A 135,463-nucleotide genomic window follows, 5' to 3' on the forward strand; every position below is an offset into this window, starting at 1 on the left:
AAATATCATTCATAGCTCATAAATTCCAATATAAAGAGCAGCATAAGACAAATTTATCCACTTGATTAATTATTAGCATGCATAGTCAAAAATTAATTTTATATCAAGATTCATGCTCATGCTCAATAATCTTATGCTCAAACTCTATTCTTCTTATATCAAGATTTAGCTTCATAATCATGCTCAAGTTTGCAATATAATAAGCCATAAATTATCAATATAAATCAAGTCAAGTCAAGTCATACTCATGTAGCATATAGCATATCAGCTCATCACATAAGCAGGGAGCTTATCATATAGGCATGTAGGCTTTCATTCTCAAATATCTTCTTCTTAATCAAGGTACTTAAGTAATAAGCTCAATTTGATATTTCTTAATATTTTCTTAATTTAAGCCTTGAAAAGAATCATCCTATGATTTTGAACCAACAATGTTATTTTCTTTATGTTTGAATAAAGTTATTATTTCACTTTTGGTACCCATACCTTCTTAAGTCTAGTTGATTTGTCAAGAGATGTTTCTTTTATCTTCCATACTTGTTTTGTTTTAACACTTTTCCTCTTAAATGGACATTCAAATTTTATATGCCCCTTTTCCCTACATTGATAGCATATGGTGTTAGTGTAGGCATTAGAAGACGTGTTCGCATAGTCTTTGGATCCTTTTAAGAAATATCCCATGTACAGACTCTTTTTCTTTTTATTTTCAACTCCATTGAAACCAATGCCTTCTTTGTTTAATGACTTTCTTTGTGAGTCAATCATCTTATCAAGGTTTTCCTTTCCTTTTGAAAAGTTGTAAATAATTTTATCCTTATCTTTGATTTGATTCTTGAGATCATTTAACTCTATGTCTTTCTTGTTATCAACTTTCTTTAATGATTTCTCTAGCTCTAGAGAAAATTTTCTTATTCTATCCTCTAATCCATAAATATACATATCTTTCTCATATACCGTAAAGGATAGGGATCGAAGGTCTTCTATCATTTGTTCATTCTTGCTTTCTAGTTTCTTGATTTTCAAGTTGTTTTCTTTTTCAGGAAGATTTTTGGATTCCATTTCTTTCATTACTGATTCATACTTATGTTCTATTTTCTTGATCCTTGAATCCTTTTCTCTTTTATTTTCTCTTTCAGCATTTCTAAGGGATTCTAATTCTTTCATTATACTTTCATTTTTATTCTTCAAGGAAGTATTTTATTTATTTGCTTTGATCAGCATCTTATGTACTTTGAATAAATCATTTTAAAGTTCATCATAAGATAGCATACCTTCATCACTTGATTTATCACTACAAGAATTATTTGAAGATTTAGTTGATGAGCTTTCTTTGTTATCCCATGCCATAAAGCACGTGTAGGCAACCTCTTGGTTACTTATTTCATTCTCCGAACTACTTGTACTATCCCAAGTAGTAGTTTTCATGGCCTTCTTGTTTTTCTTTTTAGACTCTTTCTTTAATAGTGAGCATTCTGGTTTTATATGTCCAATTTTATTGCAATTATAGCAAGTAGGGGTTTTATCTTTAGATTTCTTGGTACCAATATCTTTTTCATCTGATTTGGAGTCTTGGTTTCTTCTTTTGAATTTGTTTCTCCTTCTAAGAATTTTTGCTAGCTTTTTAGATATAAAGGATGCTTCATCTTCATCCATCTCTTTACTACTAGAGTTTTCTTTTGAGGCTTTGAAGGCTATTGTTTCTTGGGCTTTGGTTTTCCCGCTCTTTTCATTCATTGTCATTTCGTATGTGAGGAGAGAACCTATAAGTTCATCTAAAAATGTGTTTTTCAGGTTTCTACCTTCCGTGATAGTAGTAGCCTTTGGTTCCCACATGAAAGGAAGGCCTCTTAGAATTTTTCTTATCATCTCATAAGTAGTGTAAGTTTTTCTTAAGACATTTAGGGAATTTATTATATAAGTGAACCTAGTATACATACTGGATATGGATTCATTCGAGTTCATTCTAAATGCTTCATATTCACTTGCAAGCATATCAACCCTATTATCCCTAACATCTGTTGTTCCTTCATATGTTACTTCTAACTTATCCCATATCTCCTTAGCTGATTTGCAGGCCATTACTCTATTAAATTCATTAGCATCCAAGGCACAATATAAAACATTTACAACACTTGAATTTGTTTAGAGCATTTTATAATCTTGATCGGTCATATCTTTCTTCTCTTTTGGGATTTGTTTTCCATCTATTATTTTAGTGGGAATTTGATCTCCATCTATAACAACTTCCCATACTTTCCAATTCATCATTTGGAGATAGATTTGCATTCTCTTTTTCCAAAATGTGTAGTTCAAACCACAAAAGATAGGAGACCTAGTTGAAGATTGTCCCTCTCCAAAGGGAGCTACGCCTTTGTGAGCCATTAGGATCTTTCTATAGTTACTTGTTAAGATTTACTATAACCCCGCTCTAATACCAATTGAAATTAGGAATAGCTTCCCAAAAGGTGGGGGGTGAGTTGGCTTTTAAAACTTTCTTTTTAGTTTTTTTTAAAGTCCTTAACTTCTTTTAATATTTAACCAATTCTTTGACTTGTTTATCTATATTTTCAATCAAACAATAACTTGGTTACTCTTAAACAATAAACAAGACAACTAATAAAACATTCAATCTTCAACCACACAAATAATTAAACTAGCCAAGCCTATAAACCACAATGCTCAAACCAACAACCAATTTGATTGCCAAATATAAATTCATTTCAGCACTATTAGATTGATGAAATCATTCAAGATTTAGCACTTTCTGAAATATAAACACAATTCACTCAATCTCAAGCTTTATACCATCCAATCACAATCAATATAATACATGTAACTTTCAGCTTTTAATGTTTTTAGCCCTGTGATGAATGTGAGTTTTGAACAAAGCCCTGTATATATGAAATTTCTTCTTCAATATAATGTTCAATATAAAATCCAATTACTCTTTTCAAACTTCAAAATTCAAATAAACTCTTAAGTTAATTTATCTTTGGGATGTTTAGCTAAGTAACGTACTCACGTATGGTTTCCGCAAAGAATGGTTCAACCAATGTACTCCCTTTCGGTTTTCGCAACCCAAATCAAAATCAAACTTTAAGGTTTACTTGATTTCCAAATGTACGTGGTTTATATGATTTTCAAATTTAAACCATCCACGCAATTTAAATATGTACTGAAAATAAAGAATAGGGAAAAAGAGAGTGAGACGAAGATTTTTACGAGGTTCGGCTTATACCTAGCCTACGTCCTCGCCTTTGGAAAACCACCAAAGGATTCACTAAACGTGTTCTATTGACAGGTGGAACAAAACCTTTACAAGCGATACCCCACGCTCAAACACTCCTTCATTTAGGTTAGAGCCCGCCTCTCCAAACGATGTCCCCTCGTTCGGTCACTCCTTTAAGCTAGAGCCCGCCTCTCTAAGCAATATCCCCTTGCTTAGCCAACGATCCAAACAATCCTTGTAACGTCAAAGAACAACAAGAAACAAGATATAATATGCGTACAAATATACTCTCACAAAAAGCAAGTTAGTACAAGTTCAGCACTATATACTTCAATGTAACATATCAATATGAAATATAATGAAGCTTAAGTGTAGAATTCACCAATATCCTTCTTATATGAGGATTAGCAGTAGGAATTCAGAGAAGAAGGATCAGCACTTCAAAATATCTTAGCAAAAGAGATTTGCAATGAGTGAACAAAAGAGCTTTGGAATAACAAGAGTGCTTTGAGCTTCTAAAATAGATTTTTCAATTCATGGTATGTTTTGATTTGCAAAACCATATATTTATAGGCTTTCAAACTTGTTTCCTTGTTGCTAAAGTTTCCTTAGATAATTTCCCAAGTTTTTAGAAAGTTTGGAGCCCAAGCAATATAAGTTTGAATTTAAAAACTTATGAAAAATATGCCCGTTAGTAGTGTTCAGATGACCGAAGAGTCGAGTTCAGTCATCTGAAGTTCCTGAGACCCTTTAAACAATGAACTGGACACAGGGTCAGATGAAGGAAGATAGGGTTCAGACAACCGAAGAGTCAAGTTCAGATGACCGAAGTCCTGGTTCAGTCATCTAAACAGCTACTTCCTGTTTCTGTTTCTTCTTAGAAAATCTTTAGACGTTTGAGCTTATTCTTCAGACGTTTGAAGTAATTCTTCAAACATCTAAACATGAAGTTCAGTCATCTGAAGTTACAAATTCAGTCATCTGAACAGAGAGTTCAGTCATCTGAAAAGACAAAAAGCTGCTAAAAACATTTTCCAAAAAAAATGATTTGCTCTCTTAATTAAAACTTGTTTTAATAATCCTAAATAGGTTTTTAAGTCGTCATATTCTCCTGGAAAAGCTTCAAAACATATTTCAATCGATATTTAACTTTGAAATACTTACAATGGATTTCCTAAAAACTTTATATGCCATGCTTGAAATCATTCTCATTCTTTTTGCTTTTGAAGTTTGACAGCATTTGGAAATACTCTTTTTGGTGCTTTTCATTCCAGAAATGATTCTAACCTTTTTAAAATAATTTTTGACCTTATAAAAATATTTTTCAAGTATTTTAAAAGGTATTTTAAAAGCATGAAGTTAACTTAAAAGCTTCATAATATTTCAAACGATATTTAAACATTAAAGTACTTACATAAAGACTTCTAAGACTTGACATTCTAAACACTCAAGTCTTCATGCTTGCTTTGACTCTTTCTTGGTCTTCAAGCTTTAATATTCTTTGAGCTTTCTCATTTTGCTTTTCTTTGGCTCTTTTGACTTTAACATTCGTTGACTTTCAACAAATCATTCATGTCCTTATATTCTTCAAGTTTTAATATATCATCTTTAAATCCATGCTTTGACTCTTTTAAGTTTCACTTGATTCTTGTGATCACTTTGACCTTGCTTTCATCATATATGAACCTTGAAATAATATTACTCACACAAATACATTAAATTACACTTGTTTGTTAGCATCAAAATAAAATAACAAGATTTTAAGCCTTTTAAGGCCAACATTATTGTTATTATATTTTCCAGGTCTCTATAAGACAAGTTTTGAACTCTTTGCCTATGAAGTTCAGTTCTTGCCCACAGTTTCATCTCCTCTAGAAAATAGAACAACTTGTTTTTCTCCGACATATCTCGAGTATTCAACATCAAAGCAGAAAATTGTTTCACATATTCTCTAATTGACCCCGTATGCTTGAGATCTCTCAGCTTTTTTCTTGCATTATACTCAACGTTCTCAGGAAATAATTGGGCCTTGAGCTCTCTCTTCAAGTCTGCCCAACTATCGATTACACAACTTCCATTTTCAATATCTTTGTATTTGGTACGCTACCATAGTTTGGCGTCACCAACCAAGTACATGGTTGCAGTATCCACTTTTGTCTGTTCTAAGGCCATCCTCACAACGTGAAGGTACTGCTCCACATCAAACAAGAAGTTCTCTAACTCCTTGGAATCTCAGGCACCCCTATGCATCATGGATTTTGGTACCTTAGTCTTTCTAACTCCCGGAGAGTTCCCCATAGCTAGAACCATCAAATTTATCTTTGCATCCCAATCAACCATCCGCGATTGCAAAGTTTCCACTGTATGGCGAAAGTCCTTTGACATCTCACCTAGCAAACTTGCTTGATGTTTTTGTGATCCCATTACTTCATCAACAAGTTCCCTCAGTTGGGTCATCTCGTTGGCCACATTGTTGGTTGTTTCTTCAACTTGTGCTTCCAGTGTGCCGATCCTCTCAGTATTGTTTGGTGCCATGATCACTCACCAAAACTTTCCAAATCCCACAACGAAGGTAATTGAATTCTCATAGCAACTGCTCTGACACCAAGTGTCACGGCCCAACTATTTTCACACCTTTATGAAGGTTCGTGCGGCGCTAGCTAAAACACTATTGCTTAACTAGTCAGCCTATCGTTTACCAACATGTATCCATGAAACACTTATATGAACATTCATTCAAATAGCAGCGGAAACAATAATCAAATCATGAAAGCCGTGGCAAGCAAGCAGTAAACATTAAAACAAACGTAATTCATTAACAACACCTCTGTTGACATTGTGGCGAAGGAGGCAAGTAGACTAAACACATTGACAATAGATAGTGAGTTTTATAATGACTGATGAACACTCACCCTCCCCTAAAGAGGTTTTTATGTAATTATCATATTGACACTAGGAAACATCAAAGTGACCGAGGAGTCATACTGCCTTATTTGACATACAAATAAAATACTAGTAGAAAATAACCCTACACTAGTATTTACATGATGGAAACCCATCACAAGCACATGAGACAAGCGATCACAGGCAAACATAATGCCCTGAACAAGCTTTGCTCGTGACACCTAGCTATGCAATGTAGGATAGTCCATATATAATTCCATTCCCCTTCCCCACCCTCCTAAGATTTTAACTCAAGATTTGCAACATGAACAAATATATGTTTTCATAAGATGACTGTGTATGTGATGTAAAATTGGTTTATGTGTTTATTTTTCATTGTAAATTATGAATTTGAGCAAACTTAATCAAACCTACGATTTTTTTTTCATGTATCTAATTTTTTTTGACCAAAAATAAAAAATAGAAAACCAACTACGTGCTTCGATATAATATCAAATAAGGGAAAATCATAATAACCTAACCACATCCTTAAATGATTTTTTAAATGTTTTATAATGTGTTTAAATATTATTGGCCAAGAGTACGACAAATATCTATACTGGCGGTGGAGGTGTGACAGTTCATATGGTCGGGTTGACATGCATTGGACAACTCACCGTGTCGGTACTCACAATATAATAAAATGTGTCCAAAAGCGATTTGTGTTTAAAAAGGGCAGGCATTAATGAAAAGTTTAGTATCCAAGCACCCCCACAACCACAAAATAAAACGGAATAAAATTAGATAAATTTTCAACCTAAATATTTAGCCTCAAATCTCAATCATAGTTGTGCCCAAATTGAGCCTATATAAAGTTTGCAATAATATTTGTATTAACAATATATTATTGACATTTTCCCCTGCACTAAACTTCACATATCACATTTACATATGATTGTAGTTATTAACTTGAATTCAGATCTTAAATTTTGAATTCATAAAATAAAATTTAAAACTTTGTTTCATATGAAGTCACATAAATCAAAATTTAAAACCCCAACTTTCAAAAACCAAAAAACTTATTCAATGTTAATATTTACAAGATTCCAAGTTTTTTATGTTTATTTTTAAAATATTTGCCATGAGTATACGTCTTTTATAAAATATAATCGGTTTACATAAGAAATCATTCGAATGCCATGCAATTGTAAATCTTGTTTGTTTGCAATTGTAAATCTTGTTTCCCCCCAACTCAATATATATATATATATATATATATATATATATATATATATATATTTGTTCCTTTATTAAAGCACCGTCCTACTCCCCGACGTTTCGTAACAAGCCCACCCATTTCTCCATAAAATACATACAAAATACACAACTAGTAATTCTTCAGGAACCCCTTCAATCTTGGAAGCATCCGATTTCGATCTGCACCAATCTCTCCGTCGCCCTGCAGCAAAACTTGGATCAGAGACGGGAGACATGGTTGAAACCAGGCGAGGCTCGTCTTCCTCCAAGCGTCCTCTCTCTTCGCCTGGGGCCTCTCCTCTGCACAGCAGCAAGCGCTCTAAGGTGGTTTCTTCTCCTTTCTCGTTTTCTTCTTTTATTGTTTCCTAGAGCCTCTGGATTCGTGATGTTAGCGGGGGTTGGTTTGTGAATCCCGTTGTCTTTTTTTTTTTGGGTGGTGGTTTTGGTTGGAACCATAGGCGGGGGAGGCGTCGTCGTCGTCGACAAACGAGGTTTCCACGGTATTGCCGGCTGAGGCTCTAAGTCCCGCGCAGGGATTGGGTGCTGACTCTCGGGATGATTTTGCATCCCCTGATCCCATTTGGGCCAATACCCCCGAGGAATCTGATGCATGCGATGTGGCGGAGCCTGAAAGATCCCTTGAACTGGCAGTGGAAGGCGAGCTTTTGGCATCACCGGAGCCTTTAGGTACGATCTTGATCTTTTGCATGTCTTGATCTTATCGACTATGGGTCTTTAATTTCTTACATGCTTTATTTATTTACGTATTTATTTTCATTTGATGGGATTAAGGGGATTCTCCGTCGGACGTGGAGGAACCGAAGGGAGTTAGTGGGGTTTCGAACCGGCTGGGGAAACGGCTGGCGAAACCAAAGGCAAAATCGAAGGCGATGGTTGCTTGGGCTAAGCTTCTATCTCAACGTTCACAGGTGGGCCTCGATCATCTTTGTTCATGTTTTTTTTTTTTTCAAATGTATAGATGCCTGCCTTGTTCGCTTGCCATGAGAAGAGAGGAAAAGTGAGGAATTGGGGATTTGGAGTATTGGATTTTTTAGGTATTCATAATTGGGGATTTTGAAACCCATCACAACTATTTAGATGCTGGAATATCAATTTTTTGCATTCTAAAAGCTACAATAGTTCTATTTCACTTTTTCCTCAGATTTCTTGGCATCTAAATGGCGGAATAGAGTTCTTATCTCCAATGCGTTGAGTTTGGTTTAAATTGGTTAGTTTCTGTGTTGGGCCCTTCATGTATATATATTAGCTCCGGTGGCAGACCTACATTCATCACCATGGAGGCATGTTGCCCCCTCTAAAATTTAGAAAAAAAGAAGGGTATTAAGTGATTTAAGGAGTTGCTTCCACTCAAAATACTAATAGCTGATTTCTTTTCACAAGAAAAAATATATTAATAAAAACAGGACAAGATATAATTAAAGGAGGATACCAAAAAGCAACATACAATATACAAAAAATACAATTGAATTATGCAAAAGCTGCTCCCCCCCCCCCTCCCCCTACAAAAGAAAGAAAAGAAAGAAAAGAAAGTGGGCATGAAGATGTGGAAAGCACCACACTATCCATAACAGGCTAGGACATGTTGAACATCTTTGAAAGTTCTCACATTCCTCTTGAGCCAAAGGGTCCACAAGATAGGAAAGAGCTCCTCCAGTCATGCTTTTCCCAAAATCCCAAAACGTTGCTAGCATTGTGCGCCACCCAAGCTTCATCAAAGAAAAAGAAAAGATCATACCAAAGGTAGTTTGCTGGCAGTGAAGGAAAAGGTGAGGGTTGGTTTCATTGGGCTTGTGGCACATGTAGCAGGTATTTGGGCTGTTCCTGATTGGACTGGCTAGCTGTGTGTGAACCTTTTCCTTCTGAATGATGTGGCTCTAGGGAAACAGATTAGGGGAAAGTGTTAAGAGGTGAAAGAAAAAGGATTTGGAACAAAAGAGACTTGAGGAATCACCCTCCTATACCTCTTATCCGCTTGGTAGTAAGCAAATGAGGTGCGAGTATGGACCTCTATTTCATTGAGATTCCTAACAAAGTGAAATGCCAAGATAGAGAAGCCCCTCAAGAAGAAAAGAAAGCATTGATCGGTGCATTGTGAAGGGGGAAATGAGCTAGCAAAAGAGGCACCATCAATTCCAATGAGCCCTCACCCGCCCAAGCATCCCCCAAGAAAACCAAACCTTGTTTACATTTCCTAGTCTATTGGTGAAAGGAAAGAAAAGACAAACAACTTGGGAAACAAACTCCAAGGGATTTGCATGAGAAATAATGACACTTCCCCTCGTATCCTACTCATTCTAATGGAGGCCATACTTACTTCTTATCACTTCGTGCCATAGGAAGTTAACATCTAAGAGGAACCTCCACAACGTTTTACCAATTACAAGAGATGTTTTTAGAATCCACTTTATGTCTAATTGCCTTTAGATGAGGTGATCTCTCTTATTTTCTCTACATAATCTGATCAGAAGTCATGCATCAACCTCTCAAGAGTCCTAGTGACACTCGCGGGTGCTTGTAAAAGAGATAAGTAGTAAATAGGGATATTGGAGAGAAACTAATGAGTATAATACGGCCCCCAAGAGATAGATGTGCCTCGTCCACCCTTACAACCTCCAATCAACCCTCTCAATCACCTTCATTGGGTAATAGAAAAGCTACAAAATTAGGATTGCCACCCCCGGGGGGGTGGTATTGGAAATGGGTTAGTACAAGGAACACACCCCACTAAAGCCTTCAAGCCCTCTAAAACCCTGCCTTCCCAATGAATGCTTGCGACCCTACTATTGGACAAGTTGATTTTTAATCCTGAAATTTTTTGAAAATTTTCAACTGCATATTCATAAAAATGTCCTCAAGGAAACATAATGGAATATTTTGAAAATTGGAGACAATTCACCTCTACCTCCCCCCTTCATTGAAAGACCTCAAAGGTTCTAATCACCCTCAAATCATCGGCATGGAAGCGCATGCTACTTAAAACATCCACGACTAGGGTAGAAAAGGGAGACAACCGATTCTCCCCGCAGAGGCATTGAACTACTCTCTAGGCTGACCAACGATGATGACTGACAAATTGATTTAGTAGTGTTGAGTGCACTTCCTCCAAACAACCTCAAAATCTCTCCTAATCATTACTCAATCAAAAAAACTGCAATTCATAATATAATAATTACACTGGAAGAAAGTTGACGAAGACTACACAATTGCTCCACTAGTTGCTTCCTATAAGAATATTGCTTTGCTAAACTGAGAAGTTTTGATTTGGCTATGTAGATACTTAGATGGTCACCCAACTGTTAACAATTTAAAATAACTCTCCTTGTCATCAACCCATCTAGGAAAGCCTGAGGACCTGAACAACCATCAAAATCAGGAGGAACCTAGGTTTATTCAATTGCTGAGAATTGTCAACCATTTGGTCTAGATATGTCGAATTTTCTCATCATTAAAAAAAAAAAAAAAAACCGGAGAGTGAATGTGGACTGATGCAAATTCAAAGCAACATTAAAACATTTTCTGTGGATTCCAAGTGGTGTAAGTTCAAAGGTTCTTATGCAGATTTTGCAGCGTAGGAGTTTCTTCAACTATTTCTTGTCAATTCTCTCTGATGCTCGAAGAACATTCCACTAACAAAACCTGAAGTAGGATATTGGCAGTCCAAGATCACTCAAAAAATGTCAATGTTACAATGGCAGCCTAATATCTTGCAAAATATAACTCAAACTGTGAACCAAACACAATCAACTAGTTTTCTTTCAAACAACAAAATCTCCATATGAAAAAACAAAATATAGAGGCTGGAATCGAAATATCACGAGCAGATCGATATTTGAAGTTTTGGAAGTTGCAGAAGGTGCTGGCAGCTTGAATTATCCTCCAAAATATATGTCTAGCACTCAAAGTTGAATTTCTTCGGACCAACATCAAAATCTTATGAAGAAAAACTAATTTGTCGCAGTAAATCTCAAAATGCCTTCAAGCCAATGAAATTTGCATTGGCAGTCCAATATCCTATAGTATAGGTCAAAATATATCAAAGCCAAGGTAAAATCTCCCGAAAATTCCAAAATATTGTGGCTAAACTCAATTTATCATGATTTTAGGAAATTACATAAGCGTTTTGGAACTCTCGATACGTGCGTCGCCAGTGAATGGGGCATGTTTGCTACTGCCAAAGTGCCTCTAGCAATGATACTCTGGCTGGTGGCAGATTGAGGGGGTGGTGGTTTCAGTGATGGTGGTGGTGTGTCAAGAAAATTTCAGGAAGTATGAGATTTTGAAATTTGAAGGGTGGTTGGCTGGAAGATGTTTGGCTGGCGCGTGGGGCTTCTCCGGTGGTCAGACAGTGATGACACTTCAGGAGGTGGTGTTTTAGAGGGTTCTGATTCTGACGGTGATGGAGGTGTTATAAATTTTAATTGGAACGGGATTTTGAAACTTGGGGGCACGACCATAATTTTCTAGAAAATTTGCAGTTGAGCTGTACTTTGAGACAACTATGGTATGGCCTTACAGTGTACAATGGTGGCAGTTAACTGATGGAATGCAGCAACAAGGAAGCCTGGGACTATTGAATTTTGCTCCAATACCAAATTGATGTAGGACAAGAATTGATGGAGAGAAAAAGAGGGAAGGAGAGAAAAAGAAGATAGAAGAAGGGAGAAGAAGAGAAGCTGCTGTGCAGGACAAAACAGAAGAATGGAGACAGAAATTATGGACTGGGCAGAGAATTAGAAAAGAACAGAAGGAGAGAGAGAGAGAGAGAGACTGGAATAACAGAAATGGAGAGAGATTATACAGAACAGAACAGAGAAAGGAGGGGGAAGAAGAAAAAGGAAGAAGAAAGAGAGGAGAGAGAACTGTAAGAGAGAGAGAAAGCAGTCTGGGAATTCTGATAACTAACTGTCTACATAACAAAGAAAATACTTATACCGTAACATTTCATCTAAAATATATAGTTACAAAATAGCCCCAACTAAAACATATAATTGTAAAATAACTCCAAAGTGCTCAAAATAGACAAAAATAATCCTAAATTAACTAAGTTATAAAATTAATCAGAATTTCCCAAACTAAAGTAAAAATCTTGGTTACAGTATAAACAGTGAAAGTTCTCCACTGGCCGTTCTCCATCAGTAGTGGACAAAAATTGTGAATGCTTTGCTTGTTATTAAATTCTGCTATCTATGTCTGGCAACGATAGTGATATCAATCAATCGGAAAGACATGTGCGAAGCGTGTGTATATATATATTCTTTTTAGTAAAAGAAGAACATCATTAATAGATTAAGACATCTCCTTAACAAAGTCTGGAAAAATCCAGACAAAAAACAGAGGGGAAAAAACTGAAGACTAAAAAGAACAAATAAAACCATTGTAAACTAACAATCCAACAAATAACGCCAGTGGGGCTGAATATAAAAAGCTCACCCCTTGAAAATTCCCATGACCTACACACCAAAGGGAAGACAAATAATGCATCTTCTCCCAAACCAGCAAATAGGACAACTTCTTCTTTGAAAAAATGCGTGCATTATGCTCCATCCACAGCCTCCAAAATACTGCAAAGAAAGCACATTTCCAGTGTGCTGCCCTTTCCTCCATACCCTCTAAGCATAATCACAATATATAAAAAAATTGCAATGTCACATAATTAAACACCTTGCATTTTTCCAATTAAAATCATTTGAGGGTTCAATTTTCTATTTCCTTTTCATTTTGCTCTTCTATACTGTAGAGAATGAGAATGAATCAATTGTATATTCAATTGTGTATTCTTTACATGCGTGGGTCCCTATTTAATATGTACACAGAGAATAAAATATGGAAAAACAGAAGAGGACACAACTTGCAGTTGAGATGTGTAGTTTAGCTTCAGTGGGGGGTCTCAATTTATAGCCTCTGGCTTGTGGCAAGATCTCATGGTAGGTGGCTGTCATTCACCAACCTTGGCCGTCATTCACACTGCTGGCCATCATTCACCAACCGTGGCCGTCGTTCACACTGCTGGCCATCATTCCACATATACATTGTCTTCATTTTCATCCTCATGAACCTCGAAACATGAATAAAAGTTGTTGATCATCCTCCTCTAGTTGCTCAAAAGCCTTTGAAACTTTTTGGTGGCCTCCAACATCATATATGCAGAAATCCACCTTGTTTCAATATCAAGGCTTTGCAGGCTCTTATATCTTTTCCCCCTATAAACACTATTGAAAAGTTGAGTTGAGCAGGAGATGACCTCACTGACCTTATCACATCAAATCTTGATAATAGATTAATGAAGGTCATCTAATCCCCTCCTTTACGATGAGTTTTACAATGCGCTGCACCATAGCTAACATGCATAGAATGTCCTAAGATAGAACCCTTTCAATCTTTAGTTATTCTTTTCAAATAGTTAATACTTAATAGCACCATTGTCAGAACTTGCATTATATGAACAATCGGTTAATGTCCCAATCTAGAAAACATGTCTCAAGACTCTCCACATGTTTAAGAAAAATACCCTTGGATTCATTTGTTCAAAGAAAGATGCTATCCTAATGGACCTCAAACGGATTGATGACAAAGTGATAGCATAAGGCCTTTCTTTTGAAGATAAAATAAAGAGGATCCCCCTCAGGGAGAATTTGAATTGAATGATGAATTGGAATGATCAAGAGTTAAAATGAAGTTCAGGATATTAGAAGATCAAATTTGATTCAAGAATATGGTCATAAATCTGCGTCTAGTCTAGTAGAATTTTCAGAAGGAAGTGTGGAAAAGAGTGAAAAAGAAGCGGGTTTGTGGGAGAAAATGGTTGATTTTTGTATTTATACTGATAAATTTTAAGGTAATACGGTTTATGCTCGTCGAAAGGCAGTTTGGGTTCTGAAATGAAAAAGATATTCGAAGATAAGAGAGTAATTCTAGCGAGTCTATGACAGAGGTATTAAGGAGAGATTCTAAGGAAGAGTTTAGTATTGTGGAAGTTCCTCAAGTTGAGAAGAATGCCAGAGGTTCTAATGAGACTAGAAAAGGCAAGGAGGTAAAGAAATGGGGTAATTTTTTAGAAACAGTAAGTGATGATTATAGTGATTTTGATTGTGGTTGGGGATTGTTGTTGGGTCAGTTAGGAGAACAATATGGGTATGTTTCTGACTCTTGGATGAAATAGTGAATTTATCTTATGTTCATCCACCCTCATTGGAAGATTTGGAGGGAGTTTCTATTTTTGATAATGGTGGGTTGGCAAATATGGCACAACGTGGGGATGGAATTTTGCCTACTCCAATGGAGGAGATCCCGAAGGAGGAGTTATAAGCTAAAATTCTTTTGGATAAAATGGATTTAAAGCTGAGCGATATTGGAGGAAATGAAGTGCATTTGGATGATGGCATAAATCAAAAAGGTGAAGGGCTAAAAGGAATTAGCAAGTTTGAAGAGTTTGGTAAATTATGATGGAAATGGTTTAAAAAGGGGTTTTTTTTGGTTAATTTCGTTTAGTTCTATTTTGTGATCTTGTGTGTGTGTTTTTTTTTTTTTGTTTTCTTTTTTCTTCTAACTTGGTGGACTTCTTGTCCCCACACATTGTACCTTCTCTTCTTTCTATATATATAAAAAAAAGCATAGAAGAGATTGCCTGGAGGCAAAAATCTAGAGCTCTTTTGCTTAAAGAAGGAGAATGAAACACAAAGTTCTTTCGCCAAAGAGTGACCTCTCACAGAAGATTCAACTCCATAAATCAGGTGTTGATCTGCGTGGAGATCTTGGAAGAGGAAGGAACTGTTGAAGAAGGCGTTTGTACGTTTTATGACAACCTTTACACCGAAACTGCCTCATGGAGACCCAAGGCTGATGGAAGCAACTTCAGAAAAATAAGTACAGCCACTGCTTTGTAGCTGGGAACACCTTTTAATGAATAGAAAATTATTCATGTTCTAAAGGGATGCAATAGTGATAAAGCCCGGGCTATAATTTCTTTCAAGACAATTGGGATATTCTTAAAGCTGACATTATGAAAGCCTTTGATGATTTCCACTTGGGCAAATTTGTGACAGCATACTTCTCTTTGATTCTAGGGCCAGTAATATTGTGGACGTCTGATCCATAAGCTTGATGGTAAGTATTTACGGACTAATTTCCAAAGTGCTTGCCTTTAGAGTTTGGAAAGGGGTTCCAAAGTTTATCATAGTTTTGTTGAAGGGAGAAAAAGTATGAATGCAGCACTCATTTCCCTAGAAGTTGTAGATTATCACATTAAAGTTGGGAAAAGGGGAATTATCTGTTAGCTTGATATGGAGAAAGCTTTTGATCATGTGTGTGGGGAGTTCCTTCTTTTTGTCCTTAAGAAATGGGTGTTGTTGAGTTGTGGTGCAAGTGGATTGAGCAATGCATCACTAGGATGATCCTCTTTACATAATTCATCATTCTGAAGGATAGATGGCTGGCCACTTTCACTATTTTGTTTAGTTTTATATGCTAGATATCTTTACTATTTTGGACTTTTAGGACACTTTGTGCTGTTGGTGATTCCTGTTTTGTTCTTTTTGTCATAAGGCCCGTAATTGGGTGGCACCCCCTTGGTGATCTTCAATGAATTCTCCCTTGTTGCTTATAAAAAATATGTTTTATCTTTTGTGATTAGGAATGTGAAAAAAATTCAAGATTCTTCTCCGCAATTCAATCACTATCAATTCTGTATTCCATTGTAGGATGCATTCTTGGAGGATTCAACACTTTTTCAATTTCAATATTTCTTCCTAGAAAATTTGAAACACTCTCCAGAAGTTATATGAGATGGGACCTTAAATCTTGGCTGCATAACTCAAGCAAAATTCCCAAACCTTTCCTCATGGTGGGCCAATTTTGCTGCCTTTTAAACAACTTTGTAAAAGGCATAGGTTTAAGAAATTAGGGATTTGATAATAGCTTATTTCAAGGATATCTATCCTTTGGGGTTATTATGAAATTTATGGTTGTTTTTTTTTTTTTTTTGGTTGTTATTTTATGATTTGGTATTTTTATGCTTTCTTGGTTGCCTACAAAAATTGGCTTATGATGTAAGGGTAATTTATCTCTCACCACTGTTTCCCTCTCATAGCTTATTCCTTCCCTCCCTTGTTTCCTCTACTCCCTTTCTTCTCTCTGTTTTCTCCTTTTCATCCTGTCCTACATCAATTTGTGTCAGAGCAAACTGACCATCTGCCCTCTAATCCACCTCATTGTGGCTGTCTTTGTCCAGCCAAGGTCTCCATCCCAAGTCATCTTCCCCCCAAACAACCATTCTGCAGGTGTTTGAAAACATGGGCCATTTTCACTCACAGAATTTTTTAGGAAAGGTGTCCATCCCATCAACCGACATTGACTAGAGAGCCTAACACATATTGCATTTGGAATTTGCAGATGACACTATTCTCTTTCTTTTGGAGGATATGGCCATATGGCAGGTTTTCCAATCTGTTGACCGTTCTGCTGGCGTTTGCAAATGTGTCTGGTCTTTAGCATTAACTTCTCTAAGAGAAGCATAATGGATACTGGCATATCTTGAGTCCTTCTGGCTTGGCTGTTTTTGGTGTTCTGAGTTGGCCTATTACTTATTTAGGTCTCCCCTTAGGTGGAACCCTACTGCTGATTCTTATAGGGACCTGGTTTTTGAGAGAGTTTTGAGGAGGTTGGATGGGTGGAAATGAGGTCGTTTCAGTCTTGGAGGTTGCATTACTCTTATTCATGCTTGTCTGTCTTCTATCCCTCTGTATTGCCTGCCTGCCCTTTTCAAAATTCCTGTGGGGGTGGCTAGTAAATTAGAGATAAGTAATGGGGGATTTCTTGTGGTTGGGAGCAGGTGAGGGCTATAGAGATCGTTTTGTTAGTTAGGCGGCTGTGAGTAGGTTAAAAAGGGAGGGAGGTTTGGGTCTTGGGTAACTAGTAGGCCGAAAAAAAGGGAGGGAGGTTTGGGTCTTGTTAACTAGTAGGCCGAAAAAAAGGGAGGGAGGTTTGGGTCTTGGTAACTTGGTGTCCAAAAACATTTCCCTAGTGGGAAGTGGTTGTGGCCCTTCCCTTTAAAACCTAACTCTCTTGGGCACATGGTAATCGGTAGTAAATTTGGACTTCGTCTAAAGGATTGGGTGCCTTAATTGGGGCTGATATTACCTTGTCTATTCCTTGAAATTTGTGTCTCAGATTTATCATTCATTTCCTGCTCTCATGTTTGGCACAATGTTGGAAATGAGGAGAGAATCTGCTTCTTGGAGGATAATTGGATCGGGGAAGCTCCTTGCCTATAACATATCCTCAATCAGTTATCTTCTTTTAATGATTCCCCTATCTCTGCTTTCTTACCCTTGCAAGAGAGCAGGTATTCTTGAGGTTTTCATTTTGTGAGAAACTTTAATGAGAGAGAGAGACCAACGAGTTCGCCCTTTAAATTTTTTCCCAATTCCAGCTGGGAGTGACAAAAGAGTTTGGGTTTTAGATTCTTATGTGAATTTTTCTTATGGATCTTTTTTCCTCTCATTTGACTCATGTTCCTAATCCTACTCCTTTTGTCCCTTACTCCATCTGGAATGCTAAAGCCCCTTCTAAGGTTAAGACCTTTATGCGGACAGTGATCTTGGAAAAGAATTAGTACCAATTGATTGTTTCAAAACTGTAGACCTAACAAGCCCTTATCAACATATGTATGTGTCCTTTGTTTTAAGAGTGGAGAGACTTGTTCACACTTGTTCTTACATCGTCATTTTTCTTGGGTATTTTGGAATAAGTTTGGTATTTTTAAAGAGAATCGGGCGTGCCTTTCATTCTTGAGGGCGTTTTGCACTTCGTTGTTTAATAAGGGGCTTGGAAATGGAAGGAGAGAAAGGCTCTGGGCAGTGTTTGATTATGGTTATCTTCGGGTGTATTTGGTTGGAGAGAAATGCTAGAATATTTAAGAACTTGGATACTTCTTTTAACTTGTTTCCAAATAGATTTGTTTTTTTTTTTAAAGAAAAATAAATATATTAACAGCAGAAGCAGATAGTACAATGAAGGGAGAACAAATTGTCCTTCCAATAAGAGTGTGAAATACAGCTAAATTACAAAAGTAATTGCAGCATTGATGCCCACTAATCCCTAACAAGATCAAATAGTGGAAAACCCCTAAAGAATCTGAAAGAGTGGATCCAAATTGAGGCTAAAATGACTGCTGTTTCCCATACAATACTGGGAATGTCATGCAATCATTTAAGGTTCTTGCATTTCTTTCAATCCATCAAATAATGCTTCTTGTGTTGCCATAGGTTTCAGTGAATGGCTTCTTTTGGCATATACCTCTGGCAGATTTATAGTGGGACTGAGTGGCTTTGCTCGAGTAGAGCTCATTTGTAATTTTGTTTTCTGAGTTTTTCATTTTCATATTTTTCTTCCGTTTTGGGAGGATATCTTATCCTTCCTGTTTTCCTTCTTTTTTCTTTGCTGTACTCTTTCTCTCTCTCTCTCTGATAAATTTCTTTGTTTATCAAAAAAGAAAAAAAATAAAACATTGGAAAATCATTGCTCTGGCAGGAATGCTGGGTAGCAGAAGCACTGAAAAAATTGTTGCTTCTAGTCTAGAGTCCAAAGAAAGTTCCAGCAACGACTAAAAAATAAAAAGAGGAAAAAAAACTGTAACTGCTGCTGGTTTTCAAATTCTAGTAAAAAAAAAAGTCACCACTAGAAATAAGTCTTCATCACAACCTCACCAGAATTTCATCTTGTCAGAACCAAGACTTGCTGACCACCATCTCTCTCATCATCAAACCTCTTCTGCCATCGTTTCAAGCCATCTGGTTATTGCAGTTCTTTTCCCTTGTCATTGTTCTGTTACTTTAGTACCAATTCATTGCAACACCTAGTTGTGTAGCCCCACTGTCACAGCCCTAAGCCTTCAATTTGAGGTCTGTTTGTGAGAGTGGTTGACTGCATGAGGCAGATGTGATTTTCCCCCTCTCTTTAACCAACCCATTTAACTCAAGAGGAGAAATTTACTGCCACTGCACAAGAGAGATATTTTTACTGCCACTGAGGTAGCAAATGTGTTAAGGGAAATTGAATTGGTTCATGATATATTTATTTATCTGATAGGAAATGAACATTTATTGGAACATGAAGGAAAAAGTACAATGAAGAGGACAAGGAATCCTCAAACTGAAAGGGAAACAAATGCATAAAGTACAATCAGCAAATAAAGCCTTGCAATCATGCTTGACGTTCTCAAAGCAACAGCCCTTGAAACAGCCCACAGTAAAAGCTTGAAGAGATGCCAAATACCAAACCCTGTCTAAAGTAAGATAAAGATAATCGCTTGAAAGAGAAGGTACAAGTGTTCAGCTCCAACTAAATCCCCCGCAAAACTGTAAAAATAGCACCCCTTTACAACCTAACAGCATTCTTACCCTTCCCAAAACCTTAAAAAAAGATACTCAAAAGCTCTTCCACCGACTTCATACACACCTGAACATTACTGTATATTCCAAATACTCTATTCCGCTTATCCCAAGCAAATGAACAGTGCAAGAACAAGTGGGGAACATCCCCCAAACTGCTACTGCACAAAAGCACTCATCAGGAGGCAAATCCTTAGAAGATCTACTTGCAGCATTTTGTTGATGTTAACTCTATTACAGGCAACCAACCAGACAAACACCTTAATCTTAGAAGGGTCTTTACTCCAACCAGACAAACATCTTAATCTTAGAAGGGTCTTTACTCTTTAATCTCCTGATTAAGGGGGAAAGGCACATTAGACCTAATGAGGTAATGAAAAATGGTCAGACAAATTCCGCCTGAAGAATCTGACACTCACATCCTAGCAGCTCTTCTATTAGATATATGACAACTCTCCAACACAATAATCAAAGACGAAAGCTTCGCCAATTCCCCATGATTCAAATCCCAAGAAAAAGAGTGACAGTCTGTAATTAGAAAGGAAGAAAATATGTTGTTATGGAGGGAAGACGATATAGAAGAGCAAAGGTCCACAGTGAAACCCCTACCTAAACATCCTCCCAAAAGCAAATACAGTTATCTCCTCTTAGATAAACTTAGTCAAAAGAAGAAAGAAAGGGTAAAACTGCAAAATGAACGTCCAAGCTCTCTTGGAAGAACATCTATTAGCATCCTGCTGATTCTGTGCCGAATGAAGTTTCTCAAGGGAAACTGTCACAACCTTTTACCCAAGAGACCTGTGTGTTTAGACACCTAACTTCCACTTAATCCCCTCATCCTACTTAGTTATACAAACAAACTTCCACCTAACCAAATGATCCCTCCTTTTGCCTACCCCTGGTCAAAACCTCATAATCTTCTCAAGCTTTTGAACTACCCCATCAAGAATCCTAAATAAGGACAAATAATATGAAGAATGGTAGACAGACTAGTGTGATTGTGAATGATACAGCCATATAAAAAGGAACTGCATCTTCTCTATGAGATATTGACTACATACTGCAATATTTTCAGAATTCAGAAGAGAATTTGTCTCTGCTAGCATCTTTTCAGATTTATACTGTGATATTTTGGAGTATCAACAAGAATACAATTCCTCTGTGAGAAAGTTGATGGATTTCTGGAACTTGTAGAGCAGGCTGATCTAGTGTCGATAGCAAGATTATAGGCCCTTGCTATGGTGGAATATTTTGAATCTTGATTAATATTTGTTTTGATAAGATAAATCAATAGCCAAATTTTCTTGATTCCCAATTGGAAAGAAAACAGCAAACGAGGCTTCCCTTTTTATTTCTTACATTTAGTCATCTTACTTGTTTCACCAGTTATAGCTTTGACACTTTGTTTTTATTAAATTTGATATCTTTTGTGCCTGCATCTTTGTAGTATAGAATTTATAGCACTTGTTGCAAATTTAATTTTCCTTGGCATTTATTTTTTATTTTATCTTACCTGTGCACCAAAACTAGGGAAGGAGATTGTGTTGAGAATAGAAAAAAATGGTGATGAGTCGGGCAAAGAGATTTTGATAGCGCTTTTGGATTTTTGTTGGATGAGATTTGCACAATTATGGATAGAGAGTATGAATTCTTCAGTGGATAATGTTTGTCAAAACTCAAAACACCAAGAGTTGAATCGGAAGGTATTCCTTATTTTAATGATGAAGGTCTAGTTGATTGATGTCTTGCTTCATTACTTCTAATCAGGGCATATTTTTAATGATGGAGGTTTATTCTAGATACAGGCAGCAGACAGGTTATGAGAGGGCAGACATGTTTATCATAGGGGAGGGACTTTTACAACCCCCATTTCACCACAATTACGCTCTTCTTTTTCTTCTTCTTCTTCTTCTAAGAGTTAGATTGTTTAGGAGTTGAACGGTAAGAATGTCGAAGCTCAGTATTTTTTGGGTTAGATGGTCTTGAGTTTGGTTGCTCATGTAGGCTAGGAAATTAGATTTGGATTGCTGCAAGAGAGGGGGGGAAAAAAGGGAAAAGACAAAGATCATTGGATAACAGTAACAGGGGTCGTTTGGTGTCACTTTCAAAAATTAGAGAAACTAAAACCAGAAACGAAAACCAAAAACTAGAAACCAGCAACCTATTTGATTAACATTTATAAAACTAATACAAATTAAAAATTTAATTAAAAAATGATCATTTTCATCTTTAAATCAAATATGATTAAAATAATAAAATTACAAATAATACACATTAAAAAAATTACTATAATAAAAAATAAAATCATTATAATTATATAACTTAACTGTTCTACTTTCAACATTTACTTTACAATAAAAATTTTATTGGATTGAAAAATAGTAAAAGTATTTTGTAATTGGCTTTATTACTATTTTTTAAATTATATGCATATTTTTCTTTTAATTATATTTGAAAGTCTGATTTTAATTTTTTTGGCAAACAGTTGAAAATCGGACAGAAATAGAAAACTGACAATAGAAAGAAACGCATTTTTATAATTTGTATTTTTCACTGTGGAGAAACTGAAATAGAAAATAGAAAACAACAATGATATCAAACATGCCCTTAACTGCTCCAAAGATTATTATGAGAAGGGTTTAAAAATTGAATTTTTGTAAGTAGTCTTAGATATTTTATAGGGAAAAAAACATTGACCTTCCCTCAAGTTTGGGAAAAAGAAGTGGACTTTGCTTCAGGTTTCAGAAATGCCATGGACCTTTCCAAGATACTCGTATCCCCTTTGTCAATTTATCATCAACTAGCCGAGCAAAATTTCAAAATTTTGACTATTTTTCCATTTTTGCCTTGACACAATAGATGTCATTAATATTGTTAAAAAACATAAAAAAATTTTCTAGTCAACTCTTAAAAACTCAGTTAATCAGGGATGAATTTCTTTCAAATTTCCAAAAAGCTATGTAATCCCACCCAAAAGTTAAATATTGTTCTAATATCATTTCTATTTGATCCTTAGAAACTCATTAATCAGGGATGAATTTCTCTCAAACATCTGAAGAAACTGTGCAATCCCACCCAAAGATGCAAACTCCATCATTGAGGATGAACTCCTAGTTGCTATGCAACTTTATTAGTGTCAAGAGTAAAAGAGGCAAAATTATTTTTCTTTTTTTTCCCTGAAAATTTACTTGTTTACTTGATGGTAAATTGATAGAGGGGGTGTAAGTGGCCTTGAAATCAAATGTCTGTCCATGGGATTTTGAAACTCCAAGGGAGGTTTGCATCTTTTTGCTAAACCTTGGGAGAGGTTAGTTTGTATTTTGCCTTGAGGAGATTTTGTTCTTTTGCTTTGAGGAGGTCTGTGGCAAGGGTACAAAAAAGAAAGGATAAAGAGACTTGATAATCTAAATGCCATATATATTATGATGGAAATGGTTTGGTCTTGTGGCAAGGGTACGAAAAAGAAAGGATATAGAGACTTGATAATCTAAATGCTATATATCTTGCGATGGAAATGGTTTAATGAACGGCCTTTTGAATAAGCTGTATTTGATTCTTGGTTTCTCTATTTCTCTTTCTAATAATAAGATATGGTGGCATAGTATGGCAAAGAAAGGGAACATAATTTCTTGGGTTGGAGTCTTGTTATCCTGCTGCAGATATTTGCAGCTGGAGGCTGGATTAACTGGGCCAACATTCTGGGTGTGACTGAGCCATGCCGGGTCATCCCCAGCTGGCCATTTGACCCAAGTCGGCACATTTTCAGTTTTCAATGTAACCTCAACCGTCTGTTATGAGGTATTGTCCAACCTGGTTTGACTGGCTGGGCCTGTTTTAAATATAGATTTTATTGATAGTTAAGTTAATTATTTGGATTTTCTTAATTGTTGTTAGACTTAACATTTTACAAAATCTGAACTATCAAACTTATCTGTAATAATAAAAAAATGATATGTTGAAATAATCTACAAGACATCCATATGTTTGAATTTCCCGAAGCATGAACATTCACTAACTTATCTTTCTTGACTTTGACTGACATAGCTTCAACCCTGTACCCTTCTTGCTTTTGTAAGATTACCATGTCAATCATTCAAAAGTAGATGGGATGTAAAGGGGCTGGAATTGGAGAGTTCCCACTCCTGATAAGAAACCTAAGAGGGGCACTGTCGCACTGCAATCATTTCTATTGTGGTCTTTGATTATTCCTTAAATTTTTCATTGAACTCTTCAAACAAAGTGGGACCTTTTCCTCTTGATGCATGATTGATGCAGGATGGCCCTTAGTGATTAACTTTTCTTCCTTTGTCATTGGGTACCTGCACCATTGTTTTTGGTTGTTGTAGTAATATCAGATGTTCTTAACCGCTGATGATTTGTGATGCTTTTATTTTTCTAACTCCAGAACCCTCATGTGCTCGTATGTGATCCTTGTTTCACTGTTGGTCAAGGCCGTTGTTGCAACTTATGTCTGAAAGATCCATCTGTTAGTGAAGTTTTGTGTCAGCTGAAGCATGTTGAGGTATGTAGAATCTATTTCAAAAGAAATAATTGGCCTTATCAGAAAAAACATGCAGGCTAGGTTGAAAATGCTGCTATTAAATCAGTTTTAGCATGTTTTGTTGTGGTACTGACAGTTATATCTTTACTGTGTAGCAAGGAGGTTCCTCTGTTGCTGTACTAGAAATTCAAGGAAGGAAAGGTGCAGTCCATGTAAATGGAAAAATTTGCAATAGAAATTCTGAAATAATTTTGAATGGTGGCGATGAGGTGGTTTTTAGTTCTGGTAAATATGCTTATGTATCCTTTTCCAATTGCTTCGGTGCTTTTTACATGGAATGATGTAGGTTTTCTCCCCTCTTATTCTCTTGTTTCTTTCTCTAGTTTTTGGTTGATTTGGCCTGTTCATTTTATTTTGGCATGAATTCAATTCTCATGACTCTTTTTAATGTTCACCAAGTTCCTTAATGTTTTAATTAGATATTTCAGCAGTTGACGACTGACAACTTAGCCACTTCTGGAATACATTCTTCAGTAAGCATTTTAGAAGCCCGAAGTGTTCCAATTAAAGGACAAATTGAGGGAAGACCTAGAGACCCCTCAGCCATTGCAGGAGCCTCAATATTAGCATCTTTCACAGATGCCCTTCTCCCACCACCTGCTAAATGTGGTGAGGATAAGCAACAAGCTACAGAAATGTCCCCAGTGCCTTCTAGTTGTGGTGTGTCAGATAATTGTATTCCGGATGCTGACATGAAGGATCCGTCTGTTAATGACGATGGGGTTGGTGTTACTTCAAGGGATAGAACTGTTGTTCCTTCGTCTGACGCTGTCAATGGAAACTTAAATCTTGATGCGCTTGGAGTGGATGCATGTTTGGATTCAGAAATTGGAAAGGTCCATACTGCCCCTTGTGAATTAAGCCCGCTCTTGCAAATGATTGCAGGGTCATCCTCATTTGATTTGGATTTAAGCGGAAGCATTTCTAAAATACTTGAGGATCGGAGGGCAAACATTTCTAAGATTGTTGATGAACGGAGGGGAACTAAGGAACTTCTCAAGGATATTGATCCATCAACAATTTTGATATCAACGAGGCGCCAAGCATTTAAAGATAGTCTACAACAAGGAATTCTTAATTCTGACAATATTGAAGTTTCATTTGAAAGTTTCCCATATTACATAAGGTACAGAGTTATGCTTTTAATCCCTACGTGTTTTTGGAACTTTTTCAATTTTCCTCATTGGGAATGCTTCATGTTAACTTCTAACTGCGACTCTAAAATACTATAACTAATCTTAGAAGTAATCATGACTGGATATGTTTCAATCACCTGTTGCTTTCTCAATATTTATTGCTATCTTTTTAAATTGTTCTTGGAATAAATATGGTTCTTGGCTTCAAGGTTTGCATGGGCCATTGCAGGTGGACTTCTTGCACGGGTCATTCATACTTGTACCACGATAAAGGTCTTTCATGCATCTTCCTTCTGTCTGTGAGATCAAAATTTTGTTGTATTTTGGTGAGAAACTAGAGGCAGAACTTTGGGTAGAGGTTTATTAGTTGTGATTTGTTTGGTTAGTGATTATCACTCTACAATTATAAATGTTACATGGATTTTTAAAACAAATTCCTAGTAAGATACTAACAAAAGTTGTACAAGTTGGTCAGGAGAGGTGATAGGGAAGTGAAGGTGTCTCATTTGTTGTTTGTGGACAACACTATTGTTTTTCAAAGGGTGGATATGGAGCAAATCCTTAATTTGATATGTATCCTAATGTGCTTTGAATCAAGTACTGGCATCAAGGTCAACTTGAGTAGAAGTGAATTAAATCTGGTGGGAGATGGGATTGATGGAGGTTTCTTGGCAGGTTTTCTTGGATGCAGGATGTGTCTCTTCCTTTGACATATTTGGGGCTACCCCTTGGAGTTCAATTTTAGAGAAGTGTATGGAATCTTATAATTGAAAAGTTTGAGCAGAAGCAGTGGAATGTTAAGTACTTGTGAAGAAAGGAAGATTCACTCTTATGAAAAGCACTTCTCAGACCTTCCAGTTTATTTTATGTTTCTCTTCCCAATCTCTTGTGCAGTGGCCAGGAGGTTGGAGGTGTTGCATAAGGGATTCCTTTGGGGAAATGTGGAGGATAAATTCAAGTATTGTTTTGTAAAATGGGAGGTCGTTGAACTACCTATGTTTAGAGGAGGACTGGCTTAATTTATTTTTCCTTGTTCAATGGAAATGGAGGTTCATGGAGGAAAAGACCACTTGTGGAAGATAATCATTGAAGTCAAATATGGTTTATAAGAGAATGGTTGGACTACCAAAGTTAGTAGAGAGCCATATGGGGTTGGGGTTTCGAGATGGATTAAAAAAGCATGGGAGGATTTTATCGGCTTCCAATGCTGGCAATGTAGCAGAGGTTTTCTTTTTGGCATGATAGGTGTTTTGGACATCAGCCTCTTAATCTTATCTTATCTTTTTATTTATTTATTTATGGGTTAGGGACAAGGATGCTTTGATTTGCCCCTGAATTGCTAGAACTGATATGGGTTTTTGCTGGACTATTAACTTTTAGAGACATTATCGATATTAGGAATTGGAGTTCTCAAAACTTTTTTTGATTTCTTTACTAAATAAATGACCTCGAATGTATGAAGGTTTAGGGATTAAATCCTTACCTGCTTTTAATAAAGCTCTCATTGGTCAATGGCTTTGTAGATTTATGAAGGAGAAAGGTGATCTCTGGGGGAACGTAATTGCTTCAAAGTTTGTCTTTTAGCAAATGGGTGGATCATTAGAGCCAGGAGAGGCCCTTATGGTGCTGGAATTTGGAAATACATCATGAACGGTTGGGAGGATTTCTTCCCTTTTATCATTTTTTGGGTAGGGAATGGGGATAATGTTTTCCTCAGGCATGACGTTTGGCGCAGCCAATCTCCCCTTAGCACCAAATTCTCCTCCATGTGCGTGACGACTGACGAGGATGCCATCTCCAAATAAAGAGAGTTTTTGGAGCATTCCTTTGATCAGGAATGCCTTTGACTGAGAAATGGAACAACTGACAAACTTCTTTGCTTGCTTATACAAAGTACTGTGTCAACACTACAAATGATCCCAAGTGGATCCCAGATAATAAAGGCATGTTCATGTTAAGATCCTAATGTAGGAAACTCACTCCCCAAGAGAAGCTCCTGGAAACTCTCCTTGGAAGCCCGTTTGGCAAGCAGCAGCCCCCATTAAAGTTGCTTTCTTTGGTTGGAATGCAACTCTTGGGAAAATCTGTCTTTGTACACCATTTAAGAAAAGGGGGCTGACCCTTGTGAACAGGTACTTCTTGCTTTTCGAATGTGCAGAATCTATTGGTCACATTTTCTTGCACTGGTCCTGGACCAGAGCCCTTTGGGACGTGGCCATTTCCTCAGTCAGATGTCAGTGGGTTATTGCTAGAACAGTGGAAGCCAAGCAATGGGCTTGGACTGGAATCTGTGTTAGCAAGGAGATGAAGAAATTCTTGCCCCTTATTCCCCTTGCTATCTTTTGGTTGGTGTAGAGGGAAAGGAATAAGAGAGCTTTTGAAGGAATGACGACACCCTTAAATGTTTTTAAAGAACAATGGATTACTAGTGTTACTAGATGGCTAGTGGATTGTCCGTAGTTGATTCTTTTGTAAAGTAATTATTGATTTTTATGACTCCTTGTACAGCAGATAGGAGCTTGCAGTTATGTACATGGATGGCATCCCCTTGATGCCCTTTTCATTGAAGTTTCCTTTTGCTGATTAAAAAGGAAAAAAGAAAAAACGAAAGGCAACTTCAGTAAGACTTCCTACTACAAAGAGCTTGTTTGGATAGAAGAGAGATGGGAATGTAATAACTTTCCACGGAAAATTACCACCAGTCCTAGCATAGTTTAATTACTAGCCCAGGAAGTAGAATATGAAGGAATTTAACTACTGATAATCTCCAAAGATCAGGAATCAGTTTAGCCGTTTTTGCATTGTTGGCGGACTAATTTTGTGGGTTGTGGCTATGAGAGTGGTGAATCTGCATTGGGTGATCATATTTGATTTTTTAAGAGCTTTGTGGGTCTGCAAGGAAGGCTAGGAATCATAAAAAGAAAGCTCTTAGACCAATGCCTCTCACCTTTTGTTGCGTTGTGTGGAGGGAGAGAAATAGCAAGATGTTTGAAGGAACTGAATTATACATTCTTAAAATTACAAATATGTGACTTGAATACACTTTTTTGTGGTTAGCATGGACAATGTCATAGAAAAACAAATTGTACTTGATTTTATCAAAATTTTTTTTCTTGTACAAGGGCTGTTTGGCGGCCTATTGATGATGCCTTTTCGGGGGCATTTGGGTTGCAGCATAAAGAATATTCCCATGGAATGACATTCTTGGGAATCTCATTCCTGGGAATGGGATGCCTGCCTCTTATAGGAATACTTTTGTCTTGTTTGCATTCTAAAATTCCTAGGAGCTTACATAGGATTCCCTTGTTATTGTTTGGTTCAAAATGGGAACCTTGGCAAGCATTTTAAGAAGATGATTATACCCTAGCATGTGTGTTACACACAATATATGAAGAATAATTATATTTTAATACAAAAACATACTAAGGATTTGTACTTGAATTCATGTTCTAAAAATTTGAAAACAAAAAAATTTAAAAATTCAACACTTAAATAATCAACTAACTGAAATAATTGAGGGCAATATGGTGTCTAAATATTAACCATTATATTATATTATATTATTATAACACAATAGTAATATTATTTAATTTTTTTTAATAATTTACTGTTTTAAAATATAATAATAGAGTGATAATATTAGATTAAAGGGGAATTATTTTTCAAACTCACTAAAATAATGAGGGCAATTTGGTTCAATATGCAATTCAGGTTGCCGTCATATAGAGGAGGATGTGTACCGTAGTCCTCCTAGAGCTACATCAACCCTTTGGTTCATGAGTCAATTTCTAAAGTCTACCTCCCAACAATGAAATGTTTCAAGTGCGAAGAGGTCATTGGATGGATGACTTCAAACACTATGTGGAGGTCGTTTCCAAAGATTAGAATCAAAGGCCTTTTGGGTCCTAAACTCAATTGTACAACAACGACAGCAAGCTTTAGGTTCCACTAGGTTGGGTCGGCTACATGAATCCTTTTTCGGCAATTCACCCCAGTGTTTTAAAAGGCGTTCGTGAGGTGCACCTTGATGCATTTTGAGTATAAAACACCCTTAGGCGTAACTTGAAAGGTGCAATTCCTAAAATGTGTACGTCTTAAGGGAGAATGCGCACGCCTTAGGACAAAAGACACGCTTTTTACGCCTTAGATGGGAAAGCGTACGCCTTTTCCTTTTGGGAGCAGACTGATATTTAAAAAAATATTAAGAAAACCAAATATAAAGAACTCTTAGGGCTTTGACAAGCATAAAAACCCCCCTTTCTCGACGATGGTCTTCTTTCTTCCAAGCTTGCGTCTATTTCAACGAATCCTCTAGCTTCTAGTCTCTCTCCGACAAGTCGACCCCTTCCGACCCCTCATCTTCCTCTGACGACCCCTTCCGACGTTGTCTCTCTCTGACGACCCCTTCGGACCTATCGTCTCTTTCCAAGCTTGCACTTGTCTTCGAAGACTCCTCCAACTTCTTGTCTCTCTCCGATGAGTCGACGAACCCTTCCGACATCTCATCTTTCTCCGACGACCCCTTTTGATGTCTTGTCTCTCTCCGACGATCCATTTGAATCTCTCGTCTCTCTCCAGGGATCCTCTATAGCCTCTCGTCTCTCCCTGCGACCCCCTACAAACTCTTTGCTTCGAGGTCTCTTCTTAGTCTGAGGTCTCTCCTTGAACTGATTCGAGTATTCGACTCTCTTTCTTTTCCTCTCAGACTCTCAGAAGACTCTCTGCCAGTGTCTCTAGAAGTCAAGGTAAGCTGCAGCTACTTTTGATTTGTTTTCAGTTTTCAGTTTTCATTTTTCAATTTTCAGTTTTAATTTCCTGCTGCAGCTGCTGATTGTTCCTATTCAATAAACAAAAACATCTCTAAAGGTGAATTAAAGGGGCAGAAAAAAGATTTTGTTTGGAAATACATAAAAGAAGTTGATGGAGAAAAATATTTTAGATGCAAATTTTGTGATCAAACTTGCAGTGGGACTGTCACAAGATTTAAACATCATTTGGCTGGTACAAGGAAGGGAATGAAACCTTGCCCAAAAGCTCCTCAAAACATAAGAGATGAGTGCAAGATCACTTTTGAAAAATTCCAAGAAGAGAAGTGTAAAAGAAGTGATCTTCTTGAAGAGATTGGGATGGGTCCAAGAGGAGGGACTCGGAGTTCTACTTATCCATCTGTTGGAGATCTTGAGCAACAAAATATTGGGAGTGGCCTTAATCCTAGTTCTAGAGGTCCAGTGGATGAGTTCGCATCTTCATTGACCAAAAAAGCCACTCTTAACTCAAAATGGAAGAAGGAAGAGAGAAATGAAGTGTGTAAGAATGTTGGCCGTTGTGTGTTCAACAATGCTCTACCATTTAGTTTGATGGATGACGTATATTGGCGTGTTATGGTGGATGGTATTGCTAATTACAGGCCAGGTTTCAAGCCTCCATCTATGCAAGAGATGAGGACATGGATCCTTCAAGATGAAGTGAAAGACGAAGGGCACAAAAATTCTTGGAAGGAATATGGTTGTTCTATCATGGTTGATGGATGGATTGATGGGTGTTCAAGGATCTTGATTAATTTCCTCGTGAAATAGTCCTACTGGTACATGGTTTTTAAAATCCATTGATGCTTTTGATTCTATAAAAAAATGGTGATTTGATGTTTAAGTATATGGATGAGGTGGTTGAGGAAGTTGGTGAGGAGAATGTTTTGCAGGTGATGACTGATAATGAGAAGAACATGATAAATGGTGGAAAGAAGCTTATGGAAAAGAGGGAGAAGCTGTATTGGACTCCATGTGTTGCACATTGTTTGGATTTAATGTTGGAGGATATTGCAAAATTGAAGATCTATGCAACCATAATCCTAAAGGCTAAGTAAGTTGTGAAATTTATTTATAATCATTCCTATGTACTTGCAATGATGAGGAAGCATTTTGCCAGCAACAAAGAACTCATCCACCCTGCAGTGACGCGCTTTGCTACTTCATTTTTGACACTTCAAAGCATTTACAAACGAAAGCGATTCCTTCAATCTATGTTCTCTTTGGAGATGTGGCGCACTTCTACGTATGCAAAAATGTATGAAGGTATAAGGACTCGCTCAATTGTTTTATTTTACCAACAATTTTTGGCCTCATGTGGCTTATGTTATCAAGAGTGTTGTCCCTCTTGTGTGTGTTCTAAGGGAAGTTGATTATGAGGAAAGACCAGTCATGGGATTTATCTATGAGTTGATGGATTCAGCGAAGGAAAAAATTGTTGCAAATTTTTCTAGAAATGCCAAGAAGTATGAATCCATTTGGAGAAAAATAGATGGATCCATTTGGAAAAAAAATAGATGATAGATGGATTCCACAACTTCATCACCTTTTACATGCTGCTCTAAATCCCCAATTGTGTTATAAGGAGAACTTCTCTGATTGTGAAGAAGTGAAGAAAGGATTATTTGAATGCATGGATAGAATGTTGAGATATGAGGAGTGGCTAGCTGCTGACATCCAATTGGATTTGTTTGATAATGCACGAGGGGAATTTGGGACTCGAGTGGCTATTGACTCTAGAATGTTGAGAAGCACAGATAAAAATAATATTTCAATAAAATTAGTTAATTAGTAGTATTCTATCCTTGTTTCTTCTTATAACTTAGAACTTAGATATGTGTTTCTTCTTTCGTAGCTGATTGGTGGAAGTGTTTTGGGACAAGAACCCAAGAATTGATGAAGTTTGCTATTCGTGTTCTTAGCCTGACATGTAGTGCTAGTGGATGTGAGAGGAATTGGAGCACATTTGAGTAAATTCTGTTCTTACAAATGCCATGTTATTATCATTTCACACAGATATGAAAATATCTTCTAATATCTAAAAATTTAAATGGCTTAAACTCAGTTTTAGATTCATACAAAGGTATAGATTAGAGCAAAAGAGATTGAATGCTCTAGTTTATGTGAAGTACAACACCAAACTGAGGGAGAGAGCTCTAAGAAGAAGACAAAATTATGATCCAATATTGGTGAAGGAAGTAGCTTCAGATGATGAGTGGATCAACGAGAAGGAAGAACCTGTCATCCCAAAAGATACTTCTTGGTTTGATGATGAAAATCTCTTCGAAGTTGATGCTATTAGAGCTTTGCCCGTGGTGCTTTTGAAGGAGATAATGCTCAAGCAACACAAGCTTCTGATAGCTTGCATTCTATAATTCCTGGAAAAGGAAGATTAGTGATTATTGTGAGAACTTGAGTACGTACATATCGTAGTCACTTTTGAATCTACTAATTTATAATTCTCCATTTGTCCTAACTCCTAACCTATAGCTTTATTGAATATTTAGGCACTTAAGAGAAAGGAAGAGGCCAACATTGGTCACAATTTAGGAAGACGATGATGTTGAAGTCGGAGAGGGGGAATTTATAAGTGGAAGAACTCCTACTATAGAGAGTTTGATGAAGACGAGGACTTTGATGAAGACCTTGATACTTCCCTTTGAACTTTGTTGATTTAGATTCTTAGAATCTTGGATAATGAGACATTGTGATGCTTTAATTTGACTTTTTCTCTCTTTTTGTAATGTTATGGCTCATGCTTATTTTTTAACATGCATTGTTTGAGTTTGTTAGCTAAATTTGGCCTATATGATACTTAAGAATGATGTTTTTCAATTTTTTTTCTCCGTTGTTATAATTTTTTTCTCATTTTTATACTATATAAAACTTTATTTTATTTTATTAATTATTTTAAAAAATACAGTCCCACAATGCTTACGCCTCAACACCTTGAGGCTTATGTCTCACATCGCGGAGGGTAAAATGCCTCGCCTTTTAAAACATTGATTCACTCAATCGAGGGCATTTTCCTCTTCTAGCTTAAGAGCTATTAAGTCCTTCCTCCCTATCCTATTCAAAGTTATTTTGGGTCTGCCCTTACCTTTAATGCTGAATAAGAACTAACTCACTCCTTCTCATAGGTGCATTGCTTGGTCTGTGTTTCAAATACACAAACCATTTAAGCTGCCCCTCCCTTATCTTGTCATTGACCGGTATTGTGTCTGATTTATTGCAAACATGTTTGTTTCTTACTATTTCTTTTAATGTTATACCACTCATCCATCTTGCCATTCGCATTTGGTAACTTTTACTTTTTGGACATGTTATTTCTTAGTTTCCCAACATTTTGATCTATAATGCATGGGTGGCCTTATAGCTGTCTTTTAGAACTTTCCTTTTAATTTTAAGCGTATTCTTTGATCATACAACACGCCTAAAACACTTCTCCAATTTACCCAACTTGCTCTAACTCTATGTATTACATTTTCTTCAATTTCTCCTTCCGTTTGCCTACTAGATCTGAGACATCGGAACCTATTACTACTATTAATTTCTTGATTATCAAGTTGAATCTTATCTCTAATATTCCTCCTTACATTATTGAAATTACATTTCATATATTTTGTATTATTTCTACTTATCCTAAAACCTTTGGACTCTAAAATGGTTCGCCATAGTTCTAACTTAGATTCCACCCACTTCTACTTTCATCAATCAAGGCAATACATTTGCAAACAACATACACCAAAGGATCTTGTTTTTAAAAATATTCCTAGTAAGTTTATCAATCACTAAAGCAAAAAGATAAGGGCTTAAAAAGAGCATTGATGAACACCTATTGTGATTGGAAATTCTCTAGACAATCCTCCTTGTACAATCAAATGCTAGCTGTTAGTCTATCATACATATCCTTAATGACCTTAGTATGTCGATTGTATACTATTCTTTTCATAATCCACCAAAGAAATTTCCTAAGTGCTCTATCATAGGTTTTCTCTACGTCAATTAAAATTTTATGCAAGTCTCTCTTCTTTTCCCTAAACTTTTCCATTAATCTTCTTAAAAGACAAATGCTGTCGATCTCTCAGGCATAAAGCCAAATTGATTCTCTGAGACCCTAATTTCTAGTCTTATTCTTTGCTCAATTACCCTTTCCCATAGTTTAATCTTATGAATTTTAATCATAATTCCATTATACTTATTACAATTTTGAATATTGTTCTTGTTTTTGCATATAGATATTCTTTTCTTCTATTGCTTTGACATTTCTTGGTTTATATAACAATGTTGAATAAATTAGTTAACCATATACTTCCTTTATCCCCTAAACATTTACAAACTTCAATTGGGATGTTCTCTGGTCTTATAGATTTCCCACTTTTCATCTTCTTTAAAGCCACCTTAACTTCAATGACTAATTTTGTGAAGAAATCTCTTATGTTTAGTCTTTTCCTTATTTGTCACTTCTAAGTTCAAGCTTTCAATTTGGCTTTAATGAGACAACTTATTAAAGTGTCTCGCTTTCAATTTGGCTTTTATGAGACAACTTACTAAAGTGTTTCTACCACCTCTTGTATATGTCCTCTTCATTAATCAAAACATTATCATTCACTTCACACATTTTACATTATCTAAACCTTTGCACTTTCTTTCTCTTGCTCTAGGAAGTTTATATATGTCTTTTTCTCCGCCTTTTGTATCTATTCTAGCATATTAAGCATCATTAGCTCTATGTTTAGCTTCACTAATAGTCATTTTTTCATTTTTTCCCTGCCTTTTTATACTTTTCTAGGTTTTATATATTTCTACAATATTTCCATGTTTTAAACTAGTTTCCTTTTTCTTTACGGCTTTTTGGACATTTTGATCCTCGCCAACTCTCTTTATTGCCTAAGTGCCTTCCTCTTGATTCATCTCAGCTCTTTTTCTCTATCGTTTTGATAAAGTTAGCCATCCTATTCCATATTGTGTTCACATTTACCTTATCCCCTGTTGTTCAATCGCCCTCTTTGATTATTTTATATTTGAATTTTATTATACATTGTCACTTCAAGCTCCACCGCCTAATCCTCTTTTGTTGATTTTTGTTGCTCTTTCTCTTCCTTTTTTTAGTACATGTATCTAATTCTAGGACTATGTTGTGTTGTCAAACTTTCACCAAGGATAACTTTACAATCCTTACATGATAGACGATTCCCTTGTTAAGAAGAAATCTATTTGGCTTTTATTTTGCCCACACTTTAATGTTATAAAGGGCATGTTTAGCTGTGGAAAGCATTTTCTGTTTTTCGTTTTTTAGTTTTCCAAAGAATGATAAAAATTTTATCTTAATTTTTAGTTTTTCAAGATTCATATTAAAAAAAGGTGGAAAATAAAGAGTTTGTTTAAATGTACAAAAGATTTTTCCATTTTGTATTTATAGTTTTCAAAATAATTGCATAAAAAAGAATTTTTTCTCAATTTTTCAAAAATTACATAAGGTGATATTTGGAATCATGGATTTTAGGACTTGAATTTGAATTTGTGTGATTTGGAAGAAATTTTATATATAATTAATACAAATCAAAGTCGAAGATCCAAATTTCATGCTCCCATACACAAAGTAAGAGTTAGACATCTAGAAAATTAGTAAAAAGATGTTTTCAACTGTCCTATATTAATTTGGAAAATTGGACAATAAGGTGAAATTTTTGTAATTATTTGAAAAATGAGAAATAGAAAATAAAGCTATTTCCTCAAGCAAATAGTGCCCAAACTATTTTTTTTTATTCATTTAAATGTTTTAAAAATGAAAAATTAGCTAACTTTTTTGTATTGTTTTGGAAAACTAAAATGGAAAGTGAGAAGTGTTTTATACATCTAAATGGGCCCTAAGTATTCTTCTCTCTCTCTCTCCTTTTTATTTTTATTTTTATTTATTTTTTTAAGCAGGTATTCAATATAACCATTGTAAGACATGGCAAAATTTGAAATTGTATCACCGGCGTCATTTTTATCTCCATATGCTTGGTCTCCATGTATCATCTCATATCTTATATTGTCCTTTCCAATGTATCCATTCAAATTAACTCTTTTGAGTGTCTTTTTAGATCTTCATATTCCTTGTATAATACTATCCATATCTTCCCAAAATTTCCTTTTGCTATAATTTTGCGAAATCTTCTCTATTTAGGTTCCCTTGCACATCTCCATTTCAAATAAAAAGTATTTTTTTTTCTTTTTCAAGTTAAAGTTTCAACTTCTTGATATTTGCACTCCCCATAGAATCTTTGGAAAAGCTAGTATGACAAGGATTTTGAAGTGTGGAATAGCTTTAATGTATGTGAAAGTGGAATAGTGTTCGAGGAATAAGTGTAGTAGGTTTTAAGTCAGCTTAGTGCTGCTAGGAGGGATGGATACAAATGACTTGTGCAGTTGTTAATGTTGGATTATATTATAGATTTTGAGCTTCTTATTTTGACCCGCCCCCCAAAAAAAACATTCTTTTAAAAAAAAAAATATTTGTGGTGTATAATTGAAGCCCATCTCCTTTTGTTACTCTTGGGAGATCCTAGCTTCCCATCTAGACCATATTATCATGGCCAATGGGAGAGAGATATTGGTGGAGTATGTTGTGCAAAGTATCTGATGCGGGACATCATCAAGAAGAATATTAGAGGCTTTCTTATAAATAGTGAGTGAAAGCCATGTTGTAGGTCATTGTTGATGAGTATGAATTGAGAAGTTAATGTGTGATTCCCCCTTGTAATTTTTTTTTTTAAATAGCAAAAGAAGAAAATTATTCATAGATTAAAAATTTACAACCAGCGGAAATTGCTGGTACTGTATGAGGACTAAGGCTATGTCTCCCAAAGCCCATCAGGTTCTGCATTTGGAAAAATATATTTTTAATTTTTTTCATTTGATGTGTGAGATGGGATTTTTATGTTAATCTGTTTCACAATCCCTTCATAAATGTGAATAGGATCTCAGAAGCAGCATAATCTGTATTGGTTCTATTGTTGTTGGTTTATCTCTGTGGGCTTGCCTTTTTTTCTCTTTCTCTCTGCTTCTATGCGAGTGTGAAGACATATTTTATGTTACTTATGTTTTGGTTGCCATATCCAAATCTTCTGCCATAACCATGAACTCTCTCTCTCTTTCTCTCTAAAACATGCAAACAGATATGTGCTTTTGTGGATTTCTTGCATGCTTTCAGCTTTTTGTTCAGTTGCTGCATATGTATATATATTTTGGATTTGGAATTTATTTTATATCTGAATCTGTGCATCATGACAGTGATACCACAAAGAATGTTTTGATTGCCTCCACATATATACATTTGAAGTGTAGTAAGTTTGCAAAGTATGCCTCTGACCTGTCTGCTGTTTCTCCGCGGATTTTGTTATCTGGTCCTGCAGGTATTTCTTCTTTTTTTTTCTTAATTTTTTTTTCTAATTATCATCGTCATTGTAATCATCATCATCATCATTGGCAACAATCTGTTTGTGTTCCTTGCTCAAACAATATACATAATGTTTTTTTTTCCCCTTCCAGGTTCAGAAATATATCAGGAAACATTGGCAAAAGCACTTGCCAGACATTTTTGTGCTAGACTGTTGTGTGTTGATTCCCTTCTGTTGCCTGGTGTAAGCATTCTTCAAGTCTTTAGTTGAATGCCTGCTTTTGCTTATTTTTTCAGAATGTTTTGCAGTCTGAAAATTTATATTATTGTTCTTAAGACTGAAATTTTTCAAAATATTTGATATCTGAATTTGGTTCCAGTGATTCAGTATGACTTGTGTAGCCTGTCTTCCACTCTTAATGACAATTTTTTTTTGCTCTTTACAATTTAAAATGATTTCAGGGACCATTGCCAAAGGATTTTGATTCTGTAAAAGAAAGTTCAAGGCCTGAAAAAGCATCCGTGTTTGCTAAACGAGCACAGGTGTCGGCTTTGCAGCTTAAGAAACCAGCTTCTAGTGTTGAGGCTGATATTACTGGTGGATCTGCCGTAAGCTCTCAGGCTTTGCCGAAACAGGAAGCCTCAACTGCATCGTCAAAAAACTACACCTTCAAAGCAGGCATGTTATTTTGTATAGCAACTGCTGCGTCTACATTTATGATACTTGATCATTCTATGAAGTAATTTTTTCTGGTACATGTATGTGTATATGCATGTATGTATTTATTATTTATTTGTTTTTGAGTTCGGATTCACGCAGCCATCTCATTGATTTCAATGCTGACAGGTGATAGAGTAAGGTTTGTGGGTTCCTTACCTTCTGGATTTTCTCCTCTCCAGGCACCTTCAAGGTATATTTTCAATCCATTTATGCCTACTCTTGAGTCATCCATGAAGTATCTTTTGGAATGCTTTAACTGCATATATTTTAATGGTGTTATGTCAACATTTAATCCTTTTATTTTTAGAAGAGCTTTCCTCATTGCCTTCTTACACTTCTGCATGTGAAAATGTACGTCATCATAACGTAAATAACAATGCAAACATTTTATTAATCCACAACATGGAATAAACAAGAAATAACTATTTCCAGATTTCACCATTGGAATGTGGTGGGATGGGAATTGGGTATTTGGATGAATTTGGAGATCAATTCCAAAGAATGGGATCAAGGGCTTGTCTGGGTCCTAAACCCAAATGTGTTTAGTCAATTAATAGTTTAATTAGTAGTTTTTTTGTGTGTGTAGTTAAATTAGAGGTAGGCTTATGTGTGTTGCGGGGTTTGTTTTAATTTTGTAATGTATGTGTTTTGGGGGTTCATTTGCAATTTCTTGTATTTATAGGGATTTATTTTTGACTTTCTTGGATCTTCAGGCTTTCTTGTATGTCAGGTGAAAAGCCATGTGAAAGTTAGGATAGGATTTTGTGAACTTGAAAATTGAAGTTAACGCGTGTTTTCCCCCATTGTACCTCCTTCCTCCTCTTTTCTTCCTTCTTCTGTATTCTTCTTCTTCCTATTTATCTTCCAATTCCTCTCTTGGAAGCAATTTCTCATTATTGGTCTGCTTCATATCCTTCATTTTGTAGCAGAACAGTAGTGGGAAATTACTGGCAAGAGAGAATTTGGAAGTGAAATACAAGTCAAATGAGGATCTCCTAATAATTACTAACTAGACAAGTTTGGTGTGGGAAGAAGGTAAGTTTCCTGGAAGATGGTGCACTTCAGCTTGTGGTACAGGTATGGGAACAAGGTATGCTGCTGCTTAAGAGATAGGTGGTTCATGCAACCTCACCTGGGGGTGGGGGTGGGGTGGTAAGCTTAGTCTGTATGCTTTTTCAGATCATGGTATGATTCAACCACTTATTTGTTTGGATTAGTCAAAATGCTATACTGGTTCATGGTACATTCTGAATTATTTAGTATAGGGAAAAAATTGCATCATAGTTCATAGTTCATATATAAGTAAAGTTGCAAGAATAACTGTACAAGGAAGCTGCATAATTAGGGGTGAGCAAACGGTTGGTTTGGCCAAATTCGGTTAATTAACCGAAAATTTCAATTAAAGAATACTGTTAACCGAACTGACCGAACTATTGGGCCTCACCGAACCGAACCCGACCGAATTTATTTTTCGGGTAATTCGGTTAAGTGAATTTAACTGTGAAACGAGGGAATGGGGGAAGGTGTATCCAGATTGAAACGAGGGAAGGGGGGAAAGGTCGAAGCCTCGAAGTCGAAAGTACCTGAGTCACTGAGTGAAGAGCCGTCACCACGCCCACGCGAGGGAAGAGCCAATCGAAGAGGGATTCGGGATCGGGATGGGTCATGAACTGGGAAGACTGGATGAGGGGCTCAGGCGAAGCCAGGAAGAGACGATTCCCAAAGAGGTAGAACTAGAGAACTGAGAAGTGGAGAGACTGATGTGGAGGAGAGGTGGTTAGGGAGACGATTGGGCTGGGGCGAGCTTGACGCCGGTGAGGAGGAGCTGGGGGTGGTTCTCGGTGAATTGGTGTGTGCGCGAGAGAAGAAAAATGAGAACGAGAGGGAGCTTGTGTGCTGGTGACGATGGCCGGTGATGGCGATGGCTATGGCGATGGGCGCACGCAATGGCATCGCGCGAAGATGGTGGTGCGGAGGACTGAGCTCGGGTGAGCGAAAGAGAGGCAGTGAGGGCCTTCTGACTTCTGAGGGCAATGAGGCTGAGAGGGAATAACCGGATTTTCATTTACTAATTTATATTTAAAATTTAATTAATTATTAAATTGGTTAATCTGTTAACCTAATTAATATTTTCTATTCACCGAATTGAAACCCAATTCACCAAAATATTGGAAAGCATAACCGAACCGACCTAACCGGTTTTTTTAACTGAACTGAACCGACCAATTTCGGTCGGTTAATTTGGTTTTCCCCAAATTATGCTCACCCCTGTGCATAATGCTGTTTTTACAGAAGAAAATTCCAGTAATCTAGTTCAGCAACGAAAAAGTTAAAATTTATTGACTTTCAAAGTCTAAAGTCCAAACAGAATAGTAGAAGTTAGAAATTAGAACCAAAAATAGTATAATAAAATGAATGGAGATTCTCGATGCTGCTAGAAGCATTACTAAAGGAATCTATAGAATGCACATTTTAGCAATCAGTAGCTTAGGGACTGTTTGGTATCGTTTCTGATTTCTGTTTTCTGTTTCTGTTGCTGCATAAACATGTTATGAAAATGCTTTTGTTGGTGTTGCTAGTGTTTTATTTCTGTTGCCAGTTTTTAAAAAAATAAAAAATAAAAAATAGATTTTATGATTTTCAGTTGTTGCAAGTTGCTATCGTACTTTAATATCTTGAATTGACTTTGTGGGTTGAAACATTCATTCTATACAAAAATTTTAAATTAAATTAAAATAAACTGACTTTGTGAATTTAAAAAATAATTAAAATAAAAATATCAATTAATTTGACCATGCGAAGTTGAAAAAGTATTAAAATAAAAGTATCTGTAAATTTTCTAAAAATTTGAGAAATTAATAAAAGTCATTCAATTTGTTTTTACCATTATTCATTTGTCATGTCCAGTAGGATTGGTCTTGGAGTACTAAAAAGTGATTTTAAAAGGTTTTGGAAGGAGAAAGGATATGGCAGCATTATGGAAATGTGCTTTCTTTTTTGTGATATGGGGCTATCGTTGGTATGTAATGCGTGTTTCAGAGAAGTTGACTTTTTTTTAAGTGATGTGGGAGAGATTTCATTACATGGCATCACTTTTGGCATGTTGGCTATGGGAATTCTAAAAGAGTGAGTTTTGCTCATCTTTGGCGTGATTGGTGATATTTGTTGATTTGATATTGTGCCCTGGTAGCTTTTTGATTTTTTCCCTTTACTTTTTTTTGTATTTTCTATCTGGTTTGGCCAAAATTTTTTAGGGAGATGTCTTATTCTCCTTGTTGTATGTTCTTAATCTATTAATGAACTTCTTCTTTTACTATTCATAAAAATTTATTTTAAAAATAATAAAATATAATTATGAAATAAAATTAATACAATTCATTTTTATTTTTATTATAATATTTACTAATTTATGTTCTTTTTTTTATTTTTATTATTTTAATCATATTTTCTAATTGTTATTTGATTTAAGGACAAAAAATGAACATGAGTTCAATTTGGTTGCTAGTTTTAGTTTTTACTTTTTGTTTCTGGTTTTCTTTTACATAATATTTTTTGACACTGATACCAAACAGCCCTTTAATTTCTCATTTACCCTTCCCGTTGTCTCTCTTTCCAATTCTTGATTATTTTTTGTATGATTTTTTATTTGAAAATGTTAACAAGTTAGGGTTATTACTCTTGGCGATTTGAATTCCGAGCCTGATCAATCTTAGAAGCTATTGCGTATTGTCCGTTGAATTTGTACATGCAATCATATCATAGCTCCTTTTTTTTTGGGGGGGGGGGGGCAGCGGCCCTAGGTAACTACGATTCCAACCTACAGGGTGATCGATGATTTTATCCCCCTCCTTTCACCATGAAGAGCCCTTTGTTAAGCTTCAAGTCACCCTGATGTAGGACAGGTACCAATCACTGTACGGCTGTACAGAAGATCAGAAATGGAAAGAGAAAGAAGTAAAGGAGAGAAACAGAGAACAAGAGAAGAAGAAAAGAAGAACAAGGGATAATGAAAGAGAGGAGAGGAGAAGAAGAAGGAAGAAGGAGAAGGAAGAAGGAGCGGTTGCACCAAGAAGTGAGGGAAATTAAAATGATGATAATTGTCCTAATTCAATGCAACAAAATATTTATGCACTCAACAATACAGTTGAATCAAATAATTACAAAATCTCCTGAACTAAAACAAATAATTTCAAATACAAAATAAACCTGAAGTACTTGAAATAAACAAAAAATTAACTAAACTTCTAAAAAATATCTAGATTTATTTATGATAGGACCCCTAATTTCTAAATCTTCAAATCGAATATGATCACCTAGAATTATTCTCAAGCGAACATCCATCAAACTCCCTTGGAGAAAAATCGACTTCGAGTTTTACAATGGCGCAACAAGAGTGGAGAATATGTATCCATGAGCCACTCATCTTGTAATTTCACATTGTTCATTTTCAACTAAGATGCAAATATCAACAACATTTTATTTAAATTGTCCTGAGGTTCTCAATCCCAATAAAGCCATATGGAGAATTATCACACTTTGGTTGATGATTCAAGGCTCGGGGCCTAAGTCAGAGAAGCTTATTATAAGATTCAACTATTCATCCCCCCCCCCCCCCCCCCAAAAAAAAGTATTTGTGTTGATTTGATTTCCCAATTTTAACATTGAATTTTGCTGCCTGCTTTGTGGACTCTTCTACAATTTGATCATATTTTTCCATTGCATTTGCTAGCCTTCAAGGATTGCATCTGTGGTCTACCATCCACACAATCAATGGAGCTTTCATTTTTACATTGATAATCCATGACAACAATAAAGTGGGGATCACTTGCAATTTCCTCATTTTTGTAATCATAGGTGCAGCAAAGTTGTTAGAATTGGGATCCTACATAGGATCATCGGGAGGTTCCGCAAGATCGGATCGTGTATTGGATCATGAATTGTAAGATTCTATGTACACTGTAAAATAAATTAAAATTTTTTATATTTGGCATTTTATGACAATAAAATAATCGTAAAAACTTGGTAGTAAGCTTGAGAAATCTAGTAGGTTTTTATTTCAAAAATTTTGACCATTAAAAAAAAAAAATCTGAATAGCCTGAACTGCAAAGTGCTGTGTGAAGGGCGGACTGTTGCTAGCTTATTTATTAAATAATTATAATTAACAAGAAAAGCAAAAAGAATGAAAAAAAAAAGGAAGAAGAAATTGCTAATCTTAATTCAATGAATTGATGTAAATTTCTCAGCTTTTGTGGTTTTGTCATCAGACCATAAGAATAAGAAGGAAGAAAAGAATAGAAAGAAAAGCTTTTTGTTGAAGGAAGAACTTTTTGTTAATCACAAAGAAAAGAAGAGGAAAAAGAAAGCTATATGCTCTTTGCTTTGGGAAAAAAGATTGGTCTCTACTCTCTGGCTTGTCAATAATAAGAGAAAAAGAAGAGGAAGAAAGTAAAAAAGACTACAAAGTTAATGCATAATTGCTACAGGCCTGCAACTTTTAAGCTCTCAGCTAAACTCTGCAACTCCCTGTTTGTTGAAGCGCTCTGCTATTGTCTAAGTTCTCAGCTGGCCTCTACTCTTGTTGGAAGAAGGAACAGTACAAGCCTACTGGTAAACAACCTAGGATCTGCGTATCAAAATCTCTAAGCTCTCACTGAGCTTTCAATTTTGAACGAAGAGAGCTTTCAAGAGATGCTTAGATGCTCTCTGGACTTGTATCAAACAAATCCTAGAATAGGCTTGTTATTTTACCCTAATTTTGATGCTTTTGAGCCAGGTTTAAGGAGGAGGGTTGCGTTTCCCTCCTCCCAAGTCCGGGTTAAGGAGGAGGGTTGCGTTAGGTAACTGACAGCCAGCGTAAATTTGTCATATCACAATGATATGAATCCTTACCGAATATTTGCTGGGACGTCCCCTACGGGTGACGCGTTGCACTTGAACCACCCGGGTGTAGCGAAAAGTGGGCGAGGGTGGACTACGTCGTCGCCCCGAAGCGACGCGCCGTGTCGGCGCCCGGGTACGATGTCAAATATGCGAGGGTTCCTGCATCATTCTGGACGTGGGTAGGTAAAGACGTTAGTTTAGGAAACTAGGATTAGATTAGCAACTTGGAATATAGGGACACTTACGGGTGAAAGCATGGAAATTGTGGATACAATGATTAGAAGAAGAATAAATATAATTTGCCTTCAAGAAACTAAGTGGGTGGGGGAGAAAGTTAGAGAAATCGATAAATCAGGATTTAAACTTTGGTACACTAGAAAAGAAAAACATAAAAATGGAGTAGGCATTATTATAGACAAAAATTTAAAAATAGCATTGTGGATGTAACTAGAGTAAGGGATAGAATTATAAAAATCAAGATGGTATTAGGACAAGAGATAATAAATATTATTAGTGCTTATGCTCCTCAAGTTGGCTTAGCAGAAAATCTTAAAAGATAATTTTGGGAAGATGTGGATAGTATTATACAAGGCATACCAAGGACTGAGAAAATATATATAGGAGGAGATCTAAATGGACACGTTGGAAGAGATAATAAAAATTATGAGATGATACATAGAAATTATGGATATGGAGACAAAAATGAGTCTAGGGAGATGATCTTAGACTTTTCTATGTCATATGATTTTAGTATAATGAATACTTGCTTTAAGAAGAGAGAAGAACACTTAATAACCTTTAAAAGTGGACAAAATAGAAGTCAAATAGATTTTTTTTTAACTAGGAGAGTAGATCGTTTATCATGCAAGGATTGTAAAGTTATTCCAGGTGAAAGCCTAACCACACAACTTAGAGTCTTAGTGTTAGATATATGTATTAAAAAATGGAAGAAAAATAATAAAATAAACCAGTGTAGGAGAACCAGATGGTGGAACCTAAAAGGAGAAAATATAATAAAATTTAAAGATAAAATGATCAAAGAAGATTGGACCTTAGAGGATGGGATAGATACAAATACTCTTTGGAATAGATTAGCTAGCTCTATTAAAAAGATAGCAAAAGAGATTTTAGGTGAATCAAGGGGAAGATTCTCGAATAGCAAAGAAAGTTGGTGGTGGGATAAAGATGTACAAAAAATCATAAAGACAAAGAATTTATTATAAAACGTGGCAAAAATGTAGAAATAGAGATAACTTTGAAAAATATAAGGAGGCAAGAGGGGATGCAAAAAGGGCCGTTAGTGAAGCTAAATATAGATCATTTAATAGTTTGTATGATAGATTAGGTACAAAAGAAGTGGAAAGAGATATATTTAAACTTGTTAAAGCTAGAGAAAGGAAGAGCAATGACTTAGGAAATGTAAAATGCATAAAAAGTGAGGATGATATTGTCTTAGTTAAGGACGAAGATATTAAAGGAAGATGGCGAAATTACTTTAATAAGTTGTTTAATGAAAACCAAATAGAAGGCTTAAACTTATAGTTGTCAAATGAGGAAAAGACTAAAAATATAAAATTTATTCGCAAAATTAGAGTTAACAAAGTTAAGTTTGCGCTAAAAAAGATGAAAAATGGGAAAGTTATGGAACCAAATAATATCCCAATTGAAGTTTGGAAATGCTTGGGTGATAACGGAATTATATGGTTAACTAATTTATTTAATACAATTGTAAAAACTAAGAAAATGCCAGATGAATGGAGGAAAAACACTTTAATACCTATATTCAAAAATAAAGGAGATATTCAAAATTGTAATAACTATCATGGAATTAAACTTATGAGTCATACGATGAAACTATGGGAAAGAGTAGTTGAACAAAGATTAAGGTTAGAAACGAAGATCTCAGAAAATCAATTTAGTTTTATGCCTGAGAGATCTACTACAGAAGCTATTTATCTTTTAAGAAGATTAATGGAAAAGTTTAGGGAAAAGAAAAGGGACTTGCATATGATATTTATTGACCTTGAGAAAGCATATGATAGGATACCTAGGGAAGTTCTATGGTGGATTTTAGAAAAAAAAGGTATATGTTGTAGGTATACCGATGTCATTAAGGATATGTACGATGGAGTAATGACTAGTGTAAGGACTATAGATGGAGAAACTAGAGAATTTCCAATTACCATAGGTGTACATCAAGGATCTGCTTTGAGTCCTTATCTTTTTGCTTTAGTGATGGACCAATTGACTAAGAGTATTCAAAAGGAGGTTTCATGGTGTATGTTGTTTGCAGATGATATTGTATTAATTGACGAAATTAGGGATGGAGTAGAGGCTGAGTTAAAATTATGGAGAGAAGCTTTAGAATCTAGAGGCTTTAGGATAAGTAGAAATAAAACTGAATATATGAAATGTAATTTTAGTAATGATAGAAGGAATATTGGAGACAAAGTTAAACTTGATGATGAAGAAATAAATAGCACTTGTAGATTTCGATACCTTGGATCTATTATGCAAGCTGAAGGAGAAATTGAAGATGATGTAATGCATAGAGTTAAAGTAGGTTGGGTAAAATGGAGAAGTGCTTCAAGTGTGCTATGTGATTGTAGAATACCCTTAAAATTGAAAGGGAAGTTTTATAGGACAGCTATAAGACCAGCTATGTTGTATGGATCGAAATGTTGGGCGACGAAGAAACATAATATCGAAAAAGTAAAAGTTGTCGAGACGAGGATGCTTAGATGGATGAGTGGTGGTATAACATTGAAAGAAAAATTAAGGAATGAACATATTTGTGGTAAGTTAGGTGTAGCTCTTATAGAAGATAAGATAAGGGAGGGACGACTCAGATGGTATGAACACTTGTAACGTAGGCCTTATAGTGCACCTGTGAGGAAGAGTGACTTAGTTACTGTGGGGGGCAGTAGAAGGGGTAGGGGTAGACCTAAAATAACTTGGGAGGAGATAGTGAGTAAGGATTTAATATCCTTGAATCTATCAAAAGAAATGGTCCATGATCACATAAATTGGAGGAAAAGGATTCATGTAGCTGACCCCACTTAGTGGGACTAAGGCTTGGTTTTTTTGTTGTTGTTTTATATTTAAAGTCCTAAACTGGAAAAATCCATGTTCCATCACACAAGTAGGATCCGTAGGATTGCAAGTAGGATCGAGATCCTAAGATCCTAATGATCCAAATAGGATCCTCCTGGGATCCTACTTGCTTAAGATTCTGCTTAAGATCTTGATCGATTAGGCAAGTATGGATCGTAGGATCATAGGATTGCACAATCCAGATCGGGATTTTGATGACCATGGGGTGTGTCCATAACAACAATAATTCCTATCCCATCCTTGATAGGCGATTCAGATTTACTTGCAATCTCTCTATTCTGTGATCTTATGCGTAGTCCATAGAAACTTCTGATTCATACTTCATGGGCTTTTTTGAGATTGGAGTTTATGATTAAAACCTCCATCTCTTGAGATGGAAGATGATTTCACCATAACGGTCAAGGAAGAAATCTAATATTAATGAAGTTTTCATTCTAAAACGAAAAGAAGGTTTCAGTTTTAAATTTATTCAAGTTCTAATCAGTACTACTAATGCTGATTTTTCCTCCAACTGGTCCTAATTCAAATTTCTTCAAGTTCTAAGCAGTACTTCTGAATTTCTCACTGATACTCCTAGAAGACTCCATTAATAAACTTAAAAAGGGGTGCTGTCACATTGATTTTATCCTCTAAAAATGTGTGCCTAACAATCAAAGTTGGATTAGGAGCAAGAAGGAAAACTGATTCCAGTGCTGAAGGCTATGCTAATAAGCAGTATTCTAGACTTCCAGTGTTGAAGATTCCACTGATAACCAGTGGTACAGTGCTCAATTTTCCTTCCAAAAACAAATAAGCTACTATCAGTTGAATATCTTTAAACCATTTTAAAAATGTTGCGAAGGGAAAACTGGTTTGTTGCAGTAATCTCAAACTACCATAGCTGGGCCTCAATCTGAATGCTGGCAGTCCTTCAAAACACTGAAATTTGTATTGACAGTACAAGATCCAATAGTATAGATCAAAATATCTCCATTCTGAATCAAAATATCACGGAAATATAAATCCAAAATATCGTGGCTAAGCTCAATTTCTTGTGATTCTGGAAGCTGCAGGAGAATCTGACCTGTTCCCCAAGTGTGTTGCGGGCACGTGGGGCGTGTTCACTACCAGCAAGGAGCCTCCGGCCATAGTACTCTGGCTGGTGGAAAATCAGGGGGTGGTGAGTCTTTTGGTGGTGGTGCTGTGTCAACAAAACAATGGCAATTTCGGGGTTTTGAAGGGTGGTCAGCTGGGAAAATTTCAGCCGGCCTGTGGGGTTTCTCCGTTGATCAAATGGTTGGAAATTTCTGGTGATGACTTTTCTGTGGTGTCTGTCTTCAAATTGAAATCAGGGCTAGAGAAGGGACTTTGAAACTTGGGGCATAACTGTAATTTTCAGAAAAAAAGTTGTAGACTAACAATGCTTCAGTTTCTGGGGTTTTCCTTTGATTTTTGAACTTAGTTGTTGCTGCAATTGAAACTTGTAAAAATAAATTGCGGTTTGGTGGATGTAGTTTGGACTTTTTATGATCCTTCAATGGAGATTGTTGTAGGAGTTAGAAATTTGATGAATCAGTTACAGAGGAAGATTATGGATGAGTCAAAGTTTGCTCTGATATTAAATGATGCAGGACAGCATCGACGGGTTACAGCCAAGAGAGGAATTAGAACAGAAATAGAGGAGAGGAGAGGAAAGGAGGAGGAGATACAATGGGAGGAAATCACACTTCACTTTCATTCCAAATTCTTAAAAACAAACCATTAGATGGCTTTCACACCCTATTTATATGAAAATCTAAATTACAATATATTGCATATATACCTCTAAAGTACAGGAAATTATAAAAGAACCCTAAAATACACAAATCCCTAAAACAAATATGACAAACCAGCCACAAGTACACAAATTAATTGCTCCTATATCTATTGAACTGAAATCCAACAATTTCTTAATCCAGATCTCCTTAATCAGCCTCCGGTGAAGGTCCATCCATTTCCCAGCTTCATGTTCTACATCAATAAGTTTTGACAACTATGCTTGTGCATGGTGGCATTATTTGCCAATGTTTTAAAAGGCTAAATTGGGGCTCGCCAGGCATGCGTAAAACGTCTTGAGGCTCAATCTAAAATACCAAATCCCAAATGGCTTTGCATTACACGCTAAGGATTACACATTTGTACAAAAGGCACGCCTTTTCTGCATTTTTAGTCAAGGCTTATGTATTTTGGGTGTGTGATCTCAAGTTAGATTTGGTTAAAAAATTTTAACTCCATGTTTATATAAAAGGAATATCATATTTGAGTTGATTTCTAAAGCTCATGAACCCTAACCTTTCCAATTATAGATCTTGAAAATAATTTGAATTTTTCAATGTTATAGCTATATTTTGTCATGATTTATGTAATGCAGTCAAGTTAGCAATTTTTGAGTGGCCAACAAGTAGTTTTCAAATTATATTTTAAATTTTTTACATTATATTTGTGATTTTCTTAATTGTTTTTTGTTATTTTAAAAATGTGTAATTTATTTTCATATTTTTATCTAGAAAATTAATTCTCAAAAGGCTTACGCATCAATGCCTTAAGGGTTAAAACGCCCTGCCTTGCACACTTCGCATTTTAAAACATTGTTATTTGCCATCGAATCAGGATTTAGTTTGTCATAACATGTGACCTAATCAGGATCTTTCAGAGCTAGTTCTTTTGATGTCCATTTCATCTTGATTATACTGGTCATGGATTCTTGTTTAAGTTTGCACTTGACTTTGATCCACATGTTCTACACTTATACCGTTGAAGGTGAAAGTGTTAATTATTAAGCGAACAAAGTGAAGGTTTTTGTAGAAAAAGAATGTGGGCCTGAAGCTGTCCAACGAGACATGATGGCTTGTGTTTTAATAGAAGTTATGGTGCTAGATAAAACTGACAGGTTTATAAAAGGCGTGTTGTAGTATGTGATTTAATAGAATCGCGTATTGGGTGGTGATTCACCAACAGAGGTGGTGAACTCTTTGGAGCTAGGGTTGGATTGGAAATATAAGTGTTTTGGTTTTTTTTCCAGGTGGAACTAAAAGGGATGGATGGTTTGTGTTGGAGTTTTGTGGGATGACTAAGGGTTTTCATCTTGGAAATGATGTTGACAGCAAGGAGGCGTAGAAAAATGCCCAGTCATGTAGCCAGGCAGTGATGGTGGGAAGTAACAAGTTTGTGATCATGAACAGGAGGGTGGTGCAATCTTTGCATAATCAATCACCAACCATCTCCGGATGGGGAGTATGGTTGTCCAATCATATGTCACTTGGGTTTCTTTGGATGATGTTCGTGTTTGTGCAAAGAAGGTGGAGTGAAATTGGCTTGGTTGTGTAACTATTGTTTTTGACTTGGCCCAAATATTGGGTAGTAGCCTTGTAGAAGTTAATTCCAAAGTGAGCCAGGGTCTTTCAACCAGAGACTTTGCTCTGAAATGGCTTGGGGACCAAGTTATTGTTGTGATGGCTCATCCTCCTGCCCAGCATCATTTGGAGGTCCAGCATGTAAATGTGGAGGGCGTTGAGGTGGGTGTGTTTCAAGTCTAGCAACTATCACAGCTGGACAGGAGCGTAGGAGAGCCCCATGCGGCAGAGGGTTTCGTGAAGGACTAGTGCAGGTCTAAGTATTGGGTAGAGTGTGTAGGTGGAGGAGAAGAAAACTCACAACTTGTCTACTGTTTCTTGCTCAGTGAGAGATAATAGCATGCACTTTTTGGAGCTGTTGCCGAGGAGCAGACAATATTGGCTTAGAGAGAAGCATCTATGAGTGAATGCTGAGAATTTGTCTAGTGTGCTGAATGCAGGGGAAGGCATAGCTTGCATATCAATGAGATTTTCAGAGGTGTTTTAATTGGAGCATGGAGGTTGGGTGAACATGTTCCTGGGAAGCAGGGAATGACGATAGAGGTTAATTTGGTTGATGATCATGTTGGTGTTTGAGAGGGAGAGGGTTCTAATAAAGCAAAAATGTGGAGGTTGAGTGGGGTGACAAGGCCTTAATTGTGGCAAAATCTACAATATGCAAGATCTGTGCTTGCCCGGGGTAGAAGGGCATGAAAAAAAAGGAATTTCTCAGTTGAGAGGCATAACAGTGATGGTGTGCAGTATGTAAATTTGAAAATAAATTGGGATGGCTGTTTTTATATTGATGAGCTTTCAAATGCATTGAACCAAGTTATTTATTAAGAAGAAGAAATAATTGGGGTGATGTGTTGGATAGTCATTTAAAGTGTGATGGAGGGTTGCTTCTAGATGAAGTTTGTGATCTATTTGGATATGGATCAGAATCTCCTGATTTATTGGGTGATATTTCTTATGTGCCTCCATCTCCACTTGACAATTTAGAGGGTGTTTTAATTTTTGAGGATGATGGAACCTGCATGAAAGAGAGAAGATTGAGAAGAAGATTGAGGCTGGTATTTTGCCCACCTCTTTGTCTCATGTGGGTGTACATATTGAGATGGATAATAGAGGCTCAGAAATTTCTGGATAAGAAGGGTTTTAGCTATCCAACTCAGCAGGCAAAGAAGTAGGTCTTGGTCTTAACGTGAGGCTGAGAAGGGGCAATGGGAATTAATGAATTTGGAGTGCTCTATTAAGCATGATGGAAAAATATTGCAAAGGGTTTTTCTCAGCTAGCTTTTGGGGCAATGGGAATTAGCAAAAATGGAGTGCTCTATTAAATATGATGGAAAGAGATTGCAAAGGGGTTTTTCACTTAGCTTTGTTAGATTTTTCTATTTTGCTTATTTAGTTATTTATTTATTTATTTTCTTGTGTAGCTATATAATGTTTTAGTTTTCTGTTTTGAGGATTTCTTTGTGTTCTCTTGGTTCTGCTTCCTTTCTCTTAATATATCTTCTTCTTCTTCTTCTTCTTCTTCTTTTTTTAATAAATAAAAAAGACTTGTGTAGGCAGCTTGGGAGATGGGACAGAACTTTGCTGGGTTCAGTTTATCCAACATTTCCAGTGCTTAATGAAGGGTTAACTAATGGCAAAAACGTTTCTTCCATTTGTATAAAATCTGTTGTATTGTTTGCGTAATTCTTGTTTTTTTATTTATTTTTTTATATTTTATTTTATTTTTTTAGTTTTTCCCTGGGAAAAGTTTTGAAGTGCGAATTTTCATTATTTTTCTGTTTATAGGGGGCCGACTTATGGTTATCGTGGTCAAATAGTTCGTGCTTTTGAGGAAAATGGGTCCCCCAAATTTGGGGTTAGATTTGATAGATCAATCCCTGAGGGCAACAATCTTGATGGCCTTTGCGAAGATAATCATGGGTTCTATTGTGCTGGTGGTTTGCTGGCCCCCTTTTCCTGTCTATTTTTTTACTGCATTTGTTTCAATAATTTTTTTTTTTATCTAGTCATTAATTATTTCTTTGGTCTGCAGCTGATCTACTTCGATTGGAGAGCTCTGGAGCTGATGATACTGACAAGCTTGCTATTGATGAACTATTTGAGGTGAATAATGAAATGCTTGTCCATTGTTCTGTTGATTTAGAAGTTGTTTCTATTATCTCTCTCTCTCTCCCTCTCTCCCTCTCTCTCTTTTTAAAAAATTATTTTGGATTTTAAGCATTAAAATCTGAAGTGTATCTATTTTTGTAGGTTGTATCAAATGAATCTAAAAGCAGTGCCTTAATATTGTTCGTGAAAGATATAGAAAAGTCAATAGTGGGGAACCCAGGTGCATACGCAGCCTTAAAAATTAAGCTTGAGAGTCTACCAGCGAATGCTGTTGTGATTGGATCCCATACACAGGTGGACAGCCGGAAAGAGAAGGTTAGATATCTTGACGTTTATTCTCGTCCAGTTGTGGAATTGTATTTTATTCTTTTATATTTTGGATATCTGTATGGCTTGCCAAATTTCTGTTGAAATTGAAGATAACATCTGAATGAATTGTCTTTGGATTAATGGCATATATGCATTTTTGCAGTCTCATCCTGGTGGTCTTCTATTTACGAAGTTTGGTAGCAACCAAACAGCTTTACTGGACCTCGCTTTCCCGGTATGCTAGTCATTGACACTGCCTCCTTTATTTTTTCCCCTATCTTTAGTTTCTTTATTTTTTTGATGCATGGTCGCTCTCTCTCTCTCTCTCTCTCTCTCACATGTGCCTGCACACAAGCACTAACTATTTCCTTGTTTTACATGATTGCTGCTTGTTGCTTGAGTTATTATAGCAGTTTCCAATCATAATTTTTATGCATTCCTTGTTTCTCAAGTTGGAAGAGTAAGTATTCATGCTAATTGCAAAGTAGGTATATGTAGTTAATATTTTTTTGATTGGTTGGATGGTTTCATAAATGTTTCACAATTGCGTAGATATGTAGATTGTTTTAACTCAAAATATTGGAATCCGAAGCTTGACATATTTAGTGGAGAAATTAATATAATAGATAGTGAATTATGTTGGAGTGGCTGAGGCTCTTAGCAAGACTGTAAGGCTCTAGCATGTAGCTGGGAGAGCACTTTATTGTAAACCGAAGCTTGGTTTTTGAATTAGCTGATCCGTAGATGTTCCTGACTGCTTTCTACAAATAGGTGCTGGCGGAACGCAGTGAATACACAGCTGTCAGTTGTTGACATTTTAGGAATGAGGCTTGAACACACTATCACCATATAGTATGGAATATTTTGTAGGTTGATATTGTGCAATGCAGAACAGCAGATCTGTTGCATAATGTGTTCAGTCGTGCTCATGGATGTCCACTAGGTTAGGTTCACAATTTTTGCTGCTTGCTAGTTCCTTTAGAGTGAGGTTGATTTTAATGTGCTGAGGATCGCGTGGTTGGCTTTATAGCTCAGACAACTGTTCAAGAATCGTGTCATTGGTTTGCAATGATCTTCATTTTGTGGTTAAATCAAGCATTTCCCTTGTCTTTTCAGGATGTGCATAGGTAATCAAGTGGTTATGATTGGGTACATTGGGCTGATTCAGAACCACAATGGTACTAAAGCAGTAAAGAATTATGCTTATGCATTCACACTGATGCTTCTGCAATAGGAAGCCAGTTGGTTGTTGCCTTTGATTCTTGGGAGCCATTGCAGCTTAGGAATGGGGTTGAATGGAGTTCTTGTTTGTTGCTGAGGAAAAGTTCAGAGGAGTTTAAGGATGATATGTAGAATGTGGATGGATTGCTTTATGAGCAGCCTAAAATGTTGATGTTGGATGCTGGAGTCTGAAGTGCCTACTGCAGGTAAGGATGTGCCAAGGCTATTTTGGATTTTAAATCAAAATGCTGAGGGGTGGATCTGGTTCTGATTTATTAGGCGAGTATCAGACTGCTGGTGATGTAGGAAGAGTCCAAGGCTGCACTCTTTTTTTTTTTTTCTTTTTTTGAGGGCGATTAAGAGTTTGAGAAGTTGTATGAAGAAGATAATAATCTTTACTGGATTAGTTTTGGACTCATGATGATGATCGTTCTCTTCTGTTCCCATCATTATGCTTGAGTTTTCTACTTTTTCTGGTGAGGGGCGGAATGCTTGTGGAAGAGGTGTAGCGGACAAGGTTTTGAGGATATGAGAGACAGACACATGGTTAATGGTGTTCTTGATGGTTCTTTTGTTTTTTATCAACGTGATATTGATAAAATGGGGACTTCTGTAGAAGACAAATTACGAGACCTGCAGATGGGGAGGGGAATTTAGTTTTTGATGCTCCTTTGATTAATCATGATATTAATCATTGCTTCAGTTATCTATTTCTCTTATGTTTAGATCAGCTGTGAATGTATTTTGAGGTGCTCAAATGAGAGATGTAACTCTGGCAGAAGCATTTAGCCTTATGCCTGATGGGGCTGGTACTGAGTTGGTTGTCTGTCTACAGTGCCAAAGGGTTTTAGGTCCTATGCTAGGTTAGCATCAAATGCATTTTCAGGTGTTCAACTAGGGGACATAACTCTGGCAGAAGCATTTAGCCTTCTGCCTGATGGGGCTGGTACTGAGTTGGTAGTCTGTCTACAGTGCCAAAGGGTTTTAGGTCCTAGAGGAGTCATGACTATAGAACCATTGAGTGGTGGGAGTGTCAATCAGACCCAAAGAGTTGTTGGATAGGTTGAGTTTGGCCATTTGGTTGGGAGTTGAGTCCTCATGGAGAAGTGGGCTTGCCCAGAAGCCCCATGCTTCATTTAGGAAACGATTAAGACTCGAATTTTATTATTTATTTGATTTATTTTTATTTCTATTTAGTAATTTAGGTAATTGTGTTGCTTTAGAATTTAAGAAACTAGTTTATCTATTAGCATTTTAAACCTTTTAAAGAGGGGCTTTGATTTTTGAAAGAATTTTAACTGCTTGATTTAGGAATTATGGTTGTGTACTCATGAAGGGTGTGTGCCTTCCTCTTTCAATTGGTATTACAGCTCTGTTGGTGCACTGTCATTTATTCCACCAATGGCAAGCCTCCCATCATTATTTGCTACATTGCCACTGGTGTTCCTTGTCAGCTTGTTGCCAAGTCCTGTTCAAGACAGCCTCGATCTTTTGCCTTCCGTTGTTTGGCAGAGAACATCCCCATCGCTGTTTGCTACATTCCCACTTGTGCATGACCCTGTCATCTAGTTGCCAAGACCTCTTCAAGATATCCTCAATTGTTTGCCTCTGTAGGTGTGACAGTATCAAGGTTTGTCTAGCTTCTCTCAACATCCATCAATCTTCTTTAGAAGTGATATTGATTTGAAAGATCATGGAGACATGCAGCTACTCAAAGCATAAATGATATTGCTGACGTCCGTTGGGATGTTGGGGATCTAAGCAGTAAATAGTTAGTTGGGTTGGTACACTAGCAAAAGGGAAGGGACTGGTAGATGCTTGTGGTAACTTTGGCTTGACTATGGTCCACAGGTGATCCAACCTCAGAGCCACATCTGGGTAAATTCCATCATTGTCAACACCCCAACTATGCTATCAAAGTCACATTGTCTCACTTTAGTTGGAAGTAGTGGGTTGATCATGTGAAGCTAAGAGCTGAATTCACTTTTGTTTTGCCAAAATCAGGCAACGGGATAATGTCTGCTTGGTATATTATGAGAACGGTTTTAAAACCCAGACTAGACTGGATGTCTGACCCAATTGGTTAGTTGGACCAGAAATGGTCATTGTTCCACTCTGGGTGATGTCTCTGAACCGGTAATAGCTTGAACCATTGTCAACCTGATCCAGACCTGGGTGACTTGGTATAACCTGGTAGAAACTGGTTAGTCAGACATGTTGACTCAATTTCTCACTAAATGGTTAAAAATGATTTCAAATTCTAGAGGGGAGTGTTATTAAACATAGGACCTCATGGGAGGAGAAAGGTCACGTCACCATCTTGCCAAACACCATTTGATGCCTTCCTAATCAACAAATAATATATATAATAAATGTATTAGATAATATGTCCACAAGCATTAAATGAATGGGGGTATATAAATATTTTAAATCCTATCTTAACATATCATATCTTTTTATTAAATTTAAACTCATCTTAAATAAATTTTCAAAATTGGAATCAAATATCCTCTTAATCAGTATTTATGGTTAATCAAATCCTAAAAGTCTTACAACAACAACAACAACAAAACCAAGCCTTTGTTCCACTAAGTAGGGTCGCCTATATGAATCATTTTCTGCCAATTTATGCGATCATGGACCATTTCTTTTGATAGGTTCATGGATATTAAATCCCTACTCACTATCTCCTCCCAAGTTATTTTAGGTCTACTCCTACCCCTTCTATTACCCCCACAGTAACTAAGTCACTCTTCCTCACAGCTACACTATGTGGCCTACGTTGCAAGTGTCCATACCATCTGAGTCGTCCCTCCCTTGTCTTATCTTCTATAGGAGCTACACCTAACTTACCACGAATATGCTCATTCCTTAATTTATCTTTCAATGTTATACCACTCATCCATTTCAACATTCTCATCTCAACAACTTTTACTTTTTGGATATTATGTTTTTTCGTCGCCCAACATTCCGATCCATATAGCATATCTAGTCTTATAGTTGTCCTATAAAACTTCCCTTTCAATTTTAAGGGTATTCTACGATCACATAGCACACTTGAAGCACTTCTCCATTTTACCCAACCTGCTTTAACTCTATGCATTAGCAGCATTACATCATCTTCGATTTTTCCTTCAGCTTGCATAATAGACCCAAGGTATCGAAATCTACAAGGTATCTAAAAGTCTTACCATTTACAAAATTTTAGTTAAATCAGATTCCATTTCATTATTATTTAATAATGTTTGACTTCTATGTTCTAATAACCTTATATTATATATATATATATATATATATATATACACATGTATGTATATAACAACAAAACAACAAAACCAAGCCTTAGTCCCACTAAGTGGGGTCGGTTATATGAATTCTTTTCCGCCAATTTATGTGATCATGGACCATTTCTTTTGATAGATTCAAGGATATTAAATCCTTACTCATTATCTCCTCCCAAGTTATTTTAGGTCTACCCCTACTCCTACTGCCCCCGACAGTAATTAAGTCAATCTTCCTCACAAGTGCACTATGTGGCCTATGTTGCAAGTGTCCATACCATCTGAGTCGCCCCTCCTTTATCTTATCTTCTACAGGAGCTACACCTAACTTACCACGAATATATTCATTCCTTAATTTATCTTTCAATGTTATACCACTCATCCATCTAAGCATTCTCATCTCTGCAACTTTTACTTTTTGGATATTATGTTTCTTTGTCGCCCAACATTCCGATCCATATAGCATAACTGGTCTTATAGCTGTCCTATAAAACGTCCTTTTCAATTTTAAAGGTATTCTACAATCACATAGCACACTTGAAGCACTTCTCCATTTTATCCAACCCGCTTTAACTCTATGCATTACGTCATCTTCAATTTCTCCTTCAGTTTGCATAAAAGATCCAAGGTATCGAAATATGCAAGTGCTATTTATTTCTTCATCATCAAGTTTAACTTTATCTCCAATATTCCTCCTATCATTACTAAAATTACATTTCATATATTCAAAAATTACATTTCAAGCTAATTCAAAAATTACATGTATGTATATATATTACTTTAATATCTCTAATTCAATCACTAGTATGATCCACCGGTCTGACCAGTCTAACCAACCTGGTGGTTTTACTGTTGGTTACCTGTCTGGGTTTTGAAACCATTGTCAATGAGTTTAGGTAAAAAGCCTCATATCTTGTCAGTGTCTCAAAAGATGCCTTTGCATGTCATGGAAGCGATTGCAGAAGAGGAGATCAATGATGTGTATGAACTATTTGTGCCTGCTATCTGTGGAGAGGAGGTTTCAAATAGTATGTATTTTTGTGGCCAGTGCGAGTCTGCTATTCTTTGCCAAGGCATGAGGAAGCCTGACCTGGGACATCACCTAACCTAAATGACTTCTTTTGGCATGTTGATCGGTTACCATGAGGTTGTTCTGCAAGCTATGCATGCCATTATAGGCTCCAGGGCCAAAATTAATTTAATATCGGCTTGAGTAGTTTGTGGTTGGGTTTGCAAACATTCTGGACTCCTGCATTGCGGATATATCTGCATGCTTATTATATGTTGCCACAATCACTAATGTAAGTAAATTCCTTCTCTACTTCTCTCATGTAGGACATAGCCTGGTCAATGGACTAGAAACATCTACTGTTGAGCTTTATTTGAATGCATAACTCTGTCTGCTGATGTATTGTATAATTGGGTTGCTACACTCTTTTCAAATCAAACTGACAGCCTGTGATGGGTTTGAAACTCTCTGGTGTACATGTGATGCAGAATAATCAGTGAATTATGGAAAATAGAGAAATAAGGGAGATGAAGAGAAAGAAGAGATGAGTAGGGCAGAAGAATAAAAGGGAAGAAGTAGGGAGGAGAGAACTGTACGTAGAGTAATGAGGAGAACACAGTTTCTGATTTCAAATTTGATTAAAAAAAAAAATCTATCTGCAAAATACATCTACCTGGTATTTATACCCTACAACTAATTGAAACATAGTTACAAAGTAACCCCAGCATAAGATAAAACTACACAACACAAGGCCTAATTATATTGTCCTAATGCTACTCCAGAAATAAATATGTAGAATAGGCAGCCTAAATGTTAAAAACAGTCCTTGGTGATACTCCTTTGGTTGAAAGGAACCTAGAGTCCAGAATCAGTAACTGTAAACATGAATCTAAGAGCTCACCAGCACTATCATGAACACCATTCTCAGTGAGTTATGTAATATCGGAAGCTGGGCTGAGAAGCCATGAACTCGTTATTCAGAATAGCCTTGACTGTGCCCTGTGGCTGAGAAATGGGAGGAGCCTGAGAAAATTTAGAACTTGCGTGAGTTTTATATGACAAAGTAGGAGGATCCAAAGTGCTTTAGTGCAGTGTTGAATCCTCAAATTGAAAACTGAACTAATGGTATATGGTCAAGCAAATCAAGTACATACGTAGTGGGCATAAGTTTCTTAAAGATGAAGAAAGGGCCAATGGTGTGGGCATGGAGCTTTTTAAAAGAATTTCTCCACTTTGGAAGTTGGACTAATGGTTATATGTCAAGCAAATCAAGTATATGCAACAGATCTAAGTTTCGTATGGATGGAGAAAGGGTCAATTGTGTGCGCATGGAGTTTTAACTATTTGCAATGGAGAGTACAATCCTGTGTCTTGACTATGTGTTTTGGCTATATGGAAGGTTCTGCAATGTTGAACAAACTGGGTGACATTTCTCTCAATCTTCGGCCAATAGTAATTTTCTTAAAAAAGAGCAAGCATCCTATGTCTACACACGTGTCGAGCCAGACCTTAGCTATGAAATTCAAAGATAATGCTTCAATTAAAGAACTTTGTGGAATGTGCTAACTGTTTTCCTTGCAAGGAAAACCATGTGCTTAGAAGATCTGTTTGTACATTCCACCTGTATCTTGCTAAAATCACCATCTAGCTTGTATGAATTTTTTTACACTAAAAAATCCACAACTTTCACTTGTACAGTATTTAGCCAAGAATTCCTATGGCCCAAAGCATTAGCACAACATTGAAACTCAGCTTTGTGCTTAATAGGAAAGCTGAAAATTTGAAGAAATTCAACCAATGGTACATGGTGCGTGCCTACTAAGTTTTTGCTGTTATGAAGAAAATTCAATACTTCATGATCAAAAAATGAGCCAAATGGCTGAGGATGCAAATACTAACTCCAATGGTCCAAAGCACAAGCAATGGCATAATATTCTTTGTCATAAACAAAATATTTTTTTCCTTCTTTGAAACACTGAGATTTTTTCTATAAAAGCAATAGGCTCACTAAGGATTGCACCAATTCCCACATTAGGAGGAAGCTAGGAAGCATCAATATCGATACGAGACACAGATATGGCACGATATTGACACCATGATACAATAATTTTTTTAAAAAATAAGGATACGACACGGGAGGGATACGTTGATTAATATATATATATCATAAGCACCATTCATGCAAAATTATCAATTACATATTTTACAAACTTTCACATTTTACCAGTGTTTAAAAGGCGAAGGCGTAAGGCGAGGTGTTTTACCCTCCGCGAGGTGAGGTGTATGCCTCAAGGTGTTGAGGCGTAAGCATTTTGGGATTATATGTTTTTAAATATTTAATTAATAAAATCAATTTATATATAATAAAAAAAATATGAAAACTTTTAAAATAATACGAAAAAATATAAAAATATAATTTTAAAATATCATAAAGGTCAATTTTAAGTTTTAAGTAAATATATGTTAAAAAAATAAGTATGCTGAGCCAACAATGGCAGAGAGAACGGGAGGGTCGCGGAGAGAGGCGACTGGCGAGAGACTACAAGGGTCGCTGTAGAGAGACGACAACTCCGAAGGATTCGTTGAAGGGAAAAAAAAGTGTCAGAAAGAGTCGTCGGAGGCAGATCAGAGTTGGAAGGGAACGTCGACTCGTCGGAGAGAGAGCATAAGCTTCATCGAGGCTTTAAAGAGAGAGCAAAGGCTCGTTGAGGCTTCGAAGAAAGAGTGTAGGCCTCATCGAGGCTTTGAAGGGATGGCAAAGGCTTCGTCGAGGTTCGAAGAGATAGCAGAAGCTTGGTCAGGCTTCGTCGAGGGAGCAGAGGAGAAGAAGCTTCGTGGGAGAAAGAGGCGTACGCCTTGAACCTCAAACGTAAAAAAGTGAGTTTTTTTGCTTGAGGCATACGCTTTTTTGGCTGAGGCATACGCTTTTGTGGAATTACGCCTTTACATATACGCCTTGGTGCGTTTTTGCCCCAAAACACCTCAAAGAGCACCTCAAAAACGCCTTTCGAATTACTGCATTTTACAAACTACACTTATACAATCATAAACTACGTTCATGTTATAGAATATTGGTTGAACATAACTCAAGGGCATGGCTGATCATTGGCAATGGGTGTCACTTGTCAAGAATTTTTTTTTTTAAAAAATAATAACATATTAACAAAGAGTGGAAAAAAATGGCGATGACCTTATAGAGAGTGGGGAATTTTGGGGACTGGGAGGTCTAACGGTGGTGTACAAGGCTGGTATGGTGGCACTGGGCTCCAAAGTCCAACCACTTCAATGTCAGAGAACCTAACTCTCAATTTCTTCACCTACATTTATTTTCTATTTTTTGGGTTTTGTTAACAGAATTAAAAGGGCAACTTAAACGCAGCGTTCCAGTGCAAGAAGTGTCCCAGACATGTCCTTGCTGTGTGAAGAAGTGTCTCAATTGTGTCCAAAAATAAAAAAAAATAATTAATTAATTTTTTATACATATTGGGGAGTGTCAACTAGGTGTTAGTATCCAATACATGTTGGACACTGACACTTTAGCCCTTCAGATGTGTCTGTGATTCCTAGGTTAGAAGCATCACATTCAATTTCAAATCAACAATAAAAAAAAAAAAAAAAACCAAGTCTTGAGTGCACTAGGTGGGGTCAAGTGCATGAATCCTTTTTGGCCAATTCACATGATCAAGGACATGTTCCTTGGACAATTTAAGAACTTATTAAATCCTTCCTCATTATCTCATTCCATGTTATTTTAGGTTTACTCCTGATTGGTGCACTATTTGGCGTGCGTTTCAGATGCCCAAACCATCTAAGTCACCCCTCCCTTAGCTTATGCTTTACCAATGTTATTCTTAACCTATTGCAAATGTGTCCATTCCTTAATTATTCTTTATATACCATTCATCCTCCTCAGCATTCTCTTGTTGGCAACTTTTTTTTTTTTTTATAAACATAGAAATTTATTAGAACAGAGACAAATGTACATCAGAAAAAGAAAGAGGAAAACCCAAAAAAAAAAAAAAAAAGGGAGCATAAGAAATCCTCCCTTTACAACAATAACAAAAAATTACAGCAAGAAAACCATCATAAACTGAAAAAAAACTCAATATTAATGGCATTTTGGTGGGCATCCTTAATAGACTAAAACTCAACCTCCCAATTTCCTCTTATGTAAGGCCTTTAACGAACCTGCGACTTTGAAATGTATCCTCCACAATACCTCTATGAAGCATAAGCTCTGCAAGGGATCAATGTGACTAGTTATTCATGTTTCTAGTGCTATTCCTTCCCTCAAAAAAATAAAAGATTTTTTACTCGGACTGCATCCTCAAATAAAATTAAAACCAATGATTTGCTTTATAAGAGAAGGCCAAATAAGTTGATGTCATTGGATGTGCCTTCTAATGTAGAAGTGTGGAGATTTGTTCATGTTTGTTCTTATAATATCTTTTTTCATGGAGTATGTGGAATAATCTGTACAGTATTCTTGAAGAGAGTTGGGTTTGCATTAATTTTTTGGATGCCCTTTAGGGGTTCTTTGGTTTGTGGCATAAAAAAATATTCCCATTGGATGACATTCTTGGGAATCTCATTCTTGGAAATAGGATGCCTGCTTTGTGGGAATATTTTTGTTTGGTCGCATTGTAAGATTCCTAGGAATGTCCACAGGATTTCTATGTCAATGTTTGGTTCAAGATGGGAATTTTGGTAGGTATTTTAAGAAGATGACCATTATACCTGTAGCAAATATATAAAGAAAAATTATATTTTTCAACAAAAATATCCACTAAGAATGTATACTTCATTAAATCTATATTCTTAAATTTTCAATGACTATAAATCTAAAACATTTAACACTTAATAATTGATTAACCAAAATAATTGAGGCCTTGAGCGCAATATAGTGTCTAAATATTAATTACTATATTAAAATTTTATAAAACAAATATACTATCACTTTTATTTAATAAATTACAAATGTAAATTAAAATGTTAATTAACATAATTATTAACACAAACATTTTTAATATTGTCTAATTAAGAAATTAATTTAGATTTCCTTATTAATATTGTTAATTAAAATTTTAAATATTTATAATTAAAAAATTAACTGAAGTTTATGTTAATTGATATTTTTACATTGCCATTTTAATATTTATAATTAAAATATTAATTATTTCTTAATAATTAATTAATAAAATTTAAATAAAAATTTATTATTAATATTTTCATTAACATTATATATATATATATTCTAATTGAAATAATTAATATTTATGCTAATTTAAAAATTTTTCTTTTAGTTTATAAGTAATTTATCATTTTAAATCTAATGAAAGAGTGTGATTATATTATGTTATAAGGGCATTGTTGTCTAAAACCCAAAATAGTGAGGGCAATTTGGTCCAAAAAGGAGGATTCCCATGAAATTTACCGATGGGGGGAGGTGGGAATAGGATGCTCATGTTTCATGGGAATCCTTACATTCCCAAGAATGTGAATATGCCCACTACGTTAGATTCCCATGCTTGAGCAACGTGCGAATGAGATGCCATATGCATCACATTCTTGGGAATGTTGAAAGATTCCACGAATGCCCACCTATAATCTCATTAGTGGCGGATTCACGAATAATATCAATTTAGACATGGCATTAGAGCTCAAATTAAAACAAAATATTCAAATTTTCACTATGTTGGATTTCCTTCTCTCTCTTTTTTTTTTCTCTTTAATTTTGATATCTGGGGGGGGGGGGGGGGAGAAATTTATGTATTTAGACTTAGGCCTTATGCAGCAGTAAGTTGACTGGGTGCAATCCCAAAAAAACCTGTTATTTTAAGCCTCTTATATATATAATGTTGGGAGATTTTTGTCAATTGAGACAGCTATAGTCCACTCTTGGGCATATGTGGATCATCCACCCGTGTGTCTTCATGTTAGGGGTTTTGGAAAAGATGAGGATAGGAAAGCTAAATTGAGGTGTACGTTTTCGCCAATTATTTGGTATATGGTTGGATTTGGGGGAAGAATGCTGGTATCCAGTTGGGTATTGCTTATGGTGGCATAGTTTTTCTTGCAATTGGTATTTTTTTTTAAGTGAATAGATTTTTAAGAGATGTCTCTGTAATCAATATGCAGGGAGACTAGAGTGCTTTCATTTATTTTACTGGATTCTTTTTCTCTTTTTTTTTTCCATTTTTTTTGTTGCTTCCTTATTGCTGGGAGGAAGCCTACATGTTGTAAATTGTTTTTTTTTTTTGTTGGTTTTTTTAATAACATTTAAAAAAAAAAAAAACACAGGATACCCTTGGAAAACTGCATGATAGGAGCAAAGAAACTCTCAAGACAATGAAGCAACTCACTCGGCTATTCCCAAATAAAGTGACGATACAGTTGCCACAGGTATTGAGCTGGAGTCTATTTTATGCTGCAGCCACGTCCCTTTGATTTGCTGGGGGCATTTAATGTTTTTCAGAATTGTGCAGGATGAAACTTTACTTTTGCACTTGAAGCAGCAGTTGGAACGTGATACCGAAACTTTGAAAGCACAATCAAATGTTGTTAACATTCGCTCAGTGAGTAGTTACTTGAGTTGAACAATTATCCTAATATTTTTTAACTTTTGACTTCTTCTAGTTTGTTGTACTGATAATTTCACTATTTCGTTGTGTTTCATTTTTATTTTGTCTTCCTTCATGCTGGTGGCAGTGTGTGCATAAAGAATTTTAGGGTCTGTTTGGTATTGTTGCTGTTTTCCGTTTTTTGTTTCTGTTTCTCCACAGTGAAGTAACAAATTATAAAAATATGTGTTTTTATGTTGTCAGTTTTCTGTTTCTGTTGCCGGTTTTCAGCTGTTTGCCAAAAAATTGAAAACCAAATTTTATGGTTTTCAGTTGTTTTCACAACCTGTTGCCAGAAATTTTAATATCTAGAAATAGTTTTTTTGGATTAAATTATTTATTTGATACACTTTTAAATTAAAATTATAATTAAATGATCATATGAATTAAAATACAATCAAAAGGAAAATATACATAAATTTCAAAAAATAGTAATAAAGCCAATTGCAAAATATTTTTACTATTTTTCATTTGTCATGTCCAATAATTTTTTTATTGTAAAGTAAAATTTGAAAGTAGACAATTAAAGAAGAATAACTATGATAAATTTTATTTTTATTATAATAATTTTTTTAATGTTTATTATTTGTAATTTTATTATTTTTATCATATTTTTATAATATTATTTAAAGATGAAAATGAGCATTTTTATTTAATTTTTTAATTTGTATTAGTTTTATAAATATTAACCAAACAGGTTGCTGGTTTTTAGTTTTTAGTTTCTATTATGGTTTTCGTTTCTCTAATTCTTGACGGTGATACCAAACGGCCCCTTAATATGCTAGTATCATATAATCTATCTAAATTTTGCTGATTGCACAGTATGTTAGCTTGTATTCGCTCTTCCTTTTATATTTTTCCCTTTTTTGATAGGAAAATGCTGGTTTATATTCATTTACCCCATAGTTTGTGCCAAGAGAGAGGTGTGTTCCACTCATGCCCTTGTGTGTGCATGCAGTTTGTATTGGATCAATCTCTTCTCTCTTTCAAATGCACTGACAACACTTTCCTGCATTAGATTTTCTATTTGCAAGTGCTTGTGCGACACATACTTTTTCTTTACTTTATCCCATATCCTTTTCTTGAGTTTGTACCCTACGTGGGCCATATACTTCACCTTTATTTTTCTTGGGCGTTCCTAGTTGTCAAATCAAGATTTGTTTCATGAATCAGAATCCCGATTCCGGGGGTTTAAAATCGAGAATCAAATTGGCTTTTGGTACAAATTTTCAAAATCAACGCCAAACTGCATATATATATATATATATATATGTAAAACAAATAAAATATAGTGAAAAATAAGAAATAATGACTATAATATAGAGGTGTATAAATGTACAGGTATACAATGAATATTAATACAATATAATATTAAAAGTGTAAGAATTAAAAGCACAATAAAAGTTGAATAAATGATTCATGAAACCACAAAAAGGCTTAACTGTTGGTTTTTAACCAACAAAAAATATATTTTATTTGTATGCTATGCTTTCTCTAAGAACTAGCTAGCAAGGAAAAACTACTAGATGGAAAAATCTTTTAAAAATTTAAAATTATTAGTAGGATCTAATGTTTAAATCTTGAGAACTCTTCCAAAATTTAATCATTAGAATCAACCAGCTCGAAACCCAAATGAGCAGAACAGCATTATGCTTCAGAAGTCCAAAAACAGAACTCCGAAACTCCAATATCCAAGAAGGATCCGGACCTGAACTGACTGAAGAGAATCAACAAAATCTATCAATCTATATTATTTGATCTATACATATGAATTGGTTGATTAGGGGTTGATTCAGGCATATTGCCATTCGGGTATGTGCTTTGATATGAATGTATGATCTGAAATCGTGAATCATATGATTCTGACAACATTGTTGCCTTTTCTTTCTTGTTCTTTTACCTTATCCAGCTTGTTCTTTCTCTGAACCATTGTAGTTGGTCATAAGTATAGTTCTAAATTAATAAGTTTGACCACAATTTATACCAATATGTGTGGGTCATGGTTACTTTTATGGTATTCCAGTGGAAGTGGCTAAATTAGTACGGAAGATTAGTCAAAAAATAAACGAAGTTGCTTTGGTTTCTAGTTTAACATCTTTTATTACGTGGCTTCTCCTGGTGTAGAAGTTCTTTTCATGGATCTGATAGTTGAGTTGTTTGAATATCTAATCTCTAAGCGTTACATTCATGCTGCTCTAGTATTTTCGTCCCAAAAATGTTTTCTTGTAAACAAAGATAACTGGAAATTGGTACCTAATTTGCATAATGTCTCCCCTGTGTTTATTATAATTGTTGTTCTTGTTGTCATTGTTTTGTTATTATTATATCTCTTTTTGTCCTCCTTTTTGAGGTGGATTGAGGGGATGATTCAACAGTTGGATTTGGATAGATAGACTGGTTATTTAACCCCTTCATGCGTGCTTGAAATTTCATGCTTCCTGGGAAAATTCAACTTATTTTATCTTGATTTTTTCAGGTCCTGAAACGAAATAGTTTATATTGCTCAAACCTTGAAACAGTTTGCATAAAAGATCAAGCCCTTACAAGTGAAAGTACATCTTGAACTTCAGCTTGTACTACCTACTTGATGTAGTTGTTTACTGCAATATTCAATAATGCTACTTTTTTCTCATTTCTGATAGGCGTAGATAAAATAGTAGGGTGGGCTTTAAGCTACCATTTTATGAATTGTTCTGAAGCTTCAATTGAAGATGCTAAACTTGTGATTTCCAGCGAAAGGTTGTGGTGTTCTTTCTGATTTTTTTCGTAGTTAATGTTGATGAAACAACTAACTGATACATAATCTAATTTGTTCATCTCACTATACATTACTGTACATGATTTATTTACAGCATTAGACGTGGGCTCAACATTCTTCACGGCATTCAAAGTGAAAGCCAAAGCTTGAAGAAATCACTCAAGGTAAAATCTTTCCAAGCCATGAGATTTGCAGACCTTGTGTCTGAAATTGCATTATTACACGGTTGTTTTGACTATTCAGGATGTGGTTACTGATAATGATTTTGAGAGAAAACTTCTGGCGGATGTTATTCCACCCAATGATATTGGAGTTACTTTTGATGATATTGGAGCCCTAGAAAGTGTGAAGGATACCTTGAAAGAGTTAGTGATGCTTCCTCTTCAGCGACCAGAGCTGTTTTGCAAAGGACAGCTGACGAAGGTTAACCTAGTTTTTTGTAGTGTTGTTTTTGAATTATTTTTGGTTTGCCAAATGATTTTAAATTTAACATTCGAATGATCCCTTTCTCTCTCCAGCCTTGCAAGGGAATATTACTTTTTGGGCCTCCTGGTACTGGGAAAACAATGCTGGCAAAAGCTGTTGCAACCGAGGCTGGAGCAAACTTTATTAACATATCTATGTCAAGCATCACTTCAAAGGTAATTAAGCATGTACAAATGGTTACTTCATGGATTTATTGTATGCCCCTTCTTGAATTTTTAACAACATATGTTGCTTGCAGTGGTTTGGTGAGGGAGAGAAGTATGTTAAAGCAGTGTTCTCTCTGGCTAGTAAAATTGCTCCCAGTGTTGTTTTCGTTGATGAGGTTAGTTAAGTACTTCCAAAGATTGATTGGTATGGTTTTATAGATGTCACCAGTTCTCATTTCATTTCCTCCTCCGGTTATCCCCCTATGCTGTGCTGTTTTTAGTGATCTTAATCATTCAATCCTTGCAATCCTCTTGTTCCTTTTAGTTATCCTTTTCAATTGCATTTTATTTTAAGAGGGTTATAGCTGGTTGATGACAAGTGATCATCCACCATGTATGGTGGTGCGAGTTCAATTGCTGGAACCAGCCTTCCCTGAAATGGGTAAGGCTGCCTACCATCCACCTTTCGCAAGTGTACAGGCAGGGGCTGTGTGGCATGTGCACTGCACTGACCTTTTGAAGTACTTTTTATGCTTTGAAAAATTGTGATTGACAATATTGTTTTAGGTTGATAGCATGTTAGGAAGACGAGAAAATCCTGGAGAACATGAAGCTATGCGTAAAATGAAGAATGAATTTATGGTGAACTGGGATGGTCTGCGTACTAAAGACAAAGAACGGGTCCTAGTACTTGCGGCCACTAATAGGCCTTTTGACCTTGACGAGGCAGTTATTCGGAGGCTTACTCGGAGGTAACATTTTTATGTTTATCGTTATTTTGATTTGTGATTTTAAATAAAGGTGACTATCATCAGCTTCCTGTGTATGATATATCTCTGCAGATTGATGGTGAACTTGCCAGATGCCACCAACCGAGAAAAAATTCTTAGGGTTATATTGGGCAAAGAAGAATTGGCACCTGATGTTGATTTGGAAGCCATTGCGAATATGACAGACGGATATTCTGGAAGTGACTTAAAGGTTGCGCTTGCATCATATTCATATTTATTATAGGGTCATATGCCTCTTCGCATACATTGAACAGTTTAGTTTTGCCTATATTGGGATTTACTGATTGAACTTTTGGCTGCAGAATCTTTGTGTGGCTGCAGCCCACTGTCCCATAAGAGAAATTTTGGACAAGGAAAAGAAGGTCAGTCTGCTATTTTAGTTTCTTTGACATGTTTCTTGATCCTATCTAGTAATTGCCTGCCATGAGAATCAGTTAGCTGATCTTTTGTTATTCCTTTTTTCTATTTGTTTTTGTTTTCTGTTACATGGTATGTTGATATTCTCTCATATTTTTTTTGGTCCTTACAACTGTAATCTAAGTATCTAATCATAAACCCAAAGATTTTCACCTCTTCTTCTAAGCTGCTAGCTGAACTCTTGACGTTTGATTCATTCACAGCACCACCATCCCTCCTCCCCCCTAAAAAAAAAGAAAAAAAGAATTAAAAAAATAAAAAACTCACAATGGAAAGTAGTTGGCAGGGGCCAGATGTTGTGATTAGGGGGCTTGTCCAGGTTTAACTAATCTAAACCCATTTGAGGTTTCAACTGCAATGGCAGTATTTATTGGTGACAATCACTCTATAGAACTTGTTAAGATTTTGATTAACATGAATGACCTAACTTGGAGATAGTTCTCTCCCTCTATTTATAATACAAATTGAATACATTCTAATGACAACAATAACCTTACTAACTCTCACTAATTAACATACTAACGCACTTAATAATAATAAATTAATAATAATACTAAAAGACATAAATAACCTCTAACACTCCCCCTCAAGTTGGAGCGTAAATGTCATATGCCCCTAGCTTGTTACAAACAAATTTAACAAGAGCACTCCCCAATGCTTTGGTTAACAAATCAGCAAGCTGCATATCAAACTTCACATAAGTGGTAGTAATGAGCTTCTGCACAAATTTCTCCCGAACAAAGTGGCAATCAACTTCAATGTGCTTCCTCTGCTCATGAAAAACCGGGCTGGAGGCAATATGAAGAGTAGCTTTATTGTCTCACATCAATTTCATAGGCTGAGAATGAGTAATACCCAATTCTTCCAACATGTTCTTCAACCTGACAAGTTCACAAGTAGTGTGAGTCATAGCTCTATATTCTGATTCAGCACTTGACCTGGCCACCATAGTTTGTTTCTTACTCTTCCAAGAAATCAAATTACCACCAACCAAGATATAGAACTTGGTTGTGGATCTCTTGTCGGAAGGCGACCCAACTCAATTTGCATCTGTGTATCCATGGATATAAGTGTGACCCAGATCATGATATAAAAGACATCTCCTGAGTGCACCTTTGAGATATCTCAAGATCCGAATTGCTGCGTCCCAATGACTTGTCCTCAGAGAATCTAGAAATTGACTCAGAATACTTATTGCAAAAGATATATCCGGTCGAGTGACTATGAGATAATTCAAATTTCCGACAGGTCTTCAGTATTGTCTAGGATTAGGTAGCAAATCACTCATATTTGGTGCTAACTTGCTGTTAGGATCCATAGGTGTATCAACCTGTTTAGATCCCAACAATCTATTTTCATCCAACAGATCAAGAACATGCTTCCTTTGTGACAAAACAGTTCCCATACGAGATCTAGATACTTCTATACCCAAGAAGTATTTTAATGGTCCCAAATCGTTGGTTTGAAACTTAGTTTGTAGAGAAAGTTTGAGACTTTGAATACCTTTATCATCATCACATGTAATAACAATATCATCCACAAAAAAGACAAGAAGGATCCTACCTGATGAAGTTTGACGATCAAATATAGAATGATCCACTGCATACCAACTCAAGTACCACAGCAATGAAACAACCAAACCATGCTTTGGGAGACTACTTTAAACCATATAGAGCCTTCTTGAGCTGACACACTAAGCCTTACTCCCCTTGAGCAACAAATCTAGGTGGTTGCTCCATATATACCTCCACCTCAAGGTCACCATGCAAGAATGCATTCTTCACATTTAACTGATGTAAAGGCTAGTGACAAGTAGTAGCCAAGGAGATGAACAGACATACCGATGTAAGTTTGGCTACTAGAGAAAATTGCTTTTTTCTTTCTGTAGCTCTAGCAAGTTCAAATATGCCACTTTCCCTTTTTCTACCTAATCTAGTATACCATGAACCACCAACATTGTTGAAAGGCTTCAATCTCTAACACGTGGCAGGTATTGACAGCTGCTCAATTCTCCTCAACTTGTATCAGACATATGTCAAAAATTAATTAATTAATTAATTTTTTTAAGACAAGGCTGATACAGTTCTTGACACTTCCCAACACGGCAAGGACACGTTCGAGACAAGTCTTGTATTAAACACCGATATGTTTGTGCCCCCCCCCCCCCCCTCCTCTCTAATTATGTTAACAAAACCCCCCAAAAAAAATTCAAAAGGGATATACAAATGACAGGAAAATCAAGGGTAAGGAAAAGGAGAATTGGGGTGATTTGTTGGATGATGATAGTGATGTTAGTGACTTTGCGGATGAGGGTGGTTTGCTTTTGGACAAGATTGAGATTAGTGTGGTTATGCTTCTGAATCATCTGATTTACTTGGGGATTTATCATATGTGACTCCTTCAATGGAGGTTTAAAGGGCACATTTATGATCGAGGAGGATGGTTTGTGTAAGAAGCAACAATGTAAGGAAGGAATTCTGCCCACTCCAGTTGTTCAAGTTGATAAAAAAGATTTAGAAGCTCAACAATTAATGGATGAGATGGGTGGTTTTTTGGTCTTGGAGAATGATGTTTGATTGGATGGAAATAAGAAGAAATTGAAGAAGGGGCATCATGAACAAGAAAATTTGAAGTGCTCGGCGAACTATGAAGGCAAGCGCTTAAAGATAGGATTTCTTATGTGACTTGCTAGTTAGGTCTTTTATTTTTTTTCTTTCTTATTGGTTTTAATTATTATTATTTATTTTATTTATTTATTTTTTGAGGATTGATCATCCTCCTTATCGTTGTAATCTCCTTATTCTCTCTTAATATATTTTTTATTATTAAAAAAAATTGAGAAGTTAAGAGACTAGGAGTCAAGACTCAAGAGGTTCTTTAACATTGAAGTGGTTAGACTTTGGAGCCCTAGCACTATTTTGCTAGCATTGTCGATAGTTAGACATCCTTGCTCCCAGAATTCATCTCTCTCTAAAGCCATCACCAGTTTGCCACTTTTTTAATCCCTTTTTATCGTTTTTTAATCTCTTGATGAGCCGTGCCCATTGCTACCATCAGCCATGCCCTTGAGTTGTTTTTCGTTGTTTGGATCAATATTCCATGATATAAACATAGTTGATTATTGTATAAATGTAGTTTCTAAAATGTGTAATTATTAATTTTTCAAGAATGGTGCTTATATTTAGTATCATGTCGTATCCATGTCTCGTCTCGATATTAGTATTTCCTTTCTAGTATATAAATTATTATATGTTCTATGTTTAGCTTCATTGGAGGCCTTTTTAGCATCTTTTCTTGCCGTTTTATACTTTTCGAAGTTTTTTATGTTTCTATAATTTTACTATGTTTTATATAAAATTATTTTTTCCCTTTACGGATTTTTGGACATCTTCATCCCACCACCAACATTCTTTTCTAGCTAAGAATCTCCCTACACATTCACTTTAGACCCTTTCCTATAATTTTAATAGAGCTTGCTATCTTACTCCAAGGAGTGCTTGTGTCAACATTCCTATTCTCCAATCACCATTTTGATCATTTTATCTTTAAATTTTCTTATATTTTCCCTCTTTAGGTTTCACCACCTTGTTCTCTTCCATTGATTTATGTTACTCTTTCTCTCTCATTTTTTTTTAATACAAATACCAAACTTACTGCGTATGTGTTCATTCATTAATTTATCTTTTAACTTTATTCTTTGTTGCCCAACATTCTTCTCCATATAGCATAGCTAGTCTTATAGCTGTTTTCAAGAACTTTCTTTTTAATTTTAAGGGTATTCTACGATCACACAACACATCCAAAGCACTTTTCCATTTAACCGCCTAACTTTGTCTAAAATCTTCTTTGATTTCTCCTTCAGTTTGCATAATAGATCCATGATATCTATATCTACTGCTGCTATTAATTTCTTGACAATCAAGTTTAATATGTTCTCCAATATTCTTCCTAAAATAACTGAAATTACATTCCATGTATTTTGTCTTATTTCTACTTATCTGAAAACTTTAGATTTTAAATCTCTCTCCATAATTCTGACTTAGATTCTACTCCACCTCTAGTTTCATCAATCAAGACAATATCATCTACAAACAGCATACGCCATGGAACTTCACGTTCATATCTTCCATTGTTTTGTGGCTTGGACTTTGTGGGACAAACTTTTTGTTCTGATCAGAGAGTGTTGGATGTGTTCCTACTCTTTGAAGTTCCCTCTTGACTGCTTTTAGAGGGTTTGGAAGGCCTAAGGATGTGAGTGCATTATGGTGGTGTGCAGTTTTTTTCCCTTACTAGTGCTTTGGCTGGAGAAAAATGTTCATATTTTCTGACATCAGATTTCTCCTATTGATTTTATTTCTGTTCTGATTGTATTTTTTTCCTTTGTTTCGGTTATATTCGTTACGTTGCTCTAGGAATGTGGAATTATTTTTAATATCCAGCATAATGGCTGGCATTATTAGCTTAATGCTGTTGGTTAGGTAGTTTCTTATTCTCCTTGAAGGTTCTTTCTTCTCTTAATAAAGCATCTTCTTTTGTCCAAAAAATTGACTAGCAATTTATTAGAGAAATAGAGCAATAATATAAAAACGAGTAATTGGGTTAGAAAAGGTGATTGCAGTTTTAGATTTTTCCCAGAGTGGGGCATGGGAAGAAGAGGAAAAACATAGTCGAGGAGTTGGAAACTATTGTTGGTGAAAGTTGTTAGGGGCACCAATTTGACTGTTCCAAAGATTGCTATTAGGTTTTCAAAGGTCTGACAGAGGGTTTAAATTGGTACGAATTTTAGGTGACCAGGTGTCTTGGTTGGAGTCTTGCAAAGGCCTTTTGAGAGGAGATTAGGAGTGGGTGTTTAGGAAGGGGAGTGATAGGGTTCTTGGTCTAGATGGGTTTAATATAGTCTCATTTTAAGTTAGCAAGGAGTTTCTAAAATGTTTAAAGTACCAAAATGAATGTCGTTTTAGAGAGCATGAATAATGTGTGGATAATTATGTAATATTCAAAAAAAAAAAAAAAATAAAGAGCACTCAAGAGGTTGAATAATGTGGTAGGGTAAAAAAGATCAACTTCTAGCATTTAAACTAATATCGTAACTTTAAAAGCCCCCCACCACTCCCCCCCCAAAGCGGAAAATTTAGAGCCTGTTTGATATTGTTGTTTTCTATTTTCTATTTCCGTTTTTCCGCAGTGAAGAAATAGATCATAGAAACACGTTTGTTTATATTGTTAGTTTTCTGTTTCTGTTGCCGATTTTTAGTTGTTTACCGAAAAACTGAAAATTAGATTTTATAGTTTTCAATTGTTTTGGTAATTTATTTCCAGAAATTTTAATATTTAGAAATAGTTTTTTTGGATTAGATTGTTCATTTTATAGACTTTTAAATTAAAATAAAAATTAAATGATCATATGAATTCAAATATAATTAAAATAAAAATAAACGTAAATTTAAAAAATAATAATAAAGCCAATTACAAAATACTTTTACTATTTTTCAATTATCATGTCCAATAAAATTTTTGTTGTAAAGTAAATTTTGAAAGTAAAACAATTAAGTAAAATAATTATAATAAATTTAATTTTTATTATAGTAATTTTTTAATGTGTATTATTTGTAATTTTATTATTTTAATTGTATATTTATAATATTATTTGATTTAAAGATGAAAATGAGCATTTTTAATAAGTTTTTAATTTGCATTAGTTTTATAAATGTTAACCAAACAGGTCACTAGTTTCTTGTTTTTAGTTTCTGTTTCTGGTTTTCATTTCTCTAATTTTGGACAGTGATACCAAACGGCACCTCAGCTTTTTAAAACTTGAAAAATCAGTTTATTAAACTTGTTACACCTGGCTTTTACTTTTTAAAAGGAGTAGTTTATCTAAAAAAGAAGTGGGCCTTAACTCACCCTTAGGCCTTAGTCTGCATGAAAACAACTCAAATCTCAATTTCTAGCACCTCAAGGTTGTAAAAGGAGTTCCTAACTGAAATCAACCTTGAAGACCACCAAACAAATGTAAAATTGAGATTTGGAACAATGGTGACTGTAAAACTTGGCCAGAGTTTTATTCCATTTTCAGCTTCAAAAATTGATATTTTCATGTGCCATATAAGATTTTGGCCAGAATCCTCTGGGAGAAGGTTAGAAAGCAGAGAAATGAATGGAAAACTCAAAAAATGAAGCAATAATCTGGTTTTATGTCGGTGGCCATTGTGTACTACATGTGGGCCATTATGGTCCCTAACAGAAACACAATAACTGTTACAGCCTGCTACAGTAACTGCCATTAAAGTGCAGCATTTTAAACACAATACTGGAAATTGAGCTAGATGGTATTGCAGGGTTCAGTTTTATGTTAATCAATAGCCGCTAGGCTACTTACTGCTACTATATTTTTCTATGGTTGCACGCTATTTCTTCACTGTTTGACAAGAAATAAAACATGAAATGTCATGTTGTGTAATGTATAGTATACTAATAAGCATGCTGTTGTGCTGTTATTAAAATAGAAAAGTTACCTTGTTCGAAAACAATTTTTAACTAATGATTTGTAGTCCTTGCTTCATGTGTAATGAACAAAAAATGTCATGTGTCCATGCTAAAAAAATTTTATATTCAGTTTTACTTTCTTTTTTTCTTTTTGCTAAGGGAAGAATTTTTTTTTTTTTGGGGGGGGGGCTATTACAGCCCTTGTAATAAACATTGTTATATATTGATAGTCAAGTGATGTAGGACAATACGGAAACAGAAAAGAAGAAATGTTGAGGGAGGGAAGCAAAGAGAAAAAGAGAAGAACAAGAAGGAAAAACGGGAGAGGAAAAGGGAGGAAGGGAAACCGCCAATAGAACTACAACAAATTACAAAATAACCCAGAATACTTAAAATACGCAAAATAGCCCTAATTAACTAAATTCTAAGATAAACGAACTTTTTTAAAACTCAAATGAGTGGAGTTCAATCTTGTTATCTTCAAGCATTTTATTAATCAAGCCTAAAATGAGCCAAGCAAGCCAAGTTTAATCTTGTTCAAACTTCCATCATTTATAATGAGGTTTGAAATTAAACCTAAAATTGCTCCTTTTTTTTTTTAAATATATACAAGGAAAATTTATTGAAAAGGCATCAAGGGGATGTCAGCTCGTGGTACAGCAACTCAAGCATGGTGTCACAAAAATCAAAGATTGCATCATAGTCATTAACAATAGTCCCTTATGCCAGCTATTGACCATAGTAAACCAGTGCTCTTTGCTGATCTAGAGTGCTGAGATTGAATTTCTAAACTCTCTCCTATTCCTCTCTTTCCAAACACACCAAAAAGTTTAAAGGGGAATGAGGGACATAGTCGTTCTCTTTTCCTTTGTTACTCGAATCCTTTTCCAGGCCCAGAATTCCCCTTCCGCAGAGTTAGCAATAACACTTGTCCAATTAGAGACAACGGCATATTCCAAAGATTCTTGGTCCAAGTGCAATGGAGGAGGATGTGCTCTACTGATTCTGCGTCAGCCATGCAAAAGGAACATCTGTTGGCAACTAACAGACTTCTTCTTTGCAAATTATCCAAAGTCAATATCTTACCATGGGTTGCCTCTCAGGCAAGAAGACAACTTTTTTGGGGGCAGCTGTCTTCCGAATCTTAGTTCAAGGGAAATTAAAGTTGTTTGACTCCAAAAGGAAAGAGCTTCCTGTGGAAGGATCTAGCAGTGAGGAACCCCTTCTCATCTAAGGTATAAACTAGAGGATCAGTACTATTATGGTGCTGGAAGCTGTAAACAAAGTTGTGGAAGTCTGTGAGCTGGTTGAGTTCCCAATCTTCCACATTTTTAAGGAACGGGATGTTCCAAAAAGAGGCCCTGATCTGAGGTTTGGAGGTGCTGACTGAGGCTGGCATCTTTGTCACTGGCCAAGTTGTAAACGGCTGGAAATAAGATACTGAGAGCTTCTTGATCATGCCATGAATCATGCCAAAAATAAATACTGTCCCCATTCCCACCTGAATCTAATACAAGAGAAATCATTCCAGCCTTTCCTGATGAAAATCCACAACCCTACACCATGTGGTCCTTTTCTAGCCTAGGAGATCCAATCATTTTGTTCAAGCTTATATTTTACAGCAATGATTCCCTGCCAAAGGTGATCTTTCTCAATCATGAATCTATCCCCAATCATTTCCCTAAAAAGGCCTTATTGAAAATGTGAAGGAAATTCAAACCCAAGCCTCCTAAATGAATGGGTTGCTTCACCATGCTTCATTTGTGTGGAAATGTGGAAAAGAAAACTGAATATTCCACTAACCCATGAAAAAAGATTACATTCCCTTTAAATAGATGATAGTTCTCATCTATTTACTAGGGATATTTACAACCTACTGAGAATGGAATGTCCTATTTAAATAGGAAAGCAGTAAAATAGGAAAGACTATCTACAAAATCGGGTAACATGCTACCCAAATACCCTAGAATCGTGGAACCAAAAATAGCTAACAAATCAACTGATTTGTTAGCTGTAAATCTCCTAAAGATCAGCCTCTAATAAAGGCTGACAGATATCTAATAATTCTACATTCTACACTCCCCCTCAAGTTGGGCTGTAAATATTGATTAGGTCTAGCTTGGAACTCAGATCATCAAAATCTTTCTTGGCAGAGCCTTGGTAAGGATATCGGTTGTTTGGAGACATGTAGGCACATACCACATCTTGATTATTTCTTCCTCTATTTTTTCTTTTATGAAATGTCGATCAATCTCCACGTGTTTTGTTCTATCATGATGCACTGGGTTTTTTGCAATGCTAATGGCTAACTAATTGTCAACAGACCATCTTCATGGGTTCTTCACCAGAAATCTTTAATTCCTTTAGAAGCCTTCTTAGCCATATTCCTTCACAGATGTCGTGTGCCATTGCCCTGAATTCAGCTTCTGCACTGCTTCTTGACTTAACTAATTGTCACACATATGTGCAGTACCCAGAAGTTGACCTTCGATCATGTATTGATCCTGCCCAATCTGCATAACTAAATACTTCAATATCTCTTCTTTGATTCTTCTCAAAAAATAATCCTTTACCTGGTGTTAGCTTCAGATATCATAGGATTCTATAAACTGCCTCCCTATGTTCTTCATTGGGATTGTTCATGAATTGACTCACTATATTGACAGAGAAGCCAATGTCAGGTCGGGTGTGAGACAATATATTAGTTTTCCAACTAGTCTTTGAAATTTGCCTTTATCCACTGGTGAACTGTCTTCCTTGGCTCCTAGTTTGGTTGTTGAATCCATAGGAGTATCTGCTAGCTTGCATCCGAGCATCCTAGTTTTTTTCAAAAGATCTAGAACATATTTCCTTTGGGAGATAAAGATTCCCTTCCTTGACCGTGCCACTTCCATGCCTAGGAAGTATTTGAGATTCCCAAGGTCCTTGATTTCAAATTATTTAGCTAGAAGACTTTTAAGACTACTCATTTCCTCCTCATAATCTCCCATTAGAATGATGTCATCCACATATACAATGAAGATAGAAAATTTTCCTTTAGGAGAGTATTTAACAAATAGTGTATGATATGATTGACATTAAGAATAGCCATACCTCCTGACTACCTTTGTGAATTGTTTGAGCCCATATAAAGATCTTCTGAGTTTGGAGACTTTGTTGTGTGTAGCTTGTGTCTCGAATCCTGGAGGAATTTCCATGTAGACTTCTTCAGGTAGGTCTCCATTGAAGAAGAAATTCTTAACATCTACTTGGTGAAGAGGCTAGTCTTAATTTGCTGCCTAAGATAAAAGAACCCACACTGTTTTTAACTTGCCTACAGGGGCAAATGTCTCTTCATAGTCGATTCCATGTGATTAAGTGAATCCATTTCCTACTAGCTGAGCTTTGAATCGGTTAACACTTGCATCTTCATTGTATTTCATAGTGAATTTCCATTTGCAACCTACTAGATGTTTTCTAGTTGGTAATTTTGTGATGTCCCATGTTCTTCTAGTGCACTGATTTCTTCCCAGACAGTAGAATTCCATTTAGGTGTACCGAGAGCCTCTTGTATGTTATTAGGAACCTGGATTTTGTCGAGGTTGGCAACAAAAGATCTAAAATTCGATGACAGCCCCTGATATGACACAAAAGTGTGTATTGGGTGTTTTGTGCATGATCTCACACCTTTTCTCACAGCAATAGGATAATCACGATCATCATTAGTTAACTCATTATGGGACTCTTGGATTTGCTCAAGGGATGCTTGTTGTTCTATCTGCTTTTGGTTCTTTCTCCTTAGTGAATAGGTAATCAACCCATCATTTTTTGTTGGTTGAATAGTGTCCAGATCAATAGTTGGAATAGATTCAGAAATTTGTGATAGGTGAGAAGTCTAGAATCAGAAGAAGGGTGAGATAACTCTTCAATATCCCAAAGCTAGAATTTATGTGCAATCTCCCCCTGAATTTCATATTTGGGGTAATATGGTTCTTGCTCAGAGAAAGTGACATCCATGGTGTGATAATATCTTTTAGTAGCTGGTGAATAGCATTTATAACCCTTTTGGTTTGGAGAGTACCCAAGAAAAATGCACTTAAGGGCTCTAGGATCAAGTTTACCCCGGGTTTGACTATGAACATGAACAAAAACTGAGCACTCAAATACTTTGAAGGGAATAGTGGAGATGAGTCGAGTATTGGGAAAGAATTGAAGTAGAGTTTGATAGGAAGTTTGGAATTTGAGAACGCGAGAGGGCATCCTATTTATGAGGTAGGTTGCAGTGAGAATGGCTTCACCCCAAGAGTGATTCGGTACATGTGTAGAGAACAAAATGGAGCGAGCAACATCTAGTGGGTGCCGATTTTTTCTTTCGGCATTTCCATTTTGCTGAGTATCGATACAGGAACTTTGGTGTATTATACCTTGAGTTAAGAGAGAATCATCGAGAATGTATTTGAAATATTCTTTGGCATTATCAGTTTTCACAATCTGTATTTTTACTTGGAATTGTGTTTGGATCATGTTGTTAAATTTTTTGAAAATCTGACGTGCCTCTGACTTTTATTTCATAAGGAATATCCAGGTAAGTCTAGTGTGATCATCTATAAAAGATATAAACCAGCGAGATCCAGTAATATTCTTGATCCTAGATGGCCCCCACACATCACTATGAATCATTAAAAAGGGTTGAGATGCTTTGTAGGGTCGTTTGGGATAAGAGTTGCGAGCATGTTTTGAAAATTGACACATCTAACACTGAAAAGCATTTGGATTTTTATTATTGAATAATGAAGGAAAGAGTTTCTCGAGATACAATAAATTTGAATGTCCTAACCTATAGTGCCACAACATAATTGCACTATCATTATTAGAACGAATGACAAAAAAATAACTTTGACTTATAGACACTAAACAATCGGATTTGTGAGTTGTTCCTTGAGGAGGATCATTAACCTCGAGAAGATAGAGCCCCGAACACATCTCAGCGCTGCCAATCGTCTTCCCCGAATCGAAGACCTAAAATTCACATATATTTGGGAAATATTTAATAACACAATTGAGATCTCGAGTGAGTTTATTACTAATAGACAGTAAATTGCAATCCAAATTTGGCACTAATAGAACTTAATTGAGTGTTAGGTTCTCTGAAATTTTAACAAAACCTATACCAGCCACCTTTGAGAGTGAAACATCTGCTACCCTGACTGTTAAATTTTCATAATAGGGAATATAAGTAGAAAAAATTTTTTCATCTCCGGTCATATGCTCTGATGCGACTGAGTCTATAATCCATGGACCTAGCTTCTCCTTTTTAACATTAAGAGCACTTAAAAAATTTCCTTTGTGTGCCAAAGAACCAGTACCAACCACTATAGCAGGGGTTGTTGAAGATTGGCTAAACATTTGCTGCAATAATTCTAGTTGCTCCTTGCTGAAGAGAGTGGGCTTAGGTGGTGGTGTTTTTTCATCTACCAAGACGAAATTTCCCTGTCCTTCTCTGTCGTTGGCAAAGCAGGAAGGTTTCCAATTTGTGGGTTTATCGTGGATTTCCAGCAGGTGTCCTTGGTGTGACCAGGACGTCGAAAATTGTCACACCACTGCCTCCCTTTCTTCGGTCTATTGTCACTGCTGTTATATGGATTTCCTCGAGCCACAAGGACTGAACTCTCCAAGTTTGTTGCAAAAATCTTGAGGGCCCATCATTATCTTATTTCGACTCTTCTCTTGGCGAACTTATGAAAACGCTTCTCGGATGTTTGGCAATGGTTTGGATCCTAGGATTCTCCTCGTACTTCATCAAGATTTTTATTTAATCCAATCAAAAATTTGTATATTCTTTTCTTTTCCACAATTTGTTTATACCTTAGCTCCAATAGTGCTCTTCAAATAAGCCCAGCTGTTGCTAGTAGCGGTTGAGGGTGTTGAAGTATTAGGTCACTATCAAATCTTCTTGGCGTAAGTCGTAGAGAACACTTTCCACCTCAAATAATTCAGATATATTCTGAATCTCCTTCGTTGTTCCGTAGAGAAGAAAATTTTCTCCAATGTCATTTGTCATGGAATTAATGAGCCATGACATGATTATGTTATTTTCCGATTTCCATGTTTTGAACTTCGCATCATCCTTACTTGATTGGGCTGCAACTCTTGAGAGATAATCATCCTTTCCCTTTCCACATATAAACATCATCACGGGATGAGACCATTGGAGATAGTTTAGTTATTCTCATTAAGTTTGTGTCCTGTAATGGGCATGAGGCTGCTATGTGAACTGCTGTTGTTGCCTTAGACCATGGCTTCCTGATTGGTGGTGACATCTGAGACTGAAGAGGTGTAGTCGCGTCTCTTGGTGGCCATACGGTTTTTGGTCATATGGGAATATTAGGGTTTAGAGGATTCTTTGATACCATGTAGAAATGTGGAAAAGAAAATTGAATATTCCACTAACCCTTGAAAAAAGATTACATTCTCTTTAAATAGATGATAATTCTCATCTAATTACTAGGGATATTTACAACCTACTAAAAATAAAATATCCTATATAAAATGGAAAGCAGTAAAATAGGAAAGACTATCTACAGAATCGAGTAACATGCTACCTACCTAAATCCCCTAGGATCGTGGAACCAAAAATAGCTAACAAATCAATTGATTTGTTAGCTGTAAATCTCCTAAAGATCAGCCTCTAATAAAGGTTGACAAATATCTAATATTCTACAATTTGATAAGGTGAAATCTAAGTTCTGCGTCAAAGCTCACTTAAAGAAACCTCCTATGCATTCCTTCAAATCTCTTGGCTACTAAAGCTAGGAGTGCTTTTTATAAGAGTGAGTCTACCACTTTTTGATAAGAAATTCCTTTTCCATCCAATCAGCAATTTTTCATAATAAAAAAAAAAAAAGGTTCAATGATGGGGTCCCATAGTCTTTTAGCTTTGAGTTTGGCGCCAAGAGGTAGCCTAAGGTAATTAATAAGGAAATTACCCATCTTGCATCCTAGAAGGCCAGCAACGAGAGGCCCATCTATAGTTTCTCCAACCAGCATGATCTCACTTTTTCCAAGGTTAACTTTCAAATTGAAACCACCTCAATCTCCGCCAAGATACATCTTAGATTCAGAATGTGGAGAGGGTCATCCTCACAAAAAATGACATTGTCATCTGCAAACAGGAGACGCGTGACCTCCATGGACCTCTCCCGTGCTTGCCAACTCCAAGGCCTTTGAATAACCCATTCTGTGGTAGTTTTTTCAGCATGATGCCTGGCACCTCCATCACCACGATGAGCAAAATAGAGGGATAGAGGATCCTTTGTCTCAGTGCTCTAGAGGAGTGAAAGAAATCAATAGGGCGACCATTGATTAACACTGAGAAACTTGATGTGTTGATGTAATGAATGATCCAACTACACCAACACTCCCTAAAGCCCATTTTTTTAAGAGTATAGAATAAAGTTCTAGTTAACATGATTGAAAGCTTTCTCCATGTCAAGTTTGCACACCACCGCTTTTTTTTTTCCCCTCTGATAAGTATCCACCACCTCATTAGCTGTGAGGGCTCCATCATTGATTTGTCTTCCCATCACGAAGGCGTGTTAATGTTGCCCAATGAATTCCGGAGTGCCTCTTTTAATCCTCATAGCAAGGACTTCAGCAAGGATCTTATAAATACTTCCCACCAAGCTAATTGGGCGAAAGTCCTCAATGTTGGTTGCCTCGTGATTCTTCGAGATTAGGGTTAGGAAAGTGGCATCGCTGTTGCTCACAAATCTACCTGATCTAAAGAATTCCTCATAAATGTTAATAAAGTCCTACTCAAGCTTGCCCCAATTTGACTAGAAGAATGACAAGGAGAACCCATCTAGCCCTAGCACTTTCTCTCCATTGCATTCTCTTATGGCATGGAGGATTTCTGCTTTCTCAAAAATCTCTTAAGCCACTCTGTGGTGGAGGGGCTAATAGATTTAAAGTTGGTGCCATCGACTTAAGGTCTTTAGCTTTCAAAATTAGAGTAAAGAGCTTTATAACAGTTCCAAATTGCCCTTTTGATTTCCTCTTCCTCAATTAAGGTGTTCTATCCAATTTCAATGTTGGAAGATGTTCAATCTACAATGAGCATTCGCAGTTCAGTGGAAAAACATGGTATTCCGGTCTAATGGGCATTCGCAGTTCTACTTCCATGAGATCTCTTCAAGACTAATAGCCCCAATTAGCAGCTTCTTCAATAAAACTCTTTTGGCCCTTTAATTGGTATTGAACCCTTGTCTTAGCTCTTGCTCGTCAAGGATCTTGATGTTAAGAACATTGCTCTTCTTCACTCAAATATTCCCAAATGTGCTTTTATTCCACACTTTGAGCTTCTCTTTCAATCCCTTCAGTTTTGAAGCCAAAACAAAGTTGGCTCCCCTCAGCATGATGCGTGGACCACCATAGCTTAATGAGGTCCCCAAGCCATTGTGCTTTTACCACATATTTTCAAAGTGGAATGAGGTTGGTCCCCATTTGTTTTTACTCGTTTCAATGAATCGGAAGTGATCCAACGTGGGCGTAGGAAGGAGCTCCTTAGTGGTTTTGGGAAAGTGTGTATCCCAATTCACTGAGATAATGAATCTATCAATTCTTGAGAAGGAAGGTGGATCTCTAGAGTTGGACCAAGTGAAAGCACCAACAATGAGGGGGAGATCAATGAAGGCATTCACATTGGTGAAGTCCTCACTTATGTAGTCGTTATCTGCTCTACCCCCACTTCTTTCATTGGGGTGTAACACCATGTTGAAATCTCCTCCAATAACCCAGGGTGCATTCTATCGGCTTTTAATCTCCAAGAGATCGGTCCAAAATGAATGTCTATTAGGTACTTCACTTGGGCTGTAGAGTGGAAATAATGATGACTTGAGAGAGAAAATACTTCTTAAAAACATGTAAAATGATGTCTATTAAAAATGGTTCAAGTATCATCTAGTTCAAGCTCAACTCTTGTAGTCTCTAAGCTTCAAGTCTAAGCTTGACTGTGATTCATTTATCTTAGCAAACTAGTTTGAACATGCCATTGTTGAGTCTAGCACTGAGTATCTTGTGAAAATAGGCTCGTTTGTTGCCCTAGTTGGTTCCCTCCACTCAAAGTTGTTACATGCTTAGAGGTTGTGTGTGATTATTGTCAAAATTTATAAAAATGAAAACCAAAACAAAAACTAAAAACTAGAAACAAAAACTAAAAACCAAATTAAATAACAAATGCTTGTGCCAAAATTTATAAAAACAAAACAAAAACAAAAACAAATTAAAAATGTTTCTAGACAAATGCTAAGTTTTGTCCTTGTATCAAATAATAATTAAAAACTATGATCAAAATAACCAAAGTACAAAATAATACATATTAAAAATACTATATTAATAAAATTATAATAATTATTTTACTAAATTATTATATTTCAAAATTCACTCTACAAGAACAATCTTATTGTACATGACAATTGAAAAATAGTAAAACTGTTTTGTAGATGGAATTTTATTTTTAAATTTTTTTTGAAAATTTATGTACATTTTTATTTTAAGTATTTTTTAAATTCATACAATTATTTATTTTTATTTTTATTAAAAAATATGTATAAAAATGAATGATTTAATGCAAAAAACGATAATCTTTTTGGATATTAAAATATTTTCGCCAAAATAGCTAAAAAAACCATAAAATCTGGTTTTCAATTTTTTTTTTTTATTTTTTTTTTACAAATAGCTAAAAATTGACAACAACAAAAAAAAATTAATAATGTAACGGCCTACTTGGTGTCACTGTTGTTTTTTGTTTTCTAGTTTCTATTTTTGCACAGTAGAGAAACAGGTTATAAAAACACGTTTGTTTATATTGTCAGTTTTTTGTTTCTATTGTTGATTTTTTGCTGTTAGTGAAAGAAGTAGAAATAAGATTTTATGGTTTTCAGGTGTTTGGCAACTTGTTGCTAGAAATTTTAATATCTAGAAATAATTCTTTTGGATTAAATCATTCATTTTGTACATTTCAAAATTAAAACTAAAATTAAATGATCATATGAATTTAAATAAAATTAAAATAAAAATATACATAAATTTCAAAAATTAATAATAAAGCTAATTGCAAAATATTTTTCAATTGTCATGTCCAATAAAGTTTTAGTTGTAACGTAAAATTTGAAAGTATAACAATTAAGTAAATTAATTATAATAATTTTTATTTTTATTATGGTATTCTTTAATGTGTAATTTTTTCAATTTTATTATTTTAATATTTTTTTTTTTGTTTAAAGACAAAAATGAGCGTTTTTAATTAAGTTTTTAATTTATTTTAATTTAATAAATATTAACCAAACAAATTGCTGGTTTCTGGTTTTTAGTTTATGTTCCTGGTTTTTAGATTATATTTCTTTAATTTTTTGACAAGGTTACCAAACAACCCCTAAACAAACATGTTTCTGTAATTTGTTTCTTCACTGTATAGAAACGGAAATTTGAAAACACAAACGATACCAAACAAACCCATAGTTAATTGCTAAGTTTATGCATAGTTGAGGAATCCAAAATTCCATTTTTCACCTAGATAAGTTATACAAATGTTGAATCTAATAGTCCAGCCGTCTCCATAGTTCCACACTAGGTTTTTCAAATCATTTTCAAATGATCTCTTTTTATTGAACTCCTAAATCTTCAAAATTTCTTGATTGTATATTTCTTTGGACTAAAACCTCCAAGAGGTAGTATTCATTTAGGTATTTCAAATTGCATTTTTGAATACTTTTATCCCATAAATTTGTTGGTAGTTTATAATTTTCTATATTTTGTTTCTCTTTTTCACTTGAGATTCATGCTAACTGAGGCTCTTGATGCAAAAATGCACTGGTTTTACAATGATACTTTTAGGTTGTTGATGTAAATATGCGCTGTTTCAATGTCAGATGTTGTTACTTTGTCAATTTGATTTTCCTCAACTACGATGAATTTAAGAGTGGATCATGCTCATCTCATGGTTACTTTCAAACCCATTTTCTCTAATATATGTAGTGTTTAAGATGAGAAACAAAATTTTGTTGACCCCGCATTTAGTCTTTGTCATGTTTGTTACCCCCATTTTGTTGCGCATTATTACAACACAATACTAGGCCAGTTGATTTGGAATTTATAATGCTCCTGTTACATGAATTTATTGTGGAAAACACATGAAAGATATCTTCTGGACTATTTTTTGGACTTAAACTATGTTGTTTATGGATCTACTTCTGGCAGAATCATTTTGTAGGCTTAGCAATCTGATAGTTCCTTTGCATAATTTCAGGAGAAAGCATTGGCATTAGCAGAGAATAGACCTTTACCTGCCTTGTATAATAGCACAGACATTCGCTCTTTGAACATGGAGGATTTCAGATATGCACATGAACAGGTATTACCCCTCCCCTCCCTTTCTTCACTCCCCTCCCTTTTTTGCAGAATATGGTACAGCATATTCTCAATAATTTAGAGCTATCATATTTAACAAATTCTTTTGGGGTGCATTGGTTATGCTATAGTAATCTTCAGAAAATTGTGTATTGCTTGTTTATGGGGCTAAGAGTGTGTATGTTGTTGACAGTACTGGTGGCATAGTGCCTGTAGTGGTATATGGTGTTGATGGTAGTGGTTGTATGTTGGTTATGGTGTTGTTAGTACTTTGAAAGGAACCAATATCTTGTTCTTCAGCGAAACTGCTCTGCTTTTATGAGACATTGATTCATGTTTATCCCTTCTGTTTTAAGGTTGGCTTGATAGCCAAATTGCTCACTTATGTCTTCTTTGACACAGCTTTGATCATTTTTTGAGATACCTTGATAGAGAACATCATTTAGAGTTTATGTGGACTTCTTATGTTATTATACTAATGTTCAAGCAAAGCGGATGTTCTAGATAAAGGGAAGGAATAAATGCACTTTACGAACCTTTGATTTGGCCAAAGTTCACCTTGCCTAACTGTGATTTTAGAAGATTTACTTAATCTACTTGTGGGCAGCTCCTATCTACTAGTTAGCAGCTTGTGTAGTTCAATAATTATGTGCAGAGTTCACATGTACTTTTTAAAAATATTTAAAAAAAAAAAAAAAAACCATGTGGGTGGCTCCTTTCTACTAGTTAGCTTCTTCTTCTTCCTGAGCATGATATTATTATATGCTCCCCCTCAAGCTTAAGCATGATATTGTATGCTTCCCAAGCTTGTTACAAATTGATTTAGCCCAAGCACTGCCCTAATCTTTAGACCATATAAGGATTTTTTTTATGACAAACGAATGCTGACACCCGCTGAGTAATTAACTTGATGGTCATATAGACCTCCCACCTCCACCCAGAGATCATTGTGTAAGAAGTCATTCTTCAAGTCTAATTGATGCAAAGGCCAATGAAAGGTGGTGGATAAGAAAATGAACAAATGAATTGAGGCAAGTTTGGCAACCAGGAAGTGTGTCAGAATAATCCAACTATACTGTATACACCTAAGTATATCCTTTAATAATGAGATAGGCTTTCAAACGAGGCGCTGAACCATTGACTTGTCAGCACAAAGGGGTATTATATCCAAGTGTCATTATCTTCTTACATGCACATCTTTTCGACCATTGCAGTCTTCCACCCAAAATGTAGTAGTGCTTTAGAGATAGATTTGGGAAGAGTAATAGTCATACTAATGAAATAGTAATACAAGGGTGCATGAAATCTGTGTAAATGGAATTAGACTTACTGTTAGGTACTTGGGTATAGGTAACTTTACCTTTTCTGACAGCAGAAGGAAGCATCAGACTAGGAAAACCAAAGGCATATTAGAAGCTAGAGGAGCCCCTCCTCCCTTGAGTTGCTGTTGTGTGTACACCTACAAATTAGGATGATATAGTAGACTAGAAGGGCTCAAGCTAGTTAAAATGCATACGGATGATTGGGGTGAGATACCATCAGAATTTCAAAGGCTAGGTATAGGAAGGGATTGTTCAAGGTCGGGCTCAAGGATTCAGAATAGAATGGAGTAACCTCAAATAGTGCAGACAAAAGGCAATGCAAGGTAATATTATAACAATGATATCACTTTCGAGTACACAAGTATCCTAGAAAAATACATTTGATAGCATGAAGATCCAACTTATCCATTTTAGAGTTAACAAATGGGCAAAAGGAGACACTCGAATACGCGCAGGTAGTGAGAAGGAGCATTCGGGAAGAAAAAACAGTCTGGTAATTTACTACCAGGTAACATTCTATTGATAAGAAAGAAGGCAATGAGCTCAACATCACTCTAAAGCACTTCGGGGAACATTCTTGAGACATAGTAGAGTGTGAGTGACTCCAGCAATATGTCTACTTTTTGCCAATGCAACTCCATTTTGTTGTGGAGTGTAGAACAAGATGGCTGATGAAACATACCAAATTTAGTCATACTGGTAGTGAATTGGGTACTAAAGTACTCCTTATCACTATCACTAAGAAGCACTGAATAGTTTGATCAAATTGAGTCTTTACTCATAACAAAAAGGCACAAAAGATATGAAATAAGTCAGACCAATCCTTTATTAGACAAAGCCAAGTCCAGTCCTAAGAACATCGAAAACCCAATTTTAAGACAACTTGATTAGGACCCAAGCATAATAGTGGGCTAACGTGTAAGAATTTCTTACTCATTTATAGACTCAGGGGAAGCAAATGGAGTATGATGATGCTTTCCCAACTGACAGGATTCACACTCAGCACTGCACACAAAAGAATAAAGACAATGACCGATATCGTAGGAATTTTGAATACTCGTCCTCTGAAATAGAGACAGTGCACTGCTGCTCCCATTTTTTGAATGGAGAAAAATGGAATCTGTGCTGGTTGCTTGGCGATGTGTGGGGGTTTATGGTGAGATCCCAACACTGCTTTATAGTGTGACCTTTTTCTGAATGGGGTAGAGTGGAATCTGTGCTGGCTGCATGGCAATGTTTGAGGATTCTATTTTATTGCAAATTTTATTATATGACCTCCTAGTCCACAATGAGTACCCTTCCACCATGTCCACCACTTCGACCATTACTCCTCAAACCACCTTGGGAACTTCTGCTGCTTCTTGCTTGAAAACAAGAATCACCTTTTGTAACAAAAGGAGGCTTCAAGCTAAAGGCTCAAACACTTAATTCTGAGGAATGGATGCTATGATTTCTATGATATCGAGTTCCTCATGGTGCACTTCGTCTCTACGGGAATCTTGTGACATTCCTATCCGCTTGTTGTAACAGAAAGGGGAGAGATTGTACATGAGTTATATTATTGAAACATAAGAGTTTGGACATAACTCCATCTCATTGCATGCATCAAAATGTATGCACGTGCGTGCAATATAGAGTTCCGTAGTGAGGCAATCAATGCATATCTTTAACCGACATTTCTTTCCATTTATCGTCAATGGTATGGTATTCAAACTGTTAATGGTTATTTAGTCTTTTAGCATTATTATTATTATTATTATTATTATTATTATTATTATTATTGTGTTAAGAGTTTTGTTAGTAATAAGTGTGAGTTAGTAAGGGTATTATGGTCATTCCCATTGTACTTACATATATTATAAATAGAGGGAGAGACCTATCATTGAGTTTAGATCTTCCATTTTACCCAATTACTCAGCATGGTATCAGAGTGTGATCCAAACAACTCACCCCAAAAAACCCCATCGCCATAGGAGCCCCCACGTGCTAGCCAAATGCCGATAGGGCCCATGAGTGAATTTCCGGCCACCTTTTTCTTTTTTTTTCTCTGCCATGCTCTGATTCCTTCTCTGGACTATATTATAAAGCTGTTAGGTCAGTTTTTTGCTCAAAAATTCAACCTTTTCCGACTATGCACTTGCGGCATTCCATTAATGTCTGTTGAAGGCTTGTGACGGCATCTTTGTGAGTTTTTTGGAGCCGTGGCAGGATTCATATGTTCCGTTGCGAGGCTGTGGCAGTGCTATATCCATTGGTGAGTTTTTTCACCTCGTCCGTGGCACTGCGGCAGCTAAGGAATGGTTGTCCGATGCTTCGTGAAGCTGTTTATCAATTGTTAATGAGTTTATTGGGTCTGAAACAGTCGGATTTGCTGTGTGTTTTTATTCACTATTCTAATTCCTTCCATATACCAAAATATCAAGCTGTTAGGCATGTGTTTTTGCTCCAAGATCCAATCTTTGTTGTGTCAATGCACTCATGGTAATTTGTTAGTTAGTAACAGTCATTGGTGACTTTCTTGGGGCAGTGGCAGTGCTCATAAGTTCTTTCTTTTTATTTTTCTTTTTCTTTTTCTTTTTTTTTGTGTGTGTGGGGCTGTGATAGTGTTGCTTTCTTGGGGCTGCATCTGAGGTTGTTGGTGATTTGTTCATCGTAGTTTCAGTGGTTCACCTCTCCAATTGTTCCAGTGCTGAGTTTTGCTTTCTTGGGGCTGCGTGTGAGTTTCTTGGTGCTATGGCAGCCTTGTACTGATTTATCTGTGACTTGTTCATGGTGAGTCACCTTGTTCGTGGTTGTTCCAATTGTTCCGGAAATAAATCTTATGATCATTGGTTTGAGTTTGTGAATGTTGGGATGATGTTTGCAAATCCCAAAAGTATGACTCTTTCAGTCACTTGTTTGAGTGAACCACGTACTATGACTATATCAGAGTAGGAGTATTCAAGTTTTCTGTAGTATCAATTGTCTCAAAAAGCATCTTATCACATTGTTTCTTTTGCCTAGAAAGGTAGTCCTACAGTCTGCATGTCATCTTGTCTCCTTCCTACTAGTCCTTGGATTATCAATTCTGCTGCACCATTGACCATATAAAAGGTGCAACCAACTTCTTTTCTGATCTCCAATATCCTAAAAATCTCCCTCAAGTTACCCTCGCTGATGGGTCCACTATTGTTGTTAAGGGGATAGGAAAAGTAAATCCTACTCCTTCTATCTCTCTTTCTTTTGCTTTATACATTCCTAAATCTATTTTCAATCTTATGTCAGTTAGTAAGCTTACAAAGTCACTAAATTGTTCTATCACATTCCTTCCTGATTTTGTGGTTATTCAGGATCTGAAGATGGGAAAGACAATTAGCATAGAACGTGAGGCTCGTGGAATTTGCTACTTTGATTCACCTTGTCCACCCATTGCCCACACAATCACAGCTACATCACTTCAAGTCCATTGTCACCTTGGTCGTCCGTCCTTAGACAAGTTGAAACAACTAGTTCCTACATTGAGTTCTCTGTCTAATCTTGAGTGTGAGTCCTGTCAATTTGGCAAGCATTATCATGTACCCTTTGCTCCTCGGGTCGACAAACGAGTGGTTAGTCCTTTCATGCTTTGTCCATTTTTATATTTGGGGTCCTAGTCGTGTGATGTCAAAGTTGGGGTTTCAGTACTTTGTTACATTTGTTAATGACTACCCTAGGATGACTTGGTTATATTTTAATGAAAGATCGTTCCAAGTTGTCTGTTTTTTTTCCCCGCGTAAAGACTCAATTTTACATGCTAGTTAGGATACTTCATAGTGATAATGCTAAGGAGTACTTCAGTACCCAATTCAGTACTCATATGACTAACTCTAGTATGATTTATACTTCAGTACCCAATTCAGTACTTATATGACTAACTCTGGTGTGATCTGTCAGCCCTCTTGTGCGACTGTGCCCGCACTCCACAACAAAATGGAGTTGCAAAGCGGGAAAACAGACATATTCTTGAAGTCAATCGTACCCTATTCTATTAAATGAATGTCCCCAAAGTCTTTTGGAGTGATGTTGTGCTCACAGCATGCTCACTCATCAATAAAATGTCATCCTTTGTCCTTGGTGGTAAAATCTCATATTCAGTTATCTTTCCTAAGGCTCTTTTGTTCTTCCTTCCTTGTATATTTAGTTGTGTCCTTTGTCCATCAGTTATCTCCAGGAATGGACAAGTTGGATTCTCATGCTATCAAATGTATTTTTTTGGGCTATTCCTATACTCAAAAGGGATATCGATGTTATAGTCCTACTTTACATCGATTATTTGTCTCTGTTGATGTCACCTTTTTTAAGTCTACACCATACTACTCTAATTCCTTGAGTTCCATTGACCTTGATGAGTCCCTTCCTCTACCTTGCCTTCTAGATCCAAACCTAGTATTTGTGCCCAATCCTCCTACATCTTCACCTAGTTTGAGTTCGCGTCATCACTTGAATCATCCCAATTTGCAGGTATACACACGAAAACTCAAGGGGGAAGTGCCTTCCCCAGCTTCTACTACTATGCCTCTAGTTCCCTCGTTGGATGATCTTATTTCTTGTGATGTTGGTCCTCCAATAGCTGTTCGAAAAGGTAAATGCACTTGTACCCAACATCTGATTTCTAATTTTGTTTGTTATGATTTCTTGTCACCCTCTTATTACTATTTTGTTAGTACTCTATCCTCTATGGCTCTTTCAAGATCTATTTTTGAAGCCCTATCCCATTCTGTGTGGAGGACAACAATGGTTGAAGAGATGCACATGATAATGATACTTGGGATTTGATACCTCTTCCCTGTGATAAGTCTGTGGTTGGTTGTTGCTGGATGTACAATGTGAAAGTCAATCTTGATGGTTTTGGGACTCGTCTAAAGGCCCGCTTGTTGTGAAGGGGTAAACTCAAGTGTATGGTTTGGATTATTCAAACACATTCTCCCTAGTTGCTAAGTTTGCCGCAGTACGTTTATTTATTTCTTTATCCACCACTTGTCATTGGCCTCTACATCAGTTAGATGTGAAGAATGTTTTCCTACATGGTGATCTTCATGAGGAGGTATATATGGAGCAACCCCCTAGGTTTGTTACCCAGGAGCAGTCAAGCTTAGTATGTCAGCTCAAGAAGTCATTGTATGGATTGAAACAATCTCCAAGAGCATTGTTTGGCCGTTTTAGTGTTGTTGTACTTGAGTTTGGCCTTTATCGGTGTGCAATAGATCACTTTGTATTTTATTGTCATACTCCCTCGGGCAGTATTTTACTTATTGTATATGTGGATGACATTGTGATCACTGGTGATGATGATCGTGGCATCTAGGACCTAAAGTTTTTCTCTAGAGTAAGCTTCAGACCGAAGACTTGGGACCATTGAAGTACTTCTTGGGTATACAAGTATCGAGATCTCATACGGGAACTGTCTTATCTTAGAGGAAGTATGTTCTTGATCTTTTAGATAAGACAGGGCTGTTGGGATTTAAACTTGTGAACACCCATGGATTCGAAGAGTAAGTTAATGTCAGATATGGGTGATTTGTTGCCTAACTTAGGTCGATACCAGAGACCTATTGGAAGGTTGAAGTATCTCACAGTCACTAAACTAGATATATCCTTTGCAACAAGTGTTGTGAGTCGGTTTCTTGATTCCCTGAGAACAAGTCACTAGATGTAGTAATTCGCATTTTGAGATATCTCAAAGGTGCACTAGGAAGAGGTCTCTTATATCAGGATTGGGGTCACACTCGTATTCATGGATATACAGATGTAGATTGGGCCAGATCACCTTTCGATCGAAATCAACAATCGGATATTATAACTTTGTCGGCAGTAATTTGGTGTCTTAGAAAAGTAAGAAACAAATTGTGGTTGCCAAGTCAAGTGCTGAGGTCTGTGAACTTGTTTGGTTGAAGAACATGTTGAAAGAACTAGGTTTTCCACATTCTCAGCCTATGGAGTTGATGTATGATAATCGAGCTGCTATTCATATTGCCTCCAACCCTCCATGAGTGGACAAAATACATTGAAGTTGTTTGCCACTTTATTTGAGAGAAACTTGTTTAGAAGCTCATTACAACCACTCATGTGAAGTCTGAGTTACTGCTTGCTGATTTGTTCACTAAAGCCTTGGGAGATGCTCATGTCAAATTCATTTTAACAAGCTAGGAGCATATAGCATATGATATATATGCTCCAGCTTGAGTGGGAGTTTTAATGGTTATTTAGTCTTTTAGCATTATTATTATTATGTGTTAGAGAGTTTTGTTAGTAATAAGTGTGGGTTAGTAAGGGTATTATGGTCATTCCCATTGTGGTTACATATATTATAAATAGAGTGAGAGACCTATCATTGAGTTTAGGTCTTCCATTTTACCCAATTACTCAACAGAAACAATTGTGTATATTTGCCTAAGCTTGTTAAATAGATCTCGAGAGCGTTAGACACTTGGTTCACTGCACATAATTCTCTGTGTCCAACTTCTTAGTTGTTATGTGCGGCAGTGATGAAAGGAATACTTTTGGTATTCATGGGCTCCATCCCAACTCTCACAAATAGGACTTTAACAATGAACAAGGTCAACAACTAAAACAACCATGAACAAGGTGAACATAGTCTTAAACTTCCACATCAAAATTTTCACTTTCCATCACCCTTAAAATTGAACAACAATCAATTTCTATCTTACTAAATTTTCGTTGTGATTTCTGTGGATCATCTAAAACTTATTGAAGTCTTGAAATTTCAGCAAAATTTGACGAAATTTTAGCTATAAAATAAAATTTTGTTGAGAATCAAAACGCAAACTAAAATTTCTCTCTTAATTAATTTTTTTATTTTTTTTATTGAAATTAAAAATTATTACAAGAAAAATATGATAATAGCTTTCACACATTTGAAATTGCATAAAAAATTAAACTTAGATATTAGCTACAGCATTGTGTTTGACTATTTGTATGAATCATCTATATTTGTATTATAAATAACATTTGACTAATTTATGAATTTTATTAAATGAAAATGTTTAATATGTTCTTATATTAGAGTAATTGCACCATATGTATCATATGCTTTTCATTGAAGTATTTATTAGTAATATTTTAGTTATAAATTTTGCATTATTATGTTTAGTGCAAAAGACACTCTTCTCTCATGAGGTTCGGCAAAAAAACAAAAACCTCTCCAAAGGTTTTAAAAACGTCATAGACCTCTCCAAAGGTTTCAAAAATATCACAGACCTCCTAGAGATTTGTCAAAGACATAGACCTCCCCTAAAAAAAAGTATCTTTTTGCAAAATACAAAAGGAGGTTTGTTTCTTTTTGGCAAACCTTAGGGGGGATCCCTAGAATTTGTTAAACCTCGGAGGATGTCTCGGGAATTTTGGAACCTCATGGGAGGTCATTGTCTTTTTGCTAAACCTCTGGGGAGATCAGTTTCTTTTGTCCTTATGTTTGTTTACAAATTCTAAGGTTTAATAAAATGATTCCATGCTTTACTACTAATTTCCATCATTTTTAAATTTGGAAATTAAATTTCCATTCAAATTTTTGTAGTATTGTAGCCTCAAAAATTTATTTGAAGCCAAAATTTAAGACCTTGAAGGTGAATAACCACAATGCATCACAAACTAACATAACACTGCCTGAACCCTGAGGAACTCACGGTGGATCTTTGAACAAAGAGCATGACCCATCAACTTGATATTGTGGCTTAAAAAGGGATTCAAGCCCTTGTGATAACATATCAGACTAAAAAACAAGGCATAATGAAGCCTGATTAGTCCGCCTTCGACTGGCATGTGAGGGCATGTGGATTGACCTTCACTGATGAAATTTCAGGGAGCTGCAGATTGGTGATATTGTCAGGAGCATAAGGTTGGTTTTGTGAAATCAAAAGGGGTTCTTATGGCTAAGGTATCTAGGATTTTCCGACAACACCTCTGTTTTCTGGCCAGTTGTTTCAGCCCTATGCTGGTGTAGACAACCCCTTCTAAAGTGGCAGACGTAGGGGGTTGGTTTGATGGTGGCTGCACTGCCTGGGGCTAAAGGTCTTGTGAACATGCTCTGGTACCATGTTGGGAATATTTAGGAAGTTGAGAAAAAGCTAATCACATAATTTGTCTCCCTCTCTATTTGTAACATGTGTCATGTACATTATCATGACCTTCAACATCCTTACTAATGCCACAAAGGAACAAGGATAATACTTTTTTTTTAGATGATAAAACAAGTCTATTAAAAGGAATACATAATTACATGAGGATTGGAAATCCCCCAATAAAAAAGTGCAAAATTATTTATATATATATATATATATATATAAGAGGAAAAACTAAGGGTCTGTTTAATTGTGGAAAACATTTTCCATTTTCCAATTTTTCGTTTTCCAAAGAATTATAAAAATTTTAGTTTGTCTTTATTTTTCATGGTTCGTATTAGAAAATTAGATAATAAAGAGTTTGTTTAAATGTGCAAAACATTTTTTTTATTTTTATTTTTAGATTTCAAAATAATCACCAAAAAGAGAGAACTTGTTTTTCAAAATTTCAAATTTTATATAAGGTAATATTTGAAATCATGGATTTTGGAGTTTGAATTATGATTTAGAAGAAACTTCATGTATAATCCACACAATTAAAGTTTAAAATCCGAATTTTATGCTTCCAAAGCAATTTTGCTGAAGTCTTTTGATTTTTAAAAATTCTGGGCATTGCTTTCCAATCAAAGTGATCACAAGATTGTTAAAACAGTAGAGTCCCAAAATATCCGGTCTCCTTCCCAAAACCCCAAAACTTAGCCTTCAAAAAAAATCCTGAATTGTAGCTAGAGCCATCCAAACTTCACCAGAGTATGGAAACAAATTGTTCCACGTTCATCTTACTGCCTTACAACAAATGAACAAATGACTAATAGTCTCATTAGACTCATTGCACTGCATACAAAAGTCTGGATTCTGGACTAAGGGCTTGCAAGACCACCCTATTTGTAGCATATTACTTGTGTTGATATTGTTAAGAATTAAGGTCCAAATGAAGGCCTAGGTTTTGAAAGGAATCTTTGCTCTCCAAACGGCTTTATGTAATAGGAAAGGGCTAGGATTTGTGGATCTTATCAGATTGGAAAAGAACGACTTTGTAGAGAAGGACCATGAAGCGTCTCCAATCCAAATCCTTGTATCCCCTGGTGAATTTGGCCCAAAAGAAACCAGCACACTCAGTAAAAGAGTTGATGCACCAGCCTCTTTTTCATTGAGACTTCTGAAGCAATGAAAATACCAAGAAAGAGAGCCTCTCTCAAAAGAATAAAAAGCCTGAAATTATTGCATTGTGAACAGTTGAAGCTCTAAACAAACACACCAACAGCTCCAACAAAGACTCACGAACCCAAATGTCCTCTGAATTGGACTTTATCCCCATTACCTGATTTAAAGCAAGTGGGAGGAAAGAAAAGATTAGCAACCTAGAAAACACTTCCAGGGACTCATGAGTGCCATTTGCAGTCCCTTTGGAACCCCATCTATTCTTACTTATTCTGTATTTACTCTTTATTACCTTGTGCAATAGGGAATCATATTCTACAGGAAACCTCCATAACCATTTTCCTATTGAAGATATGTTCTTAGAAACCACATCACCAAGCCCCAAAGCTCCCTCTGACTTAGGAAATCTCTCATAATCTTGCCCTAGAGGGAATTTTAAAAAGGAAAAGAAAATAAATAGGAATATTAGCTAAAGAGACACTAATTAGAGTGATTTGACCCCCAAGCAAAAGACAAGCTCTCTTCCACCCCTATAATCTTTATCCCACTTTCTCAATCACTAGGTCCCTCAAACATCCAATAAAGGGTTAACCCCTAAAGGAAGACCAAGATAAGACAAAGGCCAAGCCAGAGACTCGCACCTGCTAAAGATCTAAAAATCTCAAGCTCCCTACTGCTCAAATTAATACCAGCTATACCACTTAGATTTATCTTCAGCCCCAAGATCTTCTCAAAGATTCCAAGCAAAGTTAAAACTTCGGAATTTCACAACATTATTTACAAGGAACAAGATAGTATCATTAGCAAACTGAAGATGAGACACCTCTACCCCCTCCCCTCCTATAGACAATCCATTAATAACCCCTAGGTAAATAATAATACTAAATACTGAGACTAAATAACCAAAAAGCAGTAAATTTTCCAACTAATGTTTGTGAATCTCATGGTTCCTAATATTTATGAACCAAATCAAATGATGTCTAAAACCAAACTGAACCAAACCAAATAAATTCAGTTCGTTTCAGTTTGTGTTGGTCGGTTTGGCCTCGTAGTGGGCCTTGACTATGCTAACTAGAAACTAAAGTGGGGCTCGTTAACTTATTCCAATCTAATTGGAAAATTTTCCGAATGGAATTCTTATTAGAAATACAATTGAAATTGAATATGCCTTCTGAAAAATGAATTATTGAATTTATTTTTTAGGGAGATGTTCAAAAAAAATGAAAATTCTATCAATTACGTTCTTCAAAAATTTCAAAATTGGTAATTCAATATGCCTTCTTGGTTCAGTTGACTTCTTTCAGTTTCATGAAACATAAAAACAAAAAAACAAAAACAAAAGAACAAAAAAAAAAACAAAACAAAACATTCTGTTTACTGATTTTTAGAACCGAACCAAACCGATTGACATAACAAAACAATCGGTATTGGTTCGATTCAGTGCAGTTATGTTAGTTTCATCAGTTTCATTACCCCCTTAGAAATATTATATTTTATAATTTATTTTGTGCAAAAGCACACTATTTGTTAGTAAAGCTTTTATATTTTTTAGAACAGATTATTTCTGGTTGAATGATAATTTTCTGTCATCAGGCTTTCACATAAAAAGGTCTTGTTGCATTGTCTATTTTTTTAGCCTATTTTTTTGGTTAATTATTTGAACATAAAGATTTTATTTGAACTTCTTTTTTTAGAACAACAAAGTTTAAATGAGTTACTTGAGCATAAAGAATTCATTTTGAATTTTTTTATATTTCATACATAATTTCTGTGCAAGTAGATGACGCATGCATGAATGCATCTTTTGTGTGTGTGACCATGCTTTGTGGCAGAGGGAGGGGTTTTTTCTTCTTTTTTTTTTTTTTTTGGGGAAAGGAGTGGGGGTGTTGGATGTTGTGTTGTGTTGTGTGTGGGTCTTGTCAACTCATGGTTTTGAAAATTGCATACAGAATTGTCCCTCCTAATTTTTATAAACATAAAATTTAAATCTCCCCACTCAAATTATGATACTTATCTTGGCCCTCTTAGAAAATTGTACTTGGGGACAAAAGTGCTGGCTTTTTCTTATCATTGTTTAATTATTTCGTATAGCCAGACACATCATGAACGGTGGTGCCATTTCAGTCATTTCTTTGAGTTTTTTTAAGATAAATTTTCTATTTTTCCATTGGCATTTTCAACACTAGTTTTTCAAAAAGGCTGCAAGAATTCATGTTTTGTAATTTATGTTTTCCTTCCCATCTTTAATGCAGGTATGCGCCAGTGTGTCATCTGAGTCCACAAATATGAGTGAGCTTCAACAATGGAATGAACTATATGGAGAAGGTGGATCAAGGAAGAAGAAATCTCTTAGCTACTTCATGTAGACAGAGTAGAGTGTATAGGTTTCCTTTGTTCTCCCCCACCCTTCTCCCTCATGCCATCCATGCCCGCCATCTTTTTTTTCTTATCCTTTATCCTTCTAAATTAACGGTCCATATGGATGGAAATTCCATTGCTATTCCCATTCCATTGTATTATATATATGTTCTTGGGTTTTTTAACCCCTTCAATTGAAATTCTCCCTTGAGCAGGTTATCTAACCAAAGCTTTTCTAATGGTAGGGAGCTTTTCTGCCTGTACATACCATTTCATTGGTTAAATAAGCATCATCATGTCTTTTTGTTACCAACATCAAGTTTTTTCCTTGAATTAATTTTTCATTTTGGAAAATATGTATAAAACAGGTCCTTAAATAAGCCATCAACATGATGGCATGATTGTTACCGTCCCATGTTCTCTTATTTTTGCATTTCTCAATATCCTGATTCCTTTAAAAATATGACAAGTCTTATGCTGAATGCTGGAATTTGCACCCTCTCCCCCCATCCTCCTCCTGTGGATGTTGTGCTGGAATTTTCTATGCTTTTTTTTTTTAAAAAAAAAAAATTGGAATGGAATTGCATGAATTTAAACAAAACACTATCAAATTTTATTGCATTGTGTTCAAATCCACGGATCTTTGATTCCGTGATTTGAAGGGCATGACAAATGAAGTTCTATGTAGTTATTTATTTATTGCAAAGACACTGGTTTAGCTTTTACTGATTTTATTCTTTAGCATCTAAGACTCGCAAGGGGTGATGTTCTGCCCCCGCAAACATGATCTTTCAGTGTATATGTCGTGTGGTTTAGCCAGCCACCATTGATCTTATATTATGTGCCCTTTTTTTTCGGACATTGGTAGGAGTCATGAATTTTATTAATAAAACCATTGGTTTTATATTTCAGCTTGTACAATGAAAGTCTTAAGCCATATTGTCCTTGCTGTGCATCAGTTTGGCCCTATTACTCATATTTTAACCTGCGGGGATCACTTCACATCAATTTTATTTTCAAGCATACATGGTAAATGGTGCAGCTCTATTTTTCACGACTCGTGTGTGATTTTTCTCCGTTTTGTTTTTGCGTGAATGCTTTGCAACTCGACCTTTTTCTTGAATAAGCACGAGTTTAGCTACTAATTGGAGGATGCAACAAAGAACATAAAACGAATTTGCCTAAGATTTGTTAACAGAGATATATGTGGTAAGGAGCAGACGCACGAGGGAACTACACGCAGATGCGAAGAGGATGAAGGTTGTGATTTCTCCAAATTACTGCAGCAGGTGGGCATGCTTGAGCTGAAGGATCTTGTGCTAGATATTAGAACCCTAATATGCAAAACAAACTGGTTCAACATGATCAAGTACTTGAAAAAAAAAAATTGCTTAGACAAACTTGAAGAAAATGCTGGTCTTTTCACGAGTCTTAAATTGCTTCTATGAAACATATGCAGTCACCAAAGCTGTAGCCATAACAAGTTTTTTTCTAAAATATATTTTGAAGATTTATGTTTGGAGCACAAATTCAAACTTGATTACTAGAAATATCATTTTTAAAAGGTTGGCAAGTTTTTTATATATATACACTAAAAATTGAATTGTACATTTTTCTTCTAAACCCAATTTGTTGTCTTGGGTTTTGCACCCAAGTAGGATAAAAATTAACTTGCAAGAATAATTTCTGCAGAATTTAGCTTTACAAACTGGTAACGAGTCTTTTGTGACCATCAAGGTTCATCTAAGAAGAACCATCAGTTGGTATATATACCTATCATAACTTGAATAATACACAAAAATCAAAATAACCAATTCAAATATGACAACTGTTTCAATATATTTGTATTTGTTTTCGAATATCACGACACAAGCTTAGTAAAAGCAAACACCTTTTTGGTGAAGGGTACTAAGCAAAGTGCAACAAGCACCGAGTAAAAACAAAACTGTTGTGTAAATTAATTAGTTAGAGACCAAAAATATAAAAGTAAAATGCTTTTAAGGTCAAAAAAATCAAATTCCTATTTGTATTGTTAATTATTAAACAAACTGGTATAGATGCTACAATTTGTCGCCTTTTTGACTTAATTTCAAAGGTAATAATTATAACAAATATTTTAAATTTTTTGATTAAAATAATCCTAATAAAGATCCATGAAATGCATATGATATTTAATAATTTTACAATTTTTTCACTGTGATATTTTTTAAAAAAAAAAATTAAACTAAAAAAGTAAAGTTTTAGACATAATAATATATTTGTTTCACACATCTCTTGTTTAGTTTCAAGATCTAATTGTTCAATTAAATCTTACTAACTCATTTATAGATAAATTATTCATATATATTTCCACTGCTTTATCAACTAACCATATATATGGTATGCATCATACATTGACCCATAAATTAAAAAAATATATATGAAAACTTAAACGGACCAATTTGAAATTGTTTCTATTTAGGGAGATGAAATATATTAATTTATGCATCAACTCATGCCATTAAGGATGTGTGACTACACTGTGCTAAAATTTTAGTAGCGGACCACTATTGCCTCAACTCAGATGACGATCAAGAGAGTATGATTGAGATTATGGGTCTTAAAGCTAAACAGAGTCATTACTAACCTATTCGTTGACTTAAGTATGATTAAATCACCTATTTGGTATCGATTTCTTAGTCTCTGAGTCAAACCTAGGTTTTGGAAACCCATAGTATTGGTTTGCAAAATCATAGTAGGTCAGTAGGATTTAGGAGTACTATTAAGAGAGGGGAAGATATTAGTATCCCTACACACCTATCCTAACAAACAACCCCTAATTAACCTGTGCTTTCCTTCTGAATTTATTCATGAGGTGAGAGTATTCTTGCCGATGCTAGCATGGTGATAAGATTAATTAATATTTAAATAATTAATTAATTTTAAAACAAATCAAGTTGACAATCGTTGACATATGAATTCTTTATCTTTTTTAAGGTCATTACCATTATCCTTTTGTGTAAATCTCTCAAAATAATTCAAGACAAAGTCTATCTGTGACTTGTGGCTCATTCCTAAAAGAAAGAGTAAGCTTTATCTACTTGTCTAACTTAATTGGCATGGAAAGAGATCTAGAAATCAGCAGGGGAAAGTGTCTTGGCGTATTTGTCTATACCCATAGGTATATGGTTGCCAATTTTCATATTGTTTTGTCTGCTTATATGCATATGAAATTAGACATGCGTGTGAGAAACTTTCCTATGTAGATTGATAACTACTATAACTACTAGAATCATGCCCTATTCCTATACTCATAAATTTCAAACTAAGGAAAAAAGTCTCCTCTTCTGTCTAAAGCATCCTCCATTTTCCTTTTCTATGACTATACTACCTGTTAATTGGATGCATTTCTTTTTGTAGACCCTCGTCTTCTAGTTGGAGAGGATGTTTATGTTCCACTTCTGGTCTATCATGTTGCCACCCCTTATTTCCTCATTAGTCCCCTCCATCACCACCTTATCCACTACTGCCACCAGGGTTAAATTCGCCACCTCTAACATTTCTCGTCATTACCATCATCACCATCAAAGGGCATAGTGGAGAAGTTCCATATCTAGACTCAAGATTTATTAGTGAATCATCACTACTAGATACACTTCTTCTACCGTTGCCCGATTAGCATTAATGTCGAACCCATCTCATGCATGCTTGGCCATTCATAAGTGGGGACTTCCGTCTCATTCATCAATATGGGATGGTCTAGTCCATTAAAAAAGTGGATACTCATCCTTATTACCTAATTTAACAGGTATGTCAAGAAGGTTCAAGGGATCTTGTTCAGCCACTTTGTCCATTTTTCTATATCTCTTATTCCAAGTTTCATGTTATAATAACAAAAAAACAAACTGCTGAAGTCTAGTATAGGCTAGCCCATTTCTTTGTTTCATATGAATGAGCACAAATGTGCTCCAATTTCTTTCGCAGACAAATGAAGATGTAGTTTGTGACTAAATGCGCAATGCTAACTTCCTTAGGGTTGGAGCCCTTGATCCATATATCATCCAACAAGGCACCAATCAATTGTGCATGATATTTTAAGAACATAAGTTAATCCTTAGTAGATTGTACTTGAAGTTTGTGACTTTATTTTATGTATTTATATATAAATACTTATCAGGTGCCATGGTTGTTGTTGCTGCTTTAGCAATTGCTTCTTCAAAGCTTCTTTTTGCATCTCTAAATAGAATAATCTAAAAAATTATTATTAAATAATAAACATGAATTAAGACTTATTTTATCCAATTTTCATTTTTGAAAATATAGCTCATTTCTAATTTGATCCAACCCAAAAGAATGTGACTTAAAGGTGTTAAAAACTTTATGAATTGCATCAAGCAAATAAGGATCTTCCCCAACACCTTCCCAATACTGAAATTTTGGATTTATAAAATAAATTTTTAACGACCCCAAAAATAATATGTGAGTAAGTGTGATCCAAAAAAATTAATTAATTAATTAATTATTAATTATTAATTAAATAATATAATATTACATAATAATATATTAATATAATATAATATAATAATGTTATTTTATATATATATATATATATATATATATATATATATATATATATATATCTGTCTAAAGGATCAATAAGATCCTTCAGGAATTGATTTCCTGAGTAACCACCCTTTCACGAATTTCCTCTCTCTCTCTCCTCAACTCTTTCTCTCTCCTCAATTTCTCGTCGAAACCTGAGCCGATTGAAGAATGAAAAATATTCCTAGATTCCACTTTTTGCCACGAACATTTTAATCGGAGTAGATTCATCGTTGAGATGTCGTAGGCACCACTCCAGGGCTAAAGTAAGGATAATAAATTACATCAATTGTTTTAAAATATTAACCGATTAAATTGGAAAATAAGAATATATGAATATCAGGGGCGAGTGTTGGTATTGGAAGTTGATTGGGCCTGCGGAGAGATGTTGATCGCCCCTGGGTACGAACCAGGCTGCGGTAGGCCAATCGTACTACAGACGAGTACAGTTTGACTTAGCCTGGTAGGCCAACCATGGTTAAGTCCCTCCTTCGGGTCATACAACCCGATCATGTGGGGTTATTACATGACGGTGATATAAAAATGTCCATTCAGGTTGGTTCCTCATTACAAACATGATGATTCTACATTAACAAACATATTGTGTTTCGTACACAGAGAAACTTATTAAGCATGAGCATTTTTTTTTTAGAAAAATATATGATTGCAAATGTATATATATATGAGTACAGTTTTCATGATTTCTCAGTTAAATTAATTATTAAATGAATGTGTTATGATACATTAAACCTCATGTTGCCACATACTGACAATAATTTATTCCTTCTTACTGAGAGGTGTCTCAGCCCATGATTATACAATATTTTCAGATTCCATATGGAGTATAATAGTGATCGAAGTAGCGCAATGAAGGGTGAGTAAGATAGAAGGTTTTATTTAGAATAGATCTTTATTAAATTATGTTTTTGATGTATTTAAAATTTTAGGAGTGTTAATTGTAATATTGGAAATGATATTGTTATATTGGGTTAATTGGTACTCTAGTAATTTGTATTTTAGGTCTTCCGCTGTATGAAAATATTAATACAAGTGGTATTAGAGTAATGAAATTTTTGATTCATCACAATTGGTATCAGATTTTAGGATACAGGTTCTATAGACTCTAAGAATGATTATTACTAGAGTATAGGTATGAAGTAAGATGAGGATAGGAATGAGTAGACTAGGTGTGGTAAGAGCGATCGGATATAGGAAGTGTAGCGGAGTAAAATACAGCAAGCAATTGGAATTTTAGAGTTTTGTCTCGCAGCCGAAAGTAGAATTTCATTGAGGGTTTTCTATTGTGCCTCGAGGGAAACCATTAAGAGTAACCGCCTCGCTTCACCCGCAAATCGATATATAAGAAATATATAATATATATTTTATATAATATTATATAAGTTTCAATAATTGAAATTTTAAAAATTGTATTGCACTGAGATTGATGCTCAAATTTTAATGATGAATATTTTAATTTTTTTTTTTTAACTAAAAGAGGGCGGCACCTCCTTTTATTTATTAATATACCCTCACTTTTGACGGAAGAATACCGTGGTTACGAATATTTAAGTTTGCATATTGATTATAATGAAAAAAAAAGTATATTGTTTGTAGTAATTTAAAATTTTAAATTGTATTAAGTGGGTCGATTCAGTTAATCATTGAATATTGGTCTAAAAATCATTTAATAAGAAATTTGGTTAACTATTTTAAATGATTTGATCTCGGTTCGCATTTTTTAGCCAACAAAAACTTCTATTTGCTTAACGGTTCAAGGCGTATAATTCAGTTAATTGAGTCATGCCCATCCTTAGTAACGCATTTGATATCAGTTGAATCATCATCAATTTTTTTTTTACCATAAGTGTGATTAGTCACCTAGTTATTTTAATATTTTTTTCCTCAGTTGTCACATGATACATTGTCATAAATGTCGTGTGTTCTTTTTCGATCCAAGATTGTATCTAGGGAAAAGAAGAAAAATGAAAGAAAAATAAGAACAAAATTTATTTTCTATTATATTTTCTCTCTCTACCAAATACTATTAGAAAAAACAAATTTATTCTGATATAATTAAAAATTAAGAAAAATAAATTATTGATAATATGTGAAATTAAATATTTGTTCTTTCATTTGATATTTTTTATTTTATTTTTCATATTCCTTGATAAACTAAATATAATGGTGAATTCCTTCATATTTTTCTTCCTTTCCTAACATTTTCCAAGTTCCAAATTCAAAAAACTGCATTATATTTGAGTAAAAAAATAATAATAGATTTTATCAGAGAAATGCAAAATTAAGGCCTTAGATTTAAAATTAGATGACAAGATTTATTAATATTTAATTTCTTCTAATTATATCCAATTTAAAATCCAAATTTTCATGCCTTTTTTTTTTTTTTTTTTTTTCTCTCTCTCTAAAGTCAACTTTGAAATCTTCATTGTCAATTATTAAATAATTTTAAAAAAAAAAAGCCAAACCCCCCAAACACCGGAAGCACAAAACCCTCAACCCTATATGGTAGGGATTCAAGATGCTAGTATAGGGCTTTGACTCTAGTTAATGACTCTAAAGGCTCCTAAACTGTTTTTACTGATGTCATGAATGGCTAGCAAGGCCCCTTATTCTTGAGTCATTAAAGACTTTGGACAGACGAGGTTCAATCTGAGTAATGGATTTTGAGAGCCCAATGCGGAGGGTGGCGTCTCACGAAGGTCTACACTGCTACCCCTCCCTAATTCTATCTAGTAGGTTCGAACCCGGATGTAGAGCTCTTGTAGTGTCTGTGGATAGTGTGTGCCTGAGCAATCACAGTAATAAAATATAAATATACAGTACAAAACCATTCACCATAGTTCAATGCAACCATACAATATCATACAGAACAATAGAATATACAAGAATTCATAATATACATCTTAGGCAATCAAAATTAAATCATGAAAACAAAAAAGGAAACAACACACAAGAAATGGCTCTACTCTCTAAGTATCCCCAATGGATTCACCTAGTTATCGACACCAAATTCTGACCCCGATGGTGTGCCGACGAATAGGAAACATGTTTTCATAGTGATCCACCCAAATAAAAAGGTCAAATACAGGTGAATAAGACTCTAAAAAGATACAAAAAATTGAAAATGCGGAGTCATCACCTTTATTATTATTATTATTACTTTAGGAAAAACAAAGGAAAAACCCTTATGAGATCTATGACATAGAGAAAAAGAGTTCGGAAGTACATTTATATGTAGGGGAGGTGATAGACTAACCATTCTAAGAGGGATTAGCCAACCAACATCCTACCAACCCCGTTCTAAGAACAATTACCGCTATGTGTATGTGTGTCCTAACTAAAGATAAAGGAAAGAAATGAAAGAAAGAAAGTTTCCCTTTTGAATCGTTTAGTGAAGCAGTACTATTTGAAAGTCCAAACAAAGAGTTGATAACCTTGACATGCTCTTATAGGAAAAGTAGAGTTTGGCCTCAAATAATCATAAATTTTGAAAATATAAAGTAAAAGAATAAATGATGAAAAATGTTTTTTTTTTTTTTTTTATTTCCATGAGTAGATTCAAAGATGAACATTTCATTTGAAAATTAAGATTAGGGAAAAGTCAACACCAAAATATCTTACTTTAATTAGGGGTTGGACGAAGTGCATAGGATTATTGATTGAATTTTGAATTGATGAAAAATGTGATTCCGTCCCATGAATGAAGTTAAGAGTTTCATGCTAATTGGCGTTGAAAATCTTTCAACTAATATCAATTTTAATGTAGGGTTGAAACCAATCAATTATTAGTAGATTTGAAAAGCCTCTTAAGTGATAGTTAGTGTTTAAATGGGATTACAATCAATCATTGATTATGGTTTGAAAACCTCCTAATTGAAAATTAGGGTTTTAGGGTCAACCATTTCATAAGGATATTTAAAAATCTCCTGATTAACAATCAAGCTCCTTAGGGCTCGGGCCTTATTTTTTTTTCTTCTTCCTGATTCTCTTACTCTCATTTTCTTTCCTTTTCTCTTCTCTTGGTTGTGAACCCTCTAAGTTTTTCTTTGAGTGGTCGTGCCACTTTTCTCTCCTCTCTTTTTGTGTGTGCCTATAGAAGGCCTTCCCTTCTTTTCTTTTCTTTTTTTTTTTTCTTTCTCCTCTCTCTTGGTTTTTTTTCCCTTTTTCCAATCTCCTTTCTTTTCTCTCCCCTTTTTGCTTTCTACATAAGCTCTCTTGGGTGTGGGTGTGACTTCTAGGTAAACTCTCCTCCCCCTTCCCTTAGCTCCCTTTCCTATTTATAGGCAAGAGGGAGCTAGGGCTCCTCTCGAAAATTCTACTAATGCCCAAAGTGTCGGTGGGGTGAGGATAATTACTTCCCTTCTCCTTAGGGCTATTAAGAGTGCTTTTGAGACCCTATAGGCCCAACATGGGCCCAACAAGTTGCAAGAAGCCCTGTATGACCTCCCCCCCAAATGAGCCCCGAAGAGACCCTAAGTGGTCTAAAGAGACGATGAAAGGCTTTGAATTGTAGTAAATGCTCCTTGTAGGGGCTTAAACCTCTCTTAAGCTCACTGACTACTACAAAAAGACCCCTAGATCAAAATTGGGCATCGACACTTGGTTGAAGAATCCATGTATTAAGGTCTTCCTAATGAGCTTGCAATGTATCTTAAACTAGTATGCTTGGTGATATTCAAACATGATAGTTAAATGGGGCGGAGTAGACTTGAAAAATATAAAAGATAAAAAATATGAAGTCACCTTTATTATTTTTTTACAGGATAAATAAATAAAAAAACCCTAAAAGGTCTACATTCCAAAGAAAATAGGTTCAAGAGTACGTTTGAGCATAGGGAAGGTAGTAGGCCAGCCAACCATTCTAAGGGAGATTATTCATCCAGCACCCTACAACACTCGTTCAAAGAATGGTTACCACTATGTGTGTGTGTGTGTGTGTGTGTGTGTGTGTGTGTCCTAATTGAGAAATAATAAGGAATAGGAAGAAAAGGAAAACAATCCCCCTTTAGTCATCCAATGAAAAATCACTATCCAAAAATCTAAACAAATAGGGCTAAAAGCTCTGACAAACTCTTATTTGAAAGAAGAATTGGCCTCAAAACATCCTAAGTTTGAAGAAAAGATGATAATGATAATGATGATGATACTATTTGGCTTGAAAAACATTGGGTTTGTTTTAGAGACTTGAAAACCAAGGTTTAAAAAAGGTGCATTGGGTTTGTATTACCAATCTTTGAAGAAGGTGAGTGAAAAGAGTGATTTTTGAAAAATGTTTTTGTAACGACCTTGTAAATTCTACTATAAAAAAAATACTTTAATGCTATAATAATATCAACCAAGTCAACCCGGACCCAAAGTGGGGTATCGGGGATACATCTGTCCATATATACATCCTATCAATGCAGCGGAAAGCATAATACACTTGATCCTTATATACAATACCAAAATTCTAAAGTCTCCATAAATATACATATAAACCCCCAAAAATCCATAAAATATCCCTAATTCCAAAAACTCATACCCTAAACTACAATAACTAGGCTTCCTCTACTTCAGAGCTCGCTCCGCTTGGCTGTCTAGATTTCCTGAAATGTTTAAGATTCTTGGGGTGAAATACCTCTAAGTAAGAAGAAAGAAATTATTATCAGTGTGTGGTAATATGAGTTTTAGTGTTCTAAATATACATCCATTGTTCAATTAAATTTAACTAACAAAACATATAACTTGAACTCACACCTCTATATATATATATATATATATATATATATATATATATATATATATATATATATATATATGAAAACACATATTTCCTTTTTAAAACACGCCATATTGAACACATAATTCTCTGCAATAATTAAATCATCATACATATACATATACATAAGGAATTTTCCTCTGAATGGACATTCATACATCATCATGTAATAACCTCACATGATCGGGTTGTATAGCCCGAAGGCGGGACTTAGTCATGACTAACCTACCACCAAATTAAGTCAAACTGTATGCGTCTGTAGTACGATTGGCCTACCGCAACCTGGTTTGGACCGAGGGGCGATCAACATCTCTCCACAGGTTCAATCGACTTCCAATACCAACATCGTCCCCAAGTGGTGTGGTTACACTGACTATCATTATCATAGCTATAGTACCGTGCTCCAAACATCAATGAAACAGTCCATGAGGGCTCTACTACCATATAATATAATTCATATAATATAGTCGTATAAAGTCATATCTCGGCACACATCCATATATATATCGGCACACAACCATATGTACATCATATTTTGGCACATAGCCATATATGTATATATCATAACTCGGCACACAGTCATATATCATAATTCCATAATTTTTATACAATTTTTCTAAAAATCAATATATACTCATGCCACACAATTTGAGTATTAAACTATAAAATACAACTGTCTAGGAAAATCATATTTTATTCACCTATTAATTTAATTTCATTATATCCCAAAAATTCTGATATAATCAATTCCCTACAGTTTAACTTAATTTCAAAATATTCCCAAAAAAATAATTTAATCAAATACTTGTAGTTTAACTTAATTATAAAATATTTCCAAAAATCTTATTTAATCAAATACTATAATTTAATAATCAAATACTAAAATTTAATAATCAAATACTACAATTTAATCGGTTAATTTTTCTAAAATAACTGATATAATCTATTCTCTTTACCTATTTACTGAGAATGTGCCTACAATGATCCTAAACGGACGCCTGTGGCGTTCGGAGCACAAAATCCTGTAATAATATATTTTAGTTGAATCAGCTAAATTCCGAAATAATTACTATCCTAACATCCCTAGGCTCACGTGCTCCCACTAACCAGTTAAATTTTAAAATGACAGACATAATTCTTTTTTTTTACTTTAACTTTGGAGTGGTGCCTAGGATCCCCAAATCTTAAATCTGCTCCGATTGAAATAACGAGGATCGAAGTTAGGATCCCGTGGTGGTGTCCGATCGTTGATTTGGCCGAAGATTTGAGAGAAATTGAGGAGAGAGAAAGACGAGGGAGACGACTGGAGAGAGAGAGAGTGTTGGCGAGAATAGGGGGCTCTCTGTATATGATTTTAATTGAATCTCTGTATATGATCGTTTATATATATATATATATATAATTTTATTTTATTAATAATAATTATTAATTATTTATCTTTTATTTTTTTATTTTTTTTATTTTATTTTTTGAATCACTACAGTTTTAATAAAATGCATGGTGTTTTGAAAAGCTAGGGATTCATCATTGGTCATTTAAAAGGAAAGGATTTGAAAATTTTGAAAAATATAAGTTCAAATTTTGACAAAAAAAGAAGTTTGGAAAGTTGTTAAATTAGAAAGAGTTTTAAAAAGGACATTTTCCCTTTAAGAAAAGAAGATTTCAAATTTGTTCATAGTTTTAATCCTATGGTTCAAATGTCGACCTCATTCGCTCATAAGAGTTTAATGAAGAGCACATGCCCTGTGCCTAGGGTTGAGAAAGGGGAGAATACAATACGGTGAGGCTCCTCTAACCATCCCATCATTATCTAGGTTAAAGCCTTCGAACAAATTTGGAGATAGCCATAAGCATGTTATCACTAAAATGAACTTTAAAAAACACTAACGAAGTAGTCCTCAACCATGAACAATCTAAAGAATGACAATACTATAACTTAAGGACAATACAAGAACGAATTTAAACTCATAATTCCAACAACCTACAGTGCTCTCAATAAGTTCAAATCAATAAAATCGATTGCATTCTTCCCATGAACTCCAAGTTATGCTCTAGGACTTCGTGTATTTGAGCTCTTGGGCCCCTTATGGCACAATTAGGCTCCTTAGACTACAAGGAGTCTTTATGAATTTAAATTGGTCCCCTTAGACTACAAGGAGCCCTTGAACCCCAATTAAATCCAACAAAATGTATGAGCTCCTTGAAAGGCCTTCTTAATTGAAAATAGCCTTTTAAGCTCTCTTAGGATCAATGCTCCTAAGTAATATACTCGACAGCAAGCTCACTAATTACTATAAAAGGCCCCTTGATCAAAATTGGGCATCAACACTTGGTTGAAGAATCCATGTATAAAGGTTTTCCCACTGCGCTCGCAATGTAATTAAACTAGTACTAGTCCAGTATACAGAAGGAACACTGTAAAATTTTACCCTTGCTTTTGGGTAATTATCTCTACATTATCGAAATTCACCCACGAACCGATATATTACAAATATATAATATATGTTTTATACAACATTATATAACTTTCAAAAATTTTAAAATAAAAAAATTGTATTGCACTAAAATTTATGCTCAAAATTTAATGAAGAATATTTAAATTTATATGTTGATTATAATGAAAGAGTATATATTGTTTGCAGTAACTTTAAAATTTTAAATTGTATTAAGTGGTTCGATTAAGTTAATCATTGAATATTGGCCTAAAAATCGGCTAACCAAGAAATTTGGTTAACTATTTTAAATGATTTGATTTCCCTTCACATTTTTTAGCAAACCGAAACTTCTATTTATTTAACGGTTTGGGGCATATAATTCAATTCATTGAATCCTGCCCATCCTTAGCAACGTATTTGATATCACTTGAATTGCCATCAATTTTTTTTCTTTTTACCATAAGTATGATTAGTCACCTAATTATTTTATTATATTTATTCCTCATTTGTCACACAAGAAATTGTCATAAATGTGGTTTATGTTCTATTTGGGTCTAAGATTTTATTTAGGGAAAAGAAGAAAAATGAAAGGAAACTAAGAACAAAATTTATTTTCTATTATATTTTCACCAAATCCTATTAGAAAATAAAATAAAATAAAGTATTCTAATATAACTAAAAATTAAGGAAAATAAATTACTGAAAATATGTTAAATTAAATATTTTTTCTTTCATTGGATATTCTTTCTATTTTATTTTTCACATTCCTCGATAAACTATATTTGATAAGGTGAATTCCTTCATATTTTTCTTTCTTTCCTAATATTTTTCAAGTTCCAAAATTGAAAACACTACATTTTATTTCAATAAATAAATAAAAAAGTAATGGACTTTATTTGAGAAAGGCAAAATTAAGGCCTTAGATTTTAAAATTAGATGACAATACTTATTAACATTTAATTTCTTCTAATTATACCCATTTTAAAATCCAAAGTTTCATGCTTTGAAATCTTCATTGTCAATTATTTAACAAAAAAAAAAATACAACCCCCCAAAACCCAATGCACAAAACCCTCAACCTTAGAGTAAGGACTAAGGACTGTTTGGATATGCTTGAGGGTGAGGCCTACTAGGTCAAGAGGGATAAGCTATAATTGATTCCCCAACATGGGGAAATGGAGTTGAGGAACATTTGCATTCTTGAAATTCCCACCTAATCTATTCCCCAACCTTTATATAATTACATTCCATATGCCATAACCACGACTTTACTTTATTTACTTATTTCTTTAAAAAGGTGGAATCGCACCAACTCAAAAGCCGTCACTAATATTTATTATTGGTTGGAAGAAGAGATGACAATTTTTTTTTTCTTTTTTAAAATTTCATTTGAGCATCGCTTGAAATCCAAAAAATTTTTAGAAAAGAAAAAGAAAATATTAACAAAATGCACGTTTTTTTGTTTGGCTATCAAGAAAAGTAGGAAAGAAAATAAAAAAAGTATACCCAATTTATAAACAAAATTTAGATTTTATCCATTTATTCATATTTTAGTTTTACTTAATTTGGAATTACATTAAAATAAATTTTTATTTTTGATAGCATTTAATAGAGAATGAAAATATAAAAAAAAAAATGAGTTTCTTCCTTCTTATTTTTTTCTTTCATTTTCTTTCCACATGCAAAATCCTCGATCCAAACAAACCCTTTGGGTGTGATTTAGGGATAAATGTAAGGCTAAAGTGCATAAAACCCCTCTTTACTAAGGGTCTGTTTGGATCAAGAATTTTATGTGGGAAAATAAAACAAAAGAAAAATAAAGAGAAAACTCATTTTCCCATTTATTTTCCTTCACTATTAGATATTATCAAAAATGAAAGTTTGTTTAAATATTACTAAAAATTATGAAAAACTAAGTATTATTGATGTGTAAATCAAAATTTTGTTTATAAATTTGATAAATTTTTCATTTTCTTTCTCATGTTCCTTGATAACCAAGCATAAAAATGAGGATTCCTTCATATTTTTCTTTCCTTTCTAAAATATTTTCTGAGTTCCAAACAGAACCTAAATATTAAGTACAAAATACCCCCCGGGCTTAAAAAATCACCATCTAACCCCCTTCAAGTACTCGAGGGGGTTACGCTATTAATATTAATAGTCCAAAGACTATTACGACCTTCGACGTGAGATTGCTTAATTATTAAAATAATAATAATAATTAAATGAATTTTTAAAAATTATAAAAAACTATTTAACAAATTACATAGTAATCAAGATAATCTTTAAAATGCCTAGGAATAAGCCACCATCTGAAAATCGCACAGAGGTATGCATGGAGGATTTCTTTGTTGCATGGTGATTGTTCATTTTGCTCCACCCCAATCATTCCGATGCTAACATTTCTTTTCACCTGCGAAAAAAATTTACAATAATTAGCAACATTATTGGTTCATGTTTTTTTAATACATACATCGTGGAATTATTGGTATAGGGTGTGTTTGGTAATGGCAATCATGTATTACCTAATCCATACCTAACTACAGTTAATATATATAATTAATATGACTAAAATTCTTTCTTTAGGGTCCATAAATAGTTCGGTCGGTTGGATCGACTATTTGTAGGATGAGTAAGCCTAATCGGAAAATTATGTGGGTCTTTCGCGAGAGCCTAATTTTTTATTCTTTTTTTTTTATTTTTTACATTTAACAGTTTTTATTAAATTTTAAATTTTAAAGAAAATTATTAGACAATGTTTTGTCCAATAATGTGATGTTGAATCAATCACAGAGATATAAAAAATTCTTAATGAACCCATAATTAGAATTCATTCTCTAATATTTATTTTTAATAATTTAATTTTGAAATTTTGAAATGTTAATTAAATTTTACTGGGCAAATTTTATTCAATGACTTACCATGTAGTGCTAGCTACTGAGTATTAATATTAAAGAAATAAAAATTAATTTAAATTAGTTGTTAAAATAGAAAAAACAAAAAAAAATAAATTAATATTATTGAAATAAACAAAAGCATATTATTCACACTATTGTATCATAAATACCATGACTTAAATCATCTCTCCTATAATTGGACCTCTAGGCACGAGTTGTATCGTTCTAACGATCATATGACAATAATCGCTCACTAATTTATGTAATCATTGCAACCATAACTGAGCATTAAATGATCAACAATCCAATCAGTTAATGGTCCAAATAATGTTAGCTTTAATTAATAAAGATTAGAAAATCTAGCAAATCTTATCAACTTTTTATAATTGTCAACTACAAAATGTGGACATTGATAATATAATTAATATATCTAAATAATCACTAATTAGTTAATGACTACTATTCTTTTTTTTATGTATATATATATATATATATATAAATTAAATATTATTTTTTCAATTAATGACATGACAATGAATACGAGCTAATTAAACTAATCTTTTAATACTTTACATCAAATTAATTATTATTTAACGAATACTTATCTTTTTATAGTGACAATTTTTTCTCAACAAATAAACAAATATAAATTTACAATCACACTAGAATTAATTTTAAAAGTCAAGAAAAAAAAAACAAACATATGCATTTTTTTTAGGATTCAACTTAAATTAATTTTTGGCACATTTAATTAAACTTTAGATTAATTAAAATGGAAGAAGACAAGGTCCATCATGAAAGTGGGGCAAGCCTCATACTCAATTATTTCCAGTAATTTCGGTCCACCGCCGCGCACCAGTAACCCAAGCTTGAGCATTCAATCCTTCCTGCAATGTTTGACTTTGACTAAATGTTATTTATTATTATTATTATTAGTTTTGGATATTTTTTAAAAATCTTAAATAATTATAAAAAAATTAAATAATAATAAGATATTTGGACAAAATTATAGATAGTTATAAGAATTTTTTAAAATAATTATAAGTAATTATTGGGATAAATTTAATATAATTATAAGGGTATTTTAGGAAAGTTATGAATAGTTAAAAATTTATTTTGAAATAATTAATTATAGTGATAAATTTAATATTTTTAAAAAATGGTAATTATTTGTTCCGATTCCGCTGAAATCTCAACGAAGGCAAGTCACAGACTGCCAGTCCGCAGAGAAGATCTCTCTTCGTCACTGTCCTTGCTCGGAAGGCGCACGTTGGCAATGGACCTCATGACTCATTCTTCCGCCTTCCTCCTCCCTGAGATTCCCTCCGACCACCGCCCCGCCCCGACCTACGCACTCGTCGTCCTTAACCAACGCCTTCCTCGATTTGCTCCTTTGCTCTGGAAGCACGGTACTTGTCCTACTCTCTCTCTCTCTCTCTCTCTCTCTCTCTCTCTCCCCGGTTCTAGGGTTTGGTAGTGGCGGTGGTGGTGGTGGTGGTGGTGTTCGATGCTCTTCTTAGATTTTGGCATTTGAGTTTCTTTGAGAATTGTGGTGTGTTTGTGTAGAGCAGCACAGGTGCGCGTTTGCGCGGATGGAGGCGCGAACCATTTGTACGATGAAATGCCTCAGCTGTTGCCAGACGAAGATGCACTCGATGTTCAAAAAAGGTTCTCTTAGAATGCTGTGTAGTCTTTGCAAGTTTCGTGTTTTCATCACTCTGAATTTGTCGTTTTGTCTACTTTTTGGTTTTCTGTTTGCTGGTTCTAGTTTTGATGATAAAAGTTCCTTCCTTGTACTGTTAATGTGCAATATCAGATTTGGATTTTTGCTTCGTTTAGTTTTGGAGAAAATTTTATGAAAATAGAATGGATAAATTTTTGAATTTGAATTTTTTTCCATTATTTTGAACTAGAGATAAAACAAATTTCCTCTTAACCTACACTGTTAAAATAACTACTGCTACTTGAGATGTGTATGTGAAGCAGAAGATATAAGCAGGGGATAAATTTTGAATCTCTGTTTCGTTCTTAAGGAAGTTCTAGTTTGAGGTACTATTAAATTGAGATGTGATTGACTGAAAAATAGATCGAACAGAATTGAGAAGACGTTCTTGCCAATTGGATGCTAAAAAATGAGAAGAAAGCATATAAACAACATATTTCTCAGAATAATGAAATGTATAGTGACATGGCTCGAGTGAGCACAATTCTGAAGGATTCAAAAACTTTTTGAAGGCGGGTTCTATAGTAGGATTTTTGTCTTTATTTTGAAGTAGTTGGATTTAGACTTCAATTCTTGAAATTTTCCAGCTTTTCATGCTTTAATTTCTGCGTTGCATATTTGAATGTGATAGACTCATTGTACCTAGAAGGCTGCCTATGGTCTATACAATCTCGAGTGAAGTAAATCTTTTTGCTTCTTCTGCGCCTCAAACCTGGTGAAATCCATTGTTAGGCTGCCAAACTGCCAGACTAGACTGAACTGAATTCTGCTCCCTGACAGTTTGTTTTGTAGTTTGATGCTTCTTGTTTTGGTCAATTTGTTTTTTCCCCTATGATTTATTTCAGGTACAAGCCAGATGCGATTAGAGGAGACATGGATTCAATCAGAAAAGATGTCTTGGAATTTTACTCAAACTTGGTATGCTAAACTTTTTATTTTCCTTTATTTTTTTGTAGGATCATTCAGTAATTAACAATGATTTCCTACACAATTCTTGAATTTGTAGTGTATGTTTTACTCTAGAAGGTATGCAAGATTTATCATTTATGAGACAGAAATATGGTTTTTGTGTTAAGAGAGGAGAAACTAATCCCAACCCAAGTGATTTTCTATTATGATGATCTACCCAATTTTCTTAGTCTTGCTGAGATATTTTTTTTAATGATAATAATTTAACTACTCAATTTATGACTGCCCTTAGACTTTGCAAAACAAAATAGGTTCGTCTGGAACTTTCATTGCCCTTGACAAGTAATAATTTGGTCATTTGATTTCTCTTACCTTCTCCACCTTGTTAAGATGCAGGAACCCTGAGTATTAAGCTTCAAATGAACTCTTTCTCAAAATAAATTTGCAATTTCAGCTGCAGAAACAGAAATGTAAGGTTAAAAAACATTGGTAGTGCTGTTTTGTTGTGAGAAAAAATTCTCCAACTATCAGAAGTAGGGAAAATTAACTGCCAAACACCGCCAACAGATTGCAAGCCTTGAGGAAGAAGGGGAGAGAAATGGGGATGCTGTGCTGGCAGCAAATAATAATATCTGGTTGTTTTACTTCTTAAATTTATTAAATTTTAAGCATTAGGAGTATGGAGTGTGAATGATGAGTTAAAATCTTATGTAGTGGTAATCTTTGAAGAACTAGGAGGAGGAAATGGTGTGAAATTTTTGTGCCTTTGGTAACATGCAGTATGTCAAATTTTTAGATGGGGAAGGAGAAGGCCCTAGACCTCCTAATATGTTTCATTGTTCTGTGGTTCTCTTTCTACATATATCCTTATAAATAAAAAATAAAAATAGATTCATAATAAATGAAATATATCAAACCACAGCTTCATTATGCCGGTAATTGGTACATTGAGACCAATGCAAGTTAAACATGTCTAAACAGAAGCAAAGATGGCATTGTGCTGCAGTTGGTGAGTGGTGGTTCAGTCTTATGTACATATAGGGGCATGACTTCATATATGCATTCTATATGTACAACACACATATATACATACATATGTATACATACATGCATTATGGTGCTATTGCTTTTGGACATGTGTACTTCAAAATGTACTTTGGAAGTGCTTGTAATCCTTAGGCCATTTATGCTTGTGGATGCAGGGAACCAAAATAATTGACGAATCTCATGACCAGGATACTACAGACCTGCACAAATGTGTAGCATTCATTTGTGATCTCACGCCAAATTTGGAGAAATCTAATGTAAGTTGCTTGTAATCTTTCAGAAGCTCTCTTTAGTGTTATTTGCTGTTTTCCATGAAGGCTTGAACAATATTCTGATCCATCTAGCTTATATTAATGTTCCAACTGTCCAGTTCTCATCTCCTTACCTATTTTGATCAGGAACTGGAAAAGGACTAATATTTTATACAGGGTGCTTTGAACTTTACTAAATAGCACACTGGTGTGCACACTCAACTTAACATCTTAATTTGTCTTTATTCTTTGATCAACTCGTAGCTGTGCATCCTTGTTACTGGAGCTCTTGGTGGTCGGTTTGATCATGAGATTGGAAACATCAATGTTATGTATCGTTTTTCAACCATCCGAATAATTCTTTTATCTGATGATTGCCTCATCCACCTTCTTCCGAGGACTCACCATCACGAGATCCACATCCACTCTTCATTTGAGGGACCACATTGTGGACTCGTTCCCATCGGAATGCCATCTAGAAGTACTTCAACTACTGGGCTCCAATGGAACCTGAGTAAGTGTATTAACTGCCCACTAGTTCACCCACACCCAGCATGATGCTCTTGATCTCGATGTGGCATTTGCCATTGGAATCTGATGCATTTCAAATTTGCTGTATATTCCAGCTGAAACAGAAATGAGATTTGGTGGTCTAGTAAGCACATCGAATATTGTAATAGCAGAGAAAGTTACAGTGCAATCCGATGCAGATCTTCTTTGGACGATATCAATTAAAAAGCCATGATGAATATTTGCCCACCCTTGCTGCAAGTATGCACTAGTTTCACTAACCTACACTGCCGCAACTGCAACTCTGTCGATTAGAAAAGTAAATGTTGAATATGTGTATGTATTTATTTATGCCCATTCAATCTAGATTGAATTATCATTGGATTGTAATATTTATTTGAATAAAAGGGAAAAAAAAATGGATCTTCAACTTTTTTCTGTCATTTCAGTTCTGGTATTTATTTGAAAAAATCTTTGCCTTTTTTCTGTCATTTGAATGTTCGCTCTATACTTGTCCAAACGGAAGCAGGGCTCTTCAGAGTTGGTTGGTTCCTGTCGAGTATTTACTAGATGGGAAAAAAAAAGTGCGAGCATGATTCCGATTAGGCCGTAAATAGAATCTTGCTTTCTTTTATGGAGATTCAAGCCCTTTAAAGGTTTGGGCTTATCCTAGAAGTCCATGTAGTATAGCAACTCTTGACTTGTCTTTCCCTAGATATAATAGCCCAATTGAATTGTATGACTCAATGTTTTTACATAAGAGTGCAATGCTCTACAGAAGAAAGACTTCTTTGCTAGTCAAATTTTGTATAAATTAGATCATTCGAAAGGATTGGATTGGAATGAGTATTATGTTGCAAAGTGCTGCAATGATTTATTTTTATACACACATGATCTCTGATTCTTGGGTTTGGTATTCTCATATAAGGCTCATGACTTAATGGACTATTATCTCATACCGCTTCATGTATTCCAAACAATATCTCTTGTTAAGGCATTAGTCAGCAAATGATCACAAAATCTTATATGATTCACATTAATAATGTTATCACTTAAATAATTCCTCACACTATTATATCTATTTTCTTTAGGATAGTGTTTGGAAGTATTGATTTCGGATCTTGAATTTGAATTTGAGTAGATTTGGATCAATTTCGATATAATTTTGTATTACATATAATTTCGAGTTCGGGGCTTTCCACACATGGGGTAAGGATTTTGGATTTACCATTATAAAAACATTTATTATTTTACCTCAATTGTAGAATTATAATCATAACTAATTAAGGTAGGCGGTATTGGTTTTTAATAAAATGGAATTTCATATAACATTTATCTCAACCAACTTACTTCTTCTCTAATTGATGTTATAGTAATAAGTTCAACTTCCATGATTAAGTTAGTGATTATTATTATTATTATTATTATTAGCATCTCTAATTAAAGAAAAATATAACGAGAAAATAACCACTTAACAAGGCAATTCATTTACTATCACAAAAACTTTTAAGCGTAGTAGGATATCTTCTATAAAATAAGTCCATACTCTTTGTAAATAGTTAAATATTTTATTATATACTCAAAGCATATTTCGATATTCCATTTGATTTATCACTTCATTCTCACCCTTAACAAAAAAATAAGTGAGTGCTAGAATCAAAGTAGAGATATACTTGCAATTATCACATTTATTTTTACTTTAAAAAATTCTCAAGAAAAATATCATCTCGTATTCTCATAATTTTCATGCTAAAAATAACATTAGTTTTCATTGTGCATTTCAAAAAAACATATCTTTTACTTCATTTATAACATGCAAATTACCAGAGAGAGAGAGAGAGAGAGCGAGCAAGGCATCGGCAAACCAATTAAGTTGAGGTTCGAAAAATCACTCTCTTTAAAGAATTTCAAGTTATTTTCTACGTTATAAAGTATTGATGTCGAAGGGCACTGATGATATGGAACTTGAACTAAAGGTCTAAAAAAATCAGCAAACCAATTATTTTGTCATATCATAATATACGATGTTTATATAAGGGAATTCATGATATGGATACTTTAACTGAAGCTCTAGAAAAATTAACAAATTTTTGGGTTAGTGCTTATGTGAATGGAAACTAGTACGAATTTATTATCTTATTGATAGTTGAATTATCAACGGTTGAGTTTGAAATATAGATACTTTATTTGGATTTTGATTTATCGCATACAACACACTTTATTTACATCAAACTATCACACAAAAATATTTATACATACAATTTTGCTAATTTATGATATATTATATATATAGTACATACTATAAATAAATGCATGTATTAGTTTAATTTGAGTAATGAGCGGTCCATGAACATTAAAAATCAAAACTGAACCTAAAACCAAAAATAAAAAATATATATATATCTAAAAGCAAATCAATTAAATCAATTAACCAAATTTTTAGTTTGATTCAGGCGGATGTTTGAATCCGCTCAATTTTTTTTTAAAAAAATTGATAGCCCTACTATTATGTAATTCATACAAATCTAAACATAAGCCGACAAATTTCTTGTTTAAAGCCCATAAACACAAGATTGAAAAATTAATATGTGAAATTTATTATTTTATAAAATTAAAATATTAATAAAGTAAAGTTGGAATTCTTTCTGAGGTAGAGTGCGGCACAATTTCGACGACGCCTATTCTTCGTATCATATTCGTAAGACTGCCAAAAAGTAGGGCCTGCCGCCCACTTTGTCCAGCTCAGAATGAATTTTGCAGTCAATTGTCTGGTCAGCACATGCGTTGGTTGAAGCAACACGCATCGCTGTGGCTAAACGCGCGTTTGAGGAACAAAAATGAGAGTATGTGACTGACTCTATGTGAGTGTGAGCCAAACGCGCGTTCGGCCTGCAAAGAAAGAGTGCGTACCACTACCAGCATGAGGGCGATGGCCCCACGGCTTTCCCATGTGGTTGGGCACGCCGCTAGAAAAAGACAATCACGGAAATTGGCGTTTTTGGAAATTTAAATATTAAAAATAAGATATTTAAATATTAAAATTGGGAGATTTTTCAAAAGAGATACTATTAGTACTTGAAAATCATTATTGGCATTATATATTTATTTTAAATATCTCATTGCTTTGATTTTTAATTTTATACATGGAAAAATAATAAAAATAAATAAATTTATCATTATAATTGTAAAAAAATAATTAGTGTCTAATATTTTTTGAAATATCAATAGTAATTTTATAAAAATATTTTTTTAATTAGGTATATGAGAATTCCAAAGGATGACAATTGACATGAAAGATGGGAGAAGACTTATTCATTAAGTATGGTTCGTCAATTATGATGTGTGTTATTTTACAATAAATGCATTTCATTTTAAATTTTAATTGCTAAAACTACATATGTAATGGACTATATACTAATAAATTTACTAAAAATAATAACAGTAAGATGTTGAGAGTTCGTTCGATTATAGAAATTCTTTATTTCTATTTTTTGTTTTGTATAAAAAGTTTATAAATTTTTTTTTTATTTTTTATTTTTTTAATTTTGTATAAAAATTAGAAAATAAAAAAATTGTTCCGTTATGTAAATTAGTTTATTTTTTTTTATTTCAAAATAGTAACAAAAATATAATTTTTTTATTTAAAAAAAAAATAAAATATTAAGGAACTTTTGATTTGGATTTGTATAAATTTAAAAGAAACATATAATTTTAAACCATATTTGTGATAATCCTCATAAATCCAATATCAACATGCTTTTTTTTACCTATTATAAAAGAGAAATTGCAAGAAAATTTAGAGACTTAATAAGCTAAAATCAACCAGTCAGCTTAAAAAATCATTGAAGACTCAAATACAAAAAAAAATCCAAATGTTTGAAGAGATCTTATGTCACAATGCTTTGTATACTCCAAACCCTAATACACATATTAGTTACATGCCAAAATAAAGAAATAAGAAAAAAAAAATGTTTGAATTTATTGCATTATTGTAGCTTATATATATATGTCTAACCCCACTAAGGTTATCCCTAACATTTCTTAATATGATAACTCATTATGAATGAATTCGTTATGTTAACTTTCAGCAAAAGTATAAGGATATAAATAATAAAAGTCATCAAAATCATAGAAGGAAGGAGAAAAATGAAGGCCAAAAAAAGAGAGTTAAACTAGAAGAGGCAAGAAAAATAAAGAAGGAAGGGATTAAAGAGAAAAGAAAATGATAAAAAAAAAAAAAGATAAAAAGATAAGAGGGGTAAAAAAATATTAGCTAGGTCAATTTATCACTGGTTGTTGAATAATATTTGTTGAGTTGAGTTAGAAATCCTGTTATAATAACCATTACACATATTTTAAGGAGAAGATCTTATTATACGATATGTTTTTTCCTTTGTCCCTAAGCATGACTATGATCTTTAACCCTCAAATGATTATATGATTGAGGGGATTATGGTCCTAACCAATGGGATTAAGTCAAATGAACTAAAAAAATACATAGTTGAATGTTTGTACTTAACTTCATATTTTGTAGTTTTTACTAGCAAAAAAATGCCTTTGAAAAATAGAAAAATATTTTAAAAAATCATTTTGATTTAAACAAAAACGAGTTAATGATAAAACCCTAGATTTTCTCCATCAAACTTACGCATTTTCAAACCATTTTCAAATTAGCTACAACTTGCTATCCATTTCAAACACATGTTCAAGTGACTACATTTCGATACTTACTTGAAACACATGTTTTCAATCGATAACATGTAGATACTTTTAAATCAACCATTTGCATTATCATCAGCATTATTATTATTATAAAAAAATTATGGTTTTGAGGTCAACCTTTTTAGAACAATGTTTTGACCTTCTAAAGTTCTTTTGGAGAGATCATAGACAATAACACGATCAAAATGAGTCTTTTCATTTTGTTTGTTTCATTTATCTTCCTTTTTCAAAAGGATATAGACACATACATAATTTTGCTGACCGTTCTGTACATGAACAGGTGAGTGCGGATTGGCTAACTATCGCTGTAATGGTTAGTCAATCACCTTCCCTATGCACAAACATACACCTGGATTCAATTTTTTATTTTCATAAATTTAGGTTTTTTTTTTTCCTTTTTGAAAAACAAATTATCAACTTTATTGTTTGTATCTTCCTTTGTTTTGCTAGTTTATTTGTTTGTTTTTTTTTTTTTCTAGCATTTACAAGTTCATATTTAGAATTCCTGAACATATTAAGCAGTATATTCGATACTCTGAAATTTAAATCTATTCCACTGTCTTCACTCATTTTAAATTAATTTTAAATCATTTAACGTTGTTTTCAATATACATGAAAATTTCATATAGGTGAGAGGTACTGTGATGTCTAAATATATGACTTTTAGACATTTTAGTTTTTAAATCACCCACACATCTTTTGAGAGTTTAATTTTTTTAGGGTTTAGAATTGTTGATGACATAATTTTTTTTGGATTAATATAATGAACTAGAAAAAGTATAAAAATTGCTTGTACTTCTTTTAATTACCAATAGAGATAGATGTGGTTTCATTCTCTAATTTTTGTAAATAAATTGGCGACATGCTTTAATATAAATACCATTTTGGCTAATGAAATGAGTTTTTTTTGTTAAAAAGGTATGATCTAAAAAAGTTAATTCAAGCCAAGGATAGGTGGTGGTGGAGTTGTTCAAGTGATTTACTATTTAAATATACAAAAAGAACTAAAAATTCAAAAATTTGAAGGCTAATTAACATTGTTGACTTTTTGAGTCTGATTCTCTATTTTAATCCTGACAACGCACTTGTTACTTATGTGTGTATTCAGTATGTGAATAAGTTCATAATTCAACATACACATAAGGGAACTGGAAATGAAAGCCTAATGACCTTAAAGATCATTCTTATCCAACATATTCCATTGAAGTCAGAAGAGTAAAGAAGAAATAAGACCTATGTATTTCATTTGTAATTGCATTTTGTTTAAATTGGTCTATAATAATGCATTGCATGCATGATGTGATTTATTGTTCCAGATGACCATAGACAGACCTTAAGGCACCTTAACTTTAATCAAAAATTATTTTTGTTGGCCTTATAAGACTTAAAATCTTGTTATCTTATTTTGATGCTAACAAACAAGTGAAATTTAACATATTTGTGTGAGTAAAGTTATTTCAGGGTTCACATATGAGAAAGTAAGGTCAAAGTACTCACAAGGATCAAATGAAGTTTAAATGAGTGAAAGTATGGATTTAAAGATGATATATTAAACCTTGAAAAATATGAGGTCATGCATGATTTGTTGAAAGCCAAAGAATGTTTAAAGTCAAAAGAGCCAAAGAAAAGCAAAGTGAGAGAGCTCAAAGAATATTAAAACTTGAAGACCAATAAAGGGTCAAAGCAAGCATGAAGACTTGAGCGTTTAGAATGTTAATGTCTTAAAAGTCTCATGTAAGTGTTTTAATATTTAAAATATTCTTTTAAATATTTTGAAACTCTTGGGTTAACTTTTTGGACCTAGATACCTTTTAACATACTTGAAAAATATTTTTATAAGGTTAAAAATTATTTTAAAAATATTAGAATCATTTTTGGAATGAAAAACACCAAAAAGAGTTTTTTTCCAAATGCTGTCAATTTTTATACATCTGCATTGAGGTGTATTTTTCTCTATCAAAACCTTTTTATTTTAAAAAGTATTCAACATGAAAGTTATAGGATTTTCTCTTAAATTTCTTTTGAAACCAATAAAACCTAATTTGGAGTTATACAAAAAAATTTATGGCTAAAATACTGAAGCGGGGTCACAACTGTCAACCAATCGAACACTGTTCACAAGAGGCACTTCGGCTGACTGAACAGCACACAGAACCACTTCAAACGACCGAAGATTAAGTTCAGTCATCTGAAGATTTTTTTATGAATTTTTTTTTTAGGCAGAACCACCTCAGATGACTGAACCCGAGACTTCAGTCATCTGAACATTGTTAACGGGTAGAAATTTTCAAAATTTATTTTTTAAACATTAGTTTCTTGTACTCCAAACTTTCTAAAAACTTAGGAAATTATCTAAGGAAAATTTAGCAACAAAGAAAACTTTTGAAAGCCTATAAATACATGGTTTTGCAAATCAAAAACACAACAATGAATTGAAAAATCTGTTTTAGAAGCTGAAAGCACTCTTGTTCTTCCAAAGTTTTCTTGTTCACTCATTGCAAATCTCTTTTGCTACGATATTCTGAAGTATTAATCCTTCTTTTTCTGAATTTTTACTGCTAATCCTCATCTAAGAATGATATTGGTGAATTCTATACTTGAGTTTCATTCTATTTCATATTGATATTTTACATTGAAGTATATAGTAGTACTGAAGTGAATTTATATTTGGCAATCAAATTGGTTATTGATTTGAGCATTGTGGTTGATAGGCTTGACTAGTTTAATTATTTGTGTGGTTAAAGATTGAATGTTTTATTAGTTGTCTTATTTATTGTTTAAGAGAAACTAAGTTATTGTTTGATTGAAAAAATAAATAAACAAGTCAAAGAATTGGTTAAATATTAAAAGAAGTTGAGGACTTTAAAAAAGAACTAAAAAGAAAGTTTTAAAAGTCAATTCACCCCCCCTATTGGTAAGTTATTCCTAATTTCAATTAGTATCAGAGCGGGGTTATAGCAACTCTTAACTAGAAGCTATAAAAAGATCGTAATGGCTAACTTAGGTGTAGCTCCCTTTGGAGAGGGACAATCTTCAACTAAGCCTCCTATCTTTTGTGGTTTGAACTACACTTTTTGGAAAAAGAGAATGCAAATCTATCTCCAAATGATGAATTGAAAAGTATGGGAAGTTATTATAGATGGAGATCAAATTCCCACTAAGATAGTAGATGGAAAACAAATCCCAAAAGAGAAGAAATATATGACCGATCAAGATTATAAAATGCTCCAAACAAATTCAAGTGTTATAAATGCTTTATATTGTGCATTGGATTTTAATGAATTTAATTGGGCAATGGCTTGTAAATCAACTAAGGAAATATGGGATAAACTAGAAGTTATTTATGAAGGAACAACGGATGTTAGAGGGTTGATATGCTCACAAGCGAGTATGAAGCCTTTAAGATGAACTCGGATGAATCAATTACAAATATGTTTACTAGGTTCACTCACATAATCAATTCCCTAAGTGCACTAGGAAAAACCTACACTACTTATGAGATGATAAGAAAAATTATTAGAGGACTGCCACCTAAATGGGAACCAAATGACACTGCTATAACGGAAGGAAGAAATCGAAAAACCACTTCCTTAGATGACCTTGTAGGTTCTCTTATCACATACGAAATGGCAATGAATGAAAAGAGTGAGAAAACCAAAGCCCAAGAAACAATAGTCTTTAAAGCCTTAAAAGAAAACTCAAGTAGTAAAATGGATGAAGATGAAGAAGCCTTCATATCTAAAAAGCTAGCAAGGATACTAAGAAGGAGAAACAAATTCAAAAGAAGAAATCAAGAATCCGAATAAAAAAAAAAAAATATCAGCAAAAAGAAATCAAAGAATAAAACTCCTAAATGCTACAATTGCAATAAAGCTGGACATTTAAAACTAGAATGTCCACTATTAAAGAAAAAGTCTAAAAAGAAAAATAAGAAGGCCATGAAAGCCACTACTTGGGATAGTACAAGTAGTTCGGATAATGAAATAAGTGACCAAAAGGTTGCTTACACGTGCTTTATAGCATGGGATAACGAAGAAAGCTCCTCAACTAAATCTTCAAATAATTCTTGTTGTGATAAATCAAGTGACGAAGGTATGCCATCTTATGATGAACTTCAAAATGATATATTCAAAGTACATAAGATGCTGATGAAAGCAAATAAACAAAACACCTAATTGAAGAATAAGAATGAAAGTTTAATGAAAGAGTTAGAATTCCTAAAAAATGCTGAAAGAGATAAAGACTCAAAACTCAAGCAATTAGAACATAAGTATGAATCAGCAAAGAAAGAAATAGAATCCAAAAATCTTGCGGAAAAAGAAAACAACTTGAAAATTGAGAAACTAGAAAGCAAGAATGACCAAATGATAGAAGACCTTCGATCCTTGTCCTCTACTGTATATGAGAAAGATATGTATATTTTTGAATTAGAGGGTAGAATTAGAAAATTATCTCTAGAGTTAGCGAAATTATTAAAGAAGGTTGATAACAAGAAAGACATTGAGTTAAATGATCTCAAGAATCAAATCAAAGATAAGGATAAAATTATTTATAACTTTACAAAAGGAAAGAAAAACCTTGATAAGATAATTGGCTTACAAAGAATGTCTCTAAATAAAGAAGATATTGGTTTCAATGGAATTAAAAATAAAAAGAAAAAAAATTCTTACATGGGATATTTTTCGAAAGAATCCAAAGACTATACTTGCACATCTTTTAATGCCTACACAAACACCATATGCTATCAATGCAAGAAAAATGGGCATATAAAGTTTGAATGTCCGTTTAAGAGGAAAGGTGTTAAAACCAAACAAGTATGAAAAATAAAAGAAACCTCCCTTGAAAAATCCTCTGGACCCAAGAAAATATGGGTACCAAAAATGAAATAATGACTTCACACATATATAAAATAGAAAATGACATTGTTGGCCAAAATCATAAGATGACTTTTTACAAGGCTTAACTTAAGAAAATATAAAGAAAATATCAAATTTGAGCTTATTATATAAGCGCCTTGATGTTACATGCTACATGCTTACTTGCCTACATGTTATGTATTGATATGATATATGCTACATGTGTATTAATTAACTTGACTTGATTTATATTGAAAAGTTTGGCTCACTATGTTGAAAGTTGAGAATGAGATTATTGAGTTTAAGCATAAATTTTTGATATAAGGATAATTCTTGAACATGCATGATTTTAAATTAATCACATGGATAAACATACTGTTCTTTATCTATGAGCTATGAAAGATATAGTAGTTATATTGGTATCCATGAATTATACATTATGTGATATTAAGCTTTGGTATCTATAAAGTATTTTTGGTTTCACATGTTATAAATTTCAATAGATATCAAATCTAAAAGTTCACTTGGTATCACAAAGTCAAATTATTCATGAGCATGATTATGTCTATGAGCATGATGTAACATTGATGATCTTAGCATGATATTGATATTTGATACATGATATGATTCAATATTTTACATGGGATGATAAAAGCAAAATTAATAACAAAACTGAATGTATTGAATTAAGGGGGAGTGTCATGAATCATTAATCAATTGATATCATGAATTAAATTTTAAATTTTATATTAGTAAAATAAAAAAAACCATCAAATTAATTTCAGTTGGTATCTTGAATAAATGTTGTGAGCTACACACTACCTATGCTATATTGAAAAACAATAACTTGAGTGTGTACATATGTTTGGAATACATGGTTATTGATATGCTTAAAATAATTTGTATTTGAATTTAAATAATTTATTTTCTTTTTGATTGATGTCAAAAGGGGGAGAAGTTGTGAAGCAAAAATTTAGCATAATTGAGCATGAACATTATATCTATTCAAAAGAAGTATTTAAGTATTTAATATTGATTGAAAAAGCTTGGTTGAAAGTGATGAGCATGATTGATGAAATTAATATTGATTTTATTAAGATGAAACTTATTGAAATGGGAAGCCTTTTTAAGGCTTACTCAAATTTTTGCTCCTTATTTGTTATCATAAAAAATGGGAAGATTGTTGGTCTTACAAGGCTTAAAATCTTGTTATCTTATTTTGATGCTAACAAACAAGTGAAATTTAACATATTTGTGTGAGTAATGTTATTTCAAGGCTCACATATGAGAAAGTAAGGTCAAAGTGCTCACAAGGATCAAATGAAACTTAAATGAGTCAAAGCATGGATTTAAAGATGATATATTAAACCTTGAAGAATATGAGGTCATGCATGATTTGTTAAAAACCAAGGAAAGTTTAAAGTCAAAAGAGCCAAAGAAAAGTAAAGTTACAGAGCTCAAAGAATATTAAAGCTTGAAGACCAAGAAAGGGTCAAAGCAAGCATGAAGACTTGAGCGTTTAGAATGTTAATGTCTTAGAAGTCTCATGTAAGTGCTTTAATATTTAAAATATCGTTTGAAATATTTTGAAACTTTTAAGTTAACTTTTTGGACTTAGATACCTTTTAACATACTTTAAAAATATTTTTTTTTAAGGTTAAAAATTATTTTAAAAATGTTAGAATCATTTTTGGAATGAAAAACACCAAAAAGAGTTTTTTTTCCAAATGCAAACAGTTTTTATACATCTTCATTGAGGTGTATTTTTCTCTATCAAAAACTTTTTATTTTAAAAAGTGTTAAACATGAAAGTTATAAGATTTTCTCTTAGCTTTCTTTTGAAACCAATAAAATCTAATTTGGAGTTATACAGAAAAATTTATGGCCAAAATACCAAAGCGGGGTTACAACTGTCAACCAACCGAACACTGTTCACAGGAGGCACTTCAGCTGATTGAACAGCACACAGAACCACTTCAGACAATCGAAGATTAAGTTCAGTCATCTAAAGATTTTTTGCTGAATTTTTTTTTTAGGCAGAACCACCTTAGATGACTGAACCTGAGACTTCAGTCATCTGAACATTGTTAACGGGCAGAAAATTTTCAAAATTTATTTTTTAAACATTAGTTTCTTGTGCTCCAAACTTCTAAAAACTTAGGAAATTATCTAAGAAAACTTTAGCAATAAGGAAACTTTTGAAAGCCTATAAATACATGGTTTTGCAAATCAAAAACACAACAATGAATTATGTTTTAGAAGCTGAAAGCACTTTTGTTCTTCCAAAACTTTCTTGTTCACTCATTGCAAATCTCTTTTGCTGAGATATTCTGAAGTGCTAATCCTTCTTTTTCTAAATTCCTACTGTCAATCATCATCTAAGAAGGATATTAGTGAATTCTACACTTGAGCTTCATTCTATTTCATATTGATATTTTACATTGAAGTATATAGTGCTGAAGTAAATTTATATTTGACAATCAAATTGGTTGTTGGTTTCAGCATTGTGGTTGATAGGCTTGACTAGTTTAATTATTTGTGTGGTTGAAGATTGAATGTTTTATTAGTTGTCTTGTTTATTGTTTAAGAGAAACCAAGTTATTGTTTGATTGAAAAAATAGATAAACAAGTCAAAGAATTGGTTAAATATTAAAAGAAGTTAAGGACTTTAAAAAAAACTAAAATGAAAGTTTTAAAAGTCAATTCACCTCCCCTCTTGGGAAGCTATTCTTAATTTCAATTTTCATAAAAAGTTAAAATCAAACAAAGATTTTTGGGAATAAACTTAGGGTCAAAATTATGGCAAAAACAGGGCTAAAATTATGTTTAGAAAGCGGTTGACTGACGTTGCATTTTTAGGCTTAATTAAAAAGCCTAGGTCGACCAAACCTTCATGTTTAAATTATCTCGGTCGACCGAACTCGCCTTGAGGGCAAAATTGTAATTTCGGTCAAGCTCAGGCAACCGGCCCCTAAACGAACTAAACTCTTGGTCGACTGACTTTGTATTTTGGCCTGCTTATTGTACCTCAGCCGACCGACCCTATAGTTCAAATAAACTTTAGCCGACCAGTTACCTTGGTTCGGTAGACCGGCCTTGAACCCGGTCGACCAAACCTATGAAGGGTTTAGAATCACCTTTGGGCGGCCGACTGTCACCCTCCTCAATCGACCAAACTCAATTGAAAATTCAAATGTTTGGCTTAGGACGATCAACTGGTGACACCATGGGTCGACCAAACATCTCAAGTTGCCAAATTTTAAGCACTAATCGTCATTAATTTTTTCTTAATATTTTTCCAAAATGACGAGCGTGTCCCCAACGGTCATATTTTTTCCCAAACTCTATAAATAGCCCCTTCATAAACATAATTAGTAAGATGATTAGTTGAAAATTTTTCTTAAATATTTTTTCATCTTCAAACTTTATTTTTTACTCTCTTTGTAACGCCCTGAACCCTTAAACCCGATCCAGTGCATTAAACCTGATAAAAACCTGATAAATCATAATAAATACGCAGCGGTAAACATAACTATGATCCTCAATTATATAACACCAGAGTTTACTATTTCTATCTACAATCCAAATTAACTATTCACCACCTATAATCACATATATACATGTCTCTAAAACATAATCCCAAAATACCAGTTATCTCAACCATCCATATCTTAAAAAACTTAAAATATAGAACATAAGACATAAATTTATATAGCTTAAAATTAACATAAAAATATACCCTTTTCTCCTTCTATTTCCCAAAAATATCATAAAACCTAAAGCTCTCTAAGCTCGATCTCGAGGAAATCCTGAAAAGATAAATTCATATTCGGGTGAGACACATCTCAATAAGGGAAGAAACAATATATTAAAACAACGTGTGACTAACATGAGGTTCATAAATAACATTTTAATAACATTTGCAAAACGTTATCATAAACACTATAATCATTCTCTGATCCCAATCAAACACATGCAAAATATTTAATCTCACGAAATTACCCAATGATAGGGATGATTACCACCCATACACGTAGCATCTGTAACGCCTCAACCCTCTACGTGGGCCCGGAGTGCTACTAATCCATTCATTTACCTGATAATCTATATTCTAATATCATGTACGCAGCGAAAAACATAATTATAATCTTCTAACAAATATAATACCAGAGTTTTCTAAATCTTTCTACACACCATAATAAACCATGCATCCACCTGTATTCCCATATATACACATATCTCCCAAAAATATTCAGTATTCACAATACTAGTATGTTTCACAACCATTCATAATATCTAGAAGATTTAAAACATAAAATATTTGCATTCTCAAAAACATCATTAAAATGTTTATACCCTTTTTATATATATATATATATATATCCAAAAAATGCTATAAAATCTCGAGCTCTCTAAGCTCGATTTCAAAGAGGTCCTGAAAAAAAAAATACATTTATATTCGGGTGAGACACATCTCAGTAAGGGAATAAACAATATATTAAAACAGCGCGTGGCTAACATGAGATTTATAAATATTATTTTAATAACATTTGCAAAACGTTATCATAAACACTGAAATCATTCTCTGAGCCTAATCAAACACATGCAAAATATTTGACTCCACGAGATTACCCAAGGATAAGGGTGATTACCCGCCCATACAAGTAGCACCCCTCTACTTTGATACATTTGGCAACCCAATGGTCCCTACTGGAGCATATCAGAGCACTTACCTTACTCAATAAGTCTTCAAGTATTAAATTGATTTCGTACTCACACAGTTCAAACAATGGTTTACCAGCAAAGGCCCCAAGGATAGGGAAATCTACCCACCCATATAAGTAGGTTCCCTCTGCCCTAATACGTTATGTAGCCTACTACTGCATCTGATATTACTAGCGCACTCGCCTTTCTCAGTAAGCCCTCGGTGAAGAGTATGCCCCGCCCCAGTTGTAACATGTTCTATTAGCATAAACACTTCTTATATCATAATACATTGTTCTTTCTGTCATTATTCAACCATTCACATATGTTCATGTTCATAACTTTAACATT

The 135,463-nt window shown here is 34.6% G+C and overlaps 2 protein-coding genes across 3 annotated transcripts; both read left to right on the forward strand.

Moving 5' to 3' along the window:
* Positions 1 to 7,407: 7,407 nt before the first annotated feature.
* On the forward strand, positions 7,408 to 101,114 carry LOC131155636 (uncharacterized). The gene is made up of 27 exons (XM_058108890.1): positions 7,408 to 7,693; positions 7,828 to 8,056; positions 8,162 to 8,298; positions 24,182 to 24,298; positions 24,433 to 24,576; positions 24,757 to 25,463; positions 37,557 to 37,678; positions 37,815 to 37,906; positions 38,125 to 38,341; positions 38,510 to 38,573; positions 52,532 to 52,680; positions 52,779 to 52,849; positions 52,997 to 53,170; positions 53,328 to 53,399; positions 64,976 to 65,077; positions 65,161 to 65,250; positions 67,772 to 67,847; positions 67,938 to 68,034; positions 68,148 to 68,217; positions 68,297 to 68,476; positions 68,572 to 68,694; positions 68,778 to 68,861; positions 69,253 to 69,437; positions 69,528 to 69,666; positions 69,779 to 69,838; positions 87,664 to 87,768; positions 100,596 to 101,114. The coding sequence occupies exons 1-27, from the start codon at positions 7,604 to 7,606 to the stop codon at positions 100,707 to 100,709; spliced, it is 3,810 nt and encodes a 1,269-aa protein (XP_057964873.1). The 5' UTR covers positions 7,408 to 7,603; the 3' UTR covers positions 100,710 to 101,114.
* A 16,449-nt stretch (positions 101,115 to 117,563) lies between these two features.
* Positions 117,564 to 121,273, forward strand: LOC131156137 (thiamine pyrophosphokinase 1). 2 transcript variants are annotated; one of them, XM_058109584.1, is made up of 6 exons: positions 117,564 to 117,799; positions 117,962 to 118,058; positions 118,959 to 119,031; positions 120,225 to 120,326; positions 120,585 to 120,834; positions 120,947 to 121,273. In XM_058109584.1, the coding sequence occupies exons 1-6, from the start codon at positions 117,667 to 117,669 to the stop codon at positions 121,063 to 121,065; spliced, it is 774 nt and encodes a 257-aa protein (XP_057965567.1). In that variant the 5' UTR covers positions 117,564 to 117,666; the 3' UTR covers positions 121,066 to 121,273. The 2 variants fall into 2 exon arrangements, with proteins under 2 accessions (XP_057965567.1, XP_057965568.1); XM_058109585.1 differs by having other exon boundaries at positions 117,762 to 117,799; positions 117,957 to 118,058.
* Positions 121,274 to 135,463: the final 14,190 nt, after the last annotated feature.

Source organism: Malania oleifera, chromosome 5 (assembly GCF_029873635.1).
Source record: "Malania oleifera isolate guangnan ecotype guangnan chromosome 5, ASM2987363v1, whole genome shotgun sequence".
Taxonomy (NCBI): domain Eukaryota; kingdom Viridiplantae; phylum Streptophyta; class Magnoliopsida; order Santalales; family Ximeniaceae; genus Malania; species Malania oleifera.

Coding starts and splice junctions, on each gene's coding strand:
- LOC131155636 (XM_058108890.1), top strand. CDS start 7,604: ATGGTTGAAACCAGGCGAGGCTCGTCTTCCTCCAAGCGTCCTCTCTCT. Junction 52,850..52,996: donor CTATTGATGAACTATTTGAG/GTGAATAATGAA, acceptor CTATTTTTGTAG/GTTGTATCAAATGAATCTAA. Junction 69,667..69,778: donor ATTCTGGAAGTGACTTAAAG/GTTGCGCTTGCA, acceptor TTTTGGCTGCAG/AATCTTTGTGTGGCTGCAGC.
- LOC131156137 (XM_058109584.1), top strand. CDS start 117,667: ATGGACCTCATGACTCATTCTTCCGCCTTCCTCCTCCCTGAGATTCCC. Junction 120,327..120,584: donor CAAATTTGGAGAAATCTAAT/GTAAGTTGCTTG, acceptor ATCAACTCGTAG/CTGTGCATCCTTGTTACTGG. Junction 120,835..120,946: donor TGGGCTCCAATGGAACCTGA/GTAAGTGTATTA, acceptor TGTATATTCCAG/CTGAAACAGAAATGAGATTT.